A 144,179-nucleotide genomic window follows, 5' to 3' on the forward strand; every position below is an offset into this window, starting at 1 on the left:
ACCTTTACAATAATTTGTATTTAACTCATAACTAATGGTAAAACAATTAGTGGCTTTTCAATTTTTTCAGTATTCCAAGTATGGTCTAGTACATCCAGTGCTCAGTGTAGTATTAATAAAATTATAACAGAACTTCCAACCAAAATCTATTGCTTCACATCAATTTAAAAGTTCCAGTACTTGAACACTGCAAAGTTATTATAGCAATTATACTAGCTGAAAACTCACAAGCCTGGTCCTGATCTAAAACATCCAATTGTCAAGTTCCTTAGTAACCTGCTGCATGAACTATGCCAGGGCTAGAGATGTGCAAATGCTCCCGAGGTCTATGGCTCTACAAATCCCTGCCTTGCCATTCAGCTTTCACAGTATCCATCTGTTACTCTGTTGCTACTTGCCCACCGGCATGACAGAAAGATGTTTCAATTTTATTTATTTTCTGTACTAACTGCAGAAAGCCTGAATTCCAAAATTAGAATCGCATAACCATAGAATATCCTGAGTTGGATCCGTAAGGATCGTTGATTCCAACTCCTGGCTCCATGTAGAAACACTCAAAACAAACAAATAAACAAACAAACAAAAACCCCACAGTCCATGTGACTGAAAGCACTGTACAAGCATCCCTAGCACTCTAGCAGCTTGGGGCTGTGCCCACTGTCCTGGGCAGCCTATTCCATGCCCATCACCCTCTGGTGTAGAACCTTTTGCTAACACCCAACCCAACTCTCTCCCTGACAGCTCCATGCCATTCCCTCAGGTTCTATCTCTGCCACCAGAGAGCAGAGATTAGCACTGCCCCTCTGCCCCCCATTTGTGAAGAACTGTAGGCTGCCATGAGGCCTCCCCTCAGCTCCTCCACTCTGGGCTGAATAAACCAAAGAACACCAACCACTCCTCACACCTCTAGACCCCTCACCATCTTGGTAGCCACCAAGTGGAACCCAGAACTGCATGCAGTACTCAAGGTGAAGCTGCACTAGCACAGTAGAGTGGAAGAATCCTTCCTCTCAAGTGGCTAGCAATGACACACTTGAGGCAGTCCAGGATACTGTTGGTTTTCCTGGCTGCGTGGGCAAGCTGCTAACTCATGTTCAACTTGCTGTTGACTAAGATCCCCAAATCTCTTCCTTCAAGGAAAAGACAAAAATAAGCCAGTCAGACAAGAGAAGTAGAAGAAAAGACTCTTTTGACTCTACTCAATGAATAATGTTCTGCAAAGTACACTTTTGAAATTACCAAATAAAAACAGGTTTACTAGGAGAAATCCTTAATTCTGAAAGATGCAGAGCAGCTGGCTTCCTCCAGAAGTTAAGAGGTTGATCTACCTGCAGCTCACCAGAAACCAAGGACAGCATCAGTTGCAACTTTTATTATGGTGGAAAAACTAACAATTACCTGGCAGACCAAGGATAAGGAACCTTACACACCCATGCTACCTGAGTCACCAGTTCATATTTTCCATCTGACTTGAACCTACTTTTACCAACATACCCACAGTTAATGAAAGACAACAATGTCTACAGGTGAAGTATTGAGAACTTACGTCAAAACAGACATTCACTGGTAACATAGTAGAGCTCAGCTACAATGAAATAGATTCCAGTAACTATGCAATTCAAGCAAGGACTCAGAAAGACTAGTTTTCACAATTTTATTGAGGGGGAAGAGATATTTAAATGGCTTTTACAACTTCCACAACATGTAGTGACACATGACATCCAACTCCTACTTTGGAATAATACAAGTAATAAATAATTATAAATTAAGGATCGAAGAAACCCTGGGTTAATGAGGAAACAGCCACTCCTCAGCCACAGAGCAGCTCACCATGGATGCAGGGGCTGTCAAGGCATGTCCCAGCTCCCAGGAAGGCCACAGAAAGGAAACCCGCCTGCGCGCAGCATTACAGGCATGCGGGAGGCACAGGGGCAACACCTGCAGAGCGCTCCGTACACACAGGCACGGCTCAGCACACTCCGCGTTTTGCAGCCGGTACCCACGGCATCCGCCCCCCATCCCCTACAGCGGTGCAGCTCGACGACTCGTCTCAGGGCTGCCAGCCTCATAAAAGGAATGTGTAAAGCAGCAAGCAACGCTACCAGAAACGAGAGCCAGCCCTACCCTCCGCGGTGACTTCACAACCAGCCCTGCGGCTGTGCGCTTGCGCAAGAAAAAGCACCGCTTGACAGCGTTTCCTCCTCCTAGCAACGCCTGCCATTGGCTACCGAGCATTCCCGAGCGGCTTCGTACACCTCCGGAAAAAAAGCCGAAGAAGGGGGCGAAGGGGAGGGAGAGCAAACGGCTGGAGCGCGGCGCGGTGCATTGTGGGGCGGAAGCAGAGAGTCACCGCTCCGTTAGGGCCGCCATCTTGTCTGCGTCCGGACCTGCTGCTGTTCTCGGGGCCTGCTCGTTCTCCTCGTCGCGTGAAGCGGTAGAGAGAGTGAGGACGCGGCGCAAGGCCGGGCGGTGCTGATGCGTGCGGGGTCTCCTCGCTCCTCCCTCGGGCGCCGCTAGTAGAAGGGGCGGGAGTAGCCGGGCGGTCTCCGGCGCGGCCTTTCCTCTCGGCCGGGATGGGTCGGTCCCGCAGCCGGAGCTCGTCCCGCTCCAAGCACACCAAGAGCTCAAAGCACAACAAGAAGAATCGGAGCCGCTCGCGGTCCCGTTCTCGGGAGAAAGAGCGGGCGCGGAAGCGCTCCAAGTCACGGGAGAGCAAACGCAACCGGCGCCGCGAGTCCCGGTCCCGCTCCCGCTCCAACACGGCCCCCTCCTCCCGCCGCGATCGGGAGCGCGAACGCGAGCGCGCCTCGTCCCCGCCGGACCGCATCGATATCTTTGGGCGCACGGTGAGCAAGCGCAGCAGTTTGGACGAGAAGCAGAAGCGGGAGGAGGAGGAGAAAAAAGCAGAGTTCGAGCGGCAACGGAAAATGTGAGTGCCGGGCCTGGGCTGGGGGCTGCGGGGTGTGAGGTGGGGGGGGGAGTGAGGGAAGGAAGGGGATGGTCCGTGCTGCAGTGCCTTCCTCCCCTAAGCTGGAGCCGTCTGTTCTTGGCAAGAAGGCGCTGAGGCCTTGCTGAGGCCTGCTGCTGCCTGTTTCCCGCCATCCTTCCAGAAAGGTTTGTTCTCTCGGGTGCGTTGAGGCCTCCCGCTCCGAGCAGGGCCTGCTGCACGCAGCCTCCCGGTCACCCAGCAACGCATGTTGTCTGTCGTGCTGCTGCGCTGCTCTTAAACTTCGTCCTACGGTGAGGCCTCAGCGCCCGGAGGCTTTGTGCTGCGCTGCCACGCTCTGCGCCCCTCCCCTTGGCGTGGCGCTTGTTGTGCGTCGAGAGGAGGCATTCGGGGTGGCCTATCTCTGGGTCTGAAGAAATGCTGAGCAGTCACTATGGTAACTTTGGATTTTGTTGTACTGTGTATCAACAAGGGAGAGAGCGAAATCTGGAGAGTTGCTTCAAATGAAGGTCTTCCTTTTAAAGTTTTTGTTGTGGGAAATGCAGGTGTGGGTAGAGTCTGCAGATAGAAAGAGGATTCATTTTAGTAATGTTGTATTATCTTAAGGTGTCTAGCAACATTCTTAAGTTAGAAAAGAGGCCTTTCTTCAGCGAGGGGATGTAGCAGTTATGCTAAAGTTATTCAGCTTTGGATGCTACCCTCACTAGTTAAAGGGCTCAACTGAGGTAGCATTTGTTTGTACGTGTGAGGCCAGCAAGTTCTGATAATTCTTAGGTGAAGCTTTAAGTTTCTGTTCAACTGTGTTGTTCTGATGAAACTTATTTTGTAATTCAGAAGGTCAGAGTTGTCACCTTCAATTTTATTTTTCATCTTCGTTTACTTCAGAATTTGGCAATGGTGTCATGGAGACGTGTAGAAATGTTAAGGGCTCTTTGAGTTGTTGACCCTACCTTTGCAGTTCAGAATTTTCTTTGGTACCTAAGTTAATAGCAGGTATTTTCTGCACCTCTGGAATGAAGAATTGGCATGCACGTAATTATTTGGGAATACAGTGAATAATATATCTTGGTATTCCTTTAGATGCACCTTATTTCATGGACATATCTTATTTCATATGTGTTCTTTTAAATAAATTGCTTTAAAAATACTATTTAAATAGTTTCAAAGACTACTAAATAAATAACAAAATAAATGCTGTTTTTTATGTTTATTATGTTTAAAATATTAAACAGTGTTAGTCTTGGTTATTAAGTTTACTGTCAATCTGTGTCCAGAATTCAGAAGGTGAAAGAGAGAATCAGTTCAAGTAGTTGAAAATGAAGTATTAATAATATTTTTAAAAACATATTTAAAATATTTGACTTTTGTGTGGATCACACTCACTGAAAGCAGCCCAATCTGTAGCTCGTTAAGTAAAATTTGATGTAGCAACATGCATGTCAAGTCTTTTTTTTTTTCTGCATTAAGTTATCTGTGCGAGTTAGGAAACTTTGTAATTTGAAGATACTCCTGAACTCCATGTAGGAAGAATGTGATGTTTGGTTGGTACAGACAACAGAATAATAAACTTGTGAGCAAGAAGAAGTGTTGGAAAATATTAGACTGTTGATGCTTCCAGAACACACTTCATGTTTCAAAAAGATCAAGCAGTAAATGTCAACGTGGCATAAACCTATGTTATTTGTGTAAGACATCTCTAATTTGTATTTTACATAGTCATGTTTGGGAAGAAAAAATATTTGCTGACCGAATTAACTAGTGGAAAGATCATATGTGGAAAATGACTTTTTGTGTCTATTCAAATCTTAATACGTACCATGACTTTTGCTTTTAATATAATTCCAGTTTTCTATTTAATAAAAAAAATGGCGGCCATGTATAATTGGTGGGTTTTCCCTCTGCCTCTCCCCTCACCCTTAGAAGTCTGTCTATTGCTAAGCATATTTTGCATATTTGCTAGAACTGGTCTTCAGGAAATAAATGGAAGATACTAAAATTATTTTCACTTGAATGACTTTTCTGTTTATGTGGAGTTATTGCTCAGAGTGACATTTGTATGTAAAATACTATAAGCACTTGTGATTTAAAAAAAAAAAAAAAAAAAAAAGAATAGTTGATGTCAACTAGATTGAGGTTTACATCCGTGTTTTTAATTCGCCTTCCCTGAGATATCCAATCAATGATTGGATATAATTATCAGTAGGCACAAGGCAGCCTCCTACTAAACAAATGGTGAGAATAAATTTTGACTTTATTCTGCTTTACTTCTTTATGCTTCCAGAGTTTGAAGAAATCTGGTCACGTATACAGAACAATTATTATAAATGTATAACGCTATTATTGCCTGTGCTCATGGAAAGATGCCTATGTGAGAAGATGTATTTGCTTAGCTTAATGGAATACAAATGGGATCCGTGGAGGCGATAAGGATAAAATGTGTGTATGGTGTTTGTGTACATCATCAGTTCCTGAGGACATTTGAAAACTTGTTTCAGGCATGAATCGGGAGGGGCTTCCTATAGCTGTATACTGTCTTTATTCAGTTAGGTAACTTTCATTGTAGATTTCCCTAACGTTAAAAGTAAAGCTAAAATAGTTGAATAAAGCACTTGAATGTGAGTTTTCTGAAAAATGAATTTCTGTAGAATAGAGCCTCTTGTGTGTCGTTGTAAGATTCATTATGGAAAAAATAGTCCAAAGAGGGAATGAAAGTTTGAAAAAATAAAGCATTATTTAGTATATGCAGAGTATTAAAAAAAAAAAAAAGTGAAACTTTTGAGCCTTTCTCCAACTTTTATCCAAGAAAAAGGGACCGTAAGTTGGAGTAGAAGTGTTAACAAAATGGTGTTGGTGCATTTTTCTGTATATTTATGCAGAGTTTTTATTTTTTTTTCATTTATTTATTTTTTAAAATAAATCACCTCGTGAAATTTTGTACTGCTTTTGAAAAAGCTAATGCTGACCTAATGCTGATTTGTCACTGGAAAAAAGGAAGAAGAAATCTTGTATTCTGGGTCTGAATGTCTAAGTTGCAGTTTCCTGAACTTTTTAATATACTTCATTCAGAATACTTCTGTTAAGAGGATACATGAGCCAGGGGAATCTGGTTGCTTTTGAACTTGATATTTTAGATGAGTATCTAGATTACAATTTTGTGTGCGTCAGGTTTTGAGTGATCCTGTGTGAAGTTAGGAGTTGGGCCTCATGGTCCTTATGAGTCCCTTCCAAGTCTAGATATTCCATGAATAAATAAGGTAGGAAAATGTTAGCATTACAAAAATTAGAGGGTATTACAATGTTAAAACAATTTGATGTTTTTCTGAACGATGGCTTTCTGTTGCTGTCAGACCAGAAGATAAGTTTGTGTGTTTTTTTACATGGAGTACTTAAAATGGAAGTTCAGTTTCAAGGTAAAAAAAAAAAAAAAAAGCAAAAAACAGCCTTTTCTTAAAGACTGTAAGAATCCTAAAGAAATAACACTGTAAAAAGTATGGCTATACAATATTCACTTTGTATTAGAAAAAAAAAAAGTGTAGTTAACTCTTGGGTATCTAATTATCATACGCAATTGGTTACTACCTAGAAGGTTTTCTATCATCATTTGGTAATAAACCTGGGAATTGACTTAATCATTTTGATGTTTTTGTTTTTAACTTTTTTTTATGAAAACTTAAATACTGTTCAGGCTAAGTAATAATGCTGCCTCCAAACAGAAGTAAAAGGTGACATTTGAAAATACTTCCAAAAATCTGTAACAGAATTTCATAGAATTACCTGAGTTGAAAAGGACCACAATGATCATTTAGTTTCAATCCCCTGCTATGTGCAGGGTCACCAACCTCCAGACCAGGCTGCCCAGAGCCACATCCAGCCTGGCCTTGAATGCCTCCAGGGATGGAGCATCCACAACCTCCTTGGACAACCTGTTCCAGTGTGTCACCCACCACTCTCTGGGTGAACAACTTCCTCCTAATATCTAACCTAAACCTCTCATGCCTCAGTTTAAGACTATTCCCCCTTGTCCTATCTCTATCCACCCTTGTAAACTGCTGTTCCACTCCTGTTTATATGTTTCTTTCAAGTACTGGAAGGCCACAATGAAGTCTCCCTGGAGTCTTCTCTTCTCCAAGCTAAACAAGCCCAGTTCCCTCAATGTTTCCCCATTGGAGAGGTGCTCCAGCCCTCTGATCATCTTAGCGGTCCTCCTCTGGCCCTGTTCAACAAGCTCCATGTCTTTCTTGTGCTGCGGGCTCAGGCTTGGATGCAGTACCTCAGATGGGGCCGTATTTGGCATACTGTATTTTTGATAGTTATGGTGGGAAGCAAAGGAGAGCTAAAGAATTTGAAATTTGATGTTAAATGTTGATGTTATTGGTGTTGAATTTGATGTTAAATTGGTGTTAAACAACATAAATTCTTACTAAAATATTAGATTTATAACTTGTATTGCTTCTGTTTAGTTTGTTACCAAACTAGTCTGTTTTGTTTGATAGTGGTTTGGAGACAAGTCTTCCCAGGGTCAGATTGCCTTACTTTGTATAAAACTAAGGGTGAAGGATTGACCAAGCTTTGATGAGAGGTGACTTTTTTTTTTGTGTGTGTGTGTGTGTGTGAAATGATGCTTTTTTGTGTTAAGATTGTGATTAAGCTGAGAGAAGCTTAATGTCTTGAGATACAAAGAGATGCTAACTACGATGTGGTCTTGCCAGTCCTTATGGTTGCCTGAATGTTCATTTCAATGCACCTTTCAGTGTAGGTTGAAATTATTGAAATATCTGGCCTATACACGTAGCTGCGTATATAGCATAAAACTATTAAAAGTTGATTCAGTAGTGTGGTTGGTGCTTTGTATGTATGAATTGGTGCAACCATTTTATTGATTTTAAAGTTTATCTTCACATTTGCATTTTCTAGTCGTCAACAAGAAATCGAAGAGAAACTCATAGAGGAAGAAACTGCTCGAAGAGTGGAGGAGCTTGTGGCTAAAAGAGTGGAAGAAGAGTTGGAGAAACGGAAGGATGAGATTGAGCGGGAGGTTCTCCGCAGGGTGGAGGAGGCTAAGCGCATCATGGAAAAACAGTTGCTCGAAGAACTCGAGCGACAGCGACAAGCTGAACTTGCAGCACAAAAAGCCAGAGAGGTAACGCTCGGTCGTTTGGAAAGTAGAGACAGTCCATGGCAAAACTTTCAGTGTCGGTTTGTGCCTCCTGTTCGGTTCAGAAAGAGATGGAATACAACAAATCTAATTCCCTTCTCGTATAAACTTGCATTGCTGCGAAACTTAATTTTTAGCCTATTCAGAGGAGCTCACTGATACTTAAACAGTTATTCTCCTAAAACCTGAACAAGGATACTTGATTTTTAATGGAACTGACCTACATATTTCAGTATTGTTTGAAACTTTTGCCATGGCTGCAGGATTTATCAACGGTCCTTTCTTTTCTGGGGAAGGGTATTAAAAAATCTGTAATTGTGTATCCTTCATTTGTTTCATTTTGTTTACCTAGACTGTAAGAGGCTTTTGCCTTCAGTCAGGCAAAGAGCAGGGTCCAGCACTGAGCTGCAGTACCTGTCTTTAACAAATAGGTTTCTTACTCTTCTTTTGAGACATTTTCTTTGAGCGTACGTTGGACTAATGCTGGGACTTGGAGCATAAGCCCATCCACGTCTTCATGAAGGATCTATGTCCAAATCATTATATCCACTCTTAATAACTACTAACAATTCCTTTTTTCCCTAGAAGTTAATGAAAGAGCAGATTGCCCTTGTCTGAAGTCAAGTCAAGCTGAACATGTGACTTGGGTTTTTTTTTTTTTTTTTTTTTTTTTGTTGGTTTTTTGTTGGTCTTTTTTTTTTTTTTTTTTTTTTTTGAATCAGCAGCTGGAGCAGAAGCTGAAAATGTCTTTCTGTGAGACAGTAATTTGCTACTAAGGGCTTTGCCTGCCTGCACCAATCATTCCAGGATCCAGAAATGTTAGGACAAATTTTAAATTTTGAAGAAAATTTGCGCTAAGCAGTCATAAGTATCAAATCTTTTTTCCCTTTGCACCTTCTTTACTGTTTATCTTAAATTAATACTTTGATTGGCTTAAAAAAGGAAATACAGTGGTGTTGAAGCTTTACCTTCATACTAAATATGACTTGTCTGTCACAAGCATCTTTAAAATTTAAAACAAAACAAGTCTAACAAGTACTAGGGATATTAAATTATACTTGTTCTGTGAATCCAGACCTTACCTATAAAGGAATTGAAGTTGAATTTAGATGTGTATGCTCAGCAAATGCTTTGTATAGGTTTTTATTTAATTGTATTTATGACTTTTTTAAAAAATATTTTTGTTACATTCAACGTGATGCAGAGAAGCCCCGTCAGTTCTTTGCAGTGCAGAATAAACGTCTGTGCCTGGAGTGGAGTGTGCTAGCTAGTAGCTGGTTACTAATCATAGTAAGAAGTTTTCTCTTCGTATGCTTGCTTTGTTCATATTAACTTTTTTTTCTTACACAGACACAAACCTCTGGCTTACTTTAAGTCTTCCAAATATTAAAATAATTTGAATATATATTATGTGAACTGAAACACCTCAAAATCTTTCACGCAGTCTTCATATTTATGGGTTGCATAACAGAGTTCCATAAAATTCACCAAGAAAACAACAGTTACAAGGCTTTTATTTCCTGATCTTGCCTTCCCTGGATTCCAGAATTCCAAGTTCAGACTGCTAATGACAGTTTCAACTGTCTTAAAATTGTCAAAATACTGAATGTAAAGTCCATTCTCCCTATGAAGGAAGCCCATAGCTCCACGAAGTATTGGATTACCATTTGTATTTTCCACTAACAGTAAATGTATTTTTCTTATTAATTGTTTGCCTTAGGAATGATTTACATATTTTTGTTCCTTCCTATCATAAACATCTGCATTCCTCAGCTCAGCCTTCCTTGTATGTTGTTTCTTTATAAATGGTTGAGCTGCTGATGCAGGTATTGCCAAGCTAACAGTACAAATCATTTTAAAGAGGAAGCTGGCGCGTATGGCAGCCGAGGAGCACACTCTGCAGGACACTGGACAAGACAGTAAATATTCAACTTTTAATGCTGATTAAAGGAGTATAGGTAAAGAATACGTAGGTATACTTAATTGGTGAGACAAACTATTCACTTTATTTATATTTTATATATTACTTTTAATTTGGTAAATACTTTCCAGTTTTTGTAGTTGTCCTTGTTGATTTGTGTGATATTAAAGTTGTAGTAATAAATTGTCAGGATTCTGTGATTAGGGAGGGTTTAGTTGGTTGCTGTTTGGACTGGGCGGGATGATATAAATTTAGTATTAGAGATGAGATCGATTTTTAGTGGCTGCACAATTTACCGTTGTGAGACAAAATAGGTGGCTGTAAAGCTACCACTTTAAGTCAGTTCACAGAAGAATTCTGAGAAAGATTAGTGAAAGTGCAGAGATGAATGTTTTACTTTACTAACATCTTACCCTGTCCTCCCCTTTAGGAAGAAGAGCGTGCAAAGCGTGAGGAACTAGAGCGAATACTAGAAGAGAATAATCGAAAAATTGCGGAAGCACAAGCTAAACTGGTATGTAAAGATGTAGTTAACAGTTTTGTAGGGGAATACAGGTCCCTCTGCCTGATTTGCAACAGTATTAAAATAAGCAAATCAATGCTTTTTAGAATTTAGCTTGCCTGTTGCTGGTTATGTCAGCAGTACCGTTGCTCTACTTCCCTCAAGCATAACTAACCAGATTTTTAGCAGTAGCAGGAGTCTGAAAAAATTGCTCTCGTGCTTTGTTAATTTAGAGCAGAATTGCTTCCTTTAGAATTAAATATGTTTTTGTATCTCACAGGAAAGGATGAAGTAAGTTAGCAAAGACATTCCACTTGCAAAAGAAATGACTTACTTTTTCTCACTGAGCGGGACAGGTGTAAACTGGATTTGAGACTTTTATAATATCGATGCACAGTTGTTGAGCGGGACTTTGAGTAGAAGTTTAAGACTTGAAAGTTATAAAAGTCAATTATGTTGATATGCAAACTGATTTTAAACGAGTTCTTGCCTCGTGATAATGTTCAGAGTAGCTTAGCTGTTTCTAATCACCTCATGATAAAATTTAAGTTGTTAAATGGTGCAATGAACAAAATAAGCACCTCTTAGGAGACTATAGGAAGAGTTGTAAGGATTGTAAGTCAGTGTAAGGACAGACTTGTTAAAAGTCTGTTAAAAATCAAGTAGAAATTGCTTTGAATTAGGAGGGCCTTGGAGGTGGGAGATCTTTGTTGAAGGTCTCAACATTTCATTATATACTTTATCTGATGTGACGTGTCAAGCAAATTTCTCTATACACTGACTTCCTTAATTAACATGTAATACGTTGTTTGCAAAACAGTGCTGAAAAATATTTTGAGTAAGCATTTAAGATTCTGATATGTTAGCTGTAAATCTGTTTTAAAAAAAAAAAAAGGTTTTGGCTCTTCTGCATTTGTTTAATGTCACCATTTTTTAAATAGTTCGTTGAAACTGACTGGCATCTAGCTCAGGTAGATGCTTGCACCAATATGTGGAATTGGTTGCAGGCTTTTAAATTGCTTTTATGACTGCTAAATATGTTGGCCTAAATTCTGCCATTTTCATACATAGGCTGAAGAACAATTGAAAATTGTTGAAGAACAAAGAAAGATTCATGAGGAGAGGATGAAACTAGAACAAGAGAGGCAACGTCAGCAAAAGGAAGAGCAAAAAATTATCTTGGGCAAAGGAAAGTCTAGGCCAAAACTATCCTTCTCACTAAAGAGCCAAGATTAAAATGCTACTCTGAACTCTTACAAGAAGAAAAAAAAAACATTTAAAAAAAACAAAACAACAACAAAAAAACACCACCAACAAAAAAAACTTTGTATGGTAGCTTCATGTTGAAGTGTTTGTTTTTTTTCTCTCAATTTTTTTTGTCTTTTTTTTTTTTTTGAAAATCTGGAAAGTTAGCTTGTTCTAATAGGGGCTGTGCTCTGCAATTCTTAATTTTTTTTTAAAACTCCATTAAGGTAAACCCTTATCAGATCATTGTTGCCTTTTAGAGAACTGTTCTCATACGTTTGTTTCTGTATTAGTGGTCTGAAGCACATCAGGTCACTGTGAATTGCGAATGATCTGGTAAGGTTTTACGGACCTACTGATCAGAGTTTGACTCTGATAATTGATGGAACTTTATACTGGGTATTGCTGACTCTTAATTATTTTTTTTAAAAGTCAGTGAATACATGAGTAAATTGCCATGGTATTACTTGACCTCTGTGGCTTATTGTTAAATCAGTGTCCTATGATACTGTCCCATTGTTGCGCTTGATGTTCCTGATACAGGTAAGGAAATAGTTTGTCATTTCTGCTATGAATACATAGGGAGAGTTCAGTATTGTCTCTGTTAGATTTGTTTTTATTACATTGACAGCATTCAACCAGCGTTCCCATTGTGTAAATAAACCAATTTGCTGAATAAAGTGAAAGTCTTAAATTCATATGTTTAAGTAAATTTTTTTAGTACACTTCTATAAACAGCTATAAGAATGACAATTCACGTTATTAAATGCAAGACTATAGTGATATATTTTTAATTTTGCTTTAAACTATTGTGGCTTCTCCTACTTACAGTGCAAAATTACACACAGTAAAAAAATCCCTGCAGTTGTGAATGTTTTTGATGGCTGCTGCTGTTTTCATGAACGTTGGTTTTGTTGTGTTTCTTCCTTCTGACAGATACTTATTTCAGCTGTAATATCATGTTTAAACAGCTGTATGGCTTACTGCACCTACACCAATACCTAAATATTGAATCCCCTTCAGTTTACCTCATAATATAGTATACTGCTATAAGTTAATATCATTACCGTATAATGAATCAGATCCTAAAGGATTTAGAAATTGAAGGGTTTTTTTCCCCAAAAGGAAAGCAGAAACTAAGATTCTGTTTAAATAAATTGTTTTAGCAGACTGCAAATGCAAGCTCATATACAAGATCTTGAATGTTATCCAGTATTTTGAAAAATGAAACAATAGATTGAAAATTATATTAAAAAATCCCCTTTTTGTATACAAGTCTTCTACCAGAACCTGAATTACTATAGCTTGTCCACCTCTGAAACTTCTCTCCTACCAATATGCAATATCTGTAGTATACATAAAATGAAAGAAATCAGTAGTTGCCTGCATTTGAGCATTGCTGGATAAAGGTGGAAATAATTCCTGATATTCTCTACGGATTTGTTTCTGTAGACTTGCCAAATGAAATGTAAAGCAAGTTGAGTGTGTCACTGACAGCAGCATTCAACATGCTTTGTATGAAACCTGGGCTTGGGGGCAGATGGATGTGTATTGCTTTGTCCATTATGTCAAGAAAAATGCAAAGACAGTAAAATATCTACACTTTAACTGTACTTAAATTTGTCTCTATATATTGTATTACAAAAGGAGGTTGAAGGTTTCTTAATGCATAAAAACAAAGGCTGAAACCAAATAAATCATGTACGTGACCTGTTGGCAGGAGCAGGCTGTATTTAAAGCTCAACTGATACCTGTATTTCTAAAACAAAACAACCCCTGTTCCCTTAAGAGAAACAAGCTATTAAAAGTGGATACTCAAACAGACCTATGCATTTTTGTTTCCTCTTCTAAAAGCAAGAAGCTACATTGTTATACGTGCAGCTGTGCTGTTAGGAATTTTTGTTTTAAGTCTATGGTTTTCCATTAAAAAGTAGTATTTGTTCTTTTTGCTTAAAATCATGTAGACATAAACTTTGAAAGGTTATTTCTGTTCACACTTCTAGGACTACTGTGTGGATTAGTTCTAACTAAAACATTTTGTCCATTCCACAACTTCCTACCTGTGTTTCTTTGTACTCAACTAAAAACAAACAACCAACCAAACAAAAAAAAAAAGATACAAACAGAAGTACAGGTGGTGGGAAATGTTCTAGGTGTTAGTGTCCTGTAGACGTGGCACAGATAAGCTACATATTTGCATTGTTCTGGTGAGGGTGTTCATTTTTGTTTTTTAGTTACTGTAGGACTTCAGGGCTGCTTTTGATTTCTAGGGAAATATGAGGGGTGCAGTTTGGGGATGGTTAATTGACATTTGATAAGAAAACTATTTGTTTTCCTTTGATACACATCTGATATAAAGTCTGTTAATATGCAGACTCATATTTAGCTAATGATTAACCTGAGTGGGTGTCAGTCTCCATTAAGATATTAACTTACCTGGAAAACTTGCTGAAGTTGCTGCTAGAAATTGTATCAGGTGATTATTTGTTATCATATTACAGTTTGGAGTTAAAACTTCCATTTTTTGGCTACTAGAGCAGCTTTGTTGTGTTTTTTTGTGTTGTTTTTTTTCCTTCTCATCTCCAGGGAGGCAAGTAAGCCATTTTCAGTAGTTGCTGCCTTGAGCAGTATTCATTTTTCCATACTTGATTCTAGAGGAGATTTTACTTTTTTTTCACCTACCATCATAAAGGTCCTGGAGAATTATTTTAATATCAGGCAATGTATCCTTCTGGCAGATGCAGGAAACAGCAGAAGGTATCATAGTCCATGCTCTATTTCATAGCGGAAAGAAGTTGCTTTGGAGGTTAAACTGCCCATTGGGCTTCCTGTGTTCATTTATTATTATTTTTGTAAAAACGTGGAAGGCTGAGTGCTGTGAGGTGTACTGGAGAGCTGGAGTCCTAGAAGCTTCACAAGTCAGAGACTTGAGTTGCTCATACCTCTTAAGCTGCTGACTGCATACTGCGTATAGGAAAATATGCCAGTACTAGCTCAAAGTATCAATATTTCACCCATTCTCTTGTTTTAAAACAGAAGTGTACATCTTTGCTGTCTGGAGGATCGTACACCCGTCTTTCTGATGCTGTTAATGTGCTCTCTGAGTATTTCTCTGCTGCTCTTTAAGTGTACCCCAAATGTGGAGAGATCTGCTCTCAGAGTTGTTTGTGATTCGCTTCCAACTGCACAAAACGTCTTGTTAAGTCTTCTCAGAGTATTTGGGGCTGTGTACTTTGGCAAGCGGCAGTGAAATGATTAGCTGTGCTCTTGTAGAGTCTTAAGTGCAAGTTCAAGTCAAATTCAGGTTTGATAAATACTGTTCAGTTTGCACTGCACAGGTGATTTTTTTATTGCCAAAGACTTTCCGATACATACGTGGTAGCAGTGCCCAGGCTCGAATAGTTTTGGATCGTGAGTGAACTGAGTGGAGCTGAATCACGATTTTTTCACACATCTCTGTTTCATTTTCATGCTAGTGCCACCAAATGCATGCATGTCAGGGGTATTCTCTCTCTTGCCATCCCATCGCTTCGTTAGCCAGCTGGGGAGTACTGCATCTCTCCTGACATTTCCATACTAAACAAGCTAATGTTTCCTATCATCTTTCCTGCACTGACATTTAGGCTGTGTTGGCTCAGTGGTCAGCTGTGGAAAGGGTAACATAAACCCTAACAAAAAGAGGAGTAGCGTAGTAAAGGTTTAGTCCCTGTTTCTTTCCCACCCTGTCTCTCTATGGACCACAAATAAATAAGAATTCTTACTTTCACTAAATGGCAGTGAGGGTCCATATAAAAATAAATCAGAGAACTGAAGCACATGGTTAGAACGTACCACGTTCTTTTCCGATTTTTATTACAAGGCTGCGTCAATTCTATGGCTATATTTAGGAAGAGCCAAGCTCATTTTCTAAAAAGCTATGGTTAACCAAAATTGCAGTTATAAAACAGGCATGGAGAAGTACTGAAACATCTGGATGTACATTAACTCTACCATAAATACAGAAGATACATTGTTATGGTGTTAATGGTATTTTAGGAGCTTCTTCAAGTATCTAGCACGCTTGGCCTTTTGTACAACCAATAAACGCTGTGTTTAAATAGCTTTGAAGAAGCAGCAATGGCCCAATCATTTATCTCTATTAAATGTGGCAATACTTGTTAGATCTTTTCCACTTTTCTTTTGGTAATTTTTTTGAGTAATTACAAATGAGGGTGGGCTTTTGTGGAAAAGCAAAATTTCAAAATTTCCATTAAAAATTTCTTGCCCCCTGTATTCTTATTTCATAGAATCACAGAATGGCCTGGGTTGAAAGAGACTGTAATGATCATCTAGTTTCAATCCTCCTGCCACAAGCAGGGAAATGATGAGCTGTTATTTCTGATACGTGCTTAAAAAAGCGAATGCAGGGTACGGGCCCAATCTTGCTCCGGTTCAAATTAGCTGCAAATTTTGTCACAGATTTCTTAGGATTAGGGCAAATATTTATGCATCGCCCTCCTCAGTGCCAAAAAGAAGCCAAAACAAATTATTCCGGGATAAACCCAACTTTTCCGTGAGGCTGGCTGAACTAAAGGAAATAGAGGTTTAAGCAGTGCAAACAACAGAGCCCTGATTTTTATCGTTACTTTTTCCCTGAAGGTCACCCACACTCGGCGGCTCTCACTTGCTCGCCTATCGGTCCTTGCCCGTGGCGTCCTACCGACCGGCATGGGCAGTCGGGGTTTAGAGGGGATGTGGGGCATCGCTCCCCAAGGCACCGACAGGATTTGCTCCCCCAAAAGCCTGTCCCTTTCTAGTTAGTCTGTCAGGAAACCACGTTCCCCGCGAATCCCAAAATGCGCTTCTCCTCAACTTCTGAAATCACCTCCCGCGTTAAATTAAAAAAAAAAAAAAAAAAAAAAAAAAAAAAAAAAAAAAAAGCCTCCTTATAATTTATTTTTCAGTTCTTATTTTATCCCCTTCCCGTCTCGTATTCCCATGTCTCCTTGTCCGAGGCTATGCTCTTGGAAGCAGCGGGGCCGCGGGGAGCACAGCGCCGGGCCCTCGGCAGCCGAGCACTGCCCGCTTCCCAATCCCATTCTCCGACCCGCAGCTCGGCCCCGCTGGCAGGACCCGAAGCCGCGTAGCTTTGGGTTTTTTAACCGTTTCTGCTTAGGATATCCCAGAAACAAGTTCCCATTTTTCGCCGGGTTCCCAAGTCAAGATGGTTTTGTTATTGTGGGTTATAGCGAGCACGGTGAGGATGAAAACAGCTGTATTTACGCAGAATGATTAGCCGCTGGACAATAGGAGTCAAGTGATATATTTAGCCGCAGGAGGATATTTTCAGACAATACCAGCGCTCTTCATTTCCTCCGGTTTACTTACGGGAAGGATACGGCGAGTTAGAGGTCATCGCTTACTCGCAGCTTTCACAAAACACCGCCCATCACCTTTTGCTTCCAAACAAACAGAAGCGGCAGCGTGACAAAATCGAAGCAAACCCACTTTACACCTCGGTGGTGTTGGGAGCGACTATCGGGCTCCGTGTTTACCTTGGTTCCCGCCGGGCTCCGCGCCGCGCGTTTGCTCACAGTCGGATAACGAAGCGCTTCGCTCCGCTGCGGCCCCGGACGCGCAATCTGTGCCTCCCACTCGGGCGCTAAGCCCTGGGGAGCGGATCTTTTTCCCACCAAAGCGCGTCTCCGGCTCTGCAATTCCGTCCCGCCTGCGAATTCAAATTGAATTAAGCAGTTTACTTAGAACTCGTTCGATGTTTGGTGCGAAAAGCAAACTGCAGCCGTTCTCCCTGCCCGTCTGCGCGACGTCCGCCCGCCGATTTTTAAATGAATGCCGATTTTCCTCTGAGAATAAAACTACACGAATTTGGTTCTTTATTTGCAGTCCTTTGTCGCGCACTCTTTGCTCACTTGAACTAAACGGTAGGGAAACGACTGAGGGAGAGGCGCCGTTATTTTCTGGGATTTAACTTTTAAGCCTTTCTCTAGATACTGTTTTGGCATGAAATCCCTGCCAGAAGAAATTCTGCAACCCCTCTGGCCTTCTACTTAGCGGCTATTCACCGCCGCGCGGCTCTGAACGCAGTCCGTTCGGTTTCAGCTTAGATGGGAGACCGCCACCCGCAGTTCGCGGCTCCTTTCGGGGGGAACCGCGTGGGCTCGCGGCCAGGGCACGGCCGAGGGGCGCAGCCGAGGGGCCGCCTATTGCCGCTAGTGGGAGCTGTGGGGCCGTGCAAGCGGCGCCGGGTCGAGAGAGGCAGGGACGCAGCCAGGGCAGCGGCGGTGTCCCTCCCTAGGTCCCCCGCCGCCTCCGGGCGAGTGCATCCAGCGCTGTCCGGGCTTAAAAATCAGTAAAGTGAATGGTGACATGAGATAACAGGACCTAGTGGGATGTGCGAGAGGCTGAAAAAAAGTCGGATCCGAAAATGCAGTCCCTGTCAGTGTGGAAGGGCAGAAAGCGGCGGGCATGAAACAGCGGGGGCATGAACCCGGCGCGGAGCTCTGAATGTCACCGCCGGTTCCGCCGGTTCCGGCCCCATTCCCACTAAGTGCCTGGCCGCCGGGTCGCCGCGCAACCGGAGAGACTTGGGAAGCCCACGTGTGGGAGCGGGCGGCCGGCAGCGGACAAGGAGAGCCCCTGTCCCATCCCCGGCTCTAGACAGACGCGTGCTTCCAAAGCGCTCAATTTTAGCAATGAGTTTTAGTGCTTGGTTTTTTTTTTTTTTTTTTTTTTTTTTTTTAAGCTCCTTTTTTCTCTTCTCGGCTGCTCCCCTTCCCCGTCGGCCGCCCGCTGGGCCGGGGGGGTGTTACCTGCCCGCTGAGCCCGGCCCGTCGCGGCCCCGCCCGCCGCGGCCCCGCCGCTAAGTGACACGCGCGGCGCCCAACCAGCGCGGCGGCCCGGCGGCGGCCCTATGAGCGGCGGCGACGGGGCGGCGGGGCCGCGCTTATATGGCTACGGCGGCGCTGTGCCGCCGGCCGCGCTCCTGCGCCGGGGACTTCGCCGCGGTGGCAGTGGAGCGCTCGCAGCGGCGGCGGCTCGGCTGAAGGCGCCGCGGTGGTAACGGCGGCGGCTGGCGCCGCTTCTTCTTCTTTTCCGCCTTCTCCGCGCTGAGCTACGCGTACGGCTCTCCTCCTCTCGCCGCCGCGGCGCGCACTGCGGATCTTGGGAAGGGAGAGAGAAAAGGAGGTTTTGACGCCGCGACCCCCTCTTCTTCTAATTATTTTTTGTTGTTTTTTAATTATTGCTATCATCCTTTGCCCTGCTCTGGGGTCCGTGCTGGCGCCAAGGACAGCAGCGGAGCCCCCGGGGGTCGGAGCGTTGCGGATACGCCTGCCCGGCAGCACGGGTGCCGTCTCCAGGAGTGGATTTATGGACTCGCGGCTGCGTCCGAGCCGCCCGGAGCAGCGCGGGCCGGTACCCGTGTGGACCTCACGCTGCGGGGAGTGTTGAGAGAGATCCGCGGGAGGAGCCTCAGTCGTGGCAGTGCTCTAACCTCTTGATTTCTCCCACTGCCTTTTTATTATTGTTTTTATTATTATTATTATTTCTACTCCGTTTCACGTGAGCCTTAGACACTGTGAATGTGTACGGCGCACTGGATCCAAATGGGAGTTGGCAGTGTGAGTGGCATCTTCCGAGGCAGTCGGGGAATCCCGAGCAGGAGAAAGGACTGAGGTGTTGCTCGTTCCTGCCGTCTTCGCTCCGGAGGTGGCCTGGATCTTTACCCCGCGGAAGGAGTGCCCACGCGCGCCTGGCATACATGACTCAGTAGATCGGTGCCGATTCTCGCCCAGCCTCCGACAAACCGCCGCAGCGCGTCCTTTTCGCCTTTTCGCCCCGTCCCGGCGGCCGGGGACAGCGGCAGCCCCCGCCGCCAGGTGCGGGGGAGCCGGGCGGGGGACTCGGGGCCGCCCGTCGGCACCATGGCAGCGCGGCGGCGCGACGCCTCCGCCTGCAAGTACTGCTGGGGAGCCCTCATGGTTTTATGGAGAACTGCGCTGGCCAAGTCCATCGTTTTAGACCCCATCTATTGGAATTCCTCCAACCCCAAGTAAGTAGCAGCCCTCCTCCTCAGCCCGGGGACGGGGTACGGGGGCTCGGCCCTGCCGGGAGGGAGCGGGGTTGAGGGGTACCCCCGTCGTCTGGCTCTGCCAGGAGGGGCTGAGGGAACCTGGGAGGGGCGGTGGCCCTGAGCCGAACCATGCGGGGCCGTCCCCCCCTGTCCGGGGTGTGGGAGGGAACCTCTTCTTGCGGGGTGATCCTCTTCAACTTCTCCGTCTGCAGATGCACGCTCAGCCCGCTGAGCCCAGCGAAGCTCCATCTGCTTATAGCAGGGCTAAATTTGGTTGTGGAGTTGATGGTATCAAGGCACATGGCAGTGAGTAATGAACTAAGCATTACCCATCACACAACCATTTAGTGTCATTCTTCATTAACAAACCCAGGCAAAAAAATACATGCACTCCCACAGCTTTGCTATCAAAGCACACCCTTAAAATAGGAGCATGTCCTTCAAGAGCTTAAGCATAAGAAATAATGAATACTTTAGGGAACAGGAACTTTTTGGAAAGTGGGCCGTTCTTCTGAGGAGGAGTCTACAGGATGAGAGAACTTTTGTCCCTTTCATTTTTGACGTATGCAAAGTAAAAGTTGGCTTTCTCCAGCGGTGAATCCCTTTGAACTTGGGTGATGAGCAGCACCTTAGCAACGTTTTTCCATGCTAGGGAGAAAGTCTGTAATGAAATAGGAAGCTTCCCACCAGAAATGAGTTGGAGTAATTTCATCTAACTCATACTGCATCTTTAATGATATATGTATTTAAAAGCAAACCGTATGCACTGAATTAATTGAATTTTAAATTTCCCATTAAATCCAGTGAGTACACGTCTGTATTCCTGAGGGACTTTTTTGAGGAAATGTTGTGCAGAAATGAAAAGAAAGGAGAATTTCCTGGATTTGGGGTTTAATCCTGCGTGGGTGGCAGACTCTGAAAACTTGGGGACGGTTTCCAAGTTTGGGCTCAAAGTGGCAGCCTATGTTGACCAAGTAGGCTCACTTTGCTGTCATCATTCCCCATCACTATTGGAGGAAAAAAAAATCATTGAAAAACACTGGCAGAGAACAGCAGTAAGTAAAATATTTGCTGTGAGACTTCTTTCCAGATAAGTTTTCTAATCTTTTTTTTTTTTTTAAAAAAAAAAAAAAAAAAAGGGAGACTGACAGGAACACTGCAGACTACCCACGGCTACATTCTTACTCCCAGTACTGTGTGACAAATGACCACATCACATATACACCAGGTGGGAAGCCTGTTAAGATAACAAAGTTTAGCTCTGGTCTCTGACTCTGCACTTCCATGCTGCGTGCAGCCAAAGCATTTATTTGGCTTGAGGAAAGATATGGCAGGACACCTGAGAATAAAGCCAACCGCCCGGCTTGCGGCGGGCTTTACCATGCACTTTGAGCTCGCTATGGTGGCTGCTGTGGGCCGGGCTGCGCTGCACGAGTGGGCCTGCTGTGCTCAGGGCGCAGCCAGGCAGGAAGGGGGAGGCTGTGCTTCCTCAACCCTGTACGCGGTGTTTTCCTACAGAGGTCACTCTTCCAATACAGAACAGCCGCTGCTCCGGCCTTTGCAGCTGTTCCGTTTCCAACCTGCTTTCCATTTTTTTTTTTTTTTTTTTTTTTTTTTTTTTCCTTTCCAACTTACCATGGTAGCTTTTATCGGCCACCAGTGAAATGAAAATGTCCAAACCAGCTGAATTCAACCCGCCTTACAGAGCCAGGGATACGTTTCCTTTATCACATATAAGTTGTGTTTCCATTTGGCGGATTCTAAGATGTTTGATTTTTTTTAATTTTTTTTTTTTAAGGCTTGAATGTTGTTAACGGTAGATCTAATGATAATATCTAATTACTTTTTCAGCTTACATGCATGCTTAAAAATAGGTTCTGCTGTTGATGTAATTGAGTTTTCTTGAGTGATTCATTGAGGCTTAATCACCACAGTGAAGAAGTACACTATTAAAATTATTCTTTTCAATTGCTGGGGCTAGTGATTTATAGGCCACTCGGAGGCCTCTACTTTGAGGAAGCTTACAAATGCATTACTGATATTGCTGCCGGTGAGACAGTTCCACTTCTTGGAGCAGGATTTCTTACTAATTCTTGTCACAATTGTTTGCCTGAAGGATACTGAATAATTTCTCCTTAGACAGGTTGTCTTCACTGGGAATTCAAGCTGCTTGAGAAGTAAGCTGCTGAATGGATCTCAGCATAGCATAATAAAGCTCCTTTCCAGGCTTAAAATAATAACTATCTTTAGTGCTGGTTAATTTATTCAGGGAAGCTATGCATTTAACTCCATTGAAAGCCTCAGTGCATAAATCTGCCGAACAGGTAGGCAATTAAATGCTGGGAGAAGTTATTAGTCAGGTTAATATAAAGTAAGAAATAATAAATTTTAGGTTAAGGTGAACATACAAACTGAATTGGTTTTGCACTGAAGTTTAGAGGTTGTAATTTCTAGCAGGTGGCAGGGATTGAGAGCATGCGGTAGCTGTTTGAACACAGACTTCCCTGCCCTGCTCTCCTGCTTTTCTCCCTTCCCAGAGCTCTGCTTTCACTGCCTCAGCCCAATCACAGGAGGTGTATTTAAGTGACACACACAGGATAATTATACCTGTGACTTTATAGCTTGGGAGGCTAAGTGTCATTGTTATAGATGCGTTTGTAGGTGTTACAGACTTCTCATTTGAACAACAGTAGATTTCATGATATTGAAAGTACAGAGAAAAAAATGTATTCTGTACATTTAATTCCTGTTGGTAGTTTTTAATTGGGGACTTTCTGCCTTTGCCGTTTCTGCCAAGATAAACAACGTGTATAGATTTCCTCCGTTACACCTCCCAGGCGCTGAGTGCTGCCTCTGAAATGTATGATGGAGCATAGCACTGTGGAGTGCATTTCAGTCAAACCTCAGAGAAATCTCATTCAGAACCCATTGTTTCTGTCTCAGTGTTGCTATGCCTTTCGTGCCATAGGTTGGTGAGCGAAGCAGTTCTCCTTGGTAACATGTGGTAGCTTATCCTCAGAACTGCTGCATTTGACACTGATTAAGTTAGATTACATAGCTATTTTTCTCTATCTCTGATAACCAATTATATATGGGATATTTCACAGTCCATCTCTGAATGTATGCTCAGATGTCAGAAACCAATAAAATAAACTACAATTGATGACCCTGTTAAATGGTCTGTTCAGCGGCATATAGACTAGTCTGCTTCTCATTGTATCTGAAATTCTTATTTTTGTAGGTAAACAAATGCACATTCACTACCGATTGAATAGCCCCTTGAACTATGCTCTGCAGTCTGCATTTGGGTTAATCTTGTCGGTTTTAATATAGAGAGAAAAAAGGAGAAAGCACCAGGGGTGGAATTGTTAGTGCTTTCACATCCACATTCCTCACATTTTGTCAGGATGATAAACTGTAGGTAATGGACAGTCCTTGTTCCACAGGACAAGTGAGCCCGACGAAGCACAAAGAGCTTGCTAAAACGATATCTCACAACATGTTTGGTAGCCTCTTGCTAGACAAGAATTTATTTGGGAGTCGAATGTCATGGGAGTGCACTTTCTAACCTCAACAATTGCAGCTTCAAGCTGAAGAAACAGGAGTGGAAGGCTAAAACGATTTAAACACATGCTTCTAAATTGTACCCAAAACATAGCTGTTGACACTTGGCACGCTAATACAAGCAGTGAGTGGTGGCCTCCAGTCCATTTGATATCTCTGGTGTTTGTAGCCAGGTATTAAGACAAGTGAGTTAGCAAAATGAATTTAGAATGAGCTGGCAGCCGAATTTTTTCACTTGGTTATTTTCTCCAGCCTTTCATATGTGCAGTATAATTGCTATATGACTTATAGCAATTATTGTAAAGTATGTTATCTGTAAGCTGTGCTGTATTGTTTCACTTTGTTTAATGAAGTAATTGCCTTTAGAAAGTCAGTGACTAAAAGTCAAGCTAGAATCACAAAGTTCTGTCTTCCCACACACAAGAACATCTCCTTCCCGCTTTTTTTTTTTTTTTTTTTTCTCCCTTCCTCCTTCCTGATTTCATTGCTTGAGGTGTGATACTTAGGATGGTCTCAGATTCATCCGAGATTCCTGCAGTGGGAAGGTGGTGGAGGGCCTGAAGTGATGGTGGTGATGTTCTGGCACAGATACTGGCCTTGCAGGCCTGCACAGCAGCTTCTTCAAGGATCTGGTCTGCCTCTGTCGCACAACCTGCAGTACTTGAAATTGCTTATTGCAAATGAGAAGAAAGTGTTCTTCTGAGGGGGGAAAAAAAAAAATAAGTAGTGATTAAAATGTTATTCATGTGAGCCTAATGTCTGCCTGCCTTGACTGCTGACATAAAGGAACCTGTTTTTCAGGTCATTTATCATACAATCTACATGGATTTGCTTATGAGCTCATTCTTTGTGAGGCATTGTGGAAACTTAAATAGGAATGTTACACTGCTTGAAATATTTTGATTAAAATATGCAGTGCCATGGAACTATAAACTTTCAAGCAGAGCACGGTTCTGGGGGTGGAGGGGGGAAGGGAGTGGCGGGGGAGCGGAGTTTGGGAGGGAGCTGCCTGGAAAGCAGAGGAAGGGAGGATGGCAAAGGGACCACGGTGTCAGAAGAGCTTGGAAAAACTCCTGTGGCTTCATTGTCTCCTTAAAGCTGGGGAACACAAAGACAAACGCAGCTCAGCCTTTCTCCCATGATGGAAAATGTAAACCGTTGACACAGCTCCCATGTTTAACTTGTTTAATTCCCATTTTAAATTCAGCACTATACCGGCCGTGTGAACTCTGAAGATTTCTTTAGTGTAATCCATTTTGTAGTTCCGAATCAAAAACAAAGTGAAAAGGTCTGACACAATTTGCTTTTATTTTTAGGCAAATCAACCCTGGTCATAGTTAATAAGGGGATTACAACCCAGACTAGGTCTTTACAGATGTAATGTAAATCAAGGGCAGAGTATAAAGAAACTGATCCCTTTTGATTGAAGTATGGTAAAAAGGCATAGAGAAACTAGCAGCAGTAATCTGATTGTATGGCAATAAAACCACCATTTTCTGTCTTTCAGATAAAAATAATGTGGTAAATCCATGCAGTTCATAAGATGCAAAGGCAGATAAAGGGTGATGCCATGGCAACATATAGATTAGCTTGATGTTAGAAATGACACGTCTCTGAAAGGGGTGCTGGAGACTAAGGGCCTTGCTTGGGGCTGCGGGGCATTATGTGAGAGCCGCACAGAACTTGGGAGCGGGATTAGGAGGTATGAAAGCCCTACTTGTGGCTCGGGCTGGGTAAAGCAGCGAAGAAAAGCTGCTCAGTTCTTGCTCATTGGTGGTGTATAATATGGTAAAGATAGATTTCATTTTGCTGCTCCATCTGGAGAAGGGGCTGGCTGAAGCGGCAGGCTGTGGTGATGAGGCTTGGAAAGCCTTGTTCCTTGGGGCCTGGCCTGGCAGCAGCCATGTGCCTGCCTTCGTTCACTTGCACATGGACAGGTGGGGCTAGGGTTATCTGCCCGTAAAAACAGAGACCTTGTGATTTCGGATGTGTTTTGGGCCTTGCTGTCAATCCCAAACTCCGTGAGAGCAGCACAAACACTCTGCGTTGTCCTTGCCTCAGCCGGGTAATATGAAGGCATTTCTTGTGCAAAAATAAAAAAGTAGTAGGAAAAATAGAAGCCAAAAACAGCATTCTTTCCTATTTATCAGAAAAGCTTGCAGATAACAGAATTGATTGGCTTAGTCTCTAGGTGGTGTTTACTCCTGAAAGGCTGCCTGAAATCTAGAAATGAACAGAGATAAGCATCTCCACCCCCCCCCCCCCCCTCCCATCCCCAGTCATTGGGATGAGTTTGCTGTCAGCTTCTTGGTTCAGCCTGCAGAATATAGCCATTGCTTTGTCATTTATTTTAAGCGATCTGCAGCTGCAAAGGTAGTAAAATACCTCTCCCATGCAGCTGCTTGTGTGTTTTTTTTTCTTGCCTTTTCTCATAAAGTGCCTTCCAAGTAGTTAAGGCTTGCTTTTCTACCCAAATAGCAACCATAAACGCCCAGAACTTCAAGTCAGCATTACATTGCAAATCGGGGTTACCATTCGAAAGAGAAATATTTACTTTATTGCCTGCTCATTTGTCTACTGAGGGGAAAAAGAAAGTACTCTGCATTTGTTAGGCAGTCTAGACATAAGGGAAAAAAAGCACCAAGCCTACAATAACAGTTGTGTCTTTCTTTAGTGAGAATAAGCCTCGGATGAGCTAGGCAAAATGGGATTCATGCTGTTTGTTTGGCAGTGGCTTAGATACTTTTTCAGGTTTTTTTTTTTTTTTTTTTTTTTTTTTTTTTTTTTTTTAAATGAAGATGTTAATTACATGCGTGAATTTATCATTCTTATCCTACCCTATAGTAAGCTGGAATGCTTCACAATTCTGCCTGGAAAGGGAACTCCAGAATCCAAACTGTCAAGCTGCTGATGTCGATGTGATTTAGCAAACGAAAAATAAACAAGTGCATATAGGGAGCCGAACAGATTGGCGTAAGTCTGAAGTACTCAGATATGTTTCCTCTTTTGCAGCTTAACCTTCAGAAATCTGTATCAAAAGATCCAATTCATTTGCTGAAATTATCCAAAGCGCAGGGGCACCCTCATCTAATTTACAGGCCGGTCACATCCAAGCACCTTGCATTCTGCATTTGACAATGATTGCTAATGGGCCATTCAGCTAAAGTATTTGCTTGTTAACAGGGAACAGAGCATGATAAATGTCCAGCAAGCTTGCGGCCTCCTTCAGCTTTTCAAATGCAGACTGGTGCATATTTATGGCAGGCAAATGACAAAGAGAGAAGCTGAATTACTCTGGCCTTATGCTTTCTGTTAGAACAAGGGTTAAAGTAATTAAAGAAATAATGCAAAAACCGATGTCCTTTGTTTGCCAACCATTATCCAACATTTAGCTTTCGAACCTGCCTGTCATGTCACATTTCAGAAATGTGCAAGATAAGACTCAGTCCGTTCAGCAAGGCGCAGAAAGAAGTAGGTAATCCTTTGTGGAGGGCCTCCTGTGCTGGGGGTGCCTGAGCTGTGTCCCAAACAATCTGCAGGTTTCACTTTCCTGAACCAGTTTGCACTATTCTATTGCACGTCAATTCAGAGATGCACTTAAAACACGGAGGTTTTGCAACTTGCACTTCGTTTCCCTAATTGAAGGGGTAAAAAAAGCATTGAGGCAGTAAGAAAACAAGCATATTTGCACTCAGTCTATTTCTGAACGCCAAGTATGAAAATCAAGAAGCAGAACAAAAAACAGTTTTGCCATTGCTCCTCTGCCATCAAGTAAACTAGGTCTTCGAAACTGAACTGCTAAAGCACACATAGAAATTCCTTAAAATAATAATGTCTGCAGTCTCAGCCTGAATTAGTTGATGGTTTTGTTATTTTTGTTATAAATACATGTTCAGGGCTAGCCAGATACTCAAAAATCTTCAAGCAGACTTAAATACAGGATAACAATCAATAATTTTAAATTCCATATTTGAATATGTCTTTAAGGATTTTGTATTTTCACTTTTAAGCTGATAAGCATGTTTAAGGCTTCTGTCTAGCTCCTGTTCAACTCCATGAAAATATTTCCAGTGACTTCGGAATTACATTTGCCTTCAAGGGCTCTACAATATAATTGTTTGGGTTTTTAAAATTACTATTATTATTATAGGCAAAATTTTGAATTTTCATGCAACAAGCAAAATCCATCGTTTTCCTTGAAGAAGAGAACATCCAGGTTCCTTTTTTTTCTGCCAGCTCTGATGCAGAGAACTTTCCTTTGATGTGATTATATACATTGTCAAATACAGAGAATAAGGGCAGGACCTCTATCTTTTTTGGCAATCCTGGCCAGCCAACACCCACTGTTTATTGCGGTATCAGCATGATAATTATAATGCAGCTGATTTAAACTTTGATGTAATAGTCTGTGCTTTCTTCTGGTATTAAACATGGGTCCCAAGCCAAAAAAGATAAAGGCTGATAGAGGATTATGTTGCTAGGTGAATCATTCCTGATGTAGAGCATATGCATAAGTTTCTTTTTTGCCTGTAGTTTTTTTTTTTTTTTAAATGTCTCAATTATTGGCTAAAATAGAATTTCCAAAACTCTCTGTAGTAGCATTTGGAACTGTGTACTCTTCGAAGAATAAACAAGTTTTGTGCATCAATGAAAACAAGAAATTATATGATTTACCTTGCACAGGAGGATAGGTTAGATACTGGAATGATATGTTAGCCTGAAAAATCTGTGGTGCTGTAAATTACTTCTCACTATTTTGTTAGCTTTCATTTGAACAGTGTATTTACTTAGGTACCCATACCAAAAACAGTGGTGGGAAAAGTGAACAATGCTCTGTAAAGGGAAGTGCATGTTAAAGCTAATAAGAGGGATTTAAAATTTATTATTATTATTAGTTAAAGCCTAGTTGCAATTGAAAGCTATTTTATTTTGAACTGGGAGATCTGCCAGACACCAGGCTGTCAGAACTGAGAAGACTCAAATCAAGTCCAGGCCTATTTCTGCAGTAGACGGGAATCCTGGCTCCTTGCCTGTGGATTCATTCAGGAAGGCCCATCTGGCTTTTGATGTTCTGCAAGTTTGAAGCAGTTTGTTTAAGGAACCTATGCACCAAGTGCTGGTGAAAGCACACATAACTACAGTTCATACTCTTCAAGAGGTGCATCATTTTGCATTTTCGTTTTGCTGGTCGTTTCCATCTGCTTACCTGCTGCCTGAACAGTGGTTGGTTTCTATACCTGGTGGGATGAAAGTGTAGATTTGAAGTGAGGCACATCTTGACTTCTTTGGAGGTTTTGCAGTCTCCTAGCATTCACTGTCCGTATAAAGTTGCTTTTTTAATTAATTTCAGTTTAGTTCAGAAGCAGTTTAGTTTAATCACCGCACAACACTTAGCTGTTAGCTTTTTCAATTCTTTTTTTTTTTTTTTTTTTTTTTACCTCTGTGTTTCCAAGATGTATGGGTTAGCTGAACAGGTCATGTTGGAAGATAAGACTCCTGGTCTGCATGATAAATATTCTAAAATATGTGATTTTTGGTGGTAGTCATTGATCCTTTTATTTTTATTTTATCAGACAGTTTTCACATTGTTTTTGGAGAGAAACAAAAGATCTTACCAATTTATTGCTCACTGTAATCTTCTCAGTGCATGACAGCAAGGTGAATAAGATTGAGCTGTGCTCCTAGAGCTTGACTCAGAAAACTGTCCTCATTCAGAAGAGCTCATGTTGAGCATGTGCTGAATGCTGAATATTTTTGCTGAAGCGGGACGAATTTAAGCATGAGCTGTCTTGAACCAAAGCCAGTGTGAAAAGGTTTTTTGGGGTTGAACAAATACACATCTCTCTGAAGCTTCATTACATTTCTTTCTATCAGAAAGTGATGTCAGAAGCTACAGCTCTGTCTGCACTTGGAATGACTCTTAATTTCCATGTAGCTTGCCAGCTGTCAGGGCAGCCGTGCCGGTGGTGATCCTTCTTGCTCTCTGGGACAGCTTGAGCAGGTCTGTATCTGCACCAGTAGCTCTGCCAGTACCAAGTTTTATGTCCTTTTTGCTTGCAATTCAGTGTGATGCTAATGCATTTCTACAGACAACTGTTTGCTGTGAACAAATCTGCTGATCCCCAAACCAGTATAGGTGTACCCCCTGAAAGGTAACCCATTGGTTCCTAAATGGCTATTCTGAACCTGCCTGTGCTAGAGGCTGTGACAAAACTTTGCCAAATGCAGAGCAGTGAGTGGAGTCAAATGGAGTGGCTGAGGCTCCTGCAGTCTCCAGCTGCTTGGTGAACCCCCTTTTCCAGCTGGGTAGGGATTTCCAGTCTAGTAATGAGTACACCTCTGGACCTTTGCAGGAGTGTATAAACCATTCTACAGTCAGTTTATCTTAATTTGAGAGGCTCACCACTGCAGTGGACCAAAAGCTGATTTTTAGTAGTTCAGATGTTACTGCTGTCTTGGAAGTGGCAGCAGCAAATATATTTTGTTCTGCTTCTGCAAATCAAACTTCAAAAAAGTTGGTATTTAACATAGGATCCCTACACTGGCTTAATGTGAGGTGCAGGTGTTTCATTTGTTGTTTTTTTTTTTTTTTTTTTTTTTGCTCAAGGTCATTTTTTCCCATCCAGACCTGTATTTTTTTAATAAATAGGAAAAGAATGCAATATGGGAGATAAAGAGAGTTGTAGCTAAATTCTGAAAATCTTTGCGAAGCAAAGGTTTGCCAAAATGCATTTGTTTTGTCTTATGATGGTGTAGTTGATTTGGCCTAGCTTTTCCTGAATTTTGCGACTTAACAACTTGTTCCGCTTCCACTGTTTCCTTATGCAGGCAAATGGTATGCAGTAATATCTTTTCTAACAACTGCAAAGCAGCTGAATTTTTTTTTCTTTGAATTTGAGATATCATCACTGATAATTAATGTCTCATCAAGAAACAAGACAGTCCCTGCCCTCTTTTATAGACTTTGCTTGAAGCATGTCTTGGGACAAGACTGTACAGGTGTGAACAAATTGTAGTCAAGAGGAGGAAGACCAAAAACCTTGGTTTGTTTCCCTGTGTTGTGGCTGACATAAGATTTGTTTCTGTAATAAAAATGGTGGAGAAGAGTGCAGAACAGCTCAGCAATAGAACAATCTGTTTTCATTGTTTATTTCTCCCATCCATAGCCTGTGATTTACAGTGCTCTTCTTGAAAAGTGTTTTTTTGGCAAATGCCAGCTGGTCTCTGTTAGATTTCTAACAGCAAAGACTTCAGTGACTTCTGTAAGAAGCACACATGGTTTGGTTTGACTTTGTGTTCCATGCTAACTACTGCTCTGCATCTTTTCAACAAAGCGCCGTGATTCTTAGGTTTGGCATGCCCTGCTTCTGTGAGCACAAGTAGAGCAGTGGTTTTGTGTTACGCTGAATCCATGGCACAGACTTCTTTTATTTTTTTCAAAAACCCAAACCATATAAATACCTGATTATCTTTGCTGAGAGAGTAAAGAACTACTTTAATATTCCCAGTAGCATATTTTGAACAACAATTCTTTAATTAAAACAACATTGGTCTCTTCCTGTATTTCATGGCTAGCAAATGAGAGAAAACACCAGTGTTAATATCAAAGGGAGTCAGTTTTCATTACAGTAATGGTTCAATTGTGCAATGCTGTAGGCAGTGAAATTTAATATTATTGTGACTTGTATTGTAATTGTAGGATGACAGAGGAAAATGGATTAAGTTTAAATACAAGCGTACGCAGCAGCACATGGACTTTGTCAAGTGGAAGCCGAGGGTGAGGGTAGGACGAGTCCCCCTCTGGCTCTGTCATAATGAATTAGTATTTTGTAAATAACTGGCCACTAGACTATAGATTTATTATCTTTTGTAGATATATGTGGACACACACAGACACACATGAATTCTGCACTGACTGTAATTGCAGTGTGGAGTTGCAGAACGGGTTTATGCCTGTAGGCTTGCAGGGTATTTGAATGTCTAGGCTTCTTGTCTTCACCTTTCATGAAAATATCCTTGCCTGCCAGTTTGTGAAGTTTTCTTCTGAAGGATACACCCATCCTTTCAGTTAAGAGATTGCTAACACATGAATGGCCTCGGACTAGAAAGCCCTTTGTCATTCTTTTCTTCCTGTTGAATAAAACCAAATTCAAGTTGCAGATGATCTGTGCTTTAGAAAATTGTGACAGAAGGACAACTAGTGTTAATGAACACTAGTTCTTTCTCCGTTTCCTATGTACATGTAGATTGAAATGGAAAATGGTCATTTAAACCACCCTTTACCGATGTCTTCTATGGAAAATTAGGGACAATGAAAGCTAGATGTTTCACTTGTTTACAGTTCAGGTAAGTAGACGATGTCCCCAGAGCAGTGCCTGATAATCTCTTACTGTATAAACACTGTGCCGTTGTCTTAACCTATTTCTTAACAGTGTTTCATAAAAGCATGCATATGTTGAAACCTGTTCTAATGTTAAAGTGCAAAAGGGGGCAGTAAAGTGCTATCCAAAAAATGTTTATTTTTTAAAAGGTGCTTTTTTTTGTGGTAAAAGTTGTATTTCTCAACGGGCTTATAATCTTCTATATCTAGAATAATGATCATATGAATATTTTCTGTTTGAAAAGCTCGCAAATATAGCAAAAGTGTATCTGTAAGCATTGTGGGAACAGTGCTCGGAGGTTATGTGTCCATGTTCTGTCCTTTAACCTAATCCTGAAACATGCTACATATTTGGAAGGAATTGAAGGCGGAAGGCTGCCCTCAGATATATTTAGGGCATAGCTATATGAAACATTTCTGAAAGAATTCCAACATTGCTAATCATGTCTAGTTCTCATTTTGTGCACTACCAATGCTGCCTTTCTGGAAAAACAAAATGAAAAGAGTGCTGAGGCTAGAGGTTTCTGCTTGAAGTACTGAAGTGTGTAGTGGTGGCATGGGTCAAGAGTTGGGCTCCCATCCAGACCCACATGCATCATTTGTCAAGAGGTAACTAGAAAGAGCAACTAATTACAATGCACCTACTGAGTGTTTTCTCTTTCAGAAATTCCTCAGAATAAGCCATTAATACAGAGTGGCTTCTGCTCTCCAGTGCAGCCACTTGCAGTTTTTAAACTCTCCGTAGAAAGCATGTTTCTGCTGAGCTGCAGTAAAAGAGAGAGTGTGTTTGTGTGTCTGCATGCTTGTACGTGAGAGATAGCAGGCAACAATTTGAGGAGTAATTCCCTCTTTATTGAAGTTAAATAAGTCCAGCACTGTTGTGATGGTTCATATTTTTGTAAATGCTGATGAAATTATATTACAACACACTTAATACACTTACAAGTTAAATGTTGGTCTTATCCATCTTTTTTTTTTTTTTTTTTCTTCTTTTTTTTCTCCTCTTAATTAGCAGCCTGTTCTGAAGCACATTAGGGTTCTTTGGTGATAACCAGCATTGATTTAGTAAGTAGATCACGATTCTGTAGTACTGTATGTGCTTCTAGTAAAGCAGTAACTGCTTTATGCACAGTAATACAAAAAGTTAATTGGTAATAATAGTGCTTTATGTGAAGATCAAGTAGAAAAGTTAAATATAAAACCTAATAAAAAATCCTTCACCATCATTGATAAAATATCAAATTGCATAAATTTTCAGTGTTACAAGCCTTAAAGTATGCACTGCTTTATGAAAAAAAGCCCAGATCTTGTTTCCCTTTGATATAGACTGACTGTTCCACAGGCAACAACAACAACAAAATAAACAAACAAAAAACCAAAGAATCTAGAAACAAACAAAAAAAACTAGATAGATGTTTGCTCTCAGAGAAGTTTTTAAGGCTGAGGAAAATGTGCTTTCCTTTTACAGGAGGAAAACTGCACATTAATTTTACAGCCTGGATTTATGTCAAGGGATGATAGGCAAAGCTCAAGATGATCTGAAGATTTTATTTATATAACTAGGTGGTATTTATTTTTATTTTTTTGCTTTGCTCTGTGTGTGAGAACCAAGCGGCAAGGAAAAGGGTGTTTTTCCAGCAAAGCTAGCCCATCTCTGGCAGCAGGAACAGCAGGAATTCAGCTGTACAGCAAGGCCCAAGGCATGGAAGAGTCTCCAAAAAGATGTATCTTGTGTCAGGCTCCAGGTGACCTTCCATCTATAGGGAAATGAAGAAGTAGGTATGGTTATTACCAGACTTGCCACAGTTGCAGGTATTGGGCTCTGTCAAGTGCAAGGCTGCTTTAGATTTGTGACTCTTACACTGAATGGAAAGTAGAAGTGAGCATATATATGTCTGCAGCAGCAATAGTCACAGGAGTTATTTGGTTATCATGACACATCGTTCAAGGAGGCATTTCCCAATGTGTTTGAAGAGTCATTGTGTCCGTGGGTGTTCCACTATACACTGCAAGCTCTGTGCCTTAAGGACTGTGATGTGATGGTACAATTTGACTGTCAAATCTTGCAGATCCATGCAAAAAAAAAGTCTTATTTGGAGAAAAGTGTATGCACTCTCAGCAAATTCTTATGCCTATAAAAAATTATTTGCTGTATTTTGAATGCTTTCCTGTGGTATTTTACAAAGGGTTGAATAACGAATTGCTAAATGAAACAACTAAAATTTCATGCATGCTTTGTTCTTTGTCCGTTTAGAATTTTGAGTAAACACATTAAATACTCCTTTTTGTACAGGAAGCTAAGCATTCATTTGTGAGTGTGTTACATGAGCATGCCCTAGTGGAGTCAGTGGATGTTTTGCAACTGACTTCAATGAGGGTTCAGGAAAAGGCACAGAGAGTGGCATCAATTTGTGTGGCTGCTTGAGAGACAAAATGGTGGCACTTTTTTTTTTTTTTTTTTTTTTTTTTTACCATTTTGTCTCCAGGGTGGTGTTTAAAAGAAAATAAATCCGTGAGTGTTCCCTCTTTCAATGCACTGCAAGACTTTCTCTCAGGAGGCCTGAAAGAAGATGGGCTACTGGGGAGGTAAAAAAAGATGGGCCATGAGGAGGTGAAAAAAGGGGAAGGGCAAAATGGTGTACGGCAAAACCCAGAATAGAGCTGAGTTACAGTTTCAGTGAACTGTTTCAGTGTATTTATGGGCTTTCTGCAGGAGTTAACTACAGAAGCTGCTGAGCCCCCTGTAGAGACTCTTCCATTCCAATGGAAATGAGAAACACAAGAGCCGGAGCTTCAGAAACCTGTGCTACTGTATTTCATAATTTGGCTTTGTGTAATGTGGTGTTTAACATTAAAGATTCTAAGGGATGTGAATATATTTGTTTACCATTCTTCAATTCCTTTTTATGCAAGTAACCATTGGTTTAGTTTCATTAACTGCCTGGAAAAATGTTGCATATAAACAAAGGTTAGCAGATTAAACTTCTTAAATTTTATTGAAATTCAACAACATACCTATTTAATATATTCTGTAAAAGCCTTTTTATAGTATTAAAATAATTTAATAATATGCTCTAGCAAAGAAAAGCAGCTTCCAAAACTCACTTAAAAGAATGTTAATAATATTAGATGTGTTTCCTCTTGTGTTTTCAAAGTTTCATTTGTTAGTCTCTGTATAAAGCCAGTTCTATCATTTTACTGTGTTAAGTCTATGGTAATTTTTCTTGCAGAGTTCATGTAAGAGTTGTGCCTTTCTTTTTAACTGAGTTCCGTACTCGTTTTGAGACAAAGACTCCACATTAATCTTTTTTGATGAAGCCTGTTTTTCTGTCTGTTCCATAGCAGTTACTGATCCTGTTTTCATTGAATTCTTGTTCGCTTAATCCATTTAAACTGGCATGAGATCAGTCCTATACAATCACTTGAATCTGGAAAAAAAGCATTTGGGGTTTATAACTGGGTGTATATCTTATATCCACATGGTGTGTCTTTATGTGTAATACTGGATATGACAGAAACTAATATGAAAGCTCTGCAAGAAGCAAAAGACTCATTTTATAGAGGACTTTGGTCTATGTTTTTGGATTTTTTTCAGTTCAAATCTTTAGGAATCAGTACACATTTTCAGCTCATTCAGCTGGCTATGGTTAGGCATTGCTACATCACTAAAATTACTAGGACCCTTTCCTAGAACTTTTTATGTGCTTTGCATGAAGCTCTGTTAGGAGCTTTGCTTTGCTTAATTCTTTTCCTGTAGACAAAATGATGTTCAAGATCTAATTTTTATTTTTTTTTTCTCAAAAGCCAGATGATGAATACACAAACTATTAATAACCATTCTTTTTAAACAATAAAGACCAGTGTGTGACATGCTATTCTGTATTCCATTTGCACTTGCACAAGTAACGGACTAACGGACTAACACTGTGCTATTAGTGTTCATGACATTTCCTGAATAAAACTTTTCAATGAATAATTTTAAAGTCAGACTGGTAGTTAAACTTCATAAAGCTAAGTGGGTAGGATTCCCCAACAGAAGGTTTCAGGCTGTATTTTAAGAAGCCTCTTGATTGTTCACATTTCTAGGGTTGTTTTTGTTATATTAATTTAAAACTAACCGCCTACACTGATTAGTTCAGGTAAGGTATTAAAGAACAGAATTTTGGCACTGTTTCCCCAGTTAAATATAAGAGACTCTCAACAAGTAGTAACATGCTCTCTAAAACTGCATTTATTTAATAATTACTAGGGTATAGTTAAAGATAAGTGTCTTGCATGTGTGTGTGTGTGTGTATATATATATATATATAAAATTTTACAAGTTATGAAGAGTATGCCAACATATTTTTTACATCACTGTTTATTAAAAAAATCTTTCTAAAATTTATTTCTTTGAAAAAAAATCTGTTGATGCTTTTGCAGCTTCGGAAATGGTTGTCTAGTGAGGAACAGTCAAATATTCTCAGTGAAAAAAATCTTTTGGCAGATAGAGTTCTAATTTTATTAAGAATTTACTATTATGTAATTAGGCAGGTTTGAATGGTTATCATTAAGGAAAGTTCCATTAATATTTAGCCTGTGTGAATGTGCTGTGTTTCTATACAACGAAAGTGCTGTCCTTAAGAAAGCTGTTTGAAACTGTATTTTTTAATTAAATAAAAAAAATCAAATTTAACTTTTCTAGGACTTGGACCACTTAGGACACATTAATGCCCAGGAACTGTAGGACCTTAAAAAAAGTAAAGTGCTGAAAATTACTATAGCACTGATGGGAGTGAGGAAGAGAGTGCTCCTTCTTTTTTTCTGTTATTTTTTTCCCACTTACTGCAGCATGTGATTTTTTGAGCTAAGCATAACTTATTTTTAAAAAGCTTTGAGAACTCTGTATTTTGCTGTTTTTCGCTAAGCTGCATGACTAGCTGGATGTGTGTGGGAGGGTTTCACATCCATGGGCTTTGCACAGATGTCATGTGTCACCCACAATACACCAATTTGGGGCTGCCAGCAAAAATGTCCTCTGTATCCAAAACTCCCAGACAGAAAGTGGATTAATTTCATCATACAGCATTTTTACTGTACTTCTTTTACTTTCCTGTGCTTTCTCACAGAAAATGCTATTACTAATTGTGGATAAGATTGTTCAAATGCCCCTGTCATTTTATCTGGCTACTAGAACAAATGAGTCAGGAAACTAGCTGAGTTTTTGTTTTTTTTTTTTACGTTTCTGTTGGGGTACAGGAACCTGCATTGGTATGTAACTTTCCCAGTAGTGAGAATTTATATTTGAGAAGCAGAAAGTTAGGAAGTTAGCTTTTTACAGAAAGCAATGGCTCTGGCGCTGTCACTACTCCTGACTGCTCAAAGAGCCATGTAAGTATCCTAAGCAACCAGGGATGTAATGCAGCCTCCCTGAGAGTCATCTGCAGGACTCTGGAAACCTCTCGATCCATCCTTAATATATTTCTGTTTGGATAAAAAAAAATTTTTTTTAGTCACTGAAGGCGCATGCCCACTTCAAATATAAACCCAATTAATCAACTTTATTTTTTACAGATGCAGCCCTACAAGTGTGTTTATATCCTAGAATACTTAAGGCTACACCAAAGCACTTGCAGAAATAAAGATTTAGGATAAATTCAGCCTCACTGAATTTTTTATTGGCCTCTACCAAGGCCAAGTATATATTAACAAGCCCCCAAAACCCCCCTTTTTTTTTTCTGGGATGTAAAGTTGTTGGAGTAGTGTCATAAAATAGTTGTCTTAATTTTGTTCCTTGTCATTAACTAGTTTCAGGAAATGCTTTTTACCCAGCAAATAGTTTACTTTAAGTCTTTGTGAAAATACAGTAGCTCAAGTACTGTGCAAACAGAGAGGGGTAGCAGTGTCGTCTGGTTAGGAGTGGTCACTGAGTTGTTGTGGTCAAACTGAAATGCATGAGGTGAAGCTTTTTTATTCTCTCCATCCACATTTGTGCTTTATTGTTGTAAGGAAGTAAGGAAAGTAAAACTAGTTTTACTGAATTATACTAAGGATAGCAAAATTATCTTTCTTGTAAAGGTCACAGTCAAAACTACAAGCTGTCGAAAATAAAAACGCAGTATGATCCAGTTCTCTGATTAATCCTTTCAATTTCAGCCTTTTTTCTTTCCTAATCCTATCAGTGTTAGATCCTAAAAGTTGAGAAACTGAAGTGGAAGCAGATTTACTGAGTTTAATGCTAAAACTGTACAGACTGCAGGCGCATAGTGAGAGTATTCCCCTGCCATAAAGTCTAACGAGTTCCTGGGTTAAAGCTCTTGTAAAATGTGCTTTAGCTGTCTGCTGGGGGTGGTTTTGTCCTTTGCTTTTTATGGGGCAATTCCTGGCTGCTTAACCAGGGTACATGAGTGTGCTTTCTGTCTAATGGCTGTTTCTGAGAATTGCTTCCCTGCTATCTCTGAACTTGTCCTGATTGTGCTCAGAATTTTCACGGAGAACATACATTGCTGCTAGATGATCATACAAATCTATATATGAAATCCAAGGTTAGATTTTAGCTTTTTTTGTTCTTTGACAGCAGTTTTTTAGGTCATTTTATTGATATTGACAGACAGGTGCATGTTTCTAACCTTATGAATTTTGCATTTATTAAGAACACAAATCTAAATTAGTCAGTTAAAAAGCAAAGGGCCTTCCTTGAAAAAACCTTAAACGTTTCCATGATATGAAGAACTAACAGCAGGAGGATTGCATTTGTCCTGGCATGCAGGTGGATGGAAACAGGGTAATGTTCATCTCCTGCAGCATTAGTTTGGGTTGCGGTCAGACAAGATGATAACAGCTGTCAGTGACCTGGGTTAGCCCAGAAATGTTGTTGCTTTGCCTTTGCCTGGCCAGAATTGTTCCCACAGGAAGGGCTGAGTCAGAATCCATGCTACCCTCTTGGAAACATTGCCTGCTGCGGTAGTTCTTTCCGCATTTCTGATGTGCCCTTGCAGAGCCAGACACTCCCTTGGTAGCTCCTCACAGGGCTGGCGACTCCAAGGAGGATGTATTTCCACCTTTGCATTTCTGGTGCCATTTCAGTTTCAGGGATGTGGTAGTCACTGCATTCTTATGTTGTGTCTGGGAACTGAAGGAGGTGGTGCAACTTCGTCCTGTCTCCACTGTACGTGTATTTGCACAGTCGTGGCCAAGCCTGGTTTCTATAGTCTGGAAATTAGACTGCACGACACAAAGGAGCACAGTGATTTATGCATCAACAGTCTCTCTTCTTGCCACAACATTTCATTGTTCTTTTCCCCTAAATCTGTAATTACATGTCTTTGTCCTTCTACTTGCTGCTTCACAACAAATATAATTCTTACACAGGCTTTGTGAGTGAAAATAATCCCACTCAATTAGCACAGATCATAAACTCTCATTGTATGGGAGCAAGCAGTTGCAAATGATGTGTTTGAAATTTGGGGCATTGCATCCTACTTTTTTTCCTCATTTTGTAGGTTCTCTTCCAGTAGTGCTGCTTGCTGGTGGGCTCCTTTAGCAAAGCAAAAGGCTGGGAGTAATCTACGCCTACAGTTTTGTTCCTGAGCCTTAATATTCTAATAAGTTTCCAGGAAGGCTGCCTGTGAATAAGCTAGATTTACTATGTGCGCTGTTTAGCGCTAGCTCTTGTAGAAGGGTGTTCATTAGGCAGCAATTGTTTCAGTCAGTTTTTCAGGCCGATTCCCCATTAAGGAAGCTCTTTGGAAAAGGCTGGCAGACAGGAGAAAGAGAAAAGAGAGTCAGACTTTTAGGTCTGTGCTTTAGAGGACATTGTATCATTGGCTGTAGTTCTAAAACTATGCTTCCTGGCATTAATTGAGCAAATATATCTTAAGGAGAAAAGAAATGAACAAACAAACCTGCTGTGGCTTTTGTACTTGTGAGAAGGAGGCTTCTTGACTTGTGGATAAAACAGTACTATATGTAATTATTTATATTTTTCATTAGTGAAGAAGTAGTGAGATTTGCCTGGTAACTACTAATGATGAAAAAGATAACATATGAAGTCTGACCCCAAACACTAAAGCTTTCTGCCAGTCTATGTGAGAAGTCTCCATGTATACAAACGCAAAAGCAAGCCTGTATTTCATTTATAGCACATGAAAAAAAAAAAAAAGATAAATATAATGATGAGTTTACAGAGAAATCACTGTAGTATAGCAATCACACTATCTTGAAAGAGTGTTTTATTGGAAGCATGTGCTGTCCTTGGCTCAAGTAGATCTCCAGTCCATCCTAGATCTGTAAAAATCATCCTGATGAGTGACTGATGTTCTTTTGTGCTATACCAGTAACATTAATCAACGTTTCAATATGTTAAGTCTGAAAGTCTAAGTTGCTTCCTTTCCCATGTGGCTGCTCCAAATGAGCAATCATTCTTGTCATTCTCCCATATCCAAAATTAGCAAAATATGTGCAAGAATATTAGAAATGTTACCAACGTGGAAAGACAGGATTGTAGCCTGCAATGGCTGCTGCAAGCGGCCAAATGTGGAAGAAACTGCGGTGCTGCCCTAGATACAGAACCTTCTAGAGTTCCTAAAACAGAGAACTTTGGCTATAAAACTCAATGCATCCGTAATTTCAAAGATCTAAATAAACATCTTGCTGATATTGAGTCAGGCCCAGACTATTAAGGTCTAGTTTGTTTACACTGTCATTTTGGTTTTGGAAACTGTGTGTTTGTTCCTTTCTGTCCATTTTAATTGCTAGTTTTCTGAATGTGATTTTGTCAAGTGTTTCACATTTTCTTTTTTTTCTTTCCTCTTTTTTTCTTTTTCTCTTTTTAGATTCCTTCCTGGACAAGGATTGGTACTATATCCACAGATAGGAGACAAACTGGATATTATATGCCCAAAGGTGGACTCTAAAACTGTTGGCCAGTATGAATATTATAAGGTCTACATGGTTGATAAAGACCAAGCAGATAGCTGTGCTATTAGAAAGGACAATACACCTCTACTCAACTGTGCCAAGCCAGATCAAGATGTTAAGTTTACCATCAAATTTCAAGAATTCAGCCCTAATCTCTGGGGCCTGGAATTTCAGAAGAACAAAGATTATTACGTCATATGTAAGTTCAAAATAACAGTCGTTCATTCTTTATATTATCATTGTTTGTTCCTTTGTATTTTGTCTCATTTGCTATAAGCAAACCAAGAAGACTCCGAATGGGTTTGTATTTTTTTACCTGAAAATATTTTCTTGGCAACATGTTTTGATATTACTGCTAATTTTCATAGGGCCTCTGTCTTTTTTTTCCTTGATTTGTGCAAATCAAATCAGACTGTACTTCTGTGCCTGCAAAGAGCTGCTCCTTTTGCACACAATATCATGTCCTGTATTCACACTGAAAGGTTGTGTGCAGCTTTTAAAGCTGGAGAGAGACTTTTTATATGGTCTTATAGTGACAGTACAAGGTGGAAAGCCAGAAGAGGGGAGATTTAGTTATAGGTTAGGTAGAAATTCTTTATTCAGAGGGTGGTGAGGCACTGGAACAGTTTGCCCTCAGAAACTGTGGATTCCCCATCCCTGGAGGTGTTCAAGGCCAGGTTGAATGGGAACCTGGATATTCTGATCTGGTGAAAGGCAACCCTGCCCATGGCAGAGAGGTTGGAACTGCTTGGTTTCTGAGGTCTTTTCCAAGCTAAGCCTTCCTGTGATACTATGCATTGGCTGATTTGCATTTACAATGAAGTCACCTACTAGTATGTCTTATTTCTCCCATCTTCTTGAAACTGGATTGTTCAAATAGGCTGATAACTATTTCATGTAATGTCTGCAACATTATATATTTCTTCTTTTCTTAGTTTAAATTATTGGTAATTTTACCAGTGCACTAAGTAAGTACTTCAAAAATGGGAATGGAAATGCTTTAAATATAAATTAATTCTAGTTGCAGTCATAATGGAACATGCTGTGTCATTATGTGGAATATAAGTTGTGTGTCATAGAAACAAAGTAAGAATTCATGGTAGTTAATATATATAGAAATAACATATTTTACTAAATAACAAACATGGGAGAAATAAAACACCGCTTGGTTTTTAAGGTTTGACAAAGCGATCACTTAACTCAGTTTAGTCAGGGAGTAAAGAAAAACCTGATGCTGCTTACATAGCATTTAGCTTTGTCAAAGTTCCCACTGAAATCCAGTTGGATTTACTGGAGTAAGATTAGATGCTGAGAGATAGTTGTCTGAAATGCCACAGAGAGTGTGCAGCATAAAAATGGCCATTCTCAAATCATTGGTTTTGATGGTGAAATACATTATTGAGTTCTAGTTTTTAGAAAACTCACAACAAACCAGCTATAATGGAGTGAATTGCACTGTTACAGTTATTGCTTGAAAACTGGGCACAAACAGGGCTTTCTGTCACACTGTCAGTTCTGTCTTATCCATGTCATGGATTTACCCACAGAATTATCAAGTAAAAGTCATTTTCATTAATTTTGTATAATTATTTCATTACAGCAAGAAGACATAATAGACGTTGCGCTTTCTGAAGCGAGAGTTTGGTTGATAGAATTTCCTGAGACTTCAGTATAATGCCTCAAAAGTCACACTGGCCTTGCAATAATACTGGACTGCCTTAGAATATTACCTTCTTTGCCCAATTTGGCATAAACAAATTACTGATTTATCATGTATTGCTAACCTACTAACTCATCTGAAGCAGAATACCTGTACATTTCAATAGGTTGAAAAAAACAGCCATGGTAATCCAACCATCCTTAAACTAAAACTCTCTGGGCTTTTTTTTGTTTGTTTGTTTTTCATGGAAGAAAGCAACGTAATCAAAATGCCCTCAAAAACATGAAGAGGGGCAGGAAACTAGGCTGTGTCTCAGCTAGGACACTACAGAGACACTAGGACTAGACAGCATTTTAACAGTTTGTGTTCAGAAGCTTATGACCTAGTACATACAGCCAGATACAAGTTCTGGTAGTCAGGTTGTTTACTGTCTTTTTTTAAGTAATACAATGCATCTTAATCATGTACGCAAATTAGCCCATAAATCATTTGTGTAAGTCCTTATTACCAGACCTGTAAATCACCAGCTGTGCTCAGACCCGAATGAGAAGTGCACCCCATCTCCCTCCCACTGACTCAGAAGCACAAACATTGCTCCCCTTTCTTCTCTTTCCTTTCTGTTTGTTTGGGAATTTTGTTGGTTTTGTTGTTGATGTTTGGAGTATTTGGAGGTGAGGGGGATTGCTTTGAAGCGAATACATCAGTGCATTTTATACACCAGCTTTTGATTTTGAGGTATTCTTGGATCTTGTATTCCCCTGAGTAAGGGGCATCAAACAGCCTGAGATGCCAGTTTACTGAGTCCAGCATTGGTTCAGCGCTGGCTGTGGCTTTCTTATGCTGCTTATGCAGGCATGCTGCTGTCAGCCCTTAAGTTCTTTGCATTGTCATGTACCCTTATCATCTTGCCATTATTTGAAACCATGGTATGTTTTTTGTTGTTGTTTTTTCTTTTTTTTTAATCTAATTATATGTGGTTTGTGAAGCTGTATTATACAGTAAAATCTCTATTTACGTTAAGGTGTTAGTCATTTTGGGAGCCTTTAAGTAACAAAGCAGAGGAGTTATAACACAGGATAAAGAAGCTTCCTGAACCCTGTGTGCCTTTAGGGAAATGTGATTGTACACGAATTCTTCAAGCCATAATTTTTATATCACTTAGATGTATTCATGACAGATATAGTAGAAGAACTTTTCTACTCACTTCTTCCCTGGGTCTAAGCATATAAAAGATGTAACTTTTCTCATTCCCCATTTCACTTTTTTTTTTTTTTAAAGTAGAAATGATTGTAAGTTTCAGATACTTCTTTTCATATTTAATGGTATTTTAGTCCCAAAATAAGCTAAATCTAATCAATTTCTTGCAACAACAGCAGGGCAATGTACTTCTCAGTATACAGGTTCCAGTATTCAAAGAGTTAATTCTGTGAATTGTGGTACTCAGAAAGATGATACTGAATAGTATTGTGTAAGGGAATAAGTGATGTAACAGAATGTCCTTGCTTTTCACTTCTTTACCATCATCAGTTTTTGGTTCCTGGGAAACTAATAGATTCATTTTCCAATAGCTACATCTCTTTTCAGCAGAAGGTCAAATGCCCTTGAGATCATGGATATATTAATGTTAGATTATCTTAAAATATTCAACCATTTAGCCAACATATCTTAAGTCTCTAAGGAAATCCTTAATCAAATGCATGAAGATACACCATGCCAAACAACATAAATACCTGTGCAAAGGGCAAAGTTAAGCGGAACAAGGGTATGTAGATTTGAAATTCTGATGTTTGCATCAAAAAATCCTTTTATGTCTTTGCGTGCTTTAGGAATGAATTATAGTTTTCTGCTGTGTAGATTGCTCAGAACGAATGGGGACTTCCTTGATTGTAGGAGATGGCTCTGCAAGTTTGGATTATTGTGTAATTGCTTTGGTGCCACTCAGCTGCAGCATTTCTTCTATGGGTAGAAGATGTGGTAGAGCAGTACAGGCATATGCACTGTGCCAAAGATATTTTGTTATGGTGCATAGGAATTGTCCTGATCTCTTCCTGACAAACTTGGCCCTAGTCACAGGGTATGGGGAGAGCTGCAGTACGCTGAGTTTGCAATGATGGAGTGCCTCAGGGAACCCTGCAAGAAGCTGCACAGCCTGAGGGAAAGGAGTGCTGTGCTGCCACTTGCCTTCAGACTACTGTCACGCTTCTAAGATAGTTTGACCAAGCAAGCCCGTCCTCTTCTCACTTCATCTCTTCTATATAAAATGAGGGTTATATGCCAGCACCATCAGTGTAAAAAAAAATCATACATTGCTTAAAATGAAATGAAATTTTACCTGCTCAAAATTTGTTCACTGAAATTGTGGATTTTTTTGGTCAGTGAAGAATATTTGGGATTCAGGGAAGGGCTGCAGAATGGTCCTGAAAAATGTTTCTCTAAAGTGCTTGCTCTGCCTGCAACTTCATTAGCCAAGCTTGCTGAGCTAGTGATGTTCATTGGCTTTGACACTGGCAAAATGCAATATACAGCTTTCCTTAAACGTTTTTTTGTCTTTTTTTTTTTTTTTCAAATGACCCACATACATAAATGGCCTCTGGCTTAAATTAAAAAATATATGTATTCAACTTCTGACTGATTTAAAGGACTATACTGCCTAGCAGTGCTTTGTTTTGGATAAATTCTTTTAATAGCGTGGTGGCTTTTAAAATGGAAACAGTTGTTCTGAAACTTTAGCATTAGCTGGGTTTAAAAATTCACAAAGCTTTTATGTTTTCACTTTGTCATTCTGTTACAATTAAAGGGCAATAACTGTCTGAGGAAGAACACATTAAAGGACAATATAGATTGCACCCTGAAATACAGCCCAGTTGGGAAGAATAAATGTCTTTGCATGGCCAAATAGATTTACATTAAAATGCTATTTTAGTATTCTGACCAAACACCAGCTAATCTGCCTGGCTGGACATTCTGACACCTCTTTGAGATAGGATTCACTCTTCATTCCCATTGCTGCAAACACCCAGCAAGAGGTACCCTAAAGAAAACAGTAAATTTTCCTTTGTTTTGAGGTTAATTCTCAACTAGCTAAAACTGGGACAAAACCAGTTAAAGTTTCAATTTTATTTCTTTTGCAGTACAGACGTTACAGATGCTTTTTTAGAAACAGACAGTATAGCTAGGCAGTCAAATGTTATTTATTTTTTGGTGGGGCTTATAGTATTAAGGAAAGCCTGTGTGATAATAGCCACCCTGATTTCAGTTGCACAAAGATCCATTTTTTTCTTTCCTTTCTCTTCCTCCTCCTTCAGCAAATTAGATAAATGATTCCTTAGTGTAAAATGATATCCAGAGGTCAGTCGCTGACTTTGCTGAGAGTCTTTTAAGGGATATATCAGCAATGCCACTTAGCTCTTGTTGAATTAAATATAAATACAGCTCATACAAATAATATTATTGGAGAAGAAAATCAGTGTCTGTGCAGCTTCAGATTTCTAACAGTGTCTAAGACCTACAGGATTAATGGAATCATGGCCCTCTGGGGTTTTGTCCCAGACCACACAGATCTTCTTGTAAGAGAATAAGGCAATTTTAGATTGATGGACTTTGTTCATATTTAGTGCCATTACCTAGGCAATACCGACCGTTTATCTCCTTTAAAGTAGACAGAGATAGTTGAGCAGAAAATCTGTTATTTCTTTATTCCTTAGGGAGGGAAATGAAAGATAGGAATGCTCAGTGTGTTAATTGATGGTATGTTATGAAAAAATACATTTATTCTTCCTCCACATCCCCCAGGTATTCTGAATCAGATGAAAATGAAGAATAATTATTTGTGAGGAAGAATTATTCAGGAAATACTCAAGAATTAAACAGGATTTAAAATTTCATAGGAAGCTGTTTAATGTTTTTAGTCACTTTGCTGATTTTATTAGTTTCCTATAAACAATTTATACATACTGAAAATACAGTACATTAACAAAGAAAAACACAATATTCTCATTTAGAAGTCTTTATATGTATGCATAGTACACATAGTACAGTATTACAATACTTTGCAAAAAAAACCCAACAATTTAAGCCCTGGTCCTCAACAGTTGTATATATTCTTACATTTACATATATATCTTTGTTAGGACTATCTGCAGCAGGAGATGGTAGGGATGAACATGTGGTTTATATGCTTTATATTCAGACTATAAGTAACTGTTTAAATAGTGGGGATGTACTGTGAAGAAATACACAATGCTATGAGGAAAGTACTATGATCTGAAACTGAGAAATACACCAGCATACTGAAACTCATTTAACTTTCACTTAAGTTATGTGATGAGCATGCATGTGTCAAAGAGTGATCAGTCTTTCTTGTATGCTGTTGCTTACAACATATCTTTGTTACAGTATTATAATTCCTGAAATAAAAGACCAGGAAAATGTAAGCATTTATTAAGGCTTTAATGAAACCATTTTAAATATTTGAGATCATTTTTCTCTTTGAAGTCTTTACATAGTTGAACTGATGGGAAATGTATTTTTGTCTGAGAATTGAATTAGCCAAAGCACAGGATTGAAATGGCTGAAAAAAGGGTTAAATGTCAGTTTATATTTTCTTTCCTGATTTTACACCAGTCCTGAAAACTTTGGAGGAAGAGTATTTCAGGATTAATTTCTGATAAGTCCAACTATAAAACTGAGCCCTAAAGGGCAGTCTTCCAGTTGCTTTTTTTCAATCTCAAAGAAATCTTGCAAATATTTTTTTGTGAGTAAAACCAGGATTAAGCTTCAGGTTGTCTTAGTAGTACTTGGAGAACAGTTTCTACTCAGCTGATAAGCCTGGTTTTAAAAGCATGTTCAGGCCTTTGTTAGCAGAATTAGTTGATTAGATGACAGAAAAAATAACTACACTGCAGCAGCAGACTTGTCTTTATGCTCACTGATGTTCTGTAAGAGAAACAACTTTGAAACTGAATCCTGACAGGGAAACTGAGAAGGAATTGTTTTTCAAATATTCCGTGTTAGCAAGTAAATGCATTAGACTGCTGTGGTGCAGTTGTTCACAGAATCACAGAATGGTTGGATTTGAATGGCATCTCCCCAAGTAGATCAGCTACAGCAGGCTGTTCAGGATCATGTCCAATGATGGAGACTCTGGAGCCTGCTGGGACAACCTGTTTGAGGCTCACAGCTAAAAATGTTTTCTTAAGTTCAAATAGCATTCCCAGTATTTCAGTTGGTGCACACTGCCTCTTATCCTGACACTACTGAAAGCAGCTTCAACCTTTATTTCTTACTCTCCACAGCAGGTATAAACATGTATAATATCCCCTTGAGTCTCTCCTTCTCCAGGCTGAACAATCCTGGGTCCTCACCCTCTTCTTCAGTCCCTTCATCATCTCTACAGTCACTTGCTGGATTTTCTCTGCAACTTTCTATCCTTTCCACAGTGGGAAGCCCAGGCCCAGCTGCAGCTCTTCAGATGTCTCAACAGGATTGAATACTTGCAAGGGATCATCTCCCTAGACCTAATAACAGCACTCTGCCTAGTGCAGCCTTATGGGGTTGTTGGCCATCTTTGCTGCAAGGGTGCATTGCTGGCTTGTGATTGATTTGGTGTCCACCAGAAACCCCAAGGCCTTTTCTGGAGAGCTTCTTCCCAGATGGTTACCTCAGCTTGTGCTGCAGCTCTGTGATTCCACCTGTATTCCAGAGTCTGCCATAGCAGAAATAGTAGAAGAATCAAGACATTAGTGTTGTTAAAGAAAAGAGCTAAATATCCTGTAGCACCTTGAAAATTCATATTGCTTTTTTCAGCAATGTTCCCTCATTAAGTTATTCAGAAGTTTTTTAAAAGTTCTGTGCACAATCATGCAGCAATCAAAACATTGCTTAACTTCTGATCATCTTTGCCAAGAGTGCAGTCATCCAATAGTATCATAATTGATCTCAGTACTGAGGTGCCAAACTCTGTGTTGCTGAAGTATAGTTAGATGATGTAAATAGCTTTTTGTGTTTTGCAATAAAGCACACTTTTGTTGTGCTTGATGTAAAAGTGGGAGATGAAGGTATTCTTTTATTGGAGCAAACATGTGGAAAATTGCTCTAGATTGTTATAGTACAGAGCATCTCCCCTGAAAGGAATGAGGTTCATCTATAGGGCAAACTCTGACTGTGGCATTTTATTGAGGTTACTGCTGGACTCTGTGTGGTCAAAGCAAATAACGTCATGTCCATCTAAACTGTTATAACCATGAGACCGATGCATTTTCTCATCCATAGTGTTATATTCTGAACTGTCACTTGGCATTAACTCAGTCAGTGGTGAAGTCCTACCACCTAGAGATGAACTCTGCCTCAGAATGATGTTTTCCACTTCAGTGCTACTCGTATAGCAATTACTGGGTCATTAATATCATTGCATGCAATTAGTGACAGTAGAACGAGCAAGAGGTTTCTTATTTATTTAATATGAACTTTCACTATAACCCTTTCTTATCCAAGTACTGCAGACCGAAACGTGAGATTTTCAAGGCAGATGAGCATCTTCAAAGAGTAATGGGTAGAGTTCATATGATATAGAATATAGATCCTCATTTAATATTAAACCCTCTGATTTTGTTTCGTGCAAGGCTGCTCGTCATTAGTGACAATCAGTGTAACTTGAATGGTAGCTAATTGTGTTAGTTCTGTTCAGCTGAAGCAGAGCTCACTGTGGTAGTGAGAAGGTATTCTCATCCATGGGAGCCTTTTGCCAGCAGTGTGCTGGGAGAAAGAATAAACTATATAAAAAACACTGCTCATGTCTTGTGAAATTAACTAGCTAGTAATCTGCTTTAGATGTATACATTCTGATATACACTGAATATATCATAATTAGTGGGCTTACATCTGCCACAGTTTCTTCAGTGCTCACAAATATATAATTTGTTTATGTAAACTAGAATCAACCATGTGTACAGTAGATCATTATCTGAAAACATTTCTCAGAGTATGTGAATGTACAACTGAAATACTTTCAGAAATGCTTAGCTGTAATCAAAGACAAATTGTCATTCGTAGTGGTACAATGTTGAGATGCTTTTATTTTTTTTTCATCATCTGTAAATCTAAATTTTCTGAAAGAAAAGGGACACGACAGCAGTGAAACAAGTAGGCTTTTGCTGTGGATGGGTGGATGCTGTGACCTTCTGTATTGGATAATAATGCAGCATATAGTGTACAGTTTAGTACGCTTAAGTTGTGGTGTTCCTTAACCAAGAGATAATGTGGTGCTGTTTTTAAAATGATAGGCAGCAGAAACCAGTTAGAGCTCACAGCTTCTTTGGTGCAAGTTGCTCATTGTCTCTTTTTCCCTTAATGGAAAGTCTTTGTTTAAAAAATGAAATTAAATGAAATGATTGTATTCTTCCTGTACCTGTACTCTTGTGTGATGCCATGTCCACATGGAATTAATAGAGTCATTCTGAGTATAGGAAAGGAGGGAAACTGTGCAAGTACTCTCTCCTTATTTTGTGCTTAATTCTTTGATATTTGGGTGTTCTTTTTTTCAGTCAGGCAATGTGAGACTCAGTAAGGAGAATCTACAGATTTCCAGAGATGTTCCTTTAATTAAACAGTTGTCATTTACAAGGTAAATAAAAAGGCATTTTAAAGTACGTTGTACAGTACAAACCGGTTGGCTCTGTCTTAGTTGTGTCCCCTACACTTCACCCTCAAAGAATTAAATAGTAAAAAAATCTACCCCACTCTTTTCATATGAATATAAGTGGAGAATTTTAGGGAAAATTTTATAGAGAACCCTATTATCCACAAGTCTGTTCAAATTACAACCAGTCACACCATTTGCATTTGGACAAGATACATTTCAGAGTAGTAGTTAGGGAAGTGAATCACCGAATTCCACTGTGGAGCCTTTGCCTTCTTCTAGGCAAGAAGAGGCCTGTTTTTATTTTACTTCATTTTGTCTGGCTTTATTTGAATGAGATGGGCATTGCTGCTTACTTGCTGTGCAGAGTACAGTTTGTGGATCCATTTTAGATAGCAATTTGGACAGATGCAACGTAGGACATAATTTAAGAAATGATGAGATATGAAAAAGAAGGGAAAATTCTTCTTGTCCTTCATTCATGTAGCAGTTTTGCCTCATGTGGAGAGTGGGAAAAAAGGCTGGCTGCAAGAGTATTTAGAACACTACATAATATTTAGTTTAAGAGAAATTGTATGTTAATTTGAAAAAAATATATATATAGAATAAAATTGAACCAGTGGGAGTTTCTGGATGGTCTTTAGGTTGAGAAAGTCCTCATGAAATTCTGCTGCCACTTTGACTTTGCAAGGAGGACGAACGAAAAACAGAGGTGTTAAAAATATAATGAAAGATGACTGGTAAAGTGTATTTTGATTATAGATGTTTAATGATTGTTTTGGTATCCTATAGTAGGAAATATTAATTGAGCAAATCCAGCTAGGTTGGTTTTGTTTTTTTGTTTTGTTTTGTTTTAGTTTTTTTGTTTGTTCGTTTGCTTGTTTCAATTTATTTAAAGATCTTCTCTTTGTTGCTGTAAGATCAGTAGTAAAAGTAGGACGCAATTGTGTTGTTCAAGCACAAAGAGTTAAACAGAAGAAGTCTCCAGCCTGCAGATAGAAAGGCAGGCAACATGCTCACAGTAGTCTGTGCAAGTGCTCCTAATGCATTGAAATGTTACCGCTTACGGTAACATTGTCCATGTTTCAGACCGCTCGTAGTTACATAGTGGGAGACATTTTCATTCTAAAGCAAGAAATGAAAGTTTCATTGTCAGTCCGAACTTTTGTAACTAGAAGCAAGGGTAGACCGTTAGTTACTAGTGGTTTAAATTTGCGTACTTATCTATTTTTTCTCTTTAAACTTTATGCAGCTCATCCAACACCATGTATTTGCCAAACTACCTGTTCTTTGGTGAGTGGCCTGAACAATTTTTTGTATGGCTGTCTCAGGTCTCTGTGCAAATCTGGCATTGCTACTAAGTGAAAAGAGAGAGAAAGAAAAAAAAAAAATTCATTTAATTAAAACACTCTATTACCTCAGATGCCTTGTTCTTCATCCCTGGCTAGTCTAGAAACAGCCTCTGTGTTGTGATCTGTGATTTGTGGTTTCTCAGTGTGTGATTTCTTGTGTTCTTAAACCTGTCCCATAAATTTAGATAATTTATGGGAAAGAAGAATTATTTATTCTGTGCTTTACTAAGAAAGTCATTAAAAGAACTGAAAGCAGATGAAAGCAGTCAGAGCATGAATACATGATGCCCGGCCAAAATAGTGTACTATTACTTAATACAATTAAAAAAAAAAAAAAAAAAAAAAAACAACCTCAAAAGCTTTACATGTTCTTAAAAATCCTGTGACTGTACATTAGATCAAGTGTAGCTTTGTATTAAGAATAACTTCCTACTACTGTTGGTTCTTCTATAGCTTCTGTGACTTTTTGTTCCTGCAACGTGTAGGCTTTTCCATTCTAAGCACGGAAACAGCACAGCTGAGAACGAGTGTAGATGGATAGAGTTTTTATGTTTTATTTAGCTCTGCTTTTGAGAAACCTATTTTCTGATGCTGGCTTTAAGGAGAATCTAAGATAAAGGATGTTGACAGTCACTACTATTAAAACAGTACTGATCTAACCCAAAGAAACCTGTAATTCTCTCCTTCCCTCTTAACAGATCCACACCAGCAACAATTATTTCTTATTTTGATGCGCTGCTGAATGGCTTATGTTGTCCACACACATTAAACCAGTTTTGCCCTAGCCCACAAGCTGAGATCACTTATTCTTTCCTATAGTCTGTGGCTTAAGGTTTGTTTAATTTTCACAAATTATGTATGATGGTCCAAATTTCCCTCCTCAGGCATGTAGTTCATTTCATATCCACGGTGCAGAAATACATGTGTTATGAAGTTGTTGGTTTAAAGGATGTGACATTTAATTTGGCAAGTGGGTAATGTTTTTCACTGTCCTAAAGCGTAAAAGTACATATAATTGTGACAGAATTAAGTGGTTGAGGTTTTAGTTTACTGGTGTTTCCTGTTAAGTAATTGTGATGGTGTTTTTTAATTTTGTAATCTGTACTTTTAAGAGTGAGGGAGGATGAATTTTTGTTACTGTGCCTTCATTTCTAATCTCTTTGTGAATGAAAAGCTATACAGGCACAAATCCAGCAGCTTAATTCTCCATCTGATTAGAGCAATGTTACCAACCGATAGGTCGAAAACAGCCAAGATCTGTGCAGTGGCTTAGCCTCCTGGGAGGCAGTGTAATAACAATCAAATGAAGACATATTAAAATGTAATATTACTTCCTCTCCACGGGGACTGTATAAGAATCATAGCCAGGAACTATTCTTGTCAGCTGATTCTGTTTTGCTCACTGATTCTCTGCCCCTGCATTTATGACTAATGCATTTCATACAACAATCAGAGCTTGTGAAGTTTTAAAAGCAAATAAATGTAAAGCATCAGTCATTGATTTACATGAGTTCCTTTCTTAACAACAAAGAAGGGAAAGCAGAGCTGGCATGAAATTCTTTGGTCCAAATGAATTTATTTCTGCTTGTGTTAAATGAGATTATATATTAAGAAAGAGCTTTGTGAAACAGAAAATGTACAGTTTCTTCTCTAAAGTAAGAGACTGCATCGACAGACTCTTAGCCATAATTTCATATGAATTCATTTTCTCTTATAGTTGAAAGCCTATGCTTGTATTCCTTACAAAATGACAGTTGAAGTTGTATTCAAGGAACGCAGATACATGGGGTTCATGTAGATCTCAAACATCATTTTTTACTTACTAATGAAAAAATATCAACTAAAAATTATGATTTTGTCAAAAATTTTAGGGCAATTACATGGATTTATTTGTAGGTGTGGTTAGACTGTAAATAAGAGTAATGTATTGTGCTTTTGACAGTGATTAGTTTTGCAGTTGACACCAATGGAACAGAACAGGTCTCAGAAAATTGGAGGTAGCTATCCATCAAAAGATTAAAAACATTTTGTTACTAATACTTAGTTTTAGTTTCGTATGTATTAATTTTCCTTTAGTTTCTGTATTAATGTAAAATAAAGTGTGGGATCCTGAGAAAATTTAATACTCATGAGAAACTTCATAGTAATTATTAATTATTCTTATTAATGTTAACATTTAAGTAGTATCTAGTCTTAGCACAAGGTCATGTGAATGTGAGTAAATTTCTCTAAATATATCCATATTTGGACCTAAAAGTTTAAAAAATGCTCTTTTATTTATACACATGTATGTAAAAATAAACTGCAAGGGGGTTCTAAAATTTGATCGTGTAAACAATTGGAGAGTAGCCTTTCCCTCTTAACATAACATAAGGATCTTGTGTTATGTTTCTGTGTTCATACCCAAATCTGTATCACAGACACTTTTCTTTCTCTTTTTTTAACACCACATCAGTATAAGCAGAGATCCAGGTACAGCATTACTTTTCTGCAGAACTGTGAGTGTAATGGAGGCGTTTGGATGGTAGCAAGTATAATTTTCACTTGAAGATCAATATAAAAAGACAGTGGCAAGCATTTGAGGAATATTTTGTACTTGTTCCCTTGTTTGACTTTTGCGCACTATGCTGTCAAGGGGTATTAGCAGTGTGAAACTGTTTTCTCTGATGTCCCAGATTACTTCTCCCTCTCTGTGTCATTTTTCAAAGCTTAGAAGTATGTGTTTAAAACTACCCACATTCTTCCTGGTACGCTAGGGATATGTGAGGTTATATTTCGATAGTCTTAATGAATTTTGAAAAATAATTTCCTCCAGTGGCCTTGGGTAATTGTCAGTTTAATTACAGGGAAAAGCTGAGATGGAAACTTTGCTTTGTCACTGAAATACTCCTCTTTGAAAATTCTCTGTTCCTCAGGATGTAGCGCTCTCTACTCTGAGCTATAACATAGGCTTTCAGAAAACCCCTTGAAGAACTGTGGAAAAAGCGAATACTTCTGCAAATTCATTCATCTGACATCAAAGCTATGAAAGCATTCTTTTAGCAAGCAAGTGAGGCAGATTGAACTCTCACAAGCACACAACCAGACTCATTGTATGTTTGGTCTCTCTCATTTGGAGACTGTATTTGAAGTAATTTTGCATTCTTTTTGCTGTCTTACTTTCTTATTTCTGTACTGAGGTCAGACTGCATCCTCTGCATCTTATTGAGATCTCCTGCTCTGTAGGTTAAATGGATAGGCCTTTAAAGAATAAAAAGACATTGATGTTCAGAAGAAGCAGCACTCTATTCAATTAAAATCAAGAAAAAGGTGGTTAAAGAGCTGTGAACCCCCCATAGCCTAGATTAAAAAGCAAACGAAGAATTACAAAAAAGGAAGACAAAGTCAGTGTTTATTAGTTGTACTTTTAGTTGATGCTCAGCTTTGGTATTTCTATTTACTGCTTTTTTTTCCCTTGTCCTTGTGCTCTGGTACACTGGCAAATAGGTCATAAAAAACACTTTCAGCAAAGACACATTTGATTTATGTCCAGAACTGGTTCTTAGTATTGATTTTTTTTTCCCTCTGGAAAAAAACAAAAGAAAACAAAACTATATGTCTCCATTATTTTTTGAGCCTGGCAATACAGTGGCACATTTCAGATCTGTTTTTATCTTAAATTACTCATTGTGCTATTTTATATTTTAGAAGTCTTCCCAAGTCTGAAAAAATCAGTAGTTTAACTTACTTCCCTTGCCATGATTTGAGGGCAAGGGGAGAGGGGGGGGGGGGGAGAAAATAAGAGGAACTGGGAAGGCCTGTATACAGGGAAACAGGAATTTTAGGAGAAGAAAGCATGGTTTGGGAAGTTTGTATGGTGGCTGTAATTTGAGTTAGTGACAAAAGAGGCAGGAGTGGAACAAAACCAAGAAGTAGATCAAAGGCTAGGAAGCAGGGTTCAGCAGTATGGGGTTTATATCTTTACAGCTAGAGAGAAGATTAAGAGCAAGAAAAATACTGCCATGGGGCTAGGAAGACATTGTGAAGGAATAAGGAAATATACGTTGAAAGAAAATCCCCAAGGAAGCAGAAAGAGAAGGAGCGAGAATTAAAAACAAAGATCTGAGCAGTTTGAAGCCCTTGTTGAATCAGATCCCTAGCTGAAAAGAGGGAGGCACACATAGAAAAGTGCTGCTTAAGCTGTTTGCCAGAACCACAGCAAGCTCTGCTCTCTCATTTTCCATTTGTTTTCTCCAGTTGGTGGCCTGGTATCAGTGCGTGAGCATGTGTCTGCTTGCTTGCGCATTTGGGGCCTTGCATACATAGGTCCAAGAAATGACAAGAGTGCAGGAGAACACATGGTTTTGGGACCTGTTGGTGGGGGTCACTGAGGGGCTGTTTCCCTGCCTGGCTCATATGAGGTGTCCCCATTGTGTGAGCCTGGCCCAGTCTCTCTGGAGCCACCCCACTGAGGCTTGCTGTGCCAGCATCATGGCTGGGCATCAGCACACGCTGGTGGCAGCTGGGCTTTGGCATGGGTTGTGGTGGCAGTGGTGCCCAGTGTCCAGGAGCTGCCAAAGGGTTTTTTTTCTGGCAGCTGACAAGACATGCAGTCCTCATTGTGGTGGTGTGGTGGTGACTCAAACCGTTGGACTCTCCACGGAAGCTGTGTTTTGCACACACGTCAGCTTGTAGTGACAGGATTACGCGGGGGTGTGCAGTCCCAGCAAGTGTGGAGATAAGAGAGAACAATATAAATACAGGGGAAAGCACCCGCTTGTTTGCATGAGACGGAAGGTTTTTGTGAGAAGGGAATGTGTGTCCCCACACCAGCCTGCCCCAACAAGGAAGGCTCCTCAATGCTGAGAAAAGTGAGATTGTACTTTCAAATATTAAATGGTTTTCCAATCAGTGCAGAATCTCAGCTTTCACCTGGGTCTTTTGTACGCCTTCGCTTCTTCCAGCAGGAGATTTGTAATAGAGGAAGCAGGTGTAATGTGGTGATTATAAAGATATTGTTGGGGAAAAAAAAAAAAAAAACACCAACAGGGTGAGTTTCCAATGCTTTGCTCCTTTGAGACTGCCAGGGCTTCCCTTTCAGCTGACTGCATTACCTTTTAGCAGGTGCTGTGTTTTCATCCAAGTCAGCCAGTCAATTGTGTGCAGAAAAAAACTTGCTGGGTAAATTTGAAACCTTGATAACACATTCCTCCATTTGTATGTATTGTACAGCTTACCAATGTATTCATTCCTTTGGCTTTCAACATTTCACAACTTTCCATAGGTCAGCCTGAGCAAGAAGGACAGATCTTGGTAGACTGAAAGATTTCTGCTTTCAGACACTCATGTTCACATTACTTTGCCTGTTGATTTCCTGATTTTATTTTTATTTTATTTATTTTATTTTTTTTTAATCAGCAACATCAAATGGGTCTTTGGAGGGCCTGAATAACCAGGAGGGAGGGGTGTGCCAGACAAAAACCATGAAGATCCTCATGAAAGTTGGACAAGGTAAAGACCATCTGCTGTTTCATGAAACCACTTTAATCAGTCTCAGTGTCCTTTTAGTTTTCAGGCTTCTTTTGCAAGCGTAGAGCAGTGAGCCAGCTGAGTCTAGCATGGTTGTTCCTCCCTTACAGTCTGAAAGCAAAGCCTATTTTCTGCTCCTCAGCTACTGACAGATTTCTGCAGGAGGAGGGTTGGTGTAATAAGATCTCTTCACTGGAGAGCTCCCTAGGAGGAAAGGTCACCTGGGAATTACGTGTTTCAGTCATTTTTATTTTCATTTTAAAAACAAAAGCCACAACTGCGCTGTTCAAAATTATTTAAAATACATGAAAGGAGAGAAGCTAATATTTCTATAGTTTGCTTGTTATGAATTCTGATTACAGAGAGGTTTTTGTTCATTGTCTCTTTTCATATATAGATAACCTATTGTGCAGAAAGAAAGAATTATTCTTCTAAGCAGAAGTTGGTTTAGTAGTCAATCAACTTCCTCAGTTAAAATGAAATGTCATCTGCAAAGCTTTTCTTGCCAATTACAGGAGTCCCTATAGTTTCTGCAGATGGCCTCACAATTTAAACCTCTGAAATAACTAATATAACCATTTTGCTTTAAAAGGAAAATTACATTCTTGTTTCTCCTAGTCCTTTGCATAAAGATTCTTCTGTTCAAAGCTATTCGTGTCTCACAAGATACCTATAGCCGGCTTATAAAACATAATATCTTCGGGCGCCTAAGCTGCAGTGAGTTGTTTTTCTCTCCCACAGATCCCAATTCTGCAGGGTTACCTCGGAGCACAGACCCAACCAAGCGCCCTGAACAGGAAGCTGGTACAAATGGGAAGAGCTCCACCACGAGTCCCTTTGTGAAGGACCACTCAGGTAGGTACTATGAGGTTTTCCGTTGGAACAGAAAGGCTCTAGCATATTCACCTTTGTTCCCAAATATGGGGTTTTTTAAGCATTAAAATGTTGGAAAAGCAAATGTTTTCACACTGAGATGACACAAAAGCCAGTTCTGATGCTCTGGTGGATAGAACTTTGGAGCTTCTGTTTTTTGCAACAGCTGCTCTTTCCCCTCTTTCTGCAGTAGAAGTTAATTACATCTTGTAAGAGTATCACTCATTTACAGGAAAGTTTTTGGATAGGGCATTCTCTAAGAAGCTTTACGATGGTAAATGCTGCCTTACATTTAGTACTCTGGCAGATGAACGAGTCTTTCTGTCTTTCTCTTCCCGTATAATACATTATCAAGTGGTTCTCGACAGCCATTTATAAAGTTTATTTCAAGACATCTATAATTCATATCCTGATCTTTTAATTGACCATATAAAGTCTACATATGATTGACCGGTCTTTCACTAAATTTAAAGATTAAAAAACAAACAAGCAAACAACAAAAAAAATTCCAAGATAAACAGATGGGGTGGTTCAAAACAAAAATCTTGAGGACGCATTTCAGGTATTACAGGCAAGAAATTGAATAACTTTAAAAACACGGGTTCTCTGGAAGAAAGTTCGGTGAACTGGAAATGTTACAAAGCAAAATTTGCTGATAGTTGATTTTGGGGTTCCCAAAAATGGCTACATATTTTCCTTGCTAGCTCCATCACTTGATATCATTGATATGACAGTTCCTGGGCAGGTTTCAGACATTTCCTGCTGAGGTTCCAGATGTTATGAGGACATAGTATCTGCAGCATTGTTCTACATGTAAGACAGCATCAAGAGAGGGAAGTCAGTTCAGATTTTCAAGTGAGAAGGTCTCAAGTAAATGTTGATTTAATTTCTGTGACAAATAATGTGACAATATTCAACTCGCTACAGCAATTGAGCCTTTCCTGACTACCTAATATGTGCTGTTATTTTCTTTTAAATAAATGTAAGATACATAATATAAACAAATATAGTCCATAACCATTTTGCCCATCTTTCACACTGTCTCAAGCTCTTTTGTTTCATTTGTAAGCATGAGGAGTCCACATAAAGAGACGCTAAGGACAGTTAAATCAATATCGGAAGAATAAAATAGCAGAATTGTGTGACACTAAACAGTACCAGTTGTTTTGAGAATTACTGTTTCACTGCGTTAATTTTCCCTTGCAGTCCTATCCCACCCCTTTCTGCTGCCATGAGCTGGCCAGCATCTGTTAAAAGATGCTGTGTGCATCAAAGGCTGCCTTGTCAGTGCCAGTCCTCACTGCTGATGGATGATGATGTATGAAACAGGGTGGCTTGGGAACAGCACAAAAGTGAGACCAACAGACACAAAGTCTTGTTTAATATTGATTGCTGACTTCGGCTGTTTGCATTTAGCTATCTAACAGGGTAATTGGTTTGTCAAAGTATAGCTGTCAGTTAATTCTTCTAGCTTTGCTTACTCTACACATTTTTAAGCAGCGTAAACAGGTCACAGGATGGCAATAACTTTTGTCTGTTGTATTTCCATTCTTTCCAGGATCTAGCACAGATGGCAGTAAGGCTGGGCATTCCAGTATACTGGGTTCAGAAGTGGCCTTATTTGCAGGAATTGCATCAGGGTGCATCATTTTCATCGTCATCATCATCACTTTGGTGGTTCTATTATTGAAGTACCGCAGAAGACACAGGAAGCATTCCCCACAGCACACCACGACTCTCTCACTTAGTACATTAGCCACCCCAAAACGCAGTGGCAACAACAATGGTTCTGAGCCCAGTGACATTATCATTCCTCTAAGGACTGCAGACAGTGTTTTTTGCCCCCACTATGAAAAGGTCAGCGGCGACTATGGACATCCAGTGTACATAGTTCAAGAGATGCCTCCTCAGAGTCCAGCAAACATTTACTACAAGGTCTGAAAAACACTCCACTGATTCTGTGGTACAGTTGAGGCGTAGAGGACACTCACTGGTCAAACGCTTTCTGTTGGGGTTTGTGATGACGCCTTGTGCGCTAGCATTGACTCAAGCACAGAGGGAAGAAGGCAACAGCTATTTCTATGAGAGCCAACTCGAGCTGGACAGCTAACCTAGTCTGTAGAATTCCTATCTCAGTGAATTGATATTCACTAAAAGCTGGAAGACTTTTATGTAGAAGATGCCCATTCTGATTGCTGTACTCTTGTTACATTCATCATCCTCAAAGCCATGTGCTGCAGGCCTTCAGGCATGTACAAAAGCCAAGGGAAGATGGAGTGATCTGTGGATGTTAATAGCTCTAGGCATCCTGGGAAGGTGCTGTAGGATATCAAGCTTGAAATACAATCTTCTGACTTTTGTGTGTCTCTCTCAGTGCATACTAGATTTGTCACATAGACCTTGGTGTCTAAGTAACACTTGCTAAAGTTCTTTTGCTTTAGTCCATCACTGTTCCATTTATTTTTGTTATTCAGGGCTCTGCCATCCTTCACATAAGATTTGCTTTCACTCCACCTCCTGAATCACTAATGGAACATTAATGTTTAGAGATGTGTGCTCTATCCATCTGCTACAGCAGCCTCACTTGAATGGGCAATGCATTTTTAGAAATTGTGTCTAGCAAGGAGCCTTCCAGCCAAAAAGTTAGGCTGTCAACAAGTCAAGAGTAGGACTGGGTGGTGGAGGGAAGGGCTGACTGTGGTTGTGATTGAATGCTGCTGCCTAAAAATAGAAGCTGGGAAGAAAAAAATCATTTAGGTAGCACAGCACTTTGGTATGCTACGTTTTAAGAGGCAAGTAGGAGACACAATAATACGTTGCAGTGACTTAGAGCTGTGTTTGAAGGAATTCACGGTTATCAAATACCAGTGTGCAGAAAAAAAATAGTACCTTCAATACAGTAGAACAAAGGGGTATTGTTAGGAAGTGAACAAGCTTGGAGGGGACAAGACGAGAGCAAGGATATATTAGGGCAGGGCTGTTGCGGTACTGGCAATAAATTATACAGCTTCGAAGCTGTAGCAAAAACGTAGTCTGCTTTGGAAGACTTTTAAGCAGACTCAGCTGCTATACTGTCACATTATACTAAACACAGGGAAAGCATTTAAGAAAATAGCAGAGAGCCAAATCTAACCAAGGTGATTATAAGCCAATGGGTCAAATGAGCTGTAATGCTATCACTGGTAAAAGTTTTGGGGAAAAAAACAAACCAAACCTTTCTCATCTCTAAGAGTAAAACAGAATATTTTTCTGACTGAGCCTTTTGACACTTTGGTTTATCCTAGTGCTGTGCCTGCACAGTGCCTGTAGGTACTGTAATGGGCACAGCAGTTAGTTGGTGCTCTGTGGCAAAGTTAAAGCACATATGGCAAACCTCCTGCAGTCCATAAGAATAAAATAAATAAATTATGACACTGAGATGGAGAAGGAAGATATGTCTTATTTATAATAGGTGTATAGAACACAAGGGATACAAAGTGAGAGTTTTTGTTTCTTTCTTACTTTTTTGTTTTGTTTTGTTTTTACTAATACGTGTTTTGAGATTGCACAGAATCTACACCAGAAGATGTGAATTTCATGTGCGGCAATTAAATAGTCTTAACTTGTCATCATTCTACTTATGTATGTGTGTGTATACATGTACATATATATATATTTATGTATGCATGTATACACATACATTATAAAGAAGAAACCAATTCTGGGGAAAATGACCACTATCCCAAAAAAATGGTAATCAGAACGTATTTAAAAAAAAAATAAATCCAAAGTCCTTTAATGGCATCATGTTAGAGAAAATTGGGAAATAGTCGTGAAGTCACATAGGTAACAACAACAAAGTGTGCCGGCATATATATTCTGTGTTGTGTTTTCTCTTGCCTTATGGACTGAAGTGTTCTGTAGATTTCATTGAGATTTGTAGGCGGGGAGGGGTTCAGGTTAAAGTTTTCTCTTTAGCATGTCTGTTCCCCTACGTCTCCCACCCTGGGGAGGAAATAAGAAAACTCTACTTTTATATGTGCTATGCAAATAGACATTTCTAACATAGTCATGTTACTATGGTAACACTTTGCTTTCTGATTTGGAAAGAAAATGTAGCAACAGCATTTTGGGGTTCTTAGATCTCCGTTGAGCACCTGCAAGAAAAGAAAAAAAAAATCTGTCATAGAAATTATCACTCTCTGTTTCTTGGACCTGAAAATGACGTTGAGATGTTGGTCCAAATGAGAGAAACAAAACAAAAAATCCCAACCCATGGATCTGTGGAAGGTTACCATGGTGACTAACTACACTACATATGTAATTCTTTTCAACAACCCTTCCTTTCTGTGAATCCATCCATACAAGGTTCTCTTGTAAGTCATTAAGATTTTATTTTGGGGGAGGGGGAGGAAGGGGTGGGTTTGCTGATCCTGGTTTTTATCAGATTGAACCTATGCTTTATCAGCTGGCTACATTCTAGTTATGTACTAAACTGTGAAAAAAAATAAATCAGATGAATTGCTGAAGAGCAACCTGCAACCAATTGAAAAAAAAAAAGTGTACTGTGTGTCTGCTTTGTGTCTGGTGCAGAATTATGACAATCTACCAACTGTTCCTTTATCTGACGTTGGTTCAGCTTTGAAAATTACTGTAAATGCCTTGCTTGTATGATCATCCCTAGTCACCCGACCTGAAATTTGCACCATCATGTCTAAGTGAAGATGCTGTAAATAGGTTCAGATTTACTGTATATGGATTTGGGGTGTTACAGTAGCCTTATTCGCCTTTTTAAATAAATCTCAATTAAAAAAAAAAAAAAAAAAACACGTGAAAACAAGAAAAAATGGCTTTTCTTAACCAGATTGTGTATATAAAGCAATGTTGGTTTTTTATAAAGTCTGAGCAAGATGTTTTGTATAAAATTTGAATTTTGCAATGTATTTAGCTACAGCTTGTTTAAAGGCAGTGTCATTCCCCTTTGCACTGTATTGAGGAAAAAAATGGTATAAAAGATTGCCAAATTGCCGCATATTTGTGCTGAACTTGTGTACCATGAATATTTATTTAAGCATTTCTTTGTCCAGTTTGTAAGTAACACAGTATTATGCTTGAGTTATAAATAATTTCTTCTCTTTTTTTGTTTTGTTTTTCTTTTTTTGTTGTTGTTGCTGTTTGTTTTGTTTTGGTTTTTTTTGTTCTGTTTTTAAAATAGCCGGTAATAAGTTTGAAATCTGCTTTAGTTCCACACTGCAGTTAGCTCCCAGAAAATGAAAATTATGAAAAATCACATTCCACGTCTGTTTCAAACTGAATTTGTTCTTAAAAAAATAAAATATTTTTTTCCTATGGAAACCTTGCCTTCTAAGTATGTTCTTCCTTTTATTTTTGTCATATATTTAAGTAAGAAAGCCATCAAGCATACCTCTGCCAGCCCCTCCTTCCTTTCCTGTCTGTCTCTCCTCCCCCATCTCTCTATCCTGGTTTCACCTGGTTCATAAACAAACAAGCTCCTTACAGCATACTGACTTCTGTTAACCTCCTTATTTTCCAGACTTTTGCTTACACATATCAATGGATTTAAAACACACAGAAGTCAGTGAGTTTGTAGCAGGTACAGTAAACAGCTTGCCTGGATCATATGGGAGGTGAGATTATAAACACACAGATAATTCCTAGAAATTATGGGGAGGATTTATATTGTGGAAAGAGCCAGAGGAAAAGAAAAGAAAACCAGACATGGACACTTCTGGGTGCTGCTGCTGCTGCTCATGAAGAGGAGGGACATTGGGGCTGAGTAAGAAGGAGATGGAATAAGCTGGGAGGAATGGTGAAGAATTAAAAAGAGCATGATGTCAAAACATGTGAGCATTCAGTGGGGCCATGCAATGTCCTGTCCCTGCTTCACTGCTGTGAAAAGGGCACTCTGCAGTCACCAGTTGTCAAAGCCAAGCTAAAGAAGTTTGGTGCCAATGTACATGGGTGACACAATCCCTAACACAAATTTTACAGTTGCGTTGCTCTAATTTTCACTTGGTTAATCAGTCCTTGCATTTAACAAATACATTAATTTCTGGGAAAGTCCAATCACCTTGAAAGTGAAGGAACTGTCTTTAGCATGCTAGCAGTGCATAAACAGCAGGATCATTCACGGACTAACAGGTGGGAAAGATCAGCAGAGAGGAAAGATGCATTCATCACTGTAACAACTGATGCACATTTTTCATTGAAGAAAGGCAGCAAGTTATTATGGTATCGCTCCTGCAATTCCCATTTGTCAAATTATTTTTTTTATGACTAGTCAGGGAAAAAGTGACTGACTGCAAAGGTAAACTTTGAGGCATTGTATGTGTTGCAGTAGCACAAGTGCTCTCAAAGCAGGTTTATGCAAGTTCTAGAGACTACTAATAGTTGGGCTAGCATGGCCTCTTGCTGGTGGAGCTCATTTTATCAACCTAGCTCACAGAATCGGTGCTGGAGGTTGATCTTGGAGGGCAATTCACATTCAGGTTCCCCTCCTGCCTCTGCTGTATATGACCATGGGGGAATTCCTTTGTCCAGCAGAAAGCTGTGCCCTGGTGGAACGTGTGAGCATCTGCTGATTTCTCATGTAATTCGCTTGGGCCTAATGCTGCATTTATGGCCATGAGTTACCTCAAAGGAAATATTCCTGTGTAATCAGAGGTATAGAAATACTTAGATGGATCAAGACTCCCTGCTTTGTGCCTGCACATGGGGAATTTCACTTGCTCATTTTGGTGGCTTGTGGTAAGAGTTGCCATGTCAGTAGTGGCTGTGTGGCTCTCATTAATGCTGTGATCCACACTAAAAGCTTTTCTAATACAGCTTGTCTGTTAGAACAGCAACTACCTTGCTTATTTAAGGTTTAGATTGAGTGCTTTTATTTTAGGCCTTGGTAAACACCCAGAGAAAAGTGATAAAATTAATTTGATTGAGTCAAGCTTACACGTCATTTTCATTTCTGTGCCTCTTTTCTCCATGCATGATAAACGTTATTATATAATTATAATATTTTTAGCTAGCATGTATACTGACACCCCCACACACCTATTTTTGTCACTGTTTTAGCAATAAGGCAAAGGAGTTTTGTTGTAAATAGGGAATGAATGCTTGGTGGTGCAACTGTATAGATACACTTGGGGAAAAGGATGCTGTGTTAATGGAAGGGCCTTGCACACACATTCACACATCAAACTGAGCCCCCACTGACTCCGTTAAACTCATCGTAGTTAATGATAGTCACTGCTATTTAGTAAATAGCATAAAGCTATTAACTTATAACCTGTCTTTTATAACTTGCAGAGGAAGAAAAACATCATGGTTGCATTTTGCACTGCTGCTGACACTGCACTATTAATTATCAAACAAGCACAAAATCAGAATTTACTGCCTTTATTATGAAACTGGCTCCCTGGCAAGAACTAGTCCACGTCAATAGGCTTTGCTAAGTGGAAAATAAAATTATAATTCACAGTTGTTATCCATCTAGAGTGGAATAAGATTCTATTACATAAAAAATTGCTTTACAATGTAAGCATAACAGTGTTACTACCTGTGTTTAAAATGTTGTACCTCTTTCTTTAGCTGTGCTGTGATGCATTGATCAAATGCTTGCTCAGTCAGCAGCATGCTCATTCTGTTCTGTGTGCACTGTAAATTTCCTTTTTGCAGAAAAGTTTAAAATTGTGTAGTGGTTAGCAAAATAAGACAAAAACTCATTTTTTCTCAGAAGCATTCTTCGCCTTTGTAGCCAAAATAGAAATTGTAGTGAGAAAAAGCCCAGGCTTTTAAAAACACCAAATGTACTCATTATGTAGTTGGCATGTCATTACATGAAGCATCAGATCAAAAATCTAGTAATATTTGTTTTGGAAAAAGAAGAAGGTTGAAGAATATACCACAGTGTATTCATAGTTGTGCCATTCATAATTCGTATGGTGCCAGATTCAGCTGACTGAGCTATAATCTATGAAATAAAATAATATCTGTTTTTCACATGACTCACAGATATACTTTGATGCTTAATTAAAGCATAATGCAACACATAAAACTGCGGGACTCATGGGGGAACTAGAGTTACCATTGGAAGTGTAGTGTACAGATGAGATCCTTGCCTGTGCTTGGATCTTGCAATAAGAGATGAGGTTGTGGCAAATGCTTGTTGAAGAGAAGACTCTGAGGTGACCTGACAGCCACCTCTCAGAATCTAAAGGGGAGCTACAAGAAAGAAGAGCTACAAGAGAGCAGTGTCTGCTGTGATAGAAAAAGGGGAAATGGTTTCAAGCTTCAAGAGGTTAGATTATGGTTAGATACAAGGAAAAAGTCTTTCACAGTGAGGTGCTGAGGCACTAGAACATGTTGCCCAGAGATGTGGTGGATGCCTCATCCCTGGAGACTTTAAAGTGAGGATGGATCAGGCCCTGGGCAGCCTGATCTGGCTGTGGATGTCTTTGTTCATTTCAGAGGAGTCAGACTAGATGGCCTTTAAATGCTCCTTCCAACTTTAAGGAATCTGTGATTCTAAATGGGCACTGGCAAGTTTTACAACTTATGGGCAAGAGCCTGCCAACACTTGGTGAGGATGGGGAGAAGCTGCAGGTGGCTCTTCCTGGAGAAAGGCTTCATGCAGAGCAGAGGAAGTAGGAGAGGAGAGAGAAGGCCAGTGAGCTAGCAGCAGCTGCCCAGGGAAGAGGTCTGGGGACATCTGTAATTACAAATCCCTGGGCAAAAATCAGATCAAGAAGACAAGCTCAGCTGTGGAAGGAGGAAGAGAGACAATGTCTTCACAGCTCTGATAGAGGGTTCAGTGGAGAACAGGTAACAGCAAGTAGAAGAAAAATATTAGAGGAAAGGCAAATAAACACAGTAATTTCTTGTGTCGGCTGTTGTTATGAAAATGTGAGGAGACCAGACCAGGTTGCTCTGCTAGACACTGAAGGACAAAGACGCTACACCAGAACTCGATGTTGTTTGCAAGCTGGGATCCTGAGAAAGGGGATCAAAGGTCTGCAAAAAAAAAAAAAAAAAAAAAAAAAAAAAAGTGAGTAAGTATGGATTATTAAAAGTCTGAACAGCAGAGAACATTGTGCATAGCTCTTGAAACCTATGGAAAAAAATCAGTATTTTCATAAGTACGTTGAGGAGTCATTAAAGAGGAGTCATAAATTTAATAATATGAAGAATCCATTGAGGGTAGGAAAACTGATTGCTTCTAGATCAGGCCTTCCGTAGATATAAATTAGCATCGTTCAGTTTGGTATCTGATCCTACTTATCATAGTTCAGAAGTGCACATGCATAAGCAATACTCATACAGATTTTATTATACCTCTTACACTATGAGAAAGTGCTTTACAAGAGTGTCATCTTGAATATTATAAAGGCTGTTCTAAAAAACATATCAACAATGACATGCTTTTCTAAGATACTTCTATAGCTATTGTAATTTGTACAGTATTGAACATCATCAGCAATTTTGTTGTATCTGTTCATTAAAAATAGGTTGGATTACTATCAAATACATAATAAAAAACAGTTCACATTTTAATGTGCCTTTTTGTCCTCTCTTGCAATTTTTAAACTCATTCCTTCCTACTCCTGCATTCAGTCCTATTCCATAAACATAAATGGCAGGTCAGCTGTCTGCTGTTTTTAGGTTTTCTATTCATCTGCACACACCATTGTCCCAGCATTTCCAAGTCTCGCAATTAGCTGCAAATACTGAAAGTTGGTTTTCTTTAAATTTGACTGTTGGAATTTGACATGTTGAAAGACGTGAACAATTCAGTAATTATTCAGAAGAAATAGCATTTCAGCCTTTGTCACAGTGAAGAACACTAAAGGATGTGGAACAGTTTGCCCAGAGAGGTGATGGATGCCCTGTCCCTGGAGGCATTCAAGGTCAGGCTGGACAAGGCTCTGAGCAATCTGACTGAGTTGTATATGTCCCTGTTCATGGCAGGGCCTAGACAACCCATAAGGGTCCCTTAGAACTCAAATGATTCTATGATCCTCTGTGAGGCCAGAAGGGTCAGAAGTCAGAATATGATGCAAAATGTCTCCCTGTGTGTCAGTCTGAAAAAAATCTCAAAAGTTTGAAGAAATCCAAGTGATGACAAGACAAATGAAAAAAAAAAAAAAAATTATATGGGCTGTCTTTGTTTCACATTCTCTGCATTATGTGCTACATATCCTTTTTGTGATGTGAGTTTTCCAGATTGCAAAACTGGCTTCAGGTGGTAAAATTCATACTGCTAATTCTGGAGGTCTTCTACTGACTTTCCAAGACAGAAAATGGTAGCTGCATTCCTTTAGCCTTTAAGCCTGTATCACGCACCCTGATGCCATGCCCTGATCACCTGCTCAGTATACCAGCCCTGTCAGTTTCAAAGCCCTTTATCTTCCAAGATAAGGTTTCACTTCTGGACAAAGCTTTTGTTGCTCACTATGAAAGATTCTTTTCAAATGTTACCCTAGACTTTTCTTCCTTTATGTAACCGGGTCTGGACTTCAGCTGGTAACATTTTTGTAAAGAAAACATTCTGATGGAAAACAGTTCTTGTACAAAGAGTGTGTTTTCTGCTAAGCCCCTTATTTTCCAATCAGCTTTGGTTTGAATTTTTATGTGGCTTTGTATCTTCCTTTTGTATTTATTCAATTGCATCTTAAGGAAAATAGTGTACAGCGAAATTCCTAAATGCAATACAAATATAGTGCATTTCAGTCTGGTTGGTTTTTTCCATTCATTGATACATTATGATAAAATATTTCAGGTTATATTTTCCTATATTTCTTCTAAATGATTTTAAATAAAATGTTAAGTTTTTAAAAATCTTTTTTTTTTTCCCCCAGAAAAGTGTAAGCAGTTTGCTTTGGAAATTATTTGAGCAGAATTAAGAAATGGTGATTGATGTGCTGCTCAGAAATGAGTGAAGATGTTACAAAGATGTAATGACTTTTGCCAATAGACAGTATTTTGCTTTATTTTATTTCTGAGCATACTGGAAAGCAGAAAGCACTGCTGGTTTTACTGTCTGTTCAACAGCTTGGTGGCATCCACCTTGGGGCTTATTTATGTAGCTTTTAAGTCTCTTATGATGAGCAGTGGTGAAATTAAAGTCTGGATGCTTTGGCCACCAGTAGGTGTAACCTATGTGATTACACACAATACAAGAGATTTATACAAATACACTGTTTCTGCAGGAGAAACATAAATCTCTTTTGCCGTTCCCCTCTGTCCATCCTTTTCTAATGCGTTTTAAATCAGCAAACAGATTTTTCCCCCAGCCTCAATACTTTAAAGGTAGGACTATATTCATCAAGTTATATAACACTTTTGTTTTTCTCTGTAGCTGACTGATGATTGCAATGTTTTCACAGCATCCCTTCAGTGAAGTCACTGTTAATAGAGCAGAGCTTACGAATATGTAAATGAGACTCAAGATAACGTATTTTTGTGCTAATTTTATATCAAGGCTTTGGGAAATCTCTTACTGTCACATGACTGCCACATTTCACTTGTGCCACATCGCTGACAGATTGAAGCACAAATACAGCTTGGTGCCGAAGGGCCTTGTCTAGGCCTGCAGGCATTGTAAGAACTGATCTTATTTTCTCAATAAGGGACTGCACTGGGTTGCCTGGGCTATTGTATGGAGGCAGATAGGAGGTAGGGAGACCTCAGTGCTGAGCGCTTTGATGGATCTTTCTCAAAGCAAAGAGCTGCTCTGTGTTGCACAGACAGCACTGGTGGTTGCACTGAGCAGAGATAAGTGCGAGGCCGAACAGTGGTGACAAGCAGTTCAGCTTCCTGCAGATGACAGTGACAAAGGGACCACTTGGAAATCAAAAGATCCCTCAGAGTGACTGATCATCTAAGGAGTGCAGGTGGGGGCTGATGGAGGGCTTTCAGCAAGCGTAGTTCATCTGACTTCTCCCTCTGTACCTCTTTCCAAGCTTTATTTTGCCAGAAATAATAAACGAGGAGGAACTGGCTTGACTAACAGCTCAGAAACAGCCTGCATGGTGCAAACCACCGAGGCAGGAAGGAGCAGATGTCAATGTCACAGCGAGGCCTTCACAGACCTGGGGGTGGGCACCGGCTTCTCAGGACAGCATGCTGCTGGGTGATGCAGGGAGGACTGGTACTCAGCATGAACAAACTCCATGCGCTGCTGGCTCCTGGAACAGTGTTGGAGCCAAAGGGATTTCTTGAATGTGAAGCAGAATTTCTCACCCATGCCACTGACGGATTTCAGTAGCATGAATGATTCAGGCCCTTGTTTTCTTACAAATACGACTCTTGTAAAACTTCTGTCACCCTCTATTTTAAGGTGAATGTGAGTGTAGCAAGTTCTTTTCTCCAAAAACAGTGAAAGTCAGGACTCTTGAGTGTTCTTAATCAGTGTTTGAATTCGGATTTTTTAAATCTTACTAAATCCTATGCCTAGTGGCTTTCTGTGGAGCTGAGTTTTCTCGTTCAGTCACTCATCATGCAGAAGAAAAATTTTTTTGATCAGTTTTTAGCATTCCGCCTTTAATGTACTTAAACTCTATTAGCGTCTTCTGAGACAGGGAAAACTCCTAAATTCTATCACTTCTTAGCGTATCTAGACTTTTTTTTTTTTTTTTGACAGTTCATTCATCTCATTCTCATTCTGATACTACTCTTTTTTTTCTCAATCTACTTGCATTTATGGATTTTTGCATGCCCTAAACTATTTTTCACTCTGTACTTTGAAATCTTACTTTCTGCATATCCGTACAAAGCGAAGACACCAAGAATATATAGTTTCCTAGTTGAGATTACATGGCTTTTTCTGATAGAGCAATCTTAGACTGGCTGAGTAAGAACTGCATATGAAACAGTTTGGGTGCCATCATAACCAATTATTTTGTCCACAGCACTGTGGCAGACTGTTCCTGTAAAACATCTGTATCTTGCTTGGCGATAAGCACTTTCAGCTTGCCTTAATAGTAGCCGGATTTGAAACTACTCAGCACCTCTTATGCATCTTATCCAGAGAGGATTATATTTTTGACTGCAGTCAAAAAAAGATTTAAAGGTTTTCTACCTGCATTTCTCTATAACAAAATCAGGATTTCTTTCACAATACATTGGTTGGAAATGTTTCTCTGTATACTCTGTCATTGTATAGTTCAACTTGATGCATAAAACTCCTTTTTCAAATATCCATTTTAATCCGTTTCCTTCCTCACAAACCAAGTGAATCATCCACACATCAACAATTTGCCTTACTCCTCAATCCATCTTTTGCAGACAGATCATGCTTGAAGCAAAGGCTGGATACTTTCATAGGTACTATGTGTCACTGCCACAATGCTACCATCTCCTATGCCTCTAAAAAACACTCATTTGCCTTCCATTTTAGTTTATCCAACAGGGATGCAAGAGTCCTGCATTTACTTACATGGCCAGTATGATTCAGAGCAGAGATATAAGTATAGGATTTCACGTAAGTGCCGTATCAAGTCTTTCGAGTTTCTCTCTCTTTTCTGTTGGATTATCAACACTTTTGATAGCTGAACAGCCAGGGAGGGCACAGAGTCTCTAACAGCAGTTTATTAAGCAATGATCTAGGGAGTGAGATCCTTACCTGCTCATCCAGCCTCATGATTTATAGGTAGTGGCATCGTCCTGTTGCTCTTTGGTAAGAGAAAACAAACTCAAAACCTGACATTTAGGGAAATACCTTTCTATATAGAAGACAAAGCTCACATCACAGCAGAGACTGCAAATAATCCATTATATATATTCCATTACACCAATTCAGTATATAAGTGGCAGTATATATCTTATTGGAAGTGCACATCTTTGCAAGGTCTCTGAGCTTTTGGCTTGAGCTGAGATCCCAAACACATCACTGACGTTGGAGAGTGAGCTCTATCAGGAGTTTTTTTTCAGCAATCAAGGTACCTACTTGTTTCAATAGGAGTAGGAGGTGTTGGTAGTGCCCATCTGAATGATTTAGATGAGTAAAGGCACAGCTGAGAGCCTGACTGCTTCTGAAGATCTGGAAAAGAGGAATCTGTCAATTTTTGTTCTAAATGGAAAGCTGAACTTTAAGTCATGGCTTAACCAAAGGGCAGCATATGTCAGTACTACAGCTGTTTGAAACCCACTTGCATTTCACGCAGGCATTTTGACAAATGCTATTGTGTTGCAAATGCTTGATGACACAGTAAATCTAGGGCCATATTCAGCTGTGGCATACACAGGCATATTTCCCACTAACTTTGTACACGTCTGCACCAAAAAATGTACAGATGTGCGTAGGACTGAAATGAATCTACAGCACTTATAAGTTAACCTTCTGGCAGATTAAAAACATTTTGATGCAGTTAGTCCCTTGCAACAGGAAGTGTGAATGCTAAAAGTAGAAACAGAAAAAAAATTAGGAAATCCATGAGGTCTAGGAGATGCCTGGAGATTTGAAAGTCAGAACTTGAATTTCTGTATTGTAGGAACAGGCTTTTCTTTAAATGTGGAGAAGGGCTCCCCCTATATCACCCTCCCCCAAGATCCATTTGCTGTCTTTCCTACTTTGTTTCTTATCTCTTTGTCAATTTCTGAAAAAAAAAAAAAAAAAAAAAAAAAGAAAAAAAAAAAGAACTCAGAGGGATTGTTTTCTGCAGCTACAGCCTACAGGAGGCCTAAAAAAGAGCATTAGACAAATATATCAGAGGATAGATCATGTTGCAAGGCTGCGGCTGCCAATGATGAGATCTTCAGTTTCTTAGTCACTCCAGGACAGAAACCAGGTGTTACAATGTTGATCTCACAGCTGCTTGCCATCCCTTGCCTCTTCCCGTAACAAACAGTCTCAGTTGTACAGTTTTCACATCTCCAGATGTTTAAAAATACACTTTTAAAGTACTTGAACACAAAGAGCTCTTCTCAAAGTACTACATTCTGTGCTGTGGCTGAGCCTGTACTGACTCCTGTACACTGATTTTTAGATGGCGTTTTGAATGCTTCAGTAAGTCTGGACACACATTTTCTTTGCTTAAAAATCTGCTTAACTCTTTCAGCACTGCAGTTGTAGCTCCCCTGAGGTTGTAACTATGAACATCTTAAACTATGAACAGCAGAAAATACATAATAGGAAACCAATAGCCTTCATTTTCTTAACAAAAGGAAAGTCAGAAAGTAATTCTGTAAATTTATCTTATGAATTCTATTTTCTTGTATGTTTTCAACCCCTAAGAGCCAAAACTTGCTGGCTTGTAATTAATGGTTTGGAAGAAGGGACAATTATGCAGATTAGCAGAGTGTACGATAACTAGAAAAAATATTATCCCATTTTAGCATTTTGGGGACTTGATATTCTAATAGTCACAGCCTGAATTGCATTAAAACAAATGACATCTACATATGGTTAGAAAAACAGAACAAGAGAAAAATGTTGTTTAAGGTTCAATGAATAAAATCTAGCTTCATGTTAAAGACACTTTATGCTAAAAGCAGCAGTGCCAGAGCTGGCATCAAAGACGATGTCAGCAGGAAGTGCTGAGGAAACAGCTGAGGCCTCGCACTTCAAAAAGATTATCTCTGGGTGAGAGATGTTCCCACCAATATTCAAGACTCACAGATGACATTTTCAGATGTCTTCAGTATTTTGCATTCAGGCAAACACATGATGTATCCAATGCCATATGTCTTTCCCATCAGCTTCAGTTGCTTAGGTGTCTATAACCACTTTCGGTTCTCCACTATGAGGTGGAAAATAAATGTATGAAAGCCTCTCTGGTGTGCCTTGTTATTTTAGAATTAATTCCAGAAGATTTACACATATTCCTCTCTCTGTTCCATTAACAGAGATGATAATTTTTAGTTTCCTCAATCAAGTGTTGACCATTTTCTCCAACAAGGACATGGCCAACCCATCAGATCCTTGACATATGATTGATTTTACTTTAAAAAGCCTGTTTACATGCTATTGCAAAAAAATATTAAGGATGCTTAAACTAATTAATGAGAATGCATTTCCCATGGCAACATGAATAAAATTACTGTTAGCTGAGGAGAGAATTCAGAATTGTTTTATACGCTGTCTTGAGTTCTGTTCAGACAAAACACACAGAATTGGTGTAAACTTCAGGTCACATTTTTTTTTCATATTTAACTAGGACATTAAAGGAAGCTATCACCTACTGAACTATTTTTCTATTTTAATTTCTTCCTGATAATGTAAAGAGAAATAATAAGCTTGAAAATTGCTAACATATAGAATGATAGAATCATTTAGGTTAGAAAAGGCTTCTAAGATCATATAGTTTGCCACCTACCTACTTCTAATATTGCCCACTAAACCATATCCCTAAATCCCTGTTGTCCCACAAAACCATCTACTTTTGCCTTAAACTCTCCCAGGGACTGTGATTTCACCACTTCCCTGAGCAGCACATTCGAATGTCTCACCACTCCTTCTGAAAAGCAATTCTTCCTAATATACAATCTGAATATCTAAAGATCTCACCTAACTCCTACTTTCAGAAAAATCCCTATGCCTCCTATTAAAAAAAAAAAAAATCCCAAAAAACTGACTTTCTTTTTCCACCTCTAAAACACAGACTCCAGCTTTAACACTTATAATCTAAAAGAGAGATTCTGCATCTTTAATATCCTTCACCATTTATTTGTGAATGCAGGCCAGTTAACCACAGCTGAAGAGATGTGGGAGGGAAAAGCAGCCTTAGGCACAGCTGATGTAGGTCGGGGTGTCCCACGTGCAGAGAGTTGTAGGTATGGCAATGCTCAAACTTACATTTTAGGTGTCTGTCTTTTGTGGCAGAATACAAATATGGTGCCTGAATTCCCCATCTAGTGCCTGGGGAGAAATGAGTGAGTGATAATCTGCCCAACTAAATTCTGCTGTTATAAGCAGGCTCTGAAGTCAGAGGAGTTAAATCAAAAATTAAATGGAAAATACTTGGCCTGTGGGTTACTTGAAAGAAAAGAAAAAAGAGTAAAAGTGTGTGTTTCTTTAAATTTTCTGCTGACAGACGGGAGAGATAATTAGCCTACAGCTGCAGACTGGGGAGAACTGCTCTTTTTTTTTTTCTTTTTTTTTTTTTTTTTTTTCCTGCCTTGAAGCAGCAGGTGAAAGCCTGGAGAGAGAAGAACTGGGTGCCATTGACTTAATTTAGTTGCTGAAATTGAAAGCAGCGTATAGCAACAGAGAAATAGGGAAGTGGCAAATCTTTAAGACTAGGATTTCTAAAGAGTGGCAGTTAATAAACAGAGATGAGAATGAGTAGGGAGAAGTAAGGATTAAAAATATGTGCTTCCATAGCATCTTAGGTGCCTTAGGGATGGCTCAGCTAGATGTAAGCCCTCTCTCAGAAGTATTGCGTCCGATGAGAAATGTGATATAGCAATGGAGGAGTGGAATAGAAGATGGAAGAATTTCCTAAAACATCATGCACTTATGTACAATTCACAGATATTAAATATAAAAACCTTTTCCCTGTGATTTTATATGCCCCCACACATCACTCTATGTCCTACTGAGGCCTTTTATTTTGCAGGCTTTCCTTGTGATGTTTGGATACTCACTTCTATTGAAAGCAAAAGCTCTCTGTTTTAAGCATTGTTTGCAGCTCTTATTGTATTGTGAGAATCATTACTTTAGAACTTTATAAATGTGAAGATTATCTGATGTTTGTTTAGGGGAGAAAAACATTTGTCTGTCCTAATATGTGAAGGTTTAGAAGTGGGAGAATGTAACAATAAAAAGTTAACAGAATAATTTTTCCACATAATTTCTTATGATACGTGTTCTACTGGGCATTTGTTTGGAGAGGCTTTTTTATCTGTATGAGTTGATAACATTTATACAGGTGAAGTTCTTCACTTTTGTTTTTTTTTTTTTTTCAGGAAGGATATTCAAAGTAGCCTGATCAGTGCATACTGACATTTTAATAATATCAGTAGGAGCACTTGTAGAGGGAATTTAGATAAGTGTAGCAAACTACTGTACAAGTTGTCTGTCCAACACTTTCATTTGAAGATGAGAGAGCAGTGTCAAAAGACTACCACATTGCTTTGTGGATCCAGAGATAAAGGAGATAAGGTCTCCATTAACTATACAAACTGCTGACAATCACCATTTTCTCCTTCCTCCCATGTACCACTCACACACAGGGTCAGTTCTAGTGAAAAGAAACTTTGATTTGATACAGTCAACCATGAGTACAACCGTGATGCATGACTCCACAGGAGCAACACTGACCTGGCCATGCTTTTCAGATCATGTACCAAGTGATGTGAATACCAAGAGCTCAGTTTGAACAACCTTTACCCAAGGTTAATATTCACATGCTCTGACAGTTCTAGTTACAAGGGGTCTTACTAGGCAGGATGCTGGTCCAGGTGAAAGAAAGCTATAGTATCCTGTGGCTTGTGCTGGCTCCCTGTGCTCATATACTGCACCTGAGCAAATAACATGACAGGTGCCTAGGAGCTACTAAAGAGGCAATACTGGCCAGGAACGAGGTTAGGTCAGGATAGAAGCAATTATTACTCAAGTTTTATGTGAATATATTTCATTTTAATTCTCTTGTTATATTAGGAAATTATTTTCTTTCTGAGATGCAATGAGACATGTATGTCTTCCAGCATGGCTTTGAGTTATTACAGAATGTTGTGGGTTTTCTTTAAAGCCTTCACTAGCAGCCAGTGTGTTTGATATACCATCACATCAGCAAATTTATATGCTTTCAATTAAATTTCTATTTGTTCTATAATGGTTCTTCATATTAATACATAAGAGCAGATACAAATAGAATCACAAGCAGAAGGAAGAGGAACCCTGATAGAAAACTCCTGCAAATTCTGGACAGCTTCTTAGAGATTTGTATGAAAGTCTGTGAAGAATTCTTTTTGACACTGGGCTAAAAAAAATAATAATTTTTTTTTAAAAAAAGGAAAAAAAAGGATTGCCTAAAAGCCTTGAAAGAAGTGTTAACAACTTGGTAGTAGGCATCATTTTGCCTTTGTTAACGAGATAAATGGTTATTGTATCTATGATTTTCAAAGACTGTATAAGTGGCAAGTGCTAGCTTTTTGCTTGCTTATTTATTTTTATAAATTATTAGCGATGTATTGGATGCAAAATCATTTGAAGGACTGCATATTTATCCAGTGAGTATACATCTCAAGGCCTGTGTTAGATTTCTGGCATCAGAATGAAAGTCAGCTATGCCCACACACCTGCATGAAGTGGGTGGTTTTGCTCCTTGGATCATGTGGATTATCTCCGCTGTAAGGTATGCATTGATAGAAAAGCAGAGCAGGCACTTTCCATATTCCATTTTGGAATAAAGAAATAAAAGGGAGCTTGCATACTTGGCTACCTTAGAGCAAACATTAAGAAAAGAATGTTCATGAGGAAAATGCCAGGAGTATCAAGATGAATGAAAAATAATATCTCTGGGCCAAGGCCAACGGGATGAAGTTCAACAAGACCAAGTGCAAGGTCCTGCACTTTGACCACAACAACCAAAGGCAGTGTTACAGGCTTGGGACAGAGCGTTGCAAAGACTGTGTACAGGAAATGGACCTGGGGTTGGTATTTGGCTGAATGTGAGCAAGCAGTGTGCTCAGGTGGCTAAGAAGATCAATGACATCCAGGATTGTATTGAAAATAGTATTGTCAGCAGGAGCAGGGAAGTGCTCATCCCTTTGCACTCAGCACTGGTGAGTCCACACCTTGAGTATGGTGTTCAGTTTTGGCCCTCTTGCTGCAAGAAAGACATTGGAGTGTGTTCAGAGAAGGGCAATGATGATGATGAGGGGTCTAGAGCACAAGTCTTACAGGGACTGTCTGAGGAAAACTGGGATTGTTTAGTCTGCAGAAGAGGATACTCAGGAGAGGCTGTATCACTTTCTGCAACTGCCTGAAGGGAAGTTGTGGTGAGCTGGAAGTCAAATTCTTTTCCCATGTAACTAGCAATAGGAGTAGAAGGAATGGCCTCAAGTTGTGCCAGGGGAGATTCAGGTTGGACATTAAGAAAGACTTCTTCTCTGAAAATGGTCGGGTGCTGCAATATCTTCCAGGTAGGTACTGAAGTCACCATCCCTGGAGAGGCTCAAGAAATGTTTAGTTGTACTGAGGAACATGGTTTAGTGAGAAATATTGGTGGTGTATGGTTGGTTAGTCTGGATGATCTCGGAGGTCTTTTCTGACCTTGGTGATTCTATGATTTTATAATGAAAAACCATTTTAAGTACACATGTATCTTGGAAATACCATCCCAAAAGGCTCTTGAACAGCAGAAGATGTTAATGTTCAAATTGCACCTTTGCTGGCCACTTGAAAAACAACAACAGCAAAGCAAACGAAGAAACAAAACAAGAAAACCAACCTCTTTCACAATGAAATTATGTGTAAAATATATATTTTGATTAATTTTACCCCTGAAAAAAATATTTTTAGGCTATAAGAAATGTCTTGATAATCACCTCAATTTTGAATTTAATACTTGCCTCAGGAGAGGAAACAGAATCCAGAAAAACTGTCAGTCCTGGCATCTATTTCATCAGTTATCATAGTGCAGTGCTCTAGCAGATAACAGTTTAATCAGGAATTTGAAGAGCTGGGAATGCAGAGGTACTCTGCACTTCAGGAGGAATTCCGGCTGTCATGCAGGATTTGGTAAGTGAAGGCACCATTATTAAGACCAAATGCAGAGGGAAATACAGGTAAGCAGGGAACAGGATTCTGTAGAAATCCACTTTTTGTCCACTTATCTACTTATTCCTTTGCACAGGCAATTTGAAATTGTCAGGACTCTTTGCAAGGTGTGGCATGGAGATACTAGAAACTGGTTTTTTGCTAATCAGAAATATCTGAGTCCTTGGGCCACTAACAGGGGTGCTGGGAAGGCAGAAGGTAATCTTAGTCTATTGGCTATATTTGATACCATATTTATTTTGTAATGCCATATGAGTAAGATATAGAACAGATTAATGTTTTGTTTCTTTTTTGTTGCTTAATTATATCTTTTGCATTGTATTTTCTGAAGATATTTTATTTTTCTGGCACTGAAAATGTCACAGTAGTTTCTATTAGTGTTGTCTTGTATCAAGGAAACATATGCATGCTACCACAAGGATAATTGTGTAATCTAAAAGTCCTTCAGTGCTTTGTCACTGTAGGCTTACATTACTTTCCTCTTACAGGAGAATTACTACTGCTGTTTTTTGTTAAGTTTGTGCAGTATCTGCTATTTTTCTTAAGGCAATATGCAACTAATGTGGACAGGCTGTTAACCACTAACTTCCCTTTCTTTTTATTTTTTAGGTGTGCTTACACTGTAAAATATTGTGCAACTTCAAAAAGATTTAAATGAAAGAATAGATTGAAAATAAGTAATTACATGTATGTCTCACACTTTAAACTTGTATCTTTCATGCACAGCCAAAAATTAGATGATTATATATTATTTTTCCCTCCTTAGACTTGTATTTGAGCACTTATTTAAAAAAAAAAAATTCAAGTCCAAACTAATCAAGTCCACACCTTTTTACATGTATCCACTCCCTGAGGCAGAACAATTATGCAAATTGTTATACTGCTGTTTATTTAAAAAAATAAAAAATAATAATAATAAAAAAATCCTACCATTTCACAGAATCACAGAACTGGAAGGATTGGAAGAGGTCTCTGGAGATAACTGAGTCCAACTCTCTACTGAAAGCAGGTTTCCTAGAACAGATCACACAGGAAAGCGTTCAGGTGGATTTTGAATACATCCAGAGAAGGAGACTTCTGATGGAGTTCTAATGGAACTTCCTGTGCTCCAGCCTGTGTCCATTGCCCCTTGTCTGGTCACTGGGCACCACCAAAAAGAACCTGACCCCACTCACTTGATTCCCATCCATTAGATATTTGTAAGCATTGGTAAGATCCCCTCTCAGCCTTTTCTTCTCCAGACTGAACAGTCCCAGGTTTCTCACCCTTTCCTCTTAAGATAAATGCTCCAGGCGCCTATTCATCTTTGTGGCTCTTCACTGGACTCTCTCCAGTAGTTCCCTGTCTTTCTTGAACTGAGAAGCCCAGAACTGAACACAGTGCTCCAGATATGGCTTTAGCAGAGCAGAGCTAAGCTGAAGGGGAGAATCACGCCCTCAGCCTACTGTCTGTGATCTTTTTAATGGACCCCAAGATACCATTGGCCTTCTTGGCCTCCAGGGCACACTGCTGGCTGACAGACAAGCTGTTGTTCATTAGGGCGCCCAGTTCCTAATCCACAGAATACAGTTTGTTTCCGTTTGTTTTTGCACGTTGGTTAGGATGAATACAATCTTTTCTCACATATTCGACTGTTCAGTCTCATCTAATTTAGCTCATTGAGTGTCAGTTTATGCATGGGCAACTGTGCAACGTAAAATGCTAAATGAAAGAAGCCATCGTAGCCTGGGGCTATCAGTTTTAATGCTAGGACAGCTTATTTGACTGACAGCATTCTCAACCAATGTTTCCAACTCAGATGATAAAAATGGGAAGATTTGAACAGGATCATCATTCTTATATGATTAAAATGAAAATATTTGTTGAGCTGCCAGAGTTTAGTAATCTGACAGTGGCCACTGCATCTTTTAGCATGGAGTAAATCCATGTCAGATTCAATTCAGCTAATCACAGGTCAGTTTAAACACTACAACTGTAATCTTTATCTCTTTTTGTCATCGAGCTCATTTAGGCACATGGGTTCATTGACGCCAGGCTCTTGTGCAACAATTTATAAAGGTAGAAGAGGTTCCTGGATTACTTCATAACTGTGAAGGCCTTGTTAATCTTCTAAAAGAACAATTTAGAAAAACTCCTCAAAAAGCCTGAAGGTATCCTAACCCCACACAGGGAAGGTGCCAATCAGTCACTGGAGTGGGTCACAGAGGTTAGCTGAGATAAAGGAATTTTGCAAACCCTGCATAGAAGCTGGATGACTCAATATACTGAGAGGGAATGAGCTCAGTCTGCTGAGCAGTTTAATGTCCTGAAGTAATGAAATGTTAAGTCTTCAACAGTGGCTTGTCAAAAAACAATAATAATGAAAATGGGATCCCCTTAGGAGAGCTCTGGAAAGTTTTGCTCTGAAAATTTTAAACCTTAAATTATTCTAGGATAAAGTGATAATTAAATCCAGTAAGCTCCTCTGGTATATTTTGCAATCAAATTAAACACTAACATTAAGAAATATTAATTCAACCATTTTTATCCATTGCACACAGCTGAAAGAGTTAACTATTGTTGTTCCTGTGGATCATTATGATTTGTTGGGGAGGAAAGGACAGCTTAATCCAGGAAAGATGCATTTAATTTTACCTCAAATTATGTTCACTTATTGTTTTAGCGTCACATTAGATGAAAATTAGAACTCTCAAATTAGGCATTATCATTCATGAGGAGGGGTAGTGAAACTCACTTACAAATGATGTGTACACATGTATGTGGCACAGTACGTGCTCCCATGTCCACACTTGTGTAATCTTGAAATGCTCATTTTTAATTAAAACTCATTAAATTAATATCTAGGAAAAGAGGAGGACAATTTTTTTGTAACTGCTCCTTTTCAGAACAATAGCAATTTATGGAGTATGCAGATTAAAGAGTATGCAGAATATTTAAGAAACAAGTAAAAACAGGTAGCTTATAATTTTTTTTCATGTTATGCATTCACACCAGCAGAAGGTCTGTACATTTATTCTGTGACGGGTTGCAACGCTTTTTTTAGTTAGAGCTCATTTTTACAAGCTTTGCTCAGGTACAGGAGGATGAAGGACAATTCCAATTCTGCCTATAGAACACTATTATAACTATATCCTCAAAATATTGCTTTTAATCTAAGCAATAGGATTGATCCCTATAGATCCCTATAGATGTGAGGAAAGGCATTTTGTTAACACTGCAGAAGGTATATAAGTTTAAATAATTAATTTGTTAAAGGGTTTTTTTGTTGTTGTTGTTGTTGTTTTTTACATCACACACTAAGTTTTAATTTGGTTAACCACAAGCTTGTTACTATCACAACAGATACATGAAAAACAGCCATTTCGTATTCATCAGTAACTGGTTCTTATTATATTCAGTAATATCCAACATAAAGTGACTTGGAATTAAGTCATTTCTGGAGTACAACTCTGAAACTTATCTCAGAAATTGTACATAATAGGAGACTGAAATATGGTTGCCATACGGGAGTAATATTTAGACAGTTGTATTGTAATTGCATACTGTTTTTCCTGAAGTAAAATCCATGTTTAAGTGCCTGCAAATATGAATCTATGTTCTAAAGTCAGCTGCCATTCTACCAAGATTTCCTGTCTTTTTTCTATTCTATTTGGCTCTGGTCTTATATCAGAATATCTGTTGTCACTGTAAAATGAAAGGGAGGTCATTCAAAAGTATATGTATTGCCTTATTAATTTAAATTACTTATCTCACATACACACACAAAAAAGAAGTTTCAGTGAAAGCCTTCAACATTCCAGAGTTTCCCAGAGGACTTAACAAGTGTGCTACCTATATCTTGACTTTTAAGGTGAAAATATCTATATAATCAGACTTGACAAATGAATTCATTGATTTCCTTACATAGGAAACCCTTAATCTTTTACTTTGAAATATGCACTTCTATAAGCACAGTGCTAACTTGCACCTGCAGTTCACAGATAAATATGATAATTCACTTGACCTTTACTAAAAGCTTGAAGATGGATATTCAACCTCCATTTGGACACATAGTTTGTGTGGTGGGGGCATAAAGACATAAGAAGTTGTGTTATGCAAGTAGATAAATCCCTGCCTGAATTAAAATATCTGTAGGTTTTATACATATTAATCTATTTGGCTGGGTCATGAAACCCAGCAATTTGCTTTTCTTCAGCATAGCTTCTGTATTCTATTCCAGAGATGCCACATCAAACTATATTTTCTAATCCTGTTAGAGCTGTACCTGTTATGATATTAATTGGTGGAAAATAGCATTTAATAGTTATCCTGATACAGTCTTTTTCTTCATCAAAAGTTTATTTTGTATCTCTAAAGCTCAGATTTTCCTCTGGCTTTAATTCAGTGTGTTTGAAAATTCAGAGACTCAGCAAAGGCATGAATGGAACAAATATATCTTCACCCCTTATTCTTGGCTAACACAAAGAAAGCATAGTCTATCTCTCTTCTGTTTTAGGTAAAGGTTTAGAATGTCTTTTAAAATATCTCAGACTACTTTTCTCACTTTGTTTATCCAATATGACCAATTTATAGCAAGCTTTTTGCCAGTCTTCTTACTTAACTTATCAGTTTACTTAGTCCTGCGAATTTTTCTTGTGCATTTTTTTTCCTTTCACACAGCCCTCATCACAGGTGAAATTCACTCCTCAGACTAGAGCAAGACTCATGTGTTAACTTATTGCTTAAATTTATGGCAATATTATAAGGAATTAAATTCATTTTAAGGGCCTGGTATGGTCCTCTGAACAGGTGTGACTTTCAGCTATTAAGATAAAGTTCCCTTTAGCTGGAAAACTTGCAGCTTTGGTTGTTGTTTCAAACAATTTAAGCTTTCTGTTTCCTTTCCTATAAATGCAAGTAACAGTGAGTGAATCCCATGGTAATATGATGCTTCAGCTTTATTTGTATGGAAGACAAACCAGTAGCTTACAGAGCTTCAGAATGGTGTGGGGGACCAAAATATCCAGTAATTTCAGTATTTGCTGTACGCTGAAATATTTTAGAACTTTCAGAAACATTGATTTGACTTTTGCATTTTTATATGGTATACAGCTGAATTAATGGTGGAAAGGAGATAGTAAAAAAGTTTTTATAATAAAGATATGAAAAATAATGAGTTAATTTCACTGCTTGCTTTCCCATCTTCATATATGAAGAACTCAATAGTAGATCTATTTTGGATTACAACTGTAAAATATTGTTTTATATATATATATATATATATACACACACAGACACACACATAAGAAAGGAAGGAAAAAGAAAAAAAAACCCCATCAGTCAAGCTTTCTTTTTTTCTACTTGTCTTTTGTATTACTTTCAAATAATTAAATTCTTAGCTGAAAAAAAAAAACATTCTCAAATTTTGATATTTTCTGCTCTATATTTCAATTTGAAATTTGCTAAGATTCAGTAATGGGCAATATGATATTTTTTATTTAATTCTATATTGCAAGTCACGATTTCTGATCTATTTTAATTACAGCTTTTTGCATAATGACATCATTCCCTGTGACAAACCAGTACTTGTATTAGACACTAAGCAGAAGATAGAACTTATAAGAAACCCTCCTTCCCCATAGTGCAAGGCTGATCACATCCATATTGATCTTAATGGTTTTTTGTTCTTGGACTAAGAATCTGTAAGACATTACAATAAGAAGAATAATGGAGAAAAAAATCTTGGTGCACCTTTCAGCTCTCAGTTTTGAGCAATCTGTTCAATAACTTCAATCTGTAGCTAGTTCAATGATATCAGAGGAGTTGTGCTGTGGTCCTGAAGACAGTGAAGTTTAGAGGTGTTGGGTGCAAATACAGATGGAGGGTATCTTCTCATCAGGCTCTGTGAGAAAAGGATTCCCTCTAGAAGACCTATTTCCTGGCTACAGCTTTGTGAAACAGGCCCTCCTACCTGGTGTGGCTTATATGTAATGCTCTTGAATACCTCTCCTGTCACTTTTGAGGCACAAATCCATCATGCAAGTGTTCTGTGTCTTGGTGCCTCATTAGGAATTGTGTGTCACATAGAGTAGTGTTTACGTGGTCAGACTTGTCCCTGGCTGAGGGTGTGGAGTCCTGCATACCCATAGGAGGCCAGTATCTGAAGGGTAGATTTGGTACCAGCAGCACCTGCTAACAAAGGTAGCTTTTACGAAATGCTTCCTAGCAACACTCTGTGAAACAAAAGCATCTATTAACTGAGCACAGCTTTACAAAAACAACAACGAAAAAGCAATGCAGCAGTGAAAGTAAAATTTAGTAATAATCAGCAACTATTGATGATTTAGACAAAAGAAGAAAGAAGATTTTCAATTAAAGAAAAAAATTCAGTGTTTTTCTTCCATATTTTTCCTTTGGCGAAGAAGTGAAGGTCAAAATGCCCCCTTTCCCACTGTTACTTACCTTCCCTGCTTTGATTTCGCCACTAGTAAGAAATATAGTCATGCAGATTACATTGTTTTGTCACCTCATTTCTGATGTATTTCCAGTATTATATTTGAACTTTTGATTCAGCATCTATGAAATCCAATACTTGATACACTAGACACTGTTACTTCATTCACTGCTTTTGTCACGCTTCCTTCCTCTCTTAATATCTTTCTTCACAATTACTCAGTCGTTATCTTCCGTATTATCCTGTTTCTCTCGTGCCTTATCTCTATTTCACTCATCTTTTCCATCCCTGCAGCTGATCTCCTTCCCCTGTCACCTCTTTGGAGTTTAAAACCAGGCATGTGTCATCAAAAAAATATCTCATATGCATTGATTTTTTCTGAGTGCATCTGCTTGTCTCTTTAGTTCTGCTACTTGATCTTTCAGTACCATGAATGATAACATTTGTAAATGTTCAGTTTTGCTTCAGTATTTCATCCCTTCATGGGCAAAAAAAAGGAAAAAAGTTTTACTGCATAGCTGAAAATCTGTCACCACCTCAAAAATCTCTGGTGCATTGTACAAATGCTAATGATGATTTACTGTGCCCACATGAAAAGCTAACTTTAAGAAGAGGTTGTACACCATGTCTATATAAACTGGCAATTTCTTATTCCAAGCCTACTGCTGCTGAAGATAGAGCAATTTGCTCTGATGAGGAGGCGAAATTAGCTCAGACTGCTGCCACTGGAGTAGTAATGATGTCTGAGCTAACTAGGTTAAGTTAGTTCAGATAGCTTTGTGCTTTAGGGAACTCAATTCTGAGCAGCCATATCCTAGGAAGAGAGATAATTAGGAAGCAGCCTAAGATAACTGATGGCAGAACTTCATTTTCTTCAAGGTACTGCTGTATGTTTCAGAAAACAGGTTTTTGACTTAGTGCTTTTGAATGCCTAAGATCTGTCCTCTAAAAAACTTCTTAACAGAGCATGGCTGCTCAAAGATAGAACAATAAAAATCTCACACTCTGTTCAATGTAGTGGAAGTATAAGTGTTCTAAAGGGCATGTTTGAAATTACATTACCTCCTGTTTTGCAGGGGCTTTTCTGACTTTCTTCATTATGAGGCTGACAGAGATATTTCTATTTTCTTGGATGTTTTGCAAATCCCTTTGGGTAACCAAACCTCAATAGTAACTTCATCCTGACCTTCTGGTCAACCTTTCTGGTTATTGTATTTTGAAGGGCTGAAGAAAGTTCTTCACATCTCAGAAAGCCTAACAGGGTGTCCAGGAAATCTCTGGAGATATAAATCTAGATCTTCAGCGCCTCTTCATTTTCTTTCCTCCAGACCCTTACTGAATATCTGAAATAATGATCTTATTACACTTAAAGGAAATGAAGATTGTTGCATCAGCCTGTATCATGTTAAACAATGGTGTTTCCTTAAGTTCTGTTTCACAGATATTAAACAAGTTTCTCGTGAGTGAGGATTTTCATAAACGTACAGAGCTGACTATGAAACAGATTGATTTTTCTTTTCCTTTTTTTAAAATTATTAACCTGACTTTGCAATTGCTAGGTGAAGTTGGTCCTTTCCATGAGATTCTTCTGAAACAAACAAACAATAGTAGATTTTCTGATCCTTTTTTCCCCTGTTTTTTCACATGACAAGATTTAAGATTTATATATATACATATATATTCTTGAATGTCATATTTATGATCATCTATTTATCTTCATTTTAAAAAGAAGAAAAAAAAAGAACAACAACTGAACAATTACAGAGAAGATCTATTCAGAAAAAGCATGTATTTAAGGGTATCCTGCAATTAATAAACCACAGATATGGGGAACGCAATCATCATCTCCATGGATCCCGAGGATTCAAAAGTCCCTCTGCAGTGTGGAGAAGAGATTTCTTCCTGGTGAAGGTAAGAGCCCAATTGGAAATGTCAAAAACCCTCTTTTTGCAGTAACTGTGGTAACAGCCAAATCTCCACTGTAAGGTGTTGCACTGATGGAGAGGACAAGAAAGGTCAACAGCATCGGCTCCTGTTAAGGATTGCCAGCGATGGTTGCCTGAACAGTGAGATGCTTCAGTTGCAGGAGATGCAGAACAGCAACTCTGGCTCTGAGTGCCCCAGTTGAGGGGCAAATATGAAGAATTCATGACTTTTTGAGGCATGTGATAAAATGCTGCTCAAGTCATGGAGATGTGTGTTAATTGAAACACATCATTTTCAGGGAAAACTCCAGCTGAAGTGAATAAACCTTATCAGTCAGCGTTTATCCACTTGAAACCAGCGTGTAAGGGATGCACTAAAATAAGGAATAAAGAAGACCATATGCACTGCAACAAAGAAATGGGGATGAACAAATATCTAGCTGCTTCATGTTGGTATTGGTGACCATCTCTTCTACTACACGCTGTCATAAGACAGAGCAGGCTACTGAAGAAGGGCTGAATTTCTCCAAATATGCAGGAGCAATCAGGAGCAAATACAGGCATAATAGTTTACAGTTCACTCCACATCTTTTTATTATCCCATTCCCTTCCTTCTCCTTTGAGTGGGAGGTACTATACAGTCTAACAAATTTTAATGGAAACCATTTGTGCACATAGTAAATGTTGTGAGTGTTACCTGCCTGGCCCTATTGGATAATGATTTGGATGATGGCTATCTGCATATCCTGTACTCTGAATATTATATTTTCTTGTCTTTCTCCACTCTCTCTGAGTAAATATGTATTGAATTGAGGTAGAGTTCAAAAACATTACATTGGGCTGTGATGGAGTCAAGATGTAAGCACATCTGTCAGAAATAACATCATGGCTAATATTTTCACAGTAAAGTTTCTCTTTATTTATATGTAGAGTGGGAAAATGATTCTCATATATGATTTCCCCTTGTCTCAACGACAGGCTTTTCCTGAGGAAAGGCAGTTGGCTGAGATTTTAACCCTTTGTCCCCTTTCTTTGTTTTCTTTGGCTACTTGTACAGAAAAAAATTATTATTTTTTTAAATTAGAGCCAATTATGTTACTCATTGCAGATGTCTGACAGACCATCAAAATTTAATTGCCAAAAAAATTGCTTGCAAAAAATCAAACTTACCTATGGAACATGCAAGGTAAAGGCTCTCTCTTATTTTGTAAGTCTATTTGATAACAAGTTACAAAATAGGAAAAATACAAAGAAAATGAAGATGATCTTTATTTATTCCTGGTGCCAACACAAGTGTTCCCATACATCTTTCCACACAGATAAAAACAATAATATTTGCTCTAGAGAGCTGACAGTTTAATAGAAATCAGATTTTATTAAGATTTGTTCTACTCAATGCTTGAAACTATGCAAAACTATGAAAAGTTAGAACAGATAAATAGAAAGATTAGGATATATTAGAACTGTGCATTATGAAATATGTTTATTATGCCAGCTTATTGTCAATTGGTTTTTATATACAACAATATCTTTCAATGAATAGTATTATTAGGTAACTTAATGTAAAAGTTTCCAGCTCTTTCCTGCTCTATCAATGTTATCAGAATTGCAATGGTATCATGGAGACTAGCTAAAAAATAAAATGAACAATACATATAAAGCTATTTAGTCAAAAGTATATTTTCCAGCTTTTCAGATGATTAAATAATGAAGCCTGGAAAGTAGATTTTAAAAAATCAAATAATACCAATATTCCCTCCCTACATCACATATGTGAAGAATTAAAAGTTCATGATTAAAAATACGTTTGAAAATACCTTCAGAAATCTCCTGTTTTAGCATGAACCTGGCAAGAGTCAACTTGTTATTTTACAGATAAATACCTTTTGTTTTTATTTCACTCTTGCAAAACAAAGATTATTGGTTGCAGTGAAATTCTGACACCTGTGAAGCCCATTTTGTTTATTAGTCAAAATAGGTCATAGCTTTAGCCTTAAACATTGTTGATGGGGATTATGTTCTTTTTAGATGTAACCTGCCTTGACTTGCTCATTCTTTGATGTGCTGGATGGACATTAATAGAAAGAACAAGCTATATTGTTGAAAACAAGAGGAAACGATGTTATTACAGTACCTGAGCCTGTTTAGGGCTGGATCCAACAATCTCTGAGCTTAATGTCAAAGTTCCTCCTGATCCAGTGGCACAGGAAACGTGAATGAAACAATTAGGTTTGCTCACTTTTCACACAGCATAACACTCACAACAGGGAAGGGGACCTCTGTGAGAATGGAAAAAATGGTGAAGACAAAAATGTCATCCACAAAATAAACTGTATCACTGAAAATATTTTTATCCTTGAGGGACATGTGACTGATTTTGTTTCAGTTAAAGAGAATGAAGTTTATGAGTTACTGGTTACAGAAAGTACATGCAGTGGTACATCTTCAGACTTTGTCCCGTATTTGCAAGGAGTGGAGATGGGACTTGCATCTTTACTTAGATGTTCGTGCTGCTTGTGGATCCTGAGTATGAGGGGCAGCACTTGACCTCCTACATGAGTGCATCGGTGTGTATCCAGAGATATGAAAAAGTGGAACAGATGAGTCGTTCTCATCAAAAAGGAAGGAAAATCTGAAGTATGGGGAAACAGATAAAATAAATGGCAGATAGCTGAGCTGGAAAAGTGAAATCCCAAACTTGCATGCTGTACAGGGAAATGAAAGTTGTTTGGGGTTGTTACACCTCACCTCTGTTCAGGAAACGAGAAAGTTAAATGCTTTCTTGAAATGGAAGTCTGTTCAATAAATGATCTAGAATAGCCATCACTGAGTGCTATGCACATAAACACTTTACTCAGCTGTGTCCTTCACAAGTGACTTGTGGCACTAACTCACTGTCTTTTCTGCTGCGGAGTCAGAAAGTGAAGCTCTGTTGAAAACAAACAAAACACCCAACTCAATCCTAGAGGAATCTTCCTGTATTTCCAACAATGTCCTAATTCCAGTTTAATACAATACTTGACCCAAGAGAACTCCAGATCTCATAGAAATAATAGAGCTGAAGTGAAGAGGTTGTTCAGGATGATTCTATTTTAACTAAAATTACTACTAAAATTACAGTAATGGACATGAAAAATTCATTTTTTTCTTTAAACAAATTTACAGATTTTCCTGTATTACCAACTGGACATAATAGCATAGTTCAGAAAGGAGGGCAAAGCTCTTAACTTTTTTCTTTCAAAAAAGACTTAGTTGTTACACAGATATATATATTCAATGCTGTGCCCTTGAGTTTGCAGTTGGATTTCACAAACAGTTTAAATGTGATGTCAGAATTAGAATTTCAGCCATAAAATCAAATTCTTTACTGACATTTCAATTAGGCTGCAAATATAAGCTTGTGTTTTCAGTGAATTTGTTGCAGATAGCTTTAGGAATGTTAGAGCTGGTTGAGTGGAAATGATTTTTTTGTTGTTGTTTTTAAGAGACTTACTATTTATTGTTTTAGCTTTTAATTGAAAAAAATATGCCATATTGTTTCGTTGTCAGTAACCTGTACAAAGTTTCTTCTAGAAACGAGTGATCATTTTCATATATTTGGTGAAAAAGTGACTAATTTTTGTGAAAATAACATTTTGTCGTGTAAGAACCTTAAAATATTCAAAAACTAATTGAAATATAACATTCTTGGTTTGCAGTGATCATATATATCAGCTTTCCAGAAACATACACAAACCCTTACTTTGATCCCCTTATGACCTTGTAAGAACAGGATCTAATCAATCTAATCAAACCTGTGATTTGTGCAAGTTCCTCCTGAAACTTTCTGCATTAAACTTTCTGCATTTCTTTTTTTAAAGATAATTTTTAGAGAAGATATTTGCAAAGTGAAATTTTGGACCACTCTGCTTGTGAAGTCTTCTAATAAGGCAAAATATCTTCAGCGCAATATGTCTGATAGAGCATAGCATCACAAGATGAAATTTTCAGCAGATCACCATATGTGTTCTGGCAGAAATTTACCTGTCTGGTAAAAAAGAAAGATTTCTGGTAGAAATCTATGTCTGGATAAAATATTACTTTTGCAGGGTTTTTTTATTTTTATTTTTTATTTTTAAAGTATCCAGCTTTCATTATTGTGATACACAGAGAAAAAAACAAAAAAAAACAAAAAAAAAAACAAGCAAACAAACAACAAAACAAACAAACAAAAAAACTGCATGAAATTGATCAGTATAAGTCCTTCTGATCCTTCTAAAAAATGTTCTTGCACTGTGCTGTGTAGTTTACTGAGCCTATTATAATATGCATAGCAGAGTCCATCATCCATTCAGTGACCATACTTAAGCTTACTGCAAAGCTATATTAATTATCAAATGTTGTGTTGAGCAGTAAGAATGTTTTCCAATAAATAGGACTTGTTCCGATATTGTTTTGTTGTGCATTTGATAAAGACATAGTCATTTAAAAACTGATGGTAGTTCATCACACAGGTGTGTAATGGTGTATTTTATTTTTTTCTTTTTCTATTTAAGATTAAAAGCTCCACAGGATGAAAGCACTGAGAAAAGATATGTGTGATTTGAGAGCCTTAAGCACCAAACATTTGACAAGGACATTTATGCATCCTGGAAGATTGGCTTACCTCCTAGTTCTGTCGGTAGTGTTACAGCAACACCATCCCTTTTCAATTCAGATTGATCCCATATAATTTTTATACAATATATTAAACACATAATAAATCTACTTTAGGAAGTTATTTGCAATTTTGTATCTCATGAAAGTATGACATCAGATTTCATGGTTTTATTCTATTTTACGTTGTGTTCCCCAGTTGCTGTAGCAACACTGTTGCTATGGCTTGCACAGTGGGAGCCGTAAGGGTCAGCAGAGATCAGAGCCCCGCCATTCTTCATTCAAAGGCAATTGTCCCTGAAAAATGTGACTTACTTCAATATTTAAGGCCTGGGTACTGATATTAAACCAGAATGATACTTCTGTTAAAAACCCATAATTAACCTTGTCTTCAACTCTAGGTCACACATTAATAGCAATTTCATAAAGTGGACATTCCTCTGTCTTTCATTCTCAAAAGCCTAGACAGGTTTTAAATAATATGTCTCTTGGAAAAATATACGAGTAATCGTTGCAATTTATTTTATGTCATTATCTAAGCCCTTGAGACCTCACATTCCCAGCTCTTCTCCCTGAGGTAATTGCATACATCTTGGGAATGTGTGAAATGGTGTTAATATTCAGTTCACCATGCCTTTTCAGAGGATCTGCAGCCTACAATGGTGTACTGTGTAGATGTTTCTCTGCAGAATCTTTTTCCAGACAAGTGCAATAAGAAGTGTTTCTTCACAGAACAAGGGTCCCGGGATATTAATGATTCCTTGGATCCCAACAAACTTTATAACTGTTTTATTTGTAAAGATAGATATAATCTGCAGCTCAATGATGTAACTAACATCAATTGATAAATTCTGTCAACATTTTTTTTTTTTTTTAACTTTCCTCAGACAAGTATCAACAGTACAATTTCTACCTGTAAGTCATCCTTCAATCCAATGCCTGTTTAATAATATTTATGTCCTGCATTTTTGTGTAAGAAGTTTGCTTACAGAGACACTGTTTCAGATTCCAGGCTTTAGGATGCAGTAACTGTACATTTTACACTCTCGTTTCTTGCATTTTCATTACACCGTTCAAACTGAATTCAAAACAATACCTATACTCAAGGGCAAGACAATGAACAATCAAGTTCCAGATGCTTAAATGCAGTACAATTGAATTAATTAGTGGTAGAAATAAATTTTACAAATAGTAAGGGTGACCTAATTTCCTGCTTACTTCACAGTATCAGTTATAACTGATACAATATATATACAAGATAGAACAACATTTCAAAAAGAAAGTAGAATTGGCACTGTCTTCACAGCATTTTTCTTTGTTGCTCCTTGATTAATGTTCCTGATAAAGAATACATTTCTGTCTCTTAAAGACGCAGCAGTGAATAACATTTCTTTTTAAATAATTATTTTAAATTAAGTAATTTAATTAATTTACAGTTTTACTTTCTAAGTTAGCTTTGAACAGTCCTGTGAAACCTATACTTACATCCATTTAACAAAGAATATGACATATAGTGATGTATTTTGCCACAGAGACTTTTTTTTCAAGTAATCTATTTTCTTTAAGTGATCTCCCACAGCACTCTCCAGGAGGAGGTAGCAGCTTATAGTTTAGACAGGTATGCTCTTTTCTGGTTGAAAAACTGGATGGATATCTGTGTCCAGAGAGTAGGGGTAAATGTAGTTAAATCCAGGTGGTGGCCAGTCACCAGTGGTGTTCCTCAAGTGTCAGTATTGGAGACAGCCCTATTTAATATCCTTACTGATGATCTGGACAATTGAGTACACTCTTAGTAAGTTTTCAGACGATACCAAATTGGGAAGAAGTGTTGAGGGTAGAAAGGCTCTACAGAGGGATCTGAACCAACTGGATTGATGGGCTGAGGCCAGCTGTACAAGCTTCAACAAGACTAAGTGCCATGTCCTGCACTTTGTTCACAGCAACCCCACACTTTGTTACAGGCTTGGGGCAGAGTGGCTGGAAAGATGCATGGAGGAAAAGTATCAGGTCATACTAGATAACATTGATGTACATGAGCCAGCAGTGTGCCACATGGCCAAGATGGCCAGTGGTATCCCGGCTTGCATCAGAAATAGTATAGGACTAGGGAATTGATCTTCTCCCTGTGCTCGGCACTGGTGAGGCTGCACTTTGAGTACTGTGTTCAGTTTTTGGCCCCTCACTACATGAAAGACCTTGAGATGCTGGAGCATATCCAAAGAAATACAAGGAAACTGGTGAAGGATCTGGAGCACAAGTCTTATGAGGAGTGGCTGAGGGATCTGGGATTGTTTAGTCTGGAGAAGAGGAGGCTCAGGGAGGTCTTACCACTCTCTACAACTGCTTGAAAGGAGGTTGTGGCAAGGTGGGGATCGGCCAGGAGCTAGAGGGAGTAGGACTAGAGGGAATGATCTCAAGTTGCACTAAAGGAGATTCAGTTTATATATTAGGAAACATCTATTCTCAGGCTGTGACCACCTAACCTACTCTTAACCCATGTAGTCATTCAGTCTTCAAATTCATATCTCTCCAACTTGGAGATAAGGTTGTGGTTCAGGACCGTGACAAAGACCTTGCATGTGTCCAGGTAAGTAACATCAATTTACTTTCCTTTGTCAACCAATACTGTTACTCCCATCATAGAAGGCCACCAGATTAGTCAGGCATGAAATGCTTCTGGTGAAGTCATGCTGGTCCTCTTGGATTACCTTCTCATTTTGCATGTGCTTAACACTTCCACAAGTATCTGCTTCATGATCTTCCAAAGCACAGACATGATGCTCTCTGGCTTTCAGTTCTCTGGCTTTTCCTGTCTTCCTTTCTTAAAAATTGGAATGATGTCAACTTTTTTTTCCAGACACCTGACAGCCATTACTTTTCAAATATGATGGAGAGTAGCTTGGTAATCTCATCATCCTGTTCCTTTAGAACCATGGGATGCATTTCATCTGGCTCCATAGACTTGTGTACACTAAGCCTCATGAGGCAGACTTGTACTTGCTCTGCTCTTACAGTGGGAAGGAGTTTGCTCCCCTGGCCCTACCTAGAGGTTCCAGAACATAAGAGGCATGAGAAACCTGATTGTCAATGAAGTCCAAGATAAGGAACTCACAGAATCACAGAATGGCCCGGGTTGGAAGGAACCTCAAGGATCATGAATCTCTAGCCCCCCTGCCACAGGCAGGGCTGCCAACCTCCCCATTTAATACTAGACCAGGCTGCCCAAGTCCCCTTCCAACCTGTCCTTGCACACCTCCAGGGACGGGGCATCCACAACCTCTCTGGGCAGCCTGTTCCAGCACCTCACCACTCTCTCTGTAAAGAATTTTCCCCTGACATGCAACCTAAATCTTCCCTCCTTCAACTTAAAACCATTTTCCCTTGTCCTGCTGTTATCTACCCTTTCAAAGAGTTTACTCCCCTCCTGTTTATAGGCTCTCTTTAGGTACTGAAAGGCTGCAATGAGGTCACCCCGCTGCCTTCTTTTCTCCAGGCTGAACAAGCCCAGCTCGCTCAGCCTGTCTTCGTAGGGGAAGTGCTCCAGCCCCCTGATCATCTTTGTGGCTCTCCTCTGGACCTTCTCCAACATCTCTCTGTCTAGTTTTGGATGCTCCAGACCTGGACACAGTATTCCAGATGGGGCCTCACAGGAGCAGAGTAGAGAGGGACAATCATCTCCCTGTCCCTACTGGCCACCCTTCTTCTGATGGAGCCCAGGATATCATTTGCTTTCCAAGCTGCAGGAGCACACTGCTGGCTCATGTTAAGCTTTTCATCCATCAAGACCCCCAGGTCCTTCTCTGAAGGGCTACTCTCAAGGACTGCTCCTTCCAGTCTGTATAGATAGATGCCTAGGATTCCTCCAGCCTGAGTGCAAAATGTTGCACTTTGCTGTGTTGAACTTCATTAGGTTCACCAGGGCCTACCTTTCAAATCTGTTAAGGTTCTTTTGAATGGCATCCCTTCCTTCCACAATTCACAGAACTCATAGAATACCTCAACCTTTTTTATATCCAGTGTTGCTGTCTCTCCCTTCTCATTTATCAAAGGGGATACACACTCTTTTGCTGTCTCTTCTGACCAGTGCATCTGCAGAAATCCTTCAAGTTACGTTTCACATCCTTTAGAGGTTCTTAGAGGTCTTTTCCAACCTTTACTATTTTATGATTCCATAATTCTATGTTGCGCACAAAAAGCTTGTACTTTCACATCATTATTTAATCAAGTTGAAGCTTTGACTTCTTTACAAAAAATGCCACATAATACAGGCTTTATAAGAAAATCTATTCTCCGTAAGTCCCAAGCAATTAGATAAACTCTGCTGACTTTCTGGAAAACCCTAAAAACGAACAAAGAGCACTCAGTGTTCATCTCATCCACCTGCTGTGCAGAAAGGTAGGTATCTAGATTAAGTTTGCTATCTGAGATATCTCTATGGCAATGAAGAGGTATATGTCATTTATTCTATTCTTACAAGGCATTTAGAATACATAGATTTTGGAAAGGAAGTCCTAGTCCTATTGCTAATTTATACTCAAAAACACTATATAATATGCTGAGGAAGAAAAAATTATTCAGTATATGCTCATTGCATAATCCAGTCCCTGTAGGCTGAAATCTTAATACACATTTCAGTGGAAATCTGAAATCCTACTGTATATTTCAGCAGAAACATCCTTCTTCTCAGTAGTTCCCTTGCATTTACTTCACCTTGTTATTTTGGTATGTTAACTGTTAAGCTGTGAGTATTCTTGTTACAGTAATGCTTTTTCTTATGCCTGAAAAGATAAGGCTTTATTGACTCTGAAAAGGAAATCTTAATCAGAGGTTTGTCTTCTACTAGGTTTACAGGGCAATTTAAGAAATGTGTGCCCATGATAAGGTAAAGAATGCATACCACATTTTACTCTGATTATATTCACTATGCAAATGAAACATTAAAAATGATTCCTTTCTCTGGCTACCATTTTTACTCTAATCCAATTTAAAGAGTAGGAAGTACCAGTGATGTGACATGCTTAATTCAAAAATCATAAAAAGAACATTACTAGCTCTGGAAGTTATAATGATTCAACACAGGTTTGGTTATTAGAAACATTGATTTCTAAACAGTCAATTACTTCCTTGGGTAATTCATATGCAGAAACTCAAATGTAATTTTGAAAAATGTAAATTATTTCAACATCACATAGAGAAATGAAAGTTGATATTACAGAGGAACTCAGCGTCATAACATCACACAAACTAATGCACAAGGGAAAACAAATTGCTGTACATTTTTTTTTTGACTCTGAACTTTGATCCAAACTTCAGTCATACGTTAACTCATTTTTTTTTTCCAATTAGCAATCCCATTTGTAATGACTTTCTTTTTTCATGTAATCATTTTTAATGAACCTTCTGATCAAGCACACTTCATTATCTTTCATGAGGGAATGAGACAGCCAAGCTGATTACTTAAAACAGTTAAAACTGTTTTACACTCATTTGGCTTTGCTGCAGTAAAAATGAAAGAAAACAGAAATTTTTACTTTTTTAAATTTTTAAAGACCTTTAAGAGTCAAATTATCTTTTGGAACAAAGGTAGTGTAATATAAATAATAATTTTTATCTTTAAGTTGTAACTTCTAAAGGGTTATTTTTAGAGCTGGTATACTTCAATTTATCTGTTTTCGTAATCTACTTTCTTGTAATATCCAGAAGAGTCTATTTAGGAATCTTCAGAGAAAATCAGAAGTCAAAACTCCTTGTTACAGTAGTGTTAGAATAAGCGTAAATTTTCCTACTATATTTCTTTTTCAGTCCGAACTTACTTTGGTTTGGTTTGGTTTGATTTTTGTGGATTCACAGCAGCCATCTGAGGTAATTACTCATCTTTCTTCGTGGTGAATGTCACCTGTAACTCCAAATTAAAATATATCATTATAATCAAACTTTAAATGCAGTTCTTCTAAAAGGATGAAATGAGCTGTTCTTATTAGACAAATTAGCACACTGCTGTTATAAACAGTTTAACCTCTCCTGGTGTCTTTGTTGGCTGTTTTTTTTTTTTTTTTTTTTTTTTTAGTGGAATACTTTCCTTTACAAGTAGACCCATCTACTGAAATAAATGAAGTTTCCACACATGGAAAAGCCATTCATGATAACTAGGTGTAGCAGAATTTAGCTCAGTGAAATGTCTGTTTCACAAAATTATAGAATTGTAGAATGGCTTGGGTTGGAAGGGACCTTAAAAGATCATACAGTTCCAACCCGTGGTGGTGGCAGGATTCCCATCCAGTAGATCCGGCTGCCTAGGATCCTATCCAACCAGAATACCTTCAGAGATGGGGCATCCATAAGTTCTCTGGGCAACGTGGTCCAGTGCTTCACCATTCTATGAGTGAAAAATCTCTTAACACCTACTGTAAATCTCTTTTATTTTAAATCATTCCCCCTTTTCCATCCATGAAGGTGGCCTTCCAGGATGCAAGAGCAGAGAACATGGCTGGTTCATGTCCAGCTTTTTGTCCACCAGTGCCCTTAAGTCCTTCTTTGCAGGGCTGCTCTCAATGAATTCTTCTCCTACTTTGTACTTGTGCCTGGGATTGTCCCAGTACAACACCTTGCACTTGGTCTTATTGAACCTCATTACTTTCTTGTAGGCCTTTCGAAGCCTGTCCAGACCCCTTTGGATGGTACTCCTTCCTTCTGTTGTATCAGCTGCACCACTCAGCTTGATTTTTTTTTCTGAAAACTTGCTGAAGGTGCAGTCAATTCAATCCCCTGTGCCATTGTTAAAGATGCTGAATATCACCCATTCCAAGACAGAACCCTGAGGACACCACTCATCACCAGCCTTCATCTGGACAGAGAGGTATTGACCATAACCCTCTTGCTCCAGCTATCCAATTATTTTCTTTACCCAATAGTCTACCAAGGATCAAGAATCTGTTACCTCTGTTTGTTTTGTTGTTGTTGTTGTTGTTGTTTTTTCTCCTTGTTTTCAGTCAGCTCTTCGGTAATCTTCTCTGTTTAATTAAGAATAATATAAAATTGAGTCACAACTTTTCTTTCACCAAATGGGTAACTTAATACCACCCTCTCTCTTTTCTTGTTGAAGGAAGCTGAATGTTATTTCCAGAATGAAATTTGAATAGAATCCTAAAAATACAATTTAACCAGGAGATCAAGGGATACTGTAAAGACACGGCAGATGCCCTTTTCTATTTTGAAGATGTGAATAGTCTCACTAATTACACACCTACACACTCATGCACACTGCTTTTTCCTCACTGTCTCTGTGTCGCTCTTCCCTTCATCCACCACCTCTATACCATCAGGGTTTAAAAGCCAGTTCAGGCACAAAATAGGTATGCTGTTTATTCCCTGTGTAAACAAAGTGTGGGTCCCTATCCTCTGCCAGCTTACTGTTGAGTGAGATAAGAAGACCTCCTATTGCTGAATTATGATCTTTCTTTCAGGCTTATGCCCCCAGGATCTATAGCAATCCCTCTAACAGCTTGAAAAATGGAAACGTTTTCAAAGAAAAGCTTGCTGATACCGTGACTGACAGACTATGAAACCTTGTTGTTATTCACACTCTGAGAAAAGACCATTCATTCAATTTTAGCTCTTCTTTTCATTGAATTGTTTCCCAAGCAGTTATTTAAGTGATGATAACATTTTTTTAATTGCAGGCTTAATTACAGGGAAAAGTCAATTATCTCATAGGTACAGCATTTTACATAACGATAGAGCCAATTTTAAAACAACAACTACTACTACAATTAAATTATGGCTTTCTCAAGTTATTGAAATTTCCTAGTATGATTTTTTTGAGTAATCTTTGTTCTCTGTGGCTATTAGAAATGGTTTATTTTAGATGTTCAGAGCTTGATGTTAAAAGAAGGAACTGCTCAGATAAAATATTTTGTATACATCTAAATGATTTCTTAACAAATTTACTGATCTCTACTGCTGGATCAAATGTTGCACTGGTGTAAATCAAGCCAGCTGTAGTGAGATCTGTGAAGGCTCCTTTATGTCAGAGGAATGTTGGTCATTTTTGTCAGGCACATGTCTCAGAGTGGGTGAGATTTGCAAGCAGTAGGTGTGAGTCTTGAGATGCCTGTTCAAGAAAATTCACACTGAAAATACTTCACTGGAATTTTTGCCTAAATACAGTCTGAGTCCAAATTTTGTGCAATATTGGACCATAAGTATTCAGTTACAGCTTTTGATGTTGGTCTCATAGGGAAAATCCTAGTCATTTCTCAAAATTTTTTCCAGATCACTACTACAATAGCTGTCTGTTTTTCTATACAGTAAATATTTATAAGGAAAACTGCCTGTCCAAAATAATATAACAGCTGTCTGCTCCAACATACCCCTGGTGATTCCCCTTATTACTGTACTGCTGTTCCAGTCAATCATTGCAGTTCCTTGAATCAGCAAAGTCTTCAAATCTCTCATTCATACAGCCGGATATGAAGAAAACTGTTCAATTCACAGCAGATGAATTTTAAGAGAAAAGGAAGAAAGAACAATCTCAAAAGATGCCTAGTAATGATAACAGAATAGAAAAATGCCTCAAAAGAAATATTGGCAGAAAATCTGTGTTAGGCAAGGAAATGCTGTTGGTGGGAACACATGGACAGATTGAGTAAATTTGTATAATCTGAGTCAGCCAAGCAGAAGTATGAATGAGTCTTCTCCTCTCATGTGAACCATGAACACAAGTACAGTCTTGGTATGGTTTTAATAGAAAGAAACCTTAATACTATATCATGTGATGGGTTTGAGGTTCATTTGTGGATTTTCTGTTTTATGGCCAGGAGTCTGCTGCCACTGCCCAAGGCTGATGTACTTAATAGACATTTTTCTCTTTCCTTCTGTGGCCTGTCATAAGCCATGTGAAACACTGACAGTGCCTTCACTGATGAAACTGACAATAAAAATCACCCATACAGTGAACTCATATTTAAATTCAGTTATTGTGCCTTTTTCAAGTTCATCCTCTGGAGCAATCAAAGTCACTGCAGAGCAGATAGGACACTCAGGCATTGATGGTTATGCTCTTGCATCTTTCTCTAGGATGAGTCAAAGATGGGCCCATAGTGTGATATAAAGCATTCTCTGATATCACAGCTGTAACGTAGTGTTATGTCTTTCGGTTCCCTAAGAGAGGAAAACTCTCAAGTGCATTTTCTTTGTACGGTCCTGTAAAGGATGAGTATACATTTGTGTCTTCTGCTAGTGAGCAAAATGGAATATTATGTTCCCTTTAATTTGAGATAGTTCGGGTGTTCACATTTTGACATCGGTACTTGAATGGAGTGATGCTCTTTACAAAAGAGATGTATGGGCTGAGTTTAATCTGAAGTGCTAGAGAAAGGAGCCTGAACATGAAGTATCCTCAGTGCCTTTGATTTGTGAGCACAGATATTTAGAAAAATACTGGTTTGAAAAATCTGAGCAAACAAAAATTGAAGGATGAAAGCAAATATTCTTGTGTTTTTACAGAATTCTCGGGGTAGGGCAAATACGCACCTTCTAACCATGTATTATTAATCAATGTGAGTAATAATTGTTATTTATGGTTGTTCTCCCTCTTTCTCACTAGGGAACTTGCAGAGGCAGCACTACGGGCCAAGAATGAAACATACCCTATGCCATGATTTTTTTTCCCAGCAAAAGCCACAAAGTAGGTCACTCTTGGCATCTGGTAAAAATAAATTTAACCACTCATTTTTCACCACAGTTTTCTTTCTATTGGCATTGACCAGGAAGATAATGTTGGACATTTATCTTAAGCTATGTCATGTTCAGAAAGGAAAGTAAGGTGTAAGTAGGCCCTTGGTATATTGCACGAGTCTTAAATTGATGATGAGACTTGAAGGGAGAATCTCTATAGAGATTACAGTAGCCACGGAAATGAGATTTTGGAAGGTCTCTTTTCCCATTGCTCTTTGGCTAGCATGTTTGGTGTGGCTGTCATACTGTGAATATCTAGGCAAGAAGGAGGACATTTTGTCTACCAGATATTAGAGAGCATAATGAACGTTCTCTTCTGAGTTCTTTGGCGTCACTTTTGGTTCTAGCAGACTTTCCATGTTATTTCAGTGAAGGAATGAATCCTTCTACTAGACAGGCTAAAATGAACATAGATCTAGTATTTTCCTACAAAGAAGAAAGCTGCCCTAAGCAGGTTCAAACTGAGATCATTGCTGGGCATTGTGTGTAATATTTTTTTTTCATTTTAGATCATGTTATTTTTCCTTCTACTCATCTTCTCACAGGGAGGATGCAGAATTTACCAGATTCCACAATAGCAGCTTGAACATCTTGCAATCAAATAGTTCAAAGCAAAACAAAAAATACAAACCAACCAACCAACCAACAAAAACAACAACCCCAAGATATTGTTTGCATGCACAGCATTTTTGGAGAAGTGTACGCTAAAAGATCTGAAGCAACTGGAAATTTGTAAAAATAATAATGGAAGAAAGATTATTTGGTGTCATTATCTGCAGTCATATATCACAACAAAAAATGCATATTCAGACAATTGGAAGACTCTTGAAGAAGTTTTATAATGTGAAGCTACCATTTCTGGAATGTAAATGCTCACCTGTAGCAGGTGCTAGTACATAAATTTCTTTTTCTTTTTATCAGTGACTGCTTGCAAACCTTCATCATGGATTAACCTACTCTTCCCTCCTTATGCTTATGCAGTAGACATCTTCTGCTGAATCCTTAAAAACACCTATGTATATTTTTTAATATGAAGATAGGCAATTTGCTGGGAAATTCTAGGGAGCCTTCACATTAATACATAGTCCAGTGAATTTATATCCACAGAAAGATTAGAAAATAAAAAGCGCAATTGATAGCATACTAGTCTCATGTTACCTTCTCCAGAGACACTTTGCATTTCATTACCAGTTCTTCTGCATACCAGAAATGATGATTCTCAACAATATCTTGGCTACTTGGAGGGCTTACTTTCCTCACTCTGTTTCTGGACTACCTCTTTTCAAAACAAAGCACTAATATGAACACAACCAAAAAAGACAAAGGGAATCAGAAATAAGGTTCCTGTGCTTGTCGGTTGACTTTCAAGACTGGTGGTAATAATGAGCTTTTGGATTACAGTATTCATTTGCTTTTTACAGTTTTGAAGGAGACATTTTAGTCAGGAAGAAATCTAATTACAAGGAATCCTTTACAGACATGAAAATTAAGTTGGGATGATCTAGCTGTCCAGATTTACGGTGCTAATGGGGAAATCTTCTATAGATCCTGCGATGACTCCTTAAATACAGCACTGACTTTAGATCTTTCAGAATTTGAATTATTTCACCAGCGTTTAAATTTAAATATGTAAGCTGAGAGACTGATAATTGAACTAAAACTGAACTATTTACTTTTCCTTAAAAAAATGTTTAAGTAAAATCTTTAAATTATCCCTTCTCACAATGTTCCTTGATGTCTTCCTTTAATATCAAAACTATAATGATACATAACAGGGTATTGTGTAGTTCGCATTTTAATGTTATCTTTTCCCACAGATAGCTCTTCAAAATCTTCCAAATCTATTTCCTTCACCAATCCATTTCTTATCAATCTTTGATCCATTATGATTTGTTGCACCTCTGTTGCTTAACAAGAATCTGTCTGGATGAAGAAATTGCATTGCTTCAAATCTCTTTAAATCGTTGTACTGAATTAATGCAGTTACATGCCTGATGCATTAGAAATCTCACCTCTGGTCTCCATATTTTCAACTTCTTTTGAGTCCTTTGTATCTTTTTCTTTTTTCTTTTTTTTTTTTCCTCCCCATTATCCTGAAGGCAGGATTTCCAGCCTCTACAGCCGTATCTATTAGAGTTACTAAACAAAGCAATACATAGAGAGATATTTGCAGTAGGAAGAAGAAGGAGACAAAAAAAATAGCACACCTGAAAATAAAATAAGTGTTTCTTTATTTTCTTAACTAAAGAAGTCACCGTAGGTATAACCAAAATGGGACTTTTTAGTTTTCTGGAACCATACTCTTGAGGTTTGAAATCCAAGTGCTAGTTTTATATGTAAATTGCATAATGTTATTGTTCCATGCAATAATGAAACACTGAGTCTGTTGCATTTCAAATGGAAAAGGTTCCAAGGGAGTTGAAGATAATTCTGAGAGAAATATTCCAGTGATAAAATTTACAAAGAAATAACTTTCAATTGTAAGCAAAGTGTATTGTGATAAAGGACAGTATTCCTTTTTCAGTATTCCTTTTGTCAGTGGGTTGTGGTGCTATTTTTCAGGATGGGTTTGATCAATACAACCGTAATGACATTGGTGGAATAGCAATAACAATTTATACTATATGCGGATCTAGCCTTTTCTATTTAATGCTTAACCAAATCAGTTTTGTCCTCAATTTGCAATGGCTACTATTCCCAGAGAGAACTTTCATCATTCTAATATGATCCATGCTAATTTCAACCTGCTTTTAACCAAAATACATGAAACACTGGTAGATATCTCTAAAGAAAATAATATTTAATCCCTATCACTCCTAGAGCAGTAGACACAAACAGATTAGGAGCAAAATGGATGCAGACCGGATGTAGAGCAATTTGGGCACTGTAGCCATGAAAGCTGAGCTGATGTCTTCTTGCAATCTGCTGATTCCCATAATTCATCAGAACAGTGTATTTTCTTCAGAAATTCTTTATTCTACATTCCATTCTTAATAGCTTGATAAAACACAGATTATAATTATTATTGCTATGATATTTTGTTAGGTTTAGTTTTAATGGGGAATGATTTTTTAGTTCATGGCATCAGTAATAAACATAACTTTGCTTTGGTTCTGTTCTGTAGGCTTTGGTAAGAGAAGACCTTTCAGTATTTTCAAGGGGAGTTAATTATGGGGATTTCTGAGAGATTCAGTGATGTTAAATGCATGATTTTTACCGTTGGAGGCCTTTAATTAGAATCTGTTTTTTTCCTGTTTCCAGCTGTTTGGCCTGAGATGTGAGAGGCAGGCAGGCTTTAGGAAACCACAGAAATGTGTGAGGAGGCTGAGGAAATGTGTGTCGGAGGGATGATGAGAGCAGTAAGATCAGGACAGCGAGAGGATGCAAACTGAGCATGAGGGAACTGAGGTCGTTGAGGGATGTAGGAGTAAAAGAGGTTGTAGGCATAGGGGAAACATGCATGAGCTCAAAGAGTCAGAAGGTGATGGGTGCATGCAGTGATTAGGGAGATGGGGAACTTAGGGAACAGGAAGAAAATAGAAATGGAAAAATGTTAATTTCCCCCATGTATTCTAACCATATCCTGTATAGATTTAACTCTTACACTCAAAAATGTCATTTTGCATGGCTGCCATCTGCAGCATGAGCTCTGCTTGGGTCAGGCTCAGAAAACACACTGCAGTTTAACCTTACTCCAGGAGGCATTATGATCAGCCCAGTTTAAAGTTGTGTTCATTAAAACAAATCATAAGCAGAAACTGCTGCCAATAGGGAGTTAATGTTGAAAATATGCTTCAGTGGAGTCCAGCCAACAAAATACCCTTTTCCATACAAAAATTCATCACCTTTTGAAAACTCAAACATGAGGGAATCTGGTAATGAATGGTTCAAGAGATGCAGCTAGTTCATGACTGAAATTTAATCCTTCCCCATTTCTTTGCTACCCTACTCAGTATATGCCCACCCATCCCAACTTAAATGGTGCCAGAGTAAAGCTTGCAAAAAATGTATGCAAAGGTCAGAATAGCAAATTGCTATAAAAAGTCCACTGTGGGAATCGAGTGTGACAGGTGATCACTGTTAAGGGAACAAAGAATGTACTGTAAAGGCATTGCTCTCTCTCCCTGTCCCAAATGGCCTTGAAATGGTCTAGCTCAATAAGAAAATCTAATAATGTTCTGCCTTATTAATAAACACAATTTTTATATTGTATTCATTTTCATTAGGACACTAGATTTGGCTTTCTCATCATTAGTACAGGATGCACATCATATTGTTCCATACTTTTCACCCATCCTACACAAAAAAAAAGTAATGTTCAGCTTATTTTAATAAGGGCAAAGGAAGGAAGATGATGATGAAATTGTGTTCTTTCATGTTACATATGTAGATAAAGGGTCCTTTTCCAGATATTTTCTCTTAGGGAAGATCTTGTAGATCTCCTAAGGCTGAGCATGCTTTTTGCTGCTCTTCTCTGGACAGAAATCAGGCAAATCAGAACAGACTTTTTTTTTTTTTTTTTTTTTTTTTTTAGAGTGGAAAGCAAATGCCTCTGGCTAGCAGTAATTGCATTTGCAGCTCCGAAGTTGCCTCTGGCTCTGTCATGCATCTAGTTAAATATCCCTTTTCTCAGTGAATCACAGGGTTTCTTTGTTTTCAGCTAGTTACAAATGTCTTGTGCAATGCCTGTCCTGAAAAGCTATGAAAAATGCTTCATACAATCTGAATAAAGATGGCAAATTTAAAGCTCATATAGCCAGGTGCAGACTGCCCACTTTGTGCACCTCATTTAGGAAATGCAATCCATTTTTCTATTAATTGTTGCCAGGTGACTCTCTGTTTAGTCTATACAGTCAATGGAGAGAAGGAGACACCTCATTTACACATCTTGACTTGCTCTTAGTAGTGGAGTCTTTACCCACTACAGTTGGTTTGGAGGTCATACAAAAATTTTCTTGGAGTCATGAATCACAAAACTACAGAAAACCCTTCCTATTTGGGCCTGTGTTTCAACTTTAAATACTCAAGCAGATAGAACCCTGTGGAGATTCTGACTGAAGCCTCCTGGGATTTTGTCCCCCCCTACCATAGAAGAGTTCTCTCTTTCCTAAACACAGAAAGGACCACACAGCAGCTATTTTGTCTCAGGAAGCTGATCTCCTCTTGCTTGAGTAGTAGCCGGCAGACTAAAGATCAGTGATAGCTGCCTCAGATTTTGCTTTCATAGTTGTTGAAATAACAAAAAGGAAAGGTAGAAATGATTTTGAAACTCTTCAAAAGGAAAAATATCTACTGAAATATATTGCTTAAAACTAGTAGAAAACTTTTTTTTTTTTTTTTTAAACAAATTACTTCTCAAATCATACATATCAAGAGAACTAAGAAGGTCTGGAGCTTCTTAAAATATTCAGCTTTTCAGATAGATAAACCTGTTCACAACACAGTACCCATGTATTGTCACAAAATAGCTCATCATTGTTCTTTATGTGGAGAGTGAGTAATTAAATATAGTTGTTGAGAGACAAAAAAAACCCAAAACGATTATCAATATAAACTTAACTGTTTTTCTTCTTTGGTAAAGAAGTCACTTTGATTGAATAAGATACAGTCTTCAACACACACAAACAGTTTTCATTTTGTATAAAAATGATATTTAATGATCTAGTATGATGGTTCTTAGAATTCATGGTAGAGCATTTGTCAACTGGTTGATATAAATGACAGATGTTTATATGTAACAGAACAGTGGAACAAATTTTGTTAAGAAGGGTATCAACCAGATGTTCACAATATTGGCGTTTTGAGAGGAAAACGACTTTTTACACTGTCTATGACTCATGAGCCAAAAGAAAATGTGTTTATCACAGGAACTCACACTTGAGACCTTATCCTTTCAGCAGCAGCATAAAAATGATAAAATACTAGGCATAAGAAAGTATCTAACCAGCATTTATATTTTATAAATACTTATGGGACCATGATTTGAAATCCTTCACAGTTCCTTTATCTGTATTATTTTAGATTTAAATCTCAGCACAAAGGGTTTAAAAGCATTCCTGCCTGTAACATCTGCTCAATTCCTTCTAATCAATCATAATGAAATCTGAAGTATTTTAGGGAGTGAAAAATGACACAGTATTTTTTTTCCTTTAACTTTATTATTGCATGTGGAGTAATGAAAACATTTTAAATTGCCTGTTTGATATCTGCTTATTACATTGAGAAAGGGTTAATGGATTTTCTTAGTAATTGTGGTACTTCAGGCAGTTTTCCTTCTCCGTTAATAGAAATGTGAATGGTAATCCAGGAGCTGCAGATTTTACACCAATTAACACTCAGAACAGCTTGAAAAACAACAAGTAAAACCACTTTAATTTCAACTGGCAGAATGTTGGATTTAATCCCCTGTTTTAGGGATTGAATTGAGGCCATAGAATAGGGAGAGGGTCCCTTGTTAAAATAGATTAATTCTTTCAAAGTATGAAAGAGGTGGATGGAATGGGAGTCCCCTTTGATAAACATTCAGGATTCTGTTCCTCATTAGTTCGCTAGGGTTATGCATTTTGAGGGTCAAATTAATGTTGTTTGGCAAAGGAGACTTATTAGCAGATGTCCATGACAACCTTGAGATTGAGCATAGTAGTCTAAGACCAGTAGTATAACTAAAAGCATTCAGAAAACTGGCTGTATTTTGTGATCTTTCCACTAAATTCTCTGTCTTCTATAACCCTGTGATATGCTGTGTTGCTTATGGTTACATTTCACTCCAAAAATAGATTTTATGACCTCTGAGAAATCTTTTTGGCAAAAGCAATAATAAGAAAGCCGGATTTGTCTTCTACCACATTCAACATAAATGGAAAATGTTTGTGAATGCACTTAGGACAGCTTTCACAGGTGCTTAAAAGACGCTTGCTCCCCAGATATCAGTAAGACAAATGAATACTGTTTGATTCTTGAGTCCAAGATTAAATACGAGATTAAAAAAAAAAAAAAAGAGGAATGTCCTGTTAATTGCAATATTATTTTTCTTTTATATAACTAAATACTTCCTTTCTAGGTTAGCTGATTGTTTTTGTAATTTGATGCTCCCCTTAAGGAACATTTAAGGAATATCAGTGATGTAAATGCTAAGATAAAATACAGGCCCCTTGCAACGTCCTTTACAATCAGCAGGAAGCATACATGAACTATCAGTGACGGTGATAGTCCATCTGATGAAAAACAATAAAAGAACAAGTTATAGCTGTTCATTCAAATATTTAAGGTCCTTGTGAAAGTTTAAGAAATGGGAAGAACATATGATTTTCTTAGATCACTTTCTCTGCGTGAAGCATTGGCACTGCACTTCACTGGAGTTTAAAAATGCCAACAAAGCTTTAAGTCAGGTATTTGTAGTTTATTTTATTAGTACTAGGCTGAACCACAAAATAGATAAAACAGTTTTATGGCTTACATCTGGTTGAATAATAAAACATATGGCTCTGCAGTAAAGCATGTGCAGCTGTAATTTACTGTAAATATCCAACTCAAGATATCTATGGAGATAAAAAAACTTACGGCATGCACTCAGGGTTTATCCCAATATCCATCACTACTTGAATATTTATGATACTCCGACATCTGTGGTTTATATGTTAATTAACCACTTTTTAGGAGTTTTCTTTAGGGCATTTTCTTCTATCTAGAATAGATACGAGTTCACAGAGAGCAAACATTACTGGACTATTTTATTTCCCTCTTAATGTATCTTTCTAGCAAGTCCCTCATTACAGAATGATTAAAATAATGGATCCAGTGTTGAGATTACAGGACATTTTCTAACAGAGACAAAAATGCGACATCTTCCTCACATTTTTTTTAGAATATCCTTTCCTTAATAGGATATTTTATGAACAAGAGTGATGTACTTCTTGAAGAAGACTTTACTCCTGGGTCCAAGATGGATATATCCAGATGGGATGAAACACTAGGTACACTGCAACCACTCTTCAAAGATTGCTGTAAAATGCGACACCAGATCTTCAAGTAATCATTGTTTACAACTTGTGTCTGACTTAATCAGCTTTGACTTTAAAAGATATCTTGAACCAATGTTAGCACTGAACCCAGAAGATAATTACTCCAGGTTGTCAAATATGCTTTGTGTGACTTATCACCTTATATTGCAGACACTGAGGTACTGTCCCACTATTGTTTTTGCACTGACTTCTAATAGAAGTTGCTTTTTTTCTCAGAAACTGGAAAAGCCTTGTAAGCTCTGCTCTACCTGCTGAACACTTTCATTTTCTAACCATGTTTGCTTTGGAAAGTATGTCAGTCAGAAATGATACTGTGGCCTTAGAAGTCCTCGCGGGTTACCTTGAAAGCGAAACCCAGCTGGTTCACTGTGGATATTATTCTGTAAAGGACAATGAACAGCCCAAACCACTTACATTCTTTCTAGAAACATAGGAGAAGACAGGATCAGTGCACTTGCTGTTGCACTTTTCTCAGTTTACTATTCCCTTGCAAGAGCAGTGTCAGACCTTTGTTGTGTATTTAAGTCTCCTTTCAGATCATTCTTGAAGAATCCCCTTGAAGGATTTATCCTGGCAGAGAATATCTCCTGAAGGCAAATGTCATACCAGAGAATAAAGGAATGCCATAATACAAAGACGATCATCTTCTACTCCTTCATCTGAAGGAAGTAGTTTTCCCCATTTTCCACACCCTGGGTAAGAGCTACCACAGCTTTGACTGAGGACTTCAGTTCAACAATTTTCACCTTTCCAGACTGTGAGTGAGCGAGTGTTGAGTTCTGAAGGTTTCTTTGTTGTAAAATATTTTGGGGTGGGAATACAGTTCAGCCTATGGAAAATGAACTTGCCGATCCATTAGTGAAACTTGAGTGTCAGAAGGAATGTCAGTGAGAGAAGCAGTGAAGCTAATTGCAAGAGAAGGCTGAAACAACTGAAAGGTAAAACCCTGTACTTACTCAAAAGAGATTCCTTCAGTCACAATGAATTGAGGATGTAAATGACACCTCTTTGTCTGAAAAAAAAAAAAACAAAAAAACTTCAGGGATATATGATTGTCCTGCAGAGAGAAAAAAAGGAGAAATCAAATGTCTCTATGAGACCTGGAGACACTAGGTCTGCTACTGGAAATTAGTTTTCCTTTTTTCACCCTCTGCTGAATATTTGACCCAAGACCCTGCTCCAATCAAAACCAGTGTGATTTTGATCCATACTTGAGGGATAATTCATTATATGGCACTCTGTTCTTTGGATCTGTCTTTGAAAACAGTTGCAGTTTTCAGTCAGTGCAAAATGTAGTACCAATCCTTTAATGTAAGGCAAAGGGTACTTAGAAATACATACTTCCACATAAATCTTGCTGCAGTGCTGAAAATTTTCATTGCTGGGTGTACAGGTTGCAATGCAGAATTTATTTATTTATTTTCTTTCAGAAGTGATTGTTTTGAGTTTGTTGAGGTGACTGGGCAAAGAAATGGTGGGTGAATTTATGGGCTTGGCATTGCTATTGCTATTTTTCTTCAGCAGCTGGGGGGAGCAAGAGATCCGGATTCTCCTAGTGTCCCCATATAAGATTTCCCAACCCATTCATTTTCTATAAAGGAAAAGAAGAAAATCAAGAGGATGAAAATTAATCAAACAAAGAAGAAAGAGTTTAAAAAATCACTGAGAGAGGCTTATCTTAAAGCAATTTCACAAGAAAATAAGATCAAAACCAAAGCAAATTGCATGCAACCTATGAACCCAGAAAAGCAACAATTATACTACAAGAGACTACAAAAAGACTATGCCCTATCATTAACTCTTCTTACTCAGCTACATATTCAGCCACTAATTATGATGGAGTTCGGGACAGAAAACAGATTGATCAACACAGAATCTCTTGGAAGTCAAAAGAAAAAACAGCAAAACCAAATCAAAATGATTAGAAGAAACCTTATCAATAAAATTTCTGCCAAGCTGCAGAAACAAATGAAATGCAAATTTAACAAATTAACCATGTGATTAACACACAGTGGAATCAGTTCAGGCATTTTATTTTGCTTCTTACCAAGATGTAATCCTACTGAGACTTATTGCTCCCTCAACATTTCTACAGTGGTTTCATAAAAGGACTTCAATGACATTACAGAATTTGCAGCCCCCTACTTTCAAAGCTGTATTTGAAACAAACCTGTGCTTTAAACATTAAGGCATTTTTAGCACCACTTGTTATAGATCTTAAAGGGGAGAATGAAAAAATAAGCAGTCTTCTGGAGCTGATTGTGGACTTGAATTTGACATCACTTTCATTCTGTTCCTTTTGAAAGCACTGAGTCAGTGTTTGGCTCAACCTCCTTAGAATGACAAAAGCTTCCCATCAGTATTGATAGGACTGTAGGTTGGAATGTTAAAGCTTAATAATGTAAAATGAAGGGTATGTAACCAAGTTGTATAGAGAATCCAGAACTAAAACACAAATTCTTTCATTGATTCATGCAGACTTTTCCCAGCATTAAAAAATAAAATCCAAGTCTCATTTCTCTGATGTATGAGAAAATAGGAAGTCTTTAGTAGGAGTTTGAGTTTTAGGAAAGAGAAGTACATTTCCCTCCTCTGTGGTTTTGGACACATAAAAAGGGATTCAACAGAGACATACATTTAAATCAATGGCACCAATGTAATTTAACCAAATACTATAAAAATAATGAAAACCAGTGCCTGAAAATAATTTTCAAATAAACAAATGAACAATGGATTTCATTAACAATAGATCATTACACAACATATTTCAGTCACAAGTAGATATATGTCCTAGCATTTTTTGCATACGGATGAAAAAAAAATGAAGTGTTTACCCAAGTCAGTGCAAGATGATGGTTCAGACATTTTTGTGGCTGGTGTCGGGACTATGAAACATCTTTAGTGCCACCTCATAGGAGACTTCATTTTTTTTTTTTTCAGTTTCCCCACATAAAGTCCAATTATTAGGTTTTATGTGAGTAAAGCGATTTTTGCTCTGAATGCACATTAAGGAGAACACATGTTTTCACTTTATGGACCTGTAACATTAAATCTTCACTAAAAGAGGATAAAATACTTATGAAATGTTGTTACAGAGTGTGCACGGAAAGATCAGTTTGCATCTTATGGCCAATTCCTTTGAGCAATTATATTCTTACTCCTGTAAAATAATCACTGCATGTGAATTTTTCTCTCAGCAGAGTTGCACTAGAAACTCCTGCAATACTCAGAATGAGTATACATTACTCAGTATGAGTATATAACCTTAACAAAGATGGAAAGGAGGGCAAAGAAGACCATACAGTTATGTGTAAGTAGTCCAAAATATGATAACTAGAGAGGGTGTGCTTATACTTGAGACTGAGAAAAGCTCTGCTAATGTTGGCATCACTCAGCACAAGGATGCGGCTTCCATGCAGTATGCTAGCTGGTTTTGACCATTCTGGCATCTTCTGTAGTGGTAAATCAAATATGTCTGGGACTGTTCTCTGGCCAGCTGACAGGGAACAGCTAATGCCAATGCCATCAAACTCTCTCACTTTCAGAGCTAATTCCCGAGTCATGCCTAAGACATCCTTGGAAGGGTACTAATTGGCACAGTCCAAACACATGTTACAGGTTGTTGTGACAGTAGTACTCAAACAGCATTTACAGTTGGCTCTCTGTGTCTAGATATGTCTCTTGGAATCATATCCTTTGGGACAATTGACATTATTAGTGTGAACATAGCTTAAATACTGAACACACAAAAAATCTGGCTAGTGCCTTTATGTTCCATCTAGAATTTATAAGGTGAAAATCACTTGTGTTTGTTTCACATCTAAAACTAAAGTACTTCTGCACTTTTCATGATCTCGGGGAAACAAACACAGTAAAGATTAGGAATATGATAGTGAGACCTATGATTTTTGTAATTAGAGAGAATAACTGCATGCTTTCATGTCCCCTGTCATTTTTTTTTCCATTCCAGGAGTTACAGGGAATGAAGCAGAATAAAGGAGGAAAATGGGTTACCAGCCCAGAGTATTCCTTTACCATCTGGGGAAATGTGACAATTTTTCAGCTCTGCTTTTCTTTGCCAGATTGTGGCTACAATTTTGGATCAATACAGAAAAACATGCCCTGTCTTTCCCTCTTTCTGAAAAGCCAATATTTTATTACTTCTAAAATTATTTTAATATCATTTGTAAAGGAAAATTCTCCTTTTTTTTAATAATCAGCCAGCCTAAATTCCAGTCTGGAATGTGCTCGTATAGCCAAGGCTCAAGTATAAAACCACTGAAAAGGAGGGAAGAGATTTACAATGGAAATTCTGACAATCACTTTGCAATAATGGGGCTTGGAGACACCTGCTTTAATCAAGATGATGTGAATATTTAAAGTGGTCTATTTCTTGATTTTTAGTTCAGCTGATGAAATCATAATTTCCAGTGATTTTTTTTTTTTTTTTTTTTCTTAAGGATGCATGAGAAAGAGAGAAAGTGAGAGATGTTAATTTTCTATTCATTTGGTGGAAATAAATTACGGCTTCCTTAACCCTCTTGATTCCATGACAGTTGGAGCTGAACTAATTACTTTTGGTTGGAAGTGGTAGCGAAGTGCTGAAATGTGGCCGAACTGGGGTAACAGTAACTCAGACAGTATGATCAAGGCATCTTTCCTCCCTGAAATGGGAATGATTTACTTTCTTGATGGGAATGATAAAATTTCCTGAGATTGGTACTGCGCTGGTATACTGCAGGCAATACAGGGTAGGTAATTTGGGCTTCTGTATAAAGACAGTTGTTGACTGCGAAGGCTGATTTACACTACATTGAACTTTTTCCATTGCTAATGGAGGGGTTCTAGGAATAAATCCATGATATGAATGGATATCCATGTATATATTACTGAAGGTGAAGAAAATCAGAGAGGACAAGGTACAACTTTTCAGACACTGAGTTTCATTTTCATGCAAGTTAAATTAGGAACCTCCAATCACATCCACCAAGCTACACCATTTAGTGCAGCAAAGAACTGGCTTCAGCACTGTAAGACAGCTGGCTTTTTAGTAAGCTATTATAAAGAGACATGACAAAAATGTGAAGATTGTATGTGCTGTTGAGGTTTTTGGAAAAAAATATAAAGAATCCGTGTCTGGGATAAGGATTCTGAAGTAAAAATAAGAGACTCCAGAGAGGGTTAAAATTAGCTAATATACCATTACCATCAGTAGGCTAGGTCATGTTATAATCATAACTGTAATATCAAGAAATTAAAATGCAAAGCATATAGAGAAAAAGGAATGCTATTTTGGCTTTTAGTGGTTTAAAAATTAAATTATTTAGGTACTACTGTGTTTTAGTGCAGTGTTACATTCTTTATTCCTTTAGTCCTTTTATGAGTGAGCATATTTATGCCCACCAATGTCCAACATTCAAATTTATCGGAGCTTTAATATAAATTAGAATGTTATAATATTTAGCTAAGTGGCTTTTTAGATGATTTTTCCCAATCCATTCCCAGTTGCCTTGCTGGCTACTATCTATTATTTAGGTAATAATGTACAATTCCAAGAAGTAACATGCAATCTCTACTGGATGGAAAAGTAATTACTTTTTGACTATGGCCTAATTGTACTGTTCTGTTCTGCCCTGCTTTATTTGATCTGATTTGACCTTCTTATTCTGTGACCATAGAAACAACTCGAAACACATGAAGCACAGCAGTTAGGGATGTCTTTTCTCTAATTCCCTCAGCTGCTTTCTTGCAATTATTTCACTATATTTTCATCCTGCTCAGGTCATCCTTTTTTTTTTTTTTTTTTTTTTCTTTTTTTTTTTTCTTTTTTTACCTCTCCAGAGTTTGTACCTGTCTTTATTGTGGTGGCTTTCTTTCCCCATATTTTTCCTTTCTATGTTACTGTCAACTATTTAAATGGTACAAACATAATTCTTCCAAACAATTATGGTCAATGACTACTAACTCTTCTTCAATGACCACAACTGTCACACTAATCATTCTTTCTGCTTTGATATCTGCAAATACTTTGTATTATCAAGGTAAACAATAATGACTTGTCCATCATGGACTTTGCTCTGTTTCATGGGTTAGTCAGGGAACTGGATTTAAGAGGAAATTTGATAGGAACATAAGCTGAGAAAGGTGCAAACACTTTGGAGGATTGTCATGGATAGAAGTAAGGTTGAGAGGGTCATTATAAACAGTGAAAAGAAATTTGCAAAGTAAAACCAGTATAGATAAGCACAAAGTGTTGTGCTTAGAAAGGAAAAAAAAGAGAAGAGAAGAGAAGAGAAGAGAAGAGAAGAGAAGAGAAGAGAAGAGAAGAGAAGAGAAGAGAAGAGAAGAGAAGAGAAGAGAAGAGAAGAGAAGAGAAGAGAAAAAAGAAAAAAGAAAAAAGAAAAGAAAAAATAAAAAAGCAAAGAAAAACAAATATGAAAAAGGATTAGACAGCTGTTGATTAAGAAACAGAAAAGAAGGGTCATATCTAATGTACTTTAATTACTGCAGTCTGGAGAAATTTCTTGGGCTCTTGTATACATGCCAGGGACCTACAAATTCACATTAGGACAGGACCCACATGCACACAAGAGTCTAAATCCCGTTTATATAAAATGAGTATGTGCCTCACTTTCTATGAAAAACGATGACTGCAGGACCCTGTGGCATCCTACTTCAAGCACTCATCAAATACAAAATCTTGAAGCATCCATTGTGCAGCTGCTGCAAAAGAATAAAGAAAATTCTGTTCAGAATATACTGATTGGAGTATTGTATACATGAAAGGGGATATAACTGTTTACTACCCATTAGTATTTCATCAAGCATAAGCTCCATCTTCACATGCAGGTATCACACTTCAAGAAAAACTGGTGAAAGTCCATAAAAGAGCATCAGGAAGCAATAAAGATTAGAAAGGTATCTGTGATGATGGGAATTAGTTTTGCTTAGTCCAAAAAAAAGAAAGACTAAGAAGGGGCATGAATACATCTTCTAATATGTAGAAGTTGCTATAAAGGGTATGGTGATCACAATCACTCACCACTGCAGAGATATGAAACATATTCTTCACAATTTCTGAGGGAAAGTGATCACTACAAGAACCAAAACAGGCTGAGATAAGCTATCAAGAAAGACTGTGGACAGTAGTATATAGGACTTAGAACAGCTCATATGTTCATATGGGTCTTGCCACACTTCAGTAGGATTTACCAGAAGTAATCTCTTCAAAGAAGATGAACTGACAATATGAGAAAACATCAATGTATATTACTACCTGTTCTGGGACTGTGTTATTTGTCTTCCAGATGAAAAGAGAGTACAATGTCAACTGGAACAACATTTATAGAGATATTTCTGACCACAGCATTATAGAATGGCATTATGGAATATATTCTAAAGTACACTTTACAACAGCCCTTTAAACTGGAGTGGATTCAAACATCTCTGCTGTTTCAGGAGTTGTATGGATCAGTGTATTATTGTATCCCATATTATTCATTCTTATTCTTGATTCTGAGCACTGATTTGACTCCGAGAATAATTTTTACCTCTGATAAGTTACGTTGCTGCTGTAAAAAAGCTAGTCTTGGGCATGCACTTATATCCAAATGTCCATCAAAATGGGTATATCTTTATGTATAGGTTAACGCCTATCTTGTACCACCATAGTGTATGATGACCATGAAAAGAAATATTTTTGAACCTGCTAGTAAATGAAGGTAATATTCCCCCTAAGATCTGCTATGGACATTATATTACGGGATTAGACTTCATGAATATTTCTGAGAGGATATAAATTTGCACTGAAGTTACACTGAAGAAACTGCATGCACATGCACTCTTCCCTTAAACAAAAAGAAAAGTGGTTTATTCTAATGATTCTCATCATCAACTGTTCTTATAGTTATCATGGCTTGCAAACAGTTAGAAAGGTAGTTTTCAGACAGTTCCTGCCAACAAAAACTGAAATTATGAATGCATGTTCTGGCATATTTTGCTATGACCTCTTCACATAACTATGCTTTAAAAATAGCAACTTATCTTTAGGGAGCAATAGCACTGGTTTTGATGCTGTTGAGAGTTCTTGATGCTTTGCCATTAAATTATGGAGTTGTGCTCTCTTAAAAAATGATGTGGTTTTGGGTGTGAGAGAGTAAATGAGAAAAGAAAGAAAAAGAGAAAGAGAAAAAAAATAGAAAAAGAAAAGCAAAAAAGAAAAAGAAAAATAAAGAAAAAATAAGGAAAGAAAGGAATAAATATACAGGGGAGAAGGTAAGAAAAAATGAGGAACTAAGTTAAAAAGTGAAAAAAAAAAAAAAAAGGAAAAGGAAAATAAACCCTGCTGTTTACTAAAGTTTTGCAGGTCTGATTTGTTTCAGCAATGCTATTAGAACCCACACCAAGAGCTGTTTTGGGTCCTGGGGCAAATACTCTTCTCCCCCTCATTTCTCACCTTAAAAAGCACCTAGGTGGTCCTGCTATGCCACTCCTCTCCCCAGTATCCTCCTCCCTCCCTTCTTGCACTGAAGCACAGAAATCTTACACAAGGAGCAAGAGCAACTGTCAAAGAGCAGGAAAGACTGAACCAAGCTGTAAGCTGCAGATGTAAGAGGAGCAGGAGTAGTGTGTTCCTGGCACCAGTTCTCTCCCAGGGGGAAATCCTTCCTTCTTTCCTTCTTTCCTTCTTTCCTTCTTTCCTTCTTTCCTTCTTTCCTTCTTTCCTTCTTTCCTTCCTTCCTTCCTTCCTTCCTTCCTTCCTTCCTTCCTTCCTTCCTTCCTTCCTTCCTTCCTTCCTTCCTTCCTTCCTTCCTTCCTTCCTTCCTTCCTTCCTTCCTTCCTTCCTTCCTTCCTTCCTTCCTTCCTTCCTTCCTTCCTTCCTTCCTTCCTTCCTTCCTTCCTTCCTTCCTTCCTTCCTTCCTTCCCCACTCTTTCTCCCTCTCTCTTTTTGTTGCTCTCTTTCTGGTATGAAACAAAGTGGTGTGTCTCCTAGTTTAGACAAGTTTTTAGAATAGAATCCTTTCCCTCTTGGAGACTGTGTTCTTAAAGTTGAAATTTAATTTTTCAATCCACAGTGATCTGTTAGTCTGGAAAAAGTTTCATACTGTCACATTTTAGTAGGTTGCAAATAATGATTTATGTGGCTGAAAAAAAGCCATTTTGTTCAACAAGGTTTTATTACACTGTAAAAACACCGATCATAATAGTACCATTAGTCCAGTCACACTAGAAAAGCTTCAGAATTGTGCCTGTGAGGAAGAGTACTGAAAACAGATTGCTGTTTTAAAGCATAAAGAATACACTGATTTATTTCTGTTATTGTTTTCTAAATGAAACTTCCTTATTCTACTAAACCTAAGCTTCTCCAAGACAAGACGCTAGACTACATTTAATACATGTAGAAGGTTAAATAGGGCTTGAGAAGCAATAGTTCTTCAGTTCACCATGCTCAAGGAGAGAAACCTAACACAAATCTAATTTTACTAGAAAATTGCTGCAAGAATAGATGTAATTGAATGCATATAATAGAACAAGATATTTAAGAATTCCATGCTCAGATGGTAATAAGCACTCCAAAATTATATCTGGCCACGGAGAAAGGTGCACTTACTTTTAAGCAGCTCCTATTCTTTAACATTCACTAGCCAGAGCATTTAATATATGACAATTTGATTTTTAGTATTAAGGTGACTTTGGTTTGAATATATCTAGTGCTGAATGATCTAACAGAATTTTTAAAAATAAAACTCTATGTATTTCTGACTTGAAAGAAGGCAAATACTAGACTTTTCCTGAGCTGTATTAGAATAATCGGCTTTTGAGGATGATGAAGGAAATACCTTAATACCCAAATGGTACGGCTGAAAAGCAAATATTGATACTTTCTGAGAAGTGGGATATAAAATGAATGACAAAACAGATTTTTATTGCAGTGCGTCTCAAGGATTTTTACAAGCTAGACAGAGAACTGAGGTGTTGGTTAAAGCACAAGTTGACAGTCACTACAAAAAGGGGAAAAGGCAGCTCATATACTTTGCTGAGATCAGCAGTCAACACAATTTAAGAAGAGAAGGTGCTCAATAAATAAAAGTAATCCATGGTACACTAGTTCAGGTTAACAAGCAAGCTTGTGTCTATTGAACTGAACTGGTGATTGAGTGAGACTGATCTGGTGCCTAAGAAGTGATTAGATCAAACATGATACCATATAAAACAACATTTCAAAGAGACACGAAGCAGCGGTCTCTCAGTAGTGCAGTTGTTTGATTAAGAAACAGTTTCAATTGATAGGAGGTCCAGTGTGTGCAGGACAATTCGGTGACAAATAGGCCCATCTTTTGCAATTTTAGGACAAACATTTGCTAAGTAGAGGAAGTTTGACTTGCTGGTTGATTTGTCACAGAAGGATTTGAGTTCTCTAGCTGAAAAAAAAGATAAATGTATTAAGTTATTTTGCATGCTGTGACAGATTAAGGGTAATCTTTTGAAAAGCTCCTACATCTTATTTTCAAGAGAGTCACCGAGGTGTTTAGAGGGGCTTTGGATCAGTGCCTCAGTTAACTGGTGTCTGATTTTGCCTGTCAGTAACTCCAACAGAGAGTCATATGGCAGTCTACAAGCTGTCTCACTGCTCCTTGAGGAATTGCTTTCCAACTCACATCTAAGCAGCTATGCATAATAGAAGAGATGTACTCTGTGCTCCAGGGGATAAACTGTGGCATTTGTGCTGCTAGTCTGTGCAAATTGTATTAAATCAGTATGGTCTACAACAGATCTTCTTGAGCTGCATGAGATACCATGGATCTGTAAGCGCTGGTTGAGGCAGCAGAGTGCAGATCCTGCAGAGTGTCAGCCCTGCTCCCCTATTGCAAAAGGTTTTGTAGATGCTAGATTAACACTCAAGTCATGGCCCTACTCCTTCTTTACAGCCTCTGTCTTGGTTTGCCTTGTTCAGACATCTTAAGACAAATGCAGAGTGATTCTGCAAGAAGGGTATAAGAAATGAAAATATTTTAAACAATTATTTACAGCTAGTACACATAGAAGATGTCTAGGAATCAACAAGTGTTAAGCATTTGTGTGCTCACTACCCCAGTAAATGAGATATCTGAACACTTGCTGCTGTCTGGAGGGACATCTGCAGGGAAGGAATGAGATCAGCACTCATGGTCCTCTCAGAGGTCCCGCAGCACAGGTGAGCTGCCAATATCAGACTACACCATCCATGACAGCGACAGTTCAGTCTGGGACTCCTGCCTATGATATCTGCATCTTAACTCCTTGCACACATGACTTTGCCCTTTTGGGTCTTGGATCTTTCCATGCAGGTGATTTTCTCCTGTATCCTTGAGTTTTGGTGATCCCACCTAAGCAATTTCACTTCTGTCTGCAAATTCTAGTCATTCTTATCTGTGATATTGTTCTCACAACTCTTTTTCAGAAGACTAAGCCCACATTAGAGCAGAGGAAATCTTGCCATAGAGATTACAGGGAATCTAGTACATAAACCTTAAAACACAGAAAACATGGAAACTGCTATGCGTTAAACCCAACTTTTTTTTTCTCCTTCTGTTAGTACACTGATTATTCATTATATTACACTCTTTGGTTCTCTTTTTTTTTGGGAGGGGGGGATTAGGGGGGGGAGTAGCCCTTATTTTGGCCACTGCCCTCAGATATCAATTCTGTTTTCCAAACAGAATCAAAATCAAGTAGGCAGCAGCTTCTATGCTCCATATTCCAATCATTCATTGCACTAATATTTATCTCAAAGCACCCTCCCAAGGTCACACCTCAGCTGTTTGCTCATAACTTTCTTTGAGTTTATATTTCTGGCTCACCCTGAGCACAGCTCAAACTGTACCATCCAACCTATTTAAAAAAAACTTTTTTTGGTCTAGAGCATACAAGTCCAACCCATGATATATGGGTTGGATTTGATCCTGGACATCTATAAATGCAGCCCCACAATGTCAGAAACTTTCACTATTATTACATGATTTTTAGAGACTCATGAGTCTTTTATGGAGGAAAGGATGCAGTGCAGAGCCAACTCCACCTCTTATCCTTGCCACAGACACTCAGTTGAATCAAAATTTGTGTGTATTGCATGTTACATGCGATTGTACCACTTGATAAGCCAAATGTTGTGATTTCTGAGAATATTTCAATCTCCCTACATGTGTGTCTCCATGGAGATATGTGGTTTTGTTGTTAAGCAGACATGTAAGTTTCTTATTTAATTATTAAACTTGGGCTAATGTTACTTCATAAAATAATAAAATAAGTTAATATGTTAACACGTTCATTAGTTTCACAAAAAGGTCAAATATCCTATTAATTTTATGTTTTTGTTTCCCTCTTTTTTATGTTTTAATAAAAAATATACATGTAAAAGGAAGTTTTGTTATATATAATATATAATATATAATATATAATATATAATATATAATATATAATATATAATATATAATATATAATATATAATATATAATATATAATATATATAATATAATATAATATAATACAATATAATATAATATATAATTAATATATAATATTTATTATATATAATATATGTCCAAATCAATTCCTCTCACTCTGTGGCCCAGGCAAGCCAAAAAGGTTGGACATCCATGTTCTAGACCTTAGAGTTCATCCTAATTTTCTATAAGCTGCCTGCTTTGTGACAGCTTTCATAGACGATTCAAACTAGCTCAGCTGTCAATGAGAGAGGAGAAATTAACCTCTGTCAATGAAGAGCAGTTAACCTAAGTCATATTTGCTGTAAGGAGTGAAAATGCATATCTGGGCCATCATTAGGGATACACCAAAATACATAACTTTTGATACAAACTTGTTTGTTAATGTTTACGTTCAGAGCTACTTAGTAGCCTCTATTTTAAATGGTACTTTACAACACTTCAGCTTTGCTGTAAATAGTGTCATAATTTCTTCCCCCAGTTTTCATGTATGAAGAGAACCTGTGTTCAATGACATTTTCATCTGTCTAAGCCCAATTTATATAGTTATAGTATACAGAATTATAGTTAAATATATATAGTTGTATATATAGTTATATTATATATATGTAGTTATATACTATATAGAACTATGTAGAACTAGTCCTATATCATTATAAAACCTAATAGTATAAGTATTTACACAAATAGAAATATTGAGTCACAGAGATAATGGCTTATGTAACTTGTATGCAATTTACAGTGGAAAATACCACTAAAATCCAAACTATATGAAGTGCCTATAAATGCACTTGTTAGGCATCTTATCAGTTTTTTTCTGAGACTGACAGATTTTCTGACATGCGCCTCGCATTGCGGATGAAACTGTGATATGCTAGGCCTGCTAAAAAGAAGAGCACAGAAGTGCAAGAGAATTCATTATATCTATTGAGAAGAAGGGAATAAACTGAAACACAGACATTTTTCATGACAGGCAATCAGATTGTGAGGCTAAGTCCATCTGAGACTTATAGGTGCCTCAGGAATTGAGCCAGTGCAATTCTCTGCAGGTCAACGGGGGATAATAAGAAAATCTGTCAAAGTTGAGGGAAGAGTCAACTTTCTAGACCACAAATCTGATCTAAGCAGAGTTGAGAGACAAGGAGTTCAAAAGGTTAATGCTACTATGCTTATTTAAGTGAACATTAACACTGTTGTGAGAAAACAGATGGAGAAGAACTGAAGGAATTATTTGACTGGTTAGGTTTATAAACAGCAAGCATAACGACAGACATCTCATGCAATGAAGCTTGTCAGAGAAAAAACTGTAAGCTGAGGTCTTTTTCTTTTGCTTACAAGTAGTTTGAAATAATGGGCTCCCAATCAGCACAATTATATTCTCCTATTTAAGAAATCAGTGGGAAAACATCTGGGTTGTACATAACATTCACCATCATGTCTTTCATCGGATAAATTAACAGCACTGTTTTGCAGTAGCTGTAGGAAGAGACAAAAACTTCAGAGCACAATGGTTCTTACCATTTTTCTGTCAAGATGGAGATGCTATTAGGAATGCTAGTATCAGTGATGATCAATGTGAAGCAGACATGTTTACTGGGAGTCTGTTCTAACACAATATAAAGGAACAAATGGCAAGGTGGGGCCATTTTGTGGATAGATTACAACCCATTGCTCATGACCTGCCTTTATTACATCCCTTTCTTTCCATCCAACGAGAAGAGAAACCCAAATAACAGCGGGTTCTGTTGCTCTGATGACAGCTTGAGAAAAAGTAATAAGGTATTCCTAGAGCTATAAAAGCAGAGTGAGGAAAGGGTGCCAAGTTACCCTTGGAGCTGTCACTCTTTGCAAGGCTCTTTTCTTTTCACTTGCTTTTGTCTAATACTTTATGACTAAACAGCTATTTTTGTAGCCAGATGAGGACATAACTTATTCTTTGAGTAGTCTTGGAGAATCACTGAAGAATTTCTGGTAAATCTTCAAATGGCAAGTCTTATTTCTCATTTGCCTAGACACTGTACATCTCACATTTTCAGGAATCTGAAATTATGTATTGCCTGACACTTATTGGAGTCGTTGTTTGGGCTTGAGCTATGCTCAGTTTGTACAAAGAGAACCTTAAGGTGTTTTCACAGCACTTTATTTTTTTCTTCCTTTTTTTTTTTTTTTTTTTTTTTTTTTTTTTTTTTTTTTTTTTTGTAATTATTAATCTTTCAAAAATAAGGCAACCACCTGAAAAATACTATACTGGAATACATTAATTGGTTTGGAAAGAATGACTGTTTCACATGTTTTATTTCTTTACATGGCATTTTAACTTTTTCTTTTATTTTCCATAATGCACAAGAAGCCAGTAGTGGGTGAATATTGCACAATAGCATTCACGAGCATTTGCAGGAATTTGAAATGGTTGTTTGATCTATCCATATCAAGGCCTCTTGTTATCTGCTGCTCCTGCGGTTTCAGACAGAAAGGTTTTTGTTCCTGAGGATATTGGAGGAATGGCTGATTTGTGTGAATACCCATATTTGCATGCGAACGAAGCTATTCCTTTGCAAACAAGAGCATTCATTATTCCTCTGTTTAAAAGGATACACTAACTCAATTAGCGAACTGGAGGAATATCCCGTGTCTTAGCTAACCAATAACATGCTCCAAATAGCGGGCAGTGAACAGTTAAACTGCACAGGATCTGAACCTCAAAGCTGGCATTTCCCAAACCTTTGAAAGCTGAACCCTCCCTTCAGGAAAACAAGTGCACTCTTCACCCCTTCCACGTGTTATTAAAAGCTACCTACCTACCTACCACACTGAACAGGCACTTGGAAAAGTCTGTGTGGACCCACACGTTCAGATACTTCCTTTCCTTCCAAAACATGCTTTGAACAGTGTAGAAAGAAACATATTGTTGGTGTTAAAAACAACTGAGCAAACTCCTCTTGAAGAGTGCCATCTCAGAACCATTGCTTCAGGCTTTCTGCAGACTCAGGCAGGTGTCATGTACACTGTAGCAGAATTTTCCTTACCAACAATGAAAGAAAAGAGGAACAGAGAGCAGCTGAAAGGCAGCACCTCTCTCTTCATGCTTGCTCATTGTCAAAAGTAACTCACATTTGATGTTGCTGAGAGCAGTTAGTCTACTCATATAACTTGTGCAAAATGCTAATTTCAGACGGTACCACATTAAAAAAAATGTTCAGAAGAATCAACAGGATCAAGAGGCATTTCACATTTTGGAGATCAGTCTCAAAGCCTATTTGTAAATGTTTCTCAAACAGAAAAAAAATCTGTATTTGCTGTGAGTATTATTGAAGATGAATAATCCAGCCAGCTGCACTAAGTAGCATGAGAAAAAAATGAGTTCTTAAGATGTTTCTGGCTAAGTTGTACTATATATAAGGAGGTTTATATGATTTAGGTAAGATCTGGAAAAGTATCCAAACTTCTGAATTTATATTGAAACTTCTACACCTCTGGGTTCAGGGTAACAAGGAGGATTTATAGAGACTGGCACAAAATGAAAAAGCACGCTTCGTCTGCCTAATCATCAGCATCTCCAAACCTTTCCACAGCTGCTATTTTCCTCCTCCTCTTTTTTTTTCCCCTTTTTTTTTCTTCTCTGGGGGTTTCTTTTCCCCCTCCTCCATCCTTGCCCTTAGGATATCTAATTAATTCCCAAAATTATTCTCTTTTTTTATCTCGACTCCTTTAATAACTATTATCTTTTTACCCCACATTGTTCACTTTATCTTCTCATGTGGCTTCTCACATCTCTGTGGATGTGTTTTCAAGGCCCTTTGCAGCTCATCTTTCATTACTCTACTTTTTGATTTCCCTTTATTATGCCCCCTCTTCATACCTTGTTGTTGCATCTGTTCCTATGACATCTCCACACAGTTCTCTGGACTTAGAAAAAAATCAGATGTAAACCAGTTGAATTCCAGGAGATGATATTGGCATAACAATGTATACAGGCACTGTTTTATGTTCCTGGTAAAACAAGCCCTTTGTGTTAGTTATAAGAATACAACAAACCAGCCTCATTAAAGGTGTGCTCTGTCTCTGGAATTAGAACTTTTGATATTTTTGGCATTGACACCTACATTTCATCAGTATTTGTTCTGCATTTAGATCAGAGAAAACCCAAATATCTACTGGATGTACTTCTTAGAATGCAATGACCTGTCTTAGCAAGGGAAAAATCAATGACTGAGGTGGAAAATTCTCCTGACTTTAAAAGCTATCTACAAAAATCTTCAGGTAACGGAGAATTATCTGCAAGATAGACACATAGACACCACACAACTCAGAGAAACAGTGGAAAATACCCCAAAGACTATCTGATGGAAGTTCCATGTCCTTTGCAGGATGTGATGTTATATTGTTATACTGCTGAAATCTGGCGATGTTGTCCCCCGAAGTCCCTCATGACTCTCTTTCATAGCCCATGATCTGACCATTCAGTTGTTTTGAAACATCACTGTGTAACACCAAATGACACAATTTGTAAGTTAAGTCCAAGGACCATTTTTATGTCAAAGCAAAAAGAAAGCAAATAATCTGATCTTATTTCCTTTTGCTTATGTCCTCTTATCTTCTTCCTTTGTTCTTTTTAAAAATAGTCAGAGTTTATATGCACAATAATGGCTTTAGATAAGAAGTAGTGTTTCTACTTATCTCAGAATTCCATGTTTTTTGGCGGTTTTCAGTTTCTCCGCTGCATATTTGTAGTGTAATATATTTGCATATTTTGCAGGTCAGTTTGTCTTTAATTCCACAAAATGCTTTTCAAATAGTTTTATTTAATAGTCATTAAATATTAAACATTATGCATTCCAATATCCAAAATACATATACATGTTACCATGAGATTTATAAGCTAACCACAAATAGTGTTTCAGTTGCTAAATAGTACATAGAGTTGCAATGCTCTGCTAGCTCCATTCATTTTATCTGCTTTCTCAAAGACACCAGGAAGATTTCTAAGATCGGATGATCCCGTTCCTCTATGTTAATATAGGATCATGATTGGAGAGCTGGCCATTTTGTTTCCATTCTCTAAAGTCTGCAGATAGAAAGAAAAACTTGTTGACCATCTGTTCTTGAGTTCTAAAGAAAGGCTTAAACTTTCCCCTTCTTTAGGGTGGATGAGCACTTCACCAAACTGCAAGTTCTTACTAAATAAATCTCTTACAATTTTGTCTCTTCCTCTTGTAGTGCACTGCAGTACTGATGAACAAACAGAAGAACCAAAACCAATGTAGTCAGCAGTCCTTCTGGGAAGCAGTCCTGTTTCATCTGGCATTTGGTAAGGTCTGGAGAGAATCCCAGTTATCTGGTCATTTGGGAGTTTTGGGAGATTTGCCATGACATCTTAAGAAAGTCTGTCCCAGCATAGTGGAACATGTGTCGCCATCATCATTTATGCCTGCCTCATGTGAACTCCAAGAATTGCAGAGCAGAAAAAACAGAATGGAACTGCCTCAGTGAAGATTGTTCCCATCTCAAGTTCGTATAAATACATGTATAATCTATTTCAGTTACTGAATGGACAAGGCTGTGGTAATCACTGTAAAGCCTCTTCACCACCTAAGGATAGTGTTCCTAGCTGCTTTTCCCCAGGTCCCATAATCTGTATACCTCGTCTGCACTTCTGCCAGCTTCAATGAGAATCTCTATCTGTCCATTTTGCACACCCAAAATTATAGTCAGATGAAGTATTTCAGGCTTAGCTAAATATCTCCTCCCTTGGTATCAACACTTCCACAATAAAGTGACTCTTGTAGAGTAGATGGAGGCTTTTCACTCGATGTGAATTGCATTCCTTTTCTAAGGACAGAGAAGATGTACAAGAGACAGCCACAACTGTAACTAATGAGCAAGTTGCGCTACTTTGCACCTAAAAATATTTAAAAAGTAACAATTACTAGCTTAATTGAAAACTGTAAGTCAGCTTTAAATTAAGTAACTTAAGCCAAGTTATGTATGACATTGCTAAAGGAATTCAGAAATCCCCTGCAATCAGTTCTGTGTCTACAAACCAGGACATTCCAGTTCATTTGCTGGAAATATGCTCAAAATTAGCAACTCCTCCCAAAGTGCAATCTTGATCCTGCATTCTGATTTATAATCTTAAGGAGGCTGGGGGTGTAGATGCAAGTATGTAAACTCTTTCAAAACAACTCTTTCCATTTCATATGACTTAGAGAAATGGGCACTGATCCTAACTGAAACCTTAGGGCACTTCTGAAACACTAATAAGCACCTTAATTAAAAACAATGAACATTCTCTGAACATTCAGAACTGAAGCTTAATGTTAATTTCAATAAACAAAATGAGATACTTTATTCTAACTGCACTCAGTGAAATACTAGCTTTCCCGGTATTCTGTTAATAGCAAAACTATGGTTGATGCCAGCATAGGCAAGAATTTAAGCATTGTTCTCAGTGCAGCATGTTTTCAAATGTTAGTCAGTCTTAGGTAAAAATAATTGAGAAGTTAGAACTGTTGTTTGTACTTGCAAGCTGGCCCTAATATATCTGAAAGCCTTGCTGAGGTCCATGGAAAGTGAGTATTAATGATTTGGTCCAGAACAATTACATTGTGATCCATGTTCTTAACCCCAAATAAGTACTTTCTGCACTGCTGTAGCAAAGGGAGCTTAAAGTAATTTACAGCAACAGGAAAAAACTCCACTGGGGAACAGCAAGACATCTATCCACTTTTTGCCTCCATTCCCACAGGGCCAACTTGAAATGCCTTGGGGGAAGGACAGGCTATTCTGGCTATGTGAGCTGTTCTCTTGTAGCATCATTATTCACTTGCACAGCTAAGAGTGGTTCTGAAAATGCTCTAAACTTGCACGAGGAATTGATTTGTATGCAGGAGCTTTCATGACCAGAGCAGCAGGGGGTTGGGGGTGGGAGCTGGTAAAAATAAAGTCATCTTTCTAGGGTTCGCTAAACATTTCTCTGACACTCAGGGGATCAAGTCTTTAATGTAGAACTGAAAATTGGATGAAGAATTTTATTTCCACTCTCTTGTATCAATCATTCTGGTTTCTTGTGAAAACACAGACATTTTTGTCATTAGGCTAAAAATAAAATCTTTTGAGAGCTGAGCAACTAGTCTGTCTAGTTCTTTCTGTGCAATGTTATTACTGGTAGTAGCAATAACAGGATGTGCTTACCATTTCTCAGTGTAATAATCCAGACCCTTCATGAATATAAACAACTTGCCCTTTGGCCTTACAATTAATTCACAGTAGGTTTAGCCCCAGACAGTTTAACTAATAAAAATATTAATAAATAATTTGCAAATAGAGACATCCTCATTTCTGCATTGAAATAAGTATAACTATGTCTCAAATAGAATCCTGTAGTGACAGGTGTCTTTTAAAGAGCTGACTGAGGTAATACTGTTATCGCTACTGCCTCTCCAGTAATACTTCACACCAAAACCTAATCATTCTTAAGGCTCTTTCTCCAATGCATGAACCTACGGAGTCTAAAATGTTGTACAAAAGGCATGTCGACATTTCAGCTAACTAACTAAATCCTTCTTTGCAAATTGGTCATGCTAATAACTCCAATGTATGCATATGAAGGAGAATTCAAAAAGTTTGTATGGGGCTGAGGGTCCGCTGTCATTTCCTCTTGTCCCTCCCTTATTTCCTCTTTATTCACGAAACTCTCAGCCAGTCTTTCACTGCTGTCCTCCCCTGCTGACTTAAGGAAGTGTTTTTGAATAGTGCTCTCAGTTAATTTTAGGGTTTAGATTTGAAGAGTCCATGTTTCTGTTTCCATCCTGATCAGGAAATACAAAGCCACAGTTTGTATTCATGTTCAGATTTGTAAAGAGCCATTTCCTCAGCACTTATTTTAATCTTGTTCTTCTGGGAGGAAAAAAACACTCCAGTCTGAAATCAAGCCAAATTAGTTTCCCCTTCCTGAAGTATTTCTGGTGATTCCAGAAAAAAATTCTGAAACTCAGGAAAACATATTAATCCTATGTGCAGACCTATACAGATGCTCATGGTTTGTCAAGAAAAATAATCAGATTGCTTGTAAGATTTTTGAATCCTACCTCTTATACATAAGAGCCACAAAGGAAGTTTTAGTTCTATTACAAAGCTTCCCCCTGAGTTATAGGAATATGTCTTCAAAGTGATCCATTGCTATAATGAGTTATAACAAATAGTATGCCTGCAAAGAGCTGACACTTTACTCAGTTATTCTAGTCATTCTGTGGGCCTGAGAATTCACTGCATTTATAAGGGTCATGCCTTTTATATTATACTCAGGGAGTTGTAGTTAGACTCTTTAAAGCAGAAATTGATGTCTGTAGGGAGGCTGGATATGAGACAATGTTTTATGGTATACAAGCCAAAGACTTGCAAGAGTTTCTTGTTTACATGCATCAGTTCTGTGCTGAAGCATTAACAAACTCTTGTGGAATATTTGTCATTCATAAACAAACTTCACAAATAGTCCCACAGAATATGTAAGAACAGCCTGAAATTACAGCCAGAAGTAGGAGTGTGCATTCAACTAGCCCAGTGCAGATACAGACTATGAGGGAATTTGAGCTGCAGCCTTGAGATTCCATGCCACTGTGCAAGATGCACCACTGACAAGATATCTGTCCATTGCGAGAGCTTGCTTACCTAGTCCTTGTAATTTGAACCCAGAAGAGAAAGATATGTAAAGAGAGAGAAAGAGAGAGAAAGACAGCTAAAGGTTGGGGGTGATGGTAGATTTGATTCTTTATTCTCATACCAGTCCCACGACTTATGTTTCTGGGAGTTGCTAACTTTTGTGGAGTTGCCTGAGCACAAGGACCTATGCAACCAAGTGGAAAATCAGACATGGTGATCCCATAGACTAACTAATTGATGACTAACCTCCTTTAGCATATATCTCTTGAGGGAATAATTTATGGTTTACAGGATATGGGAGATTTAGTTGGAAACCATATAGAAACATTAATGTGCTGTTTTGGTGGAATTAATGTAAGAAAATATGAAACTACATACTCGTTGGCTAGATGACATTAGACTGGAGGGCTCATCATTCTTCAGATTCATTAATATTTGTTTCTTCAACACTCCAGTGTACTGGGGACTAAACACTTAAAAGATAAATGGAGTTACGTGCATACAGCTCAGCTGAAAAGGCTTGTTTTCACAAAGGGAGCAAACAAAGACATTAGACTGGAATATGTGTGAAATGTCTTAGTCATTTTAGTTAGTATTGTTATGTCCTACTTGAAATAACTACTTCAGGAAACACTCATAAGTGGTATTACTGGTAAGCTGTTGCCTTACGTTAATGCATCCTCTTACCTCTACTGTACCAGAAACACTAAACTAACCTGATTTGATATTGGTTTAAATCTTATTTTTGTGTCTGCTTAGCTTAAGGGAAGATTTAAGCCCAAATGAAAGAACAGAAGAAAAAATCCTATCCAGGTATTCCTCAGGAACTCTGAAAACACAAAGTGAAGTCAATTCTTCTTCCTACCCAAGTTTACATCACATGTCTCCCTTTCCGGCTGAAGCTACTTGGATTTCAGCCTGCCACATCAGAAAGGTATCTGTGTGAAGGCCCACAGCAGCTTTGCCTGTAGGTGAAAGCAATGTCAGTTTTCCATGTAGAGAGTGCAGATGAGTTCATTGCAGAGATTTCGTAAAGAATGATAATCTTTGAGGTTTCTACTCTTCTTTGAGCACCTCTAAAACATCAATAGTTCCTCTAGAAATATTTTTGAAAGTGTTTTCTCACCTTCCCTTTTCCACCTGTCTCCTCTGAGACTGCATCCAAACTTAGAATTTGTCACACAATGTAGGTGGTGGAAAGGCCTTACCTGCTGCCACACAATTGCATATTATTTAGACAAGGGAAATAGAAAACATCTTACTTACATACCAAGGAAAAGTATGTACAGAACAATACCATAAATGAGTAATCAGACAGTCATTTTATGGAATCTTCCTTTATCTTTAATATTACAAAAGTTAATATAATCAGATAGTAGTTTTGGATATCTTTAATGAGGACAAGAGATAGAAAGGCCAGTTTGGACAGTGTTGCCAAATTTAGCTATACAGAGCCCTGAGGCCACAGGGGCCTAATTTTTCCTGGAAGAAGAGCAAAAGTTAGTGTGATATTTGCTGATTGTAGCACACATGTTGATTCACGCTAACTAGGGGTCCTGTGGTGATAATATGAGTCTTCTAGGGGAGCTGGATTAGAAAGTAGCAGACTGTTCTACAGCCAGGCAGGCCCAAGCTAGCAAGCCCTAGGTACTAACATCTCTAGTACAAGTGCAGTTAGCACTTCAGCTGGAAAGTACCCATCTTCTGCAGTAAAGAATTAATTCAGAATAAAGAGTAGGGTGCTAGAAATAGTGCAAAGCTCCAGGAGGCAGGGAAGGGAGCATCAAATTAAAAGGAACTAAGGAATTCTGTTTCCTGCTGCACTGGCAAAAAATGTTGTAAGCTGCTCTAGCATCTTAGAAAGAGTAGAGCTCGCAGCGACCTGGAGGAGTGACTCACAGTAAGGGAAGGTGCCAATGATCTGGCAGCATGCTGGACTATCATCTGGCACAGGATTTTGTTGGCACTGCATCCAAACCTGTGCAGATACTTGACCTTTAAAAATTTGATGGCAGTGCCATAAAACCTAATGTATACTGTGGTTCCTGGATTGCTGGATTTTTATTTTTATTTTTTTTTCCTGTAAATAACAGCACTTAACCTAAAAGCAGGTGAAAGGTTCTGCTTTATGAAAGCATTTTTGACACAGCAAGCTGAGGACATCTCAAATTATTACATCCTTAGGAGATGTGATGGCTAATATAGCTAACATTGCTGCCTGGGGAGGTATTCAAAACATATGCCCCAAAAAACACACCACCTGCTTATACACACTTTTCAACTTCTCGGACTCGTTCACAGGAACATTAGCTGCTAGGTTTAATCCCCTCAACCAACAATTTCTTTTCTCCTCCAGTTTTTCACTGCTTTTCAAGAGCATCTTTTCTGGTTCAGTCCTGCCTTTTAACAGAAGCCAGGTGGTTTCTATTACGTGTTAACTAGTCACAGATGAACTGGACCTGCTAATTGTCTGAGTTTCACTGGTCCCAGACTTCCTCCTACTTGAAGAAGCAAGCTGGCTAGTTTCCAATATATGCTGTAAATAAAATGGTAGGCATATGTACTTATTTCTCCTATGAATCACAGAAAAACAAGAATGTGTACTAAGTATACTACTATTGTCAGCTTTTTATGCAATGTGTCCTATTTCCTTTGTTAGACTAAGATATATACTCTACCAGACTGTAGTACATGGCTATCTGTCTGCATACAGACAGATGTTTCTAGGTATTTAAATTTTATAGGCTTTTTGGTAGGTCACATGTTTTTATGGGACACACTTTAATTTCTAGCCAAAGCATAAAATACTTCAAATGCCCCTTAACTGAATCAATAACCCTTGTTTCTTCAATGATGTTTATTTTACAGTTCTTCACTAAACTGATCAATGTGTTTTCATCACAATTATTTTTACTTCATTGAAAAATTAATCATCTCTCTCTCTTCTGACAATTATATAAACTTGTAAAAAATAATAATCAAATTTGGACTCTATATTTCTTTCATAACTGAAAGAAAGTATCTTACAGAAATTCTGTTAAGGCCTGTTAAAAATTTTAAAAATCTGTTTAAAAATATTAAAAATTCAAACACACCTACCATGAGAGGAGGTCTGAGAAGTTTCTTTCAGAGAGACTAAATTTCTCTGAGCCATAGAATATTGAGTGGCTACAAAATCTAGTTACTTCAACTGAATGTCAGTTCTGAGGGTTTGACTTCAACTGTAACTGAATGTTACAAATCAACTGGAATGCACAATGGAAAGCAGGAAAAAGAAATCAGTAACTGAGATGGAAAAGGCTGGAGAGAAGTAAATTTCTACAATCAGGCTGGTGTTTGTGCTGCTGTACAGATTGACATTCTGAATGCTGCCCTTTACTGATTTAAAAAACAAGCAAGCAAACAAAATACAAGAGCATTTTCACAAAAAACTTTAGTATAATTAATTCCTGTTGTTAACCGGGCTGCCACTAACATTTCCTCCCCAGATCTCTATTACCCTACCCCATTAGAGATCTGCTCCCACTGTAATCAGCAGTGGGGAATTAAGCCACAGTCAATCAGGTGAACTTCAATGGGGTTCTGGTACTTACTAGCAGAAAAGGTCACCAGTAGGATTGCTAATGTTTAATCTGGCTATATCCAGAAGGAAAGAAGCATGTTCTGAAGAAAAACACAAAAAAAATTCCAGAAAAAAAGCCCAAACAACAATAACAGTAATATTCAAAAAGGAAGAATATTTTTTAGCTCGTTGTCTTATTTTAGGACTGAACATCTCTAATAATTATATGTTTTTTATTAGATATATTTACTCTCTGATCCTCTTATTCATCTGTATTAGCCTTTACAAGATTGTTCTTTTCCATTGTTTATAAAATTGATAAAAGAAACTTACCATGTTGGAGTTAATTGCTCTAACTAGTCAGACCCTTAGGGTCTGGTATAACTGTCATCTGACAAATGGTAGCTGTAACCTATTATCTGGTATCTTGTATTGAGATCCACAGAGCTTGGTTGATTTATACCAGCTGAGGAATTTATCCTTCCTTAGCATACTTGCTGCATGTAACATCTTATTTTGAAGAATCTGCAAAGAAAATTTATTGTCTAAAAAGATTCGTGATATAAAAAATATCTCATACACTTCTGTTAACTTTCTACTGAGTTTGTATACATTTATAATAATGAAAAGAAATAGGTAAAAACAGTGAGGACCTTGTTACTCTGTAGTTTATACTTTATATAGATCAAACAAATAAAACATTTTTTAAAATATATTTGCCATTCATTTTTAAAGTTTTAAACAACTTACTCTCAAAGAGAATTGGAAAGAGGAAGGAGAATTAGAAATGATTTCTCAGATCCACTTTTTGTCATATATGTGGAATGTAATATGAGAAAAGTATGTGCGTTTAATGGCTTGTATTATAGAAATCTCTTCCTCCTTCTGCTGAGCTCTGTGTGTTTTTTTTTATACCTGCTGTTTTCTAATGGCATCTAAAAGAGCAACAAGCCTTACACCAACCTACCTTGGTTATTTGCAAAGTTCAAGGAAGGATTTTTTTTTTTTTTGTTTAGTTTTTGGAGAGATGGATTGAGAGATTTCAAGAGGTGATAAGCCAGTTGGGAGGGTTTGGAATACTGAAGATATCCCTGATAGTTGATAATTCAAGAAAATATTCATCAAATGGCTGGCAGGCAACTCTTGTCTCCTTTCAACCTTCAGTGTTGATAAGGAGGCTTTATAAGATGTCATTAAATTTGTTTTTGAGTTATCTGATTTATAGGTAGCAGATTTTCAGTATGAAGGACATAAAAAATGACTGTGTCTTCATTTCATTTGAACAAAGGACTAATATCAATGTCACACAGATCTGCCTTTCAGCAGTTTCGTTCACAAATCCAGTGACAAAAACATCTCTAGAGTCACTTAAAAAAACTAATAAGTAGCAGATTCTCTGTGCACATATGAAAGCAATAGACAATTCACAGGAAATTTATAATTAAAGGTAAAATATTTTAAAATATCTTGTTAATAGAATCCAAAGAGAAGTGGTTAAAAGGACGGTGTACTGGTGTATCCACAATTCACTAGCAGGGCAGGAAATGACTTTACAGAGCATAAATATGTTTCCAGTTATTTCAAGGATTTTCTTAGATAAAGCAAATGACTGGATCCTGGAATACTTCATGAAGGGCTGCTTTTCTCAAACAGAGAAAAAAAAAAAACAAAAAACCACACAAAAACAACAAAAGAAAGTTTTTTCCCCCCACTTTGCTTACTGAAAGTTTTATGTTGTCTAGGACCATATATGTAAAGCATTTTCTGTAACAGGCCAGGAGGGACCAACATTATGCAGTCACTAAGTTTATGTGAGTTGAAAAGATAAATCCAGTGCTTCCAGACACCAAATTTTTTTCCAGAGACCAGAACAGTCACTGTGAGACAACAGAACATTGATCTTTCACTCTCTCCTAGTTTCTTCCTGCTTAAAAATGGCAGAGGCTCTGCTGTAGGTTGGAGGCAGGAACCCCAAGACAATCTGATGCTAACCGATAGAAAGAACTCGGAAAAAGACAGTTCTACCCAACAATGTACAAAACTTAAATACTTCAGTTAACCATTCATTTCTTCTATCCCACTTACCTATGTTTTATTATATTTTCTCTTTTTGAAAATCCATTCTGGGTTTATGTTAGGTTAGTTTAAGATGATATGTATATATATTTATATTTGTATTCTATTTTTCTGGTGAGACATTATTTATAAATGTGATTAGTAAAGCAGAAGCTGACCTGCTTGGTTTCTTTTTTTTTTTTTTTTTTTTTTTTTTTTTTTGTGTGTGTTAGTATATTTGTATGTAGGACCAAGCATAATTTTAAAAATAGATACTAAAAATAATAAACTGGAATTGGTGTTATTGATCAGTTTCTGGTATTTCTGATATTTTGGAAATTTTCAGAAAATATGATTTTTCTTTTTTTCTTAAGAAGATAGATACTGATAGATACTATCAGTATATCAGTATTCCTATAGATGTGGAAGAACTGCAGTAAGTTGTACTTATGTATGTTGTATTTAGAGGCTTCCTGTGTTTTCACTGAAATTAAACTAAGAGTTAAAGCATCCATCTGTTAAACTTTGCATGACAAAATACAACACTCTAAACCTATGAGAAAATTAGAAATAAATCCTGTGATTCTTGAAGTGAAAGCAAGAAATCAAAAACAGTCAAACAAGAAGCAAAATCAAAGGGAATAACCAATATCGGAACATGGAAAAAAAACAGGGAGGTATCTGGTGGCAAGATGACATGAGTTATAGCAGTGTAGGTAAGGAGGGGATTTCAGACAGATCTAAGGGAATGTAGTTCTGAGGAAAAAAAAATCATCTTCCTTCACCAATTATAGTACAGTGCCAATATATCCTCTGAGGATGGGCTGATTTTGAGGTCATGAATGAAAGGAAGTTCTGTCTAAAAGGCTGATAAAATCCTTTTATTTTTCAAGCAGAATGTATGAACTATTTTATGGATCTAGCAAGCCATTGCTCTCATGATTTGAGCAGGAATGACTGGAGATTGACTTCACTGGCCCTCAGTGAACTCCCACTCTGGGGCTCAGTAGTGAATCTCCTTTTCTTCACTATCTCAAGAGCATGCCTAATTTACACAATCTATCTCCTTCTGAATAACTTCCACTAGAGTCAATGGGAGCTGTGTGCCTGAAGCCAAGGGCAAAATTTGGCTCAGGCAGAGCATAACAGCTCCAGCGCTTTCCCAAATGAAATACATTTAGAGTTTGACATGCACAGTTGGATGCAGTAAGTAAAAAATCAGTTTTGCTGGGCACAAGTTTTCAGAGAATAGTGCTGCTTCCTGCTTCCGTCTCATCATTGTTAAAAGATGTGCTTTATAAGAAAGACTGAGCTAGATCAAACCAGAGACTTATCTTACCTACTGATCTTAGAGGGATATTTTATGTAGCTCTTTTGTTTCCAGTGCTTTGCAGCTTAGGACTTCCTGTATCAGGAGTAGCAATTTGTGTCTAGCTCTGCACAGATCGTAATAAAAGTAGCGCCAAGCTTAATTGTTTTCATTGTCACAGCTCCTTCAAACACAGCTCTTTTAACTCCATCCAAATGATTTCCCTAAACTCGGGAGCAGTAGCAGCACAGTTGACTGATATGATCTGTTCATCGTTTAGAACAGCCATTCAGCTTGTCTTTTCACTGCTGAACAACAAGTATTTTATTGCTAAGTCACAGTATCTCACAGTTCACCAGTGTCAGGAACACAGACTATTACATGGCTTTCTCTCATGATAGTCTTCTCATGAAAAGCTATTCTGAACAGTAGGCAAATGACTACCTAGCCAAAGTAGCCTTTTCATCTTTCTTTATCACTGTCATAATGTCAATCTTGGTCTTAATCTTTCAATTATCCCATGCCTTGAATGCATAGGTAATTCTTACGGGATCATCTCTTCTCATAATTATAAGGATTAATTGAACAAAATTGCACATATGGACAAGAACTCAGCTATTCACAGACTTTTACAGCCTACAGGAGTCCTCCATGGGAACCATTAGTTGCGGCTGTTTGCTCTTCCCTGAAAAACCCAGTGCCTTGCTGTTGTTTCCCTAAACAAATAACTGTAGAAAAAAACCCAGTACTTTTAAGTGTTAATTGCATGCTCCCAGAGTGATCTGGTTTTGTTTCTGGGTTGTTTTTATTTTGAGGATTTTTTTTCTTGTCATTGTTTTGTTTTGTCTTTCCTTGGTGAGATCTCTGGCTCTCTTTTTCAGTGGTTTATATCTTCACCTTAAGATTTACAGTTTATACCTCTGGCAAGTAAATCCAAACTAGGAAATGCCTAGAAACTCTTTTCATAGAAATTGCTATTGCAGAGTCTGTATTCCAGTAAAGAATTTTGTCTCTCTGACCCAATTAAGTCCAGGATTTATAGTGCTGCTTCCTTAAAATAAAATAAAATTACAGTCCTTGATTTTGAGTTATGTGATAATTGGCAGTATTTCTATGCAGTGCAGAGTACAAGACCACATTAGTATCTAAAAAAAAAAAAAAAAAAAAAAAGGTTAGAACTTTGTGCAATATTCCTAGAGAGTACTTCTTCTGGATGGATGTTTCAAGAATGCCATTGCAAAAAATTCACAGAAATATAAAGTGTCTGGTACAAAAAGTCAAGGTGAAAATTTTTTATTAAGATGATGGAAGATGACTGGGATTCTTTTCCCCCTCAACATGTGGCTCGTAATAACTGCTGTTTACTATTAATTACGGAACATACTTCCACCTAATAAACATGTCAGAGGAGAATCAAGCTAATTTGTTGTATTCCCCTTTGGATATGCTTCCTATGTACACGATGCTTAGATTAAATCCTGTGACTACTTACTACTTTTTTTTTTTTTTCTCAACAATTTAGGGAGGCATGTTCTCAGCATTTTGAACTACAGGAGATCTGAATCACATTCATAAACTCCAGTGCCACACTGTACATGACTGTGAAGTTAGGTGCCTAGAATAGACCATAGGTGGGTGCCTAGCTCATATGCATTTTTTTGTGCAATTAAACCTCAGCACCAGATTCTGAAAGCCTGTGTGTGTGTGAAGTTAGCTTTCAATATGTGAGAAAGTTTGCAGAACCTGAAAGAAGGAAAGAAAGAAGCATCAATAAGATTAGAACATTACATAATGTAGTAACTGTCACCTGGGAGGATCTTAAAATATTGTATGCAGCATCTGAAACATTTTCATATGAGATTGCATATGTGTAATTTTGCTAATAGTTTGATCTGCTATGTTTGATATTTTTTTCTTTATTCATATTGGTACAATACGTACACATAATACAGACGCAATAGATAAATGAAAGAATTAGATGCTTGTATTTGAATAATTAAAGAGCACAAAACTGTTGAAATTCAAGGATGTTTTTAATTAATCAGATTCAAAAACCGTAAGTAAAATTTAATTAATTGTATGGAAGTTTCAGAGCTTTGTAATAGAATAAATCTCTTGTGTGAAATATTTAGGTAATGACTATCATAAAAGAGACCACTTTAGAGTGCAATAATGTGCTCTGAAAATATTTTCCTTCTGTATCACTTAGGAAGAAAAAAGTCCTTACACTTTTATACTCGGCAGTGTATTGATTGCACCTAATGCTGGTATCTGAGTGAATCTGGTATATATGTTAGTGCTTCTAGAATATCAGGAATCTTGCCCACAAACCTGCACCATTTATATGATTGTCCCCAGTGTATTTTATAGACCCTTCCTTCCTTCCTTCCTTCCTTCCTTCCTTCCTTCCTTCCTTCCTTCCTTCCTTCCTTCCTTCCTTCCTTCCTTCCTTCCTTCCTTCCTTCCTTCCTTCCTTCCTTCCTTCCTTCCTTCCTTCCTTCCTTCCTTCCTTCCTTCCTTCCTTCCTTCCTTCCTTCCTTCCTTCCTTTCTCCCTTTCTCCCTCCCTCCTTCCCTCCCTCCCTCCTTCCCTCCTTCCCTCCCTCCCTCCCTCCCTCCCTGCATCCCTCATTCCCTTCCACCCTTTTCCTTCCTTTTCCTCCCTTCCTCCCTTTCTCCCTTTCTCCCTTCCTTTCTCTCTCTCTCTCTTCCCATCCTCCTACTTCTTTCTCAATTCTTAGCATCATGATATACTAGAGACAAACTGAACTGATGAAAAATATCTGAAAAAGGAGACAAAGAGCCAGTCTGTTCTGTTACTTTTCTAAGTCCTGCCTATGGCCACCCACAAATAGGGGGTTCTTTTCTTTCCTTTTTCTTTCTTTATTCTGGCCTAGCTCCAGATTTATTATGGGTTGAAATACTAGAACACATGAAAGTGAGTGATGTTAGGAAACATCCACTACAGCTTTGATAAAGTTGTTTTTCTGATGTAGTACTGTACATGTGACATGAGAATGGTCCAATCTTCTGTTGATCATTAGAATGTATGTACTTGCAGCTAAGAAGGTTTGCTAAAAAGTTCATGAAGTTCTACTATGGCTAACTATACTCCACAGTTCTGAAAATACATGCCATTTATATTGATATTAAATGCACACTAACAAAAGGAAAGATCTGATTGCGTGCTGAGGGAAGCAAGGAGCCTTAACCTTGAAGAGTTTACCAGCTGAATATACAATAGAATAGCAATGTAGGGTGAGAGTGTATACATGCAAATGAAGGGTTTACCACACAGAAGCACAGTCAGGCTGAGAAGGGTTGAGTCACAGGAGAGGAATGAGCAATAGCCTGTCAGGAAACACCCTGCAAGTTCCAAACATTTTTATTTTTATTTGATAGGGGTATGAGTAGGTGGAGATCAGTCAAACAGGACAAAGTAAAAGCATAGATAGAAAGGCAAGGGCATTTCAGGATGTGGAGAGGAGGGGGGGAAGAGGCATGTTATGAACATTAGGGCAGAGAAACAGAGAGGTGTGGAGGTGAGATAAGGTTGTAACAAGCAGCACATGGAAAAGGATAATTAAAATTCATGAATGTCTATCAGCCCTTATGATTCTTTTACCTTTGCAATGTCGGCCTGATTTTCAGGTTAGATCCTCCCTGTAGACTCTTCTTCATCCCAGGCTGCTCCTGTCATTTTTTTAACACAGTTGAGCATGAACTGTGCATGCAGACCAAAGCCATAAAATTATACAGCACACTTAATTGGCAAATTGAGAAATTGCTTTTCAGTAACCATCCATACAATGGTTGACATGTAGAGACTGATCTTAGTCTACTGTACTTAGTTAAGTGCCCTTTAATGTTGTAATTTTAAGTGTGAAAACAATGATTTTTCCTTTGTAAAACAGGAATTGTCCTTACACTAAATTAAGTTTTAGGGATGGAAGGGGACTTCTCTCTTTCACTATCACTTTAAAGATTCAAATAGCTAAAAATGTTTCTCAGTTATGTATGAGGAAAAATCTGAATCTCAAAAAAAGATGTGTGTGTGTCTATGTGTGTATTTGCTTCAGTTAGCTTATATATCATGTTTCTTTGAAACAGTTTTTCTTATGTGTTGAGAACTTTTGCTTTCAAAATTGATAGTAGATTTGTGATGAGGTACTTTACTGAGAAATCCTAGATCAGTCCTTTGTCACTATCACTCTTCCTTTCTCAGAAAAACAAAACATGGCTAAGGTCCAATTTTATCAGCTTTCATCCTTGCTCCCCTCAACTGGTTTGAAACTAGAAGCTTATTTTTCTGGAAAGCTGTATTAAACCAGAAGAATTTGAAATGGGAAGGCTCTTTGTTCCCTAATTTCTTCCACAAGACATGATGAAAACAGCAAAGTAGATTCAAACAGCGTTTAAATTGTCTGAATCGTGACAGTGTCATGGCCGAACCATATATATTTCAATGCCTGGTTATTTAAGCTCAGTTACTGGCTGCCAGAATTACACTCATGAGACCTCAGTGTCTCTTATCCACAACCTCATTTTCTAGTCAAAATTCAGAAAATAAAGCCTCACAAAATAACAAAGAAAATCCAAACAAACTGATCTCTGTGTGAATACAGTATTTTTACAATTCAGGAAATCCATTCTGCGTAGCTATAAGCAGAGCATTTGCATAGTCATCACCAACTCTTTTAAGCAGAATTAGAAAAATAAAACATCAATGGGAAATCAAGCTGATTTCAATATTGTTCAACAAAGCAGGAATCATCTGACACTGTAGGAACTTCTTAACCCATTTTCTGTGAACAGCAGGCTGGGAGCACTTGACAACTGAGATATTTCATTTTCTCTAAAAATTACACTTAAGACTACAGTTTGGTGTACGTCATTTATAAATATTTGAATTTTGTAATTATTTCCATAAAAGATGGAAACAGAACCCACCAGAAATCTTGAAGTACATCTTTTGATCACTTTTGTTGAATCTCTCATGTTACAATAAAGTTTTTTATTTACTTTTCAAACAGCTTCTCTCATGAAACTGCAGGTAATGGCATACTATTTGCAGCCTCTGTGCTGTAACACTTCGTTCAAACTAACACCTTTGCCCAGAGCTCATTAAATCAGCATTTACATGCCTTTAATACAAAGGGAATATTTTCAGAGTGAGCACTGGATGTCTGATCTCCTTTTACACAGATTATTCTTTCTTACACCCCTGCTCTAGGCATTGCAAGAGCGAACTTATTCCTGATGTACCGTAGCAAGAAATGGCTTCATCTTCTCTCTCATTAAACTGTCACTAAATTTATCTGTGAACCAGATAATCCACTGCAATGTATTAGGAAATTATGGATGTCGTATAGAAATTATAACGTAAGAAAAATATGAATGCTCAACTTCTATTGACCTAGAAAATAAAATTCTTTATTAGTGTTGTCTTTTTCAGCTTTGTAGAACTAAAGTCTATTTTGTTAAAAAAAATGAACGTTGTGCATTTACTATATTTAAAAATCTGGATCTGAATCTGATTGAATGAGATGTAATCATGTTGTCAAAAATCCCCCTGTTTTTTATATCACTAAAGTGCTTATTTCCAAAATCTAATTTGAAACATCTCCAGTTTGTTTTTACTACATTATTCCTTTCATAGCTTTTCAGATTGAAAACCACTGAGTCAGAGATAATGAAAGCGAATTTCTGTCCTATGAATGATCAGGGTATGACTTCAAAAGCGTCAATCCATGCTTATCCTCAGTATAGGTGAGTCTTTTAGAAAGTCTAATTGATAGCATTAGGTTTGGGTCTGAAATTCTTAGTTTTTTTTTGTTGTTGTTATTGTTGTTGTTGTTTGTTTTTTGTTTAAAGTCTTACTTACTTCATTGCCATTAAATAACTAAGTGGATTCAGATATTTTTGGTGAGTAAATAGATATCTCAATAAATTTCAGTCCCTGCTTTATTTTGTCCAGTTCTCCATTTTGCATCCAGAAACTTGAACTGAGATAGTTCTGGAGGGACTGGATTGGGGCAAGGTCATGGCTATGTAAGGGAAAACATTCCTTTGCATTATAGAAGAATTAGAAAACTGCGGTAGTATCTTCATTCTTCTTACTAATCATTCTTAGTTCTTGAGCTAAAAAATTTCCCAAGGGAAACAAGAAGGTTTCATAAATACTCATTTCCCACAGGACTCTTTTTTAACTGAATTGATTCCTCCCAGCCCTCCTCCCCCCAGAAAACAAACAAACAACAACAATAATGACAACAACAACAAACAACAACAACAAAAAAAACACACCAAAAAGAGCCAGAAAAATGCTACAAAGACAACCAATAAGTACTGTCTGTTTAGATCTACAGTTATGAGAGATATCATGCTCCATTTTGGTAACAGAAACTATCATGAAGGAGAGTAATAAAAAAAATGTTAAGGCATCCACAGACCTACATTTCTGATACATATAATTATTTATGTTTATTACCATAATAGTAACTTGAAGCTTCATCCAAAAATTGCCAACAGCTCAAGAATCACTGTATGGTTTGTCATAGCCATAATCAAACATATCTTGTGCCCTAAAGACCTTAAATTTAAGAAGGATTACAAATGCTGAGAAGATGATTGGGTTCTGAAGCCAACAGAGTTATCAAAAGCATTTGCTACACATCACGAATCTGTGCTAGAGTCATGAATAGACCACTGTTATCATACATCGATTTGTGTTAATCCATAAAAATGTTGGTTTTTTATTCACTATACGTGTTACAGACTTAAAGGTTCCGTAACAAAAATACATAAGCAACCACAGCAATGCTTACTACTCAGATGATCAGATGTCTCTTAGAATTTTTGGTTGTCATTAGGTTGAGATACAGCAGTAGCATTAGGAGCTGTACAACTGTAGTGATAGCTTCTCTGGCATCTAAAAG

At 38.1% G+C, this 144,179-nt stretch overlaps 2 protein-coding genes across 2 annotated transcripts; both read left to right on the forward strand.

Moving 5' to 3' along the window:
* The first annotated feature begins 2,294 nt into the window (after positions 1–2,294).
* Positions 2,295–12,468, forward strand: ARGLU1 (arginine and glutamate rich 1). The gene is made up of 4 exons (XM_052664469.1): positions 2,295–2,929; positions 7,862–8,087; positions 10,454–10,537; positions 11,597–12,468. Exons 1-4 carry the CDS (start codon positions 2,574–2,576, stop codon positions 11,759–11,761), a joined length of 831 nt encoding a protein of 276 aa, XP_052520429.1. The 5' UTR covers positions 2,295–2,573; the 3' UTR covers positions 11,762–12,468.
* Positions 12,469–18,748: 6,280 nt separating this feature from the next.
* On the forward strand, positions 18,749–62,518 carry EFNB2 (ephrin B2). The gene is made up of 5 exons (XM_052664451.1): positions 18,749–19,820; positions 40,599–40,882; positions 56,729–56,821; positions 57,581–57,694; positions 59,271–62,518. The coding sequence occupies exons 1-5, from the start codon at positions 19,693–19,695 to the stop codon at positions 59,651–59,653; spliced, it is 1,002 nt and encodes a 333-aa protein (XP_052520411.1). The 5' UTR covers positions 18,749–19,692; the 3' UTR covers positions 59,654–62,518.
* The last annotated feature ends 81,661 nt before the right edge of the window (positions 62,519–144,179 follow it).

This window comes from Tympanuchus pallidicinctus, unplaced genomic scaffold (genome assembly GCF_026119805.1).
Source record: "Tympanuchus pallidicinctus isolate F22 unplaced genomic scaffold, pur_lepc_1.0 scaffold6, whole genome shotgun sequence".
NCBI lineage: Eukaryota > Metazoa > Chordata > Aves > Galliformes > Phasianidae > Tympanuchus > Tympanuchus pallidicinctus.

Coding starts and splice junctions, on each gene's coding strand:
- ARGLU1 (XM_052664469.1), top strand. CDS start 2,574: ATGGGTCGGTCCCGCAGCCGGAGCTCGTCCCGCTCCAAGCACACCAAG. Junction 8,088..10,453: donor CAGCACAAAAAGCCAGAGAG/GTAACGCTCGGT, acceptor CCTCCCCTTTAG/GAAGAAGAGCGTGCAAAGCG. Junction 10,538..11,596: donor CGGAAGCACAAGCTAAACTG/GTATGTAAAGAT, acceptor TTTCATACATAG/GCTGAAGAACAATTGAAAAT.
- EFNB2 (XM_052664451.1), top strand. CDS start 19,693: ATGGCAGCGCGGCGGCGCGACGCCTCCGCCTGCAAGTACTGCTGGGGA. Junction 19,821..40,598: donor TGGAATTCCTCCAACCCCAA/GTAAGTAGCAGC, acceptor TTCTCTTTTTAG/ATTCCTTCCTGGACAAGGAT. Junction 57,695..59,270: donor CTTTGTGAAGGACCACTCAG/GTAGGTACTATG, acceptor CATTCTTTCCAG/GATCTAGCACAGATGGCAGT.